This window comes from Ranitomeya variabilis, chromosome 2 (assembly GCF_051348905.1).
Source record: "Ranitomeya variabilis isolate aRanVar5 chromosome 2, aRanVar5.hap1, whole genome shotgun sequence".
In the NCBI taxonomy this organism is placed as follows: Eukaryota; Metazoa; Chordata; class Amphibia; order Anura; family Dendrobatidae; genus Ranitomeya; species Ranitomeya variabilis.
This window is the reverse complement of record NC_135233.1, coordinates 970,140,816-970,284,994: the sequence shown is the minus strand read 5'-3', so window position 1 is coordinate 970,284,994 and position 144,179 is coordinate 970,140,816. Positions and strand designations below refer to the sequence as shown.

General features: G+C 43.9%; 1 protein-coding gene across 1 annotated transcript; it reads right to left on the bottom strand.

Annotated features, from left to right (window-relative positions):
* Positions 1-24,322: 24,322 nt before the first annotated feature.
* On the bottom strand, positions 24,323-140,661 carry LOC143808308 (mast cell carboxypeptidase A-like). Its single transcript, XM_077290826.1, has 11 exons — positions 140,557-140,661; positions 140,360-140,435; positions 95,496-95,620; positions 77,571-77,667; positions 77,381-77,482; positions 70,177-70,278; positions 69,850-69,960; positions 42,890-42,980; positions 41,495-41,697; positions 34,795-34,879; positions 24,323-24,680 (listed from the first exon to the last, which is right to left on the bottom strand). The coding sequence occupies exons 1-11, from the start codon at positions 140,625-140,627 to the stop codon at positions 24,493-24,495; spliced, it is 1,251 nt and encodes a 416-aa protein (XP_077146941.1). The 5' UTR covers positions 140,628-140,661; the 3' UTR covers positions 24,323-24,492.
* Between the last annotated feature and the right edge of the window lie 3,518 nt (positions 140,662-144,179).

Below are 144,179 nucleotides of genomic sequence, written 5' to 3'. Positions count from 1 at the left end.
TGAGGAAAGAAAAATGATTTTTTATTTTCACGGCTCTGCGTTGTAAACTTCTGTGAAGCACTTGGGGGTTGAACGTGCTCACCACACATCTAGATAAGTTCCTTGGGGGTCTAGTTTCCAAAATGGGGTCAGTTGTGGGGGGTTTCTACTGTTTAGGCATATCAGGGGCTCTGCAAACGTAACATGATGCCCGCAGACCATTCCATCAAAGTCTGCATTCCAAAACGTCACTACTTCCCTTCCGAGCCCCGGCATGTACCCAAACAGTGGTTTACCCCCACATATGGGGTATCAGCGTACTCAGGAGAAACTGGACAACAACTTTTGGGGTCCAATTTCTCCTGTTACTCTTGCAAAAATAAAAAATTCTGGGCTAAAAAAATATTTTTGAGGAAAGGAAACACATTTATTATTTTCACGGCTCTGCGTTATAAACTTCTGTGAAGCACTTGGGGGTTCAAAGTGCTCACCACACATCTAGATAAGTTCCCTTGGGGGTCCAGTTTCCAAAATGGAGTCATTTGTGGGGAGTTCCTACTGTTTAGGCACATCAGGGGCTCTGCAAACGCAACCTGATGCCCGCAGAGCATTCCATCAAAGTCTGCATTTCAAAACGTCACTACTTCCCTTCCGAACCCCGACGTGTGCCAAAACAGTGGTTTACCCCCACATATGGGGTATCATCGTACTCAGGAGAAACTGGAAAACAACTTTTGGGGTCCAATTTCTCCTATTACTCTTGGGAAAATAAAAAATTGTGGGCTAAAAAATCATTTTTGAGAAAAGAAAAATTATTTTTTATTTTCATGGCTCTGCGTTATAAACTTCTGTGAAGCACTTGGGGGTTCAAAGTGCTCACCACACATCTAGATTAGTTCCTTGGGAGGTCTAGTTTCCAAAATGGGGTCACTTGTGCGGGAGCTCCAATGTTTAGGCACACAGGGGCTCTCCAAACGCGACATGGTGTCCGCTAATGATTGGAGCTAATTTTCCATTCAAAAAGCCAAATGGCGTGCCTTCCCTTCCGAGCCCTGCCGTGCGCCCAAACAGTGGTTTGCCCCCACATATGGGGTATCATCGTACTCAGGACAAACTGGACAACAACATTTGGGGTCCAATTTCTCCTATTACCCTTGGGAAAATAAAAAATTCTGGGCTAAAAATCATTTTTGAGGAAAGAAAAATTATTTTTTTATTTTCACGGCTCTGCGTTATAAACTTCTGTGAAGCACCTGGGGGTTATAAGTGCTCACTATGCATCTAGATAAGTTCCTTGGGGGGTCTAGTTTCCAAAATGGGGTCACTTGTAGGGGAGCTCCAATGTTTAGGCACACAGGGGCTCTCCAAACGCGACATGGTGTCCGCTAACGATTGGAGCTAATTTTCCATTCAAAAAGTCAAATGGCACGCCTCCCCTTCCGAGCCTTGTCGTGCACCCAAACAGTGGTTTACCCCCACATATGAGGTATCGGCATACTCAGGAGAAATTGCCCAACAAATTTTAGGATCCATTTTATCCTGTTGCCCATGTGAAAATGAAAGAATTGAGGCTAAAAGAAATTTTGTGTGAAAAAAAAGTACTTTTTCATTTTTGCGGATCAATTTGTGAAGCACCTGGGGGTTTAAAGTGCTCACTATGCCTCTAGATGAGTTCCTTGGGGGGTCTAGTTTCCAAAATGGGGTCACTTGTGGAGGAGCTCCAATGTTTAGGCACACGGGGGCTCTCCAAACGCGACATGGTGTCCGCTAAAGATTGGAGCCAATTTTTCATTGAAAAAGTCAAATGGCGCTCCTTCCCTTCCGAGCCCTGCCGTGCGCCCAAACAGTGGTTTACCCCCACATATGAGGTATCAGCGTACTCAGGACAAATTGGACAACAACGTCCGTGGTCCAGTTTCTCCTTTTACCCTTGGGAAAATAAAAAAAATTTCGCTAAAATATCATTTTTGTGACTAAAAAGTTAAATGTTCATTTTTTACTTCCATGTTGCTTCTGCTGCTGTGAAACACCTGAAGGGTTAATAAACTTCTTGAATGTGGTTTTGAGCACCTTGAGGGGTGCAGTTTTTAGAATGGTGTCACTTTTGGGTATTTTCAGCCATATAGAACCCTCAAACTGACTTCAAATGTGAGGTGGTCCCTAAAAAAAATGGTTTTGTAAATTTTGTTGTAAAAATGAGAAATCACTGGTCAAATTTTAACCCTTATAACTTCCTAGCAAAAAAAAAATTTGTTTCCAAAATTGTGCTGATGTAAAGTAGACATGTAGGAAATGTTATTTATTAACTATTTTGTGTCACATAACTCTCTGGTTTAACAAAATAAAAATTCAAAATGTGAAAATTGCGAAATTTTCAAAATTTTTGCCAAATTTCCGTTTTTTTCACAAATAAACTCAGAAATTATCGACCTAAATTTACCACTAACATTAAGCCCAATATGTCACGAAAAAACAATCTCAGAATCGCTAGGATCCGTTGAAGCGTTCCTGAGTTATTACCTCATAAAGGGACACTGGTCAGAATTGCAAAAAACGGCAAGGTCATGAAGGGGTTAAGCAAAGGAGGCCAGTCTTCACTAAACAGACAGAGAATAGAAAAGGGATCTTTGCGGTCAGCACAAAAAACTACAAAAAACCACGCAGAGTGTGCAAAAAGACCCCCGCACCGACTCACGGTGCGGAGGTGCCACTCCGCACCCCAGAGCTTCCAGCTTGCAAGGCAATATCATGATAGCAAGCTGGACTAGAACTTAGCAAGTACTAACAAATATATTCAGTACACAATGAACAACAAATGAACTAGCAGGGACTTAGCTTCTGCTGGAGTAGACAGGTCATCAGAAAGATCCAAGAGAGATCTGAACCAGTACTGAGACATTGACAGCTGGCATCAAGTAACGATCTGAGTGGAGTTAAATAGAGAAGCCAGCCTAGCCCTAAACGAGGGCAGCTGAGGAAGCAACTTCAAGAACCAGCAGCTCCACTTACAGCCACCAGAGGGAGTCCACGGACAGAACTCACAGAAGTACCATTCATGACCACAGGAGGGAGTTCGAGAACGGAATTCACAACAGTACCCCCCCCTTGAGAAGGGGTCACCGAACCCTCACCAGAGCCCCCAGGCCGATCAGGACGAGCCAAATGAAAGACACGAACCAAATCGGCAGCATGCACATCGGAGGCAACAACCCAGGAATTATCCTCCTGACCATAGCCCTTCCATTTGACCAGGTACTGAAGTTTCCGTCTCGAAATACGAGAATCTAAAATCTTCTCCACCACATACTCCAATTCCCCCTCGACCAACACCGGAGCAGGAGGGTCAACTGAGGGAACCATAGGCGCCACATATCTCCGCAACAACGACCTATGGAACACATTATGGATGGCAAAAGAAGCTGGAAGGGCCAAACGAAATGACACAGGATTGAGGATTTCAGAAATCTTATAAGGACCAATGAAACGAGGCTTAAACTTAGGAGAAGAAACCTTCATAGGAACATAACGAGACGACAACCAAACCAAATCCCCAACACAAAGTCGGGGACCAACACAGCGACGGCGGTTAGCGAAACGTTGAGCCTTCTCCTGGGACAATGTCAAATTGTCCACTACGTGAGTCCAAATTTGCTGCAACCTGTCCACCACAGAATCTACACCAGGACAGTCTGAAGGCTCAACCTGCCCTGAAGAAAAACGAGGATGAAAACCAGAATTACAAAAAAAAGGCGAAACCAAAGTAGCCGAACTGGCCCGATTATTAAGGGCGAACTCAGGCAATGGCAAGAAGGTCACCCAATCATCCTGATCAGCAGAAACAAAGCATCTCAGATAGGTTTCCAAAGTCTGATTGGTTCGTTCGGTTTGGCCATTTGTCTGAGGATGGAAAGCCGAAGAAAAAGACAAATCAATGCCCATCTTAGCACAAAAGGACCGCCAAAACCTTGAAACAAACTGGGAACCTCTGTCCGACACAATGTTCTCCGGAATGCCATGCAAACAAACCACATGCTGGAAAAATAATGGAACCAAATCAGAGGAGGAAGGTAATTTAGGCAAGGGTACCAAATGGACCATCTTAGAGAAGCGATCACAAACCACCCAGATGACCGACATCCTTTGAGAGACAGGGAGATCTGAAATAAAATCCATGGACATGCGTCCAGGGCCTTTTCGGGACCGGCAAGGGCAAAAGTAACCCACTGGCACGAGAACAGCAGGGCTTGGCCCGAGCACAAATCCCACAGGACTGCACAAAAAAACGCACATCCCGTGACAAGGAAGGCCACCAAAAGGACCTAGCCACCAAATCTCTGGTACCAAAAATCCCAGGATGACTGGCCAACACCGAACAATGAACCTCAGAGATAACTCTACTAGTCCATCTATCAGGGACAAACAGTTTCTCCGCTAGACAACGGTCAGGTCTATCAGCCTGAAACTCCTGCAGCACCCGCTGCAAATCAGGGGAGATGGCAGACAGAATTACCCCCTCTTTGAGAATACCAGCCAGCTCAGGAAGTCCCGGAGAATCAGGCACAAAACTCCTTGAAAGGGCATCAGCCTTCACATTCTTAGAACCCGGAAGGTATGAAACCACAAAATCGAAACGGGAGAAAAACAGCGACCATCGAGCCTGTCTAGGATTCAACCGCTTGGCAGACTCGAGATAAGTCAGATTCTTGTGATCCGTTAAGACCACCACGCGATGCTTGGCTCCCTCAAGCCAATGTCGCCACTCCTCGAATGCCCACTTCATAGCCAACAACTCCCGATTGCCAACATCATAATTACGCTCAGCAGGCGAAAACTTTCTAGAAAAGAAAGCACATGGCTTCATCACAGAGCCATCAGAACTCCTTTGAGACAAAACAGCCCCTGCTCCAATCTCAGAAGCATCAACCTCGACCTGAAAAGGGAGCGAAACATCTGGCTGACACAACACAGGGGCCGAAGAGAAACGACGTTTCAACTCCTGAAAAGCCTCAATGGCCGCAGAGGACCAATTCGCCACATCAGCACCTTTCTTGGTCAAATCAGTCAACGGTTTAACAACACTAGAAAAATTAGCGATGAAGCGACGGTAAAAATTAGCAAAGCCCAGGAATTTCTGAAGGCTCTTCACAGAAGTAAGCTGAGTCCAATCATAAATGGCCTGAACTTTAACAGGATCCATCTCGATAGTAGAAGGGGAAAAAATGAAGCCCAAAAAGGAAACCTTCTGAACTCCGAAGAGACATTTAGACCCCTTCACAAACAAGGAATTAGCACGAAGGACCTGGAACACCATTCTGACCTGCTTCACATGAGACTCCCAATCATCCGAAAAGACCAAAATATCATCCAAATATACAATCATGAATCTATCCAGATACTTTCGGAAGATGTCATGCATAAAGGACTGAAACACAGATGGAGCATTAGAAAGCCTGAATGGCATCACCAGGTACTCAAAATGGCCCTCGGGCGTATTAAATGCTGTTTTCCATTCATCGCCCTGTTTAATACGCACAAGATTATACACCCCTCGAAGATCTATCTTGGTGAACCAACTAGCCCCCTTAATCCGAGCAAACAAATCAGACAGTAGAGGCAAAGGGTACTGAAATTTGACCATGATTTTATTGAGAAGGCGGTAATCTATTCAAGGTCTCAGAGAACCATCCTTCTTGGCCACAAAAAAGAACCCTGCTCCCAACGGTGACGACGACGGGCGAATATGCCCTTTCTCCAAGGACTCTTTTATATAACTCCGCATAGCAGCGTGTTCTGGCACAGATAAATTGAAAAGTCGGCCCTTAGGAAACTTACTACCAGGAATCAAATTAATAGCACAATCACAATCCATATGAGGAGGTAGGGCACTGGATTTGGGCTCATCAAATACATCCCGGTAATCCGACAAAAACTCAGGGACTTCCAAAGGAGTGGAAGAAGAAATTGACAACAACGGAACATCACCATGTACCCCTTGACAACCCCAACTGGACACAGACATTGATTTCCAATCCAATACTGGATTATGGACCTGTAGCCATGGCAAACCCAACACGACCACATCATGCAAATTATGCAACACCAAAAAGCGAATATCTTCCTGATGTGCAGGAGCCATGCACATGGTCAACTGAGTCCAGTACTGAGGTTTATTCTTGGCCAAAGGCGTAGCATCAATTCCCCTTAATGGAATAGGATACTGCAAGGGCTCCAAGAAAAAACCACAGCGCCTGGCAAACTCCAAGTCCATCAAATTCAGGGCAGCGCCTGAATCCACAAATGCCATAACAGAGTAGGACGACAAGGAGCAAATCAGAGTAACGGACAAAAGAAATTTAGGCTGTACAGTACCAATGGTGACAGACCTAGCGAACCGCTTAGTGCGCTTAGGACAATCAGAGATAGCATGAGTGGAGTCACCACAGTAAAAACACAGCCCATTCTAAAGTCTATGTTCTTGCCGTTCAGCTCTGGTCAAAGTCCTATCTCATTGCATAGGCTCAGGCCTCTGCTCAGAGGATACCGCCAAATGGTGCACAACTTTGCGTTCACGCAAGCGCCGATCGATCTGAATGGCCAAGGACATTGATTCATTCAGACCAGCAGGCGTGGGGAACCCCACCATAACATCCTTAAGGGCTTCAGAAAGACCCTTTCTGAAAATTGCTGCCAGGGCACACTCATTCCATTGAGTAAGCACAGACCACTTTCTGAACTTCTGGCAATATACCTCTGCTTCATCCTGACCCTGAGACAAAGCCAGCAAGATTTTCTCTGCCTGATCCACAGAATTAGGTTCGTCATAAAGCAACCCAAGCGCCAGAAAAAACGCATCTACATTATGCAATGCAGGATCTCTTGGCGCAAGGGAGAATGCCCAGTCTTGAGGGTCGCCACGTAACAACGAAATAATGATTTTTACTTGCTGAATGGGGTCACCAGAGGAGCGGGGTTTCAAAGCAAGAAACAGTCTGCAATTATTTTTGAAATTCAGAAACTTAGATCTATCCCCAGAAAACAAATCAGGAATTGGAATTCTAGGCTCTAACATCGGATTCTGAACTACATAATCTTGAATGCTTTGCACCCTTGCAGCGAGTTTATCCACACAAGAGGACAGACCTTGAATATCCACATCTACACCTGACTCCTGAACCACCCAGAGGTCAAGGGGAAAAGAAAGACAAAACACACTGCAGAGAAAAAAAAATGGTCTCAGAACTTCTCTTATCCCTCTTTTGCGATGCATTAACACTTTATGGGCCAGCTGTACTGTTATAGACCCGGTGGTTAGGAGCACCCGGAATGACCTGATGGTTAAACTGTAAGACAGGACAAGCTCTGGGAAGTGGGAGCTCTGCTGACCGCAACCCTAATCCTATCACACACACTAGAAATAGCCGTGGAGCGTACCTAACTCTGCCTAGATGCCTCTTCACAGTCTAAGAGCTAACTACCCCTAAAGATAGGAAATAAAGCCTTACCTTGCCTCAGAGAACTTCCCCAAAGGAAAAGGCAGCCCCCCACAAATATTGACTGTGAGTTAAGAGGAAAGTCACAAACACAGGAATTAAACAGGTTTTAGCAAAGGAGGCCAGTCTTCACTAAACAGACAGAGAATAGAAAAGGGATCTTTGCGGTCAGCACAAAAAACTACAAAAAACCACGCAGAGTGTGCAAAAAGACCCCCGCACCGACTCACGGTGTGGAGGTGCCACTCTGCACCCCAGAGCTTTCAGCTAGCAAGGCAATATCATGATAGCAAGCTGGACTAGAACTTAGCAAGTACTAACAAATATATTCAGTACACAATGAACAACAAATGAACTAGCAGGGACTTAGCTTCTGCTGGAGTAGACAGGTCATCAGAAAGATCCAAGAGAGATCTGAACCAGTACTGAGACATTGACAGCTGGCATCAAGTAACGATCTGAGTGGAGTTAAATAGAGAAGCCAGCCTAGCCCTAAACGAGGGCAGCTGAGGAAGCAACTTCAAGAACCAGCAGCTCCACTTACAGCCACCAGAGGGAGTCCACGGACAGAACTAACAGAAGTACCATTCATGACCACAGGAGGGAGTTCGAGAACGGAATTCACAACAGGAAGGGCGCTGAGCCACATGGCAGCATTTATGGTCGGGTGCAGCAAGGACTCTCAAACCTCATTGGTCGTGCAGAGGAACGTACCCCGAGTGGAGGATCGCAGTGGATTACTCTTTGCTGTGCTGCAGCATAATAGATTAGGTGTTCAGCGGGTAAGACTGGTAACCGCCCGCTGCCGCCAGAAGTGATACCAACTTGTTAGGCTGGGAAGCTAGAAGAACTCAGCAAAGCCTCAGCTGGCACACAGCCATCCAAACCCAGGAATAGAGAAAGACATCCGAGTTATGCTTAGTAAAATTAACATACATAAACTGCCATCTTGAGTTATTCTTTCCCTTTCCACCCTTCAGCCTTTAATTGTTTATTCCCTGTTGTTCCATGGGAGGAGGTTATCCCTGTACCTATTAAGTAATTATTTTCCCTTGTTAACCCTTGCTCTGTTCCTCTGTTTCACTGAATTCTAATACCTGTGTTACAATGTTACCACTGTGTCCTTTGCATTGTAAAATGTCTCCTTTGTACCCTTACAGCAGTCCCAACGCCCTCATTAATGGCCACATTGTACATAGGCCTGTTATATGCACTGCTCCAAAAAATAAAGGGAACACTTAAACAACAGAATATAACTCCAATTGAATCAAACTTCTATGAAATCAAACTGTCCACTTAGGAAGCAACACTGTTTGACAATCAATTTCACGTGCTGTTATGCAAATGGAATAGACAACAGATGGAAATTATTGGCAATTATCAAGACACACTCAATAAATGAGTGGTTCTGCAGGTGGGGACCACAGACCACATCTCAGTACCAATGTTTTCTGGCTGATGTTTTGGTCACTTTTGAATGTTGGTTGTGCCAACACTGGTGGTAGCATGACACAGACTCTACAATCCACACAAGTGGCTCAGGTAGTGCAACTCATCCAGGATGGCACATCAATGCGATCTGTGGCAAGAAGGTTTGCTGTGTCTGTCAGCGTAGTGTCCAGAGGCTGGAGGTGCTACCAGGAGACAGGCCAGTACATCAGGACATGTGGAGGGGGCCGTAGGAGGGCAATAACCCAGCAGCAGGACCACTACTTCAGCCTTTGTGCAAGGAGGAAAAGGAGGAGCACTGCCAGAGCCCTGAAAAACGACATCCAGCAGGCCACAAATGTGCATGTGTCCGCACAAACGGTTAGAAACCGACTCCATGAGAATGGATTGAGTGCCCGATGTCCACAGATGGGGGTTGTGCTCACAGCCCAACACTGTGCAGGACGCTTGGCAATTGCCACAGAACACCAGCATTGGCAAATTCGTCACTGGCGCCCTGTGTTCTTCACAGATGAAAGCAGGTTCACACTGAGCACATGTGACAGATGTGACAGAGTCTGGAGACGCTGTGGATAGCGATCTGCTGCCTGCAACATCCTTCAGCATGACCGGTTTGGCAGTGGATCAGTAATGGTGTGGGGTGGCTTTCTTTGGAGGGTCGCACAGCCCTCCATGTGCTCGCCAACGGTAGCCTGACTGCCATGAGGTACCGGGATGAGATCCCAGACCCCTTGTGAGACCATATGCTGGTGCGGTTGGCCTTGGGTTCCTCCTAATGCAGGACAATGCCAGACCTCACTTGACAGGAGTGTGTCAGCAGTTCCTGCAAGATGAAGGCATTGAAGCTATGAACTGGCCCGTTCCCCAGACCTGAATCCGATTGAACACATCTGGGGCATCATGTTTTGCACCATCCTCCAACATCACGTTGCACCACAGACTGTCCAGGAGTTGGTGGAAGCTTTAGTCCAGGTCTGGGAGGAGATCCCTCAGGAGACCATCCGCCGCCTCATCAGGAGCATGCCCAGGTGTTGTAGGGAGGTCATATAGGCACGTGGAGGCCACACACACTACTGAGCATCATTTCCTTGTCTTGAGGCATTTCCACTGAAGTTGGATCAGCCTGTCCACTTTGATTTTGAGCATCATTCCAACTCCAGACCTCCGTGGGATATTAGTTGTGATTTACGTTGATCATTTTTAGGTTTTATTGTACTCAACACATTCCACCATGTAAGGATTAAAGATTTACAACTGGAATATTTCATTCAGTGATATCTAGGAAGTGGGATTTGAGTGTTTCCTTTATTTTTTTGAGCAACGTACGACAAAAAGCTAAGTAGAAGAAAACAGAAACAGCTAGTAGGTGTGTCTAGCGGGCAGCATATGGGTATAGCTCCTTGAATGTATCCAGGTAACCCTAAAAGGAATACTCTTGTGGGGACAAGACCACAAAGAGGGGAACGGAAAGAAAGCAAGAATCAGAAGAAAGAGGGGGAGGTATACTGTAATACTACACATGTAAAGAAGAACGTTTGCCCCTTGCTACATATTTTCCTCTGTTTTTCCCTTCTCCCCCTTTGGGGCTCTTGCTCCCCAGACTGAGTATACATTCAGGGGCCTACACCTAAATGTGATTCTCTATACGCACCTACTGGCTGTTTTTATATTCCATATATATTCACCCTCAACTGTGTGGGAATTTATTTTTTTAGTAAAAGGTTTTATAATTGGGTTGTCATGTTTTCTACCTTGGATTTACCAATATAAATGGATATAGACCAGTGTTTCCCAAACTCCAGCCCTCATGGACCCCAACAGGTCATGTTTTCAGGATTTCCTTAGTTTTGCACAGGTGATGGAAGTGTCAGGAGTTCTCTCACTTGTGCAGCACTGTGGAAATCCTAAAAACATTATTTATTATTATCATTTATTTATATAGCACCATTAATTCCATGGTGCTATACATGAAAAAAGGGGTTACGTACAGGGTTATAGATAACGTTTACAGTAGACAAATTTACAATGACAGACTGGTGCAGAGGGGAGAGGACCTGTTGGGTTCATGAGGACTGGAGTTTGGGAAATACTGATATAGACACTGGACTGATAAGACCCTGACCCCAGTTACATGGTATATATAACGTTTCGGCACCATGCCATGTGGGCCTAATACAGTCCACTTATATTTTTTGCAAAAACTTGGAGTGCTGCCTTCCAATTTTTTGGTCCCTGTATATTTGGCAAGTATATGGATTAGTTACTCGGAGGCCTGTGCACCCATTAAATTATATGTGCTGTTCCATTTTTTTCTATCTATCTATCTATCTATCTATCTATCTATCTATCTATCTATCTATCTAGCTATCTATCTATCTATCTATCTGTCATCTATCTATCTATCTATCTATCTATCTACATACTGTATGAAGAGGGAAAGAGACAAATGTCCTCATCTGTGCTGTCCTGTATCCAGGGTCAAGTCTATCAGTGTAGAGGCACTATGAGATTTATGGTGGCTGCTTTGAAGTATTTTACAGATCTGGTGATGCTCCAGCGACTCTGGAGTCTTGCACTGACAGAGAGTCCTAACAGTTTAAGTGTTCAATGGATGCAGGCAGCAGCCTGAGCTGTTACTTACAGCGCCATCCTGTCTCCTGTCCTGCTCCTCTCTGGCAGGAAGGAGCATCACCGTGTGTCCTGACTTATGTTCAGCAGACACAGTCACACAGCGTGCAATGTGGGTGTGCCATAGGTATGCGGAGGCAGCATACAGGTACATTGCCAGTTCCTTGCCCACCCCTGGATCCAGTGGCGTAACTACAAAGTTATGGGCCCCGGTGCGAACTTCCAAATGGGGCCCCCCCCCGCCATAAAATTCAATGTAAGCCCCATAGAATACAATGCAGCCCCCCTCATAGTATAATGCAGCCCCTCCATACAGGGGCAGTGACAAAGACACGAGCAAATGGTGACGAGGGGGCAGAGGAGAGGGAACAAGGGGGCAAGGAAGACAGGCACTAGGGGACACATGGGGGCTAGGAGGCAGGGGAGAAGGATACAAGGAGTCTAGTGGGCAAGGGAGACTGACACAAGTGGGCAAGGGAGACTGACACAAAGGGCACACGGGGACTAGTGGACAAGAGAGACTGGCACACGGGGACACGGACTAGTGGGCAAGGGAGACTGACACACGGGGAATAGTGGGCAAGGGAGACTGATACAAGGGGACTAGTGGGCAATGGAGACTGACACACGGGGACAAGGGACAAGCACAAGGGGACAAGGGAGACAGGCACAAGGGGACACATAGGGACTAGTGAGCAAGAGACTGACACAAGGGAACAAGGGATACAAGCACAAGGGGACACACAGGGACAAGTGGGAAAGGGAGACTGACACACAGGGACTAGTGGGCAAAGGAGACTGACACAAGCACAAGGGGACAAAGGAGACAGGCACATGGGGACACACAGGGACTAATGGGCAAGGGAGACTGGCACACGGGGACACAAGCATAAGGGAGACAGGCTCAAGGGGACACACAGGGACTAATGGGCAAGGGAGACTGGCACACGGGGACAAGGGACACAAGCATAAGGGGACAAGGGAGACAGGCACATGGGGACACAAGCATAAGGGAGACAGGCTCAAGGGGACTCACGGCCCCCTGACCTGCCAGAGCCGCTTGCAGCTGCGACCGTAGTAGTTACGCCGCTGCCTCACACACACACATACTACAGATATCACACACACACACTACAGATATCACACACACACACATCATACTACAGATATCACACACACACACACACATCAGTTATTACACACACTACAGATATCACACACACATCATATTACAGATATCACACACATACTACAGTTATCACACACACACACACTACAGATATCACACACACACACAGACATACTACAGATATCACACACACACATCATACTACAGATATCACACACACACACACACACTACAGATAACACACACACACACACACACACACACACACACTACAGATATCACACACACACACATCATACTACAGATATCACACACATACTACAGTTATCACACACACACTACAGATACCACACACACACACACACACACACACACACACACACCAGAGATACCAGCTCATATACACAACTCACAATCTCCTCTCTGGTACAGGGGTGGCTGATGTAAACCGGCTGCAGCTCCTCAGCTTCTCCTGACTAAGGCTAGTTTCACACTAGCGTCGGGAACAACCCGTCGCTGTGCGTCGGGCCGACGTTCCCGACGCTAGTGTGGTCTCCGCCGCACAACGGGGGCAGCGGATGCATTTTTCCCACGCATCCGCTGCCCCATTGTGAGGTGCGGGGAAGTGCGGGGAGGTGGGGGCGGAGTTCCGGCCGCGCATGCGCGGTCGGAAAAAGTGGACCGTCGGGAGCAAAAAACGTTACATGTAAGGTTTTTTTCTCCCAACGGTCCACTACCACACGCCCAAGCGTCGCAAAACGGACGCGACGTTTGGCAATGTGTCGCAAATGCGTCGCTAATGTTAGTCTATGACGAAAAAACGTATCCAGCAAGAACTTTTGCTGGATGCGTATTTTCGGCAAAACGACGCATTTGCGACGTATTGCAGTTAACGCTAGTGTGAAACTAGCCTAAAGCGGCTCTGTCCCGCACCTCCCCCCTGCTCTCGCCTTCTGTCCTGGGGTTATTTTGGCTTTCTCTTAAAGGGAACCTGTCACCCCGTTTTTTCCGTATGAGATAAAAATACTGTTAAATAGGGCCTGAGCTGTGCATTGCAATAGTGTATTTTGTGGACCCCGATTCCCCACCTATGCTGCCGAAATACATTACCAAAGTAGTCGTTTTCGCCTGTCAATCAGGCTGGTCTGGTCAGATGGGCGTGGTGTCTTCCCCCAGATCTTGCTTAGCTTTCCGTTGGTGGCGTAGTGGTGTGCGCATGCCCAAGGTCCCGAATCCACTGCACAGGGGAGTGAAAATAGCGTGATGTGCGACATTTCATTGGTGATCGGTGGGGGCGGCCATCTTCCTTTGGCCGCGCGTGCGCAGAAGCGGCGCTCTGCTGGCCGCGGCTTCAGGAAAATGGCCGCAGGATGCCGCGCGTGCCCAGATGGAGATCGCGGCGGCCATTTTCCTGAAGCAGAGATGCGACACCTCGTACACACCCGACTCCGCTCCGTACACCCCCGACTCCGCTCCGTACACCTCGTACACACACGGCTCCGCTCCGTACACCTCGTACACACACGGCTCCGCTCCATACACCTCGTACACACACGGCTCCGCTCCGTACACCTCGTACACACACGGCTCCGCTCCGTACACCTCGTACACACACGGCTCCGTTCCGTACACCTCGTACACACCCGGCTCCGCTCCGTACACCTCGTACACACCCGGCTCCGCTCCGTACACCTCGTACACACCCGGCTCCGCTCCGTACACCTCGTACACACCCGGCTCCGCTCCGTACACCTCGTACACACCCGGCTCCGCTCCGTACACCTCGTACACACCCGGCTCCGCTCCGTACACCTCGTACACACCCGGCTCCGCTCCGTACACCTCGTGCACACCCGGCTCTGCTCCGTACACCTCATGCACACCCGGCTCTGCTCCGTACACCTCATGCACACCCGGCTCTGCTCCGTACACCCGGCTCTGCTCCGTACACCTCATACACACCCGGCTCCGCTCCGTACACCTCATACACACCCGGCTCTGCTCCGTACACCTCATGCACACCCGGCTCTGCTCCGTACACCTCATGCACACCCAGCTCTGCTCCGTACACCTCATACACACCCGGCTCCGCTCCGTACACCTCATACACACCCGGCTCCGCTCCGTACACCTCATGCACACCCGGCTCTGCTCCGTACACCTCATACACACCCGGCTCCGCTCTGTACACCTCATACACACACTGCTCTGCTACATCCACCCAAACCCCTCCTGACCTCACACAAAAGCTTACCCTCCTCCAGCATGATGACAAACAGCACTGCACTACTGTCCTGCACTACACGGAAGCCCTTGATCATGTGACTCCAACTCCTCCCCTCCTGTGACCTCATCACAGGTCCTGTGCGCACAGAGCAGTGGCAGCTATAGTAGTGGTGTGCGGCTCTCTGCGGTGGAGGGGCTCTGCTGCGGGTCAAGTGCAGTCCCACCCGTGATCGCGAGTGCACGCGCAGCAGGGCCTGTAAGGAAGAATTATTTGTAGCTTAGAGTTCTTAGGAGCCCGCCCAGTCTGCTGGACTGGGTGGGCCCCTAAGCACTGCGGGCCCCGTCGCAATTGCGACCCCTGCGACCGCGGTAGTTACGCCCCTGCCTGGATCTACAGAACAGACAGCGATAGTGCAGGGAGATCATATTTCCATGCTCTACCACGGTTCTTAACTACATTAAGTTCTGCCTACCCAATAGCTATGCTACTGCTCCAAAGACATTAGATGAATATCAACTGAACCGTCTGAGTTCATATATTTATATATATCTGTAATGGGCAGTCAAAAGAGATGGTTGTTGGTCTGCTGCCAAGTGTGTCTGCAAGCTGTTGGCTATACCCTTACACTCACATGTATAAGGACCTTAACCCCTTCACCCCAAAGCCTGTTTTCACCTAAGTGACACGGCCAATTTTTACAATTCTGACCACTGTCACTTTATGAGGTCATAACTCTGAAACGCTTCAACGGATCCTGGTGATTCTGACATTGTTTTCTCGTGACATATTGTACTTTATGATAGTGGTAAAATTTCTTCGATATGACTTGCATTTATTTGTGAAAAAAACAGAAATTTGTCGAAAATTATGAAAATTTAGCAATTTTCAAATTTTTCGTTTTTATGCCCTTAAATTAGAGAGTTATATCACAAAATATAGTTAATAAACAACATTTCCCACATGTCTGCTTTACATCAGCACAATTTTGGAAACATAATTTTTTTTTGTTAGGGAGTTATAAGGGTTAAAAGTTGGCCAGCGATTTCTCATTTTTGCAACAAAATTTGCAAAACCATTTTTTTTACGGACCACCTCAGACTTGAAGTGACTTTGAGGGGTCTATATGACAGAAAATGTCCAAAAGTGACACCATTCTAAAAACTGCACCCCTCAAGGTACTGTAAACCACATTCAAAAAGTTTATTAACCCTTCAGGTGCTTCACAGGAATTTTTGGAATGTTTAAAAAAAATTGAACATTTAACTTTTTTTTCACAAAATTTTTACTTCAGATCCAATTTGTTTTATTTTACCAAGGGTAACAGGAGAAATTGGACCAAAAAAGTTGTTGTACAATTTGTCCTGAGTACGCCGATACCCCACATGTTGGGGTAAACCATTGATTGGGCACATGGCAGAGCTCGGAAGGGAAGGAGCGCCATTTGACTTTTCAATGCAAAATTGGCTGGAATTGAGATCGGAACCCATGTCGTGTTTGGAGAGCCCCTGACGTGCCTAAACAGTGGAAACCCCCACAAGTGACACCATTTTGGAAAGTAGACCCTCTAAGGAACTAATCTAGATGTGTGGTGAGCACTTTGAACCTCCAAGTGCTTCACAGAAGTTTATAATGTGGAGCCGTAAAAAAAATTCATATTAATTTTCACAAAAAATGATCTTTTTGCCCCAAATTTTTTATTTTCCCAAGGGTAGCAGGATAAATTGGACCCCAAAAGTTGTTGTGCAATTTGTCCTGAGTACGCTGATACTTCATATATGGGGATAAACCACTGTTTGGGCGCATGGCAGAGCTCGGAAGGGAAGGAGCGCCATTTGACTTTTCAATGCAAAAGTGGCTGGAATTGAGATCGGAACCCATGTCGTGTTTGGAGAGCCCCTGACGTGCCTAAACAGTGGAAACCCCCACAAGTGACACCATTTTGGAAAGTAGACCCTCTAAGGAACTAATCTAGATGTGTGGTGAGCACTTTGAACCTCCAAGTGCTTCACAGAAGTTTATAATGTGGAGCCGTAAAAAAAATTAATATTAATTTTCACAAAAAATGATATTTTTGCCCCAAATTTTTTATTTTCCCAAGGGTAGCAGGATAAATTGGACCCCAAAAGTTGTTGTGCAATTTGTCCTGAGTACGCTGATACTTCATATATGGGGATAAACCACTGTTTGGGCGCATGGCAGAGCTCGGAAGGGAAGGAGCGCCATTTGACTTTTCAATGCAAAATTGGCTGGAATTGAGATCGGAACCCATGTCGTGTTTGGAGAGCCCCTGACGTGCCTAAACAGTGGAAACCCCCACAAGTGACACCATTTTGGAAAGAAGACCCCCTAAGGAACTTATTTAGATGTGTGGTGAGCACTTTTAACCCCCAGTTGTTTCACTAAAGTTTAGAATGTAGCGCTGTGAAAATCAAAAAATCATTTTTTCTTTCCACAAAATGATGTTTTAGCCCGCAATTTTTTTTCCCCCAAGGGTAACAGGAGAAATTGGACCACAAAAGTTATTGTCCAATTTGTCCTGAGTACGCTGATACCCCATACATTGGGGGGAACCACTGTTTGGGCGCACGGCAGAGCTCGGAAGGGAAGGAGCGCCGTTTGAAATGCAGACTTAGATGGATTGGTCTGCAGGTGTCATGTTGCATTTGCAGAGCCCCTGATGTACCTAAACAGTAGAAACCCCCCACAAGTGACCCCATATTGGAAACTAGACCCCCCACGGAACTTATCTAGATGTGTTGTGAGAACTTTGAACCAACAAGTGTTTCACTACAGTTTATCACGCAGAGCCATGAAAATAAAAAATATTTTTTTTTCCACGAAAATTATATTTTAGCCCCCACATTTTTATTTTCCCAAGGGTAACAGGAGAAATTGGACAACAAAAGTTGTTGTCCAATTTGTCCTGAGTACGCTGATACTTCATATATGGGGATAAACCACTGTTTGGGCGCACGGCAGAGCTCGGAAGGGAAGGAGCGCCGTTTGAAATGCAGACTTAGATGGATTGGTCTGCAGGTGTCATGTTGCATTTGCAGAGCCCCTGATGTACCTAAACAGTAGAAACCCCCCACAAGTGACCCCATATTGGAAACTAGACCCCCCACGGAACTTATCTAGATGTGTTGTGAGAACTTTGAACCAACAAGTGTTTCACTACAGTTTATCACGCAGAGCCATGAAAATAAAAAATATTTTTTTTCCACGAAAATTATATTTTAGCCCCCACATTTTTATTTTCCCAAGGGTAACAGGAGAAATTGGACAACAAAAGTTGTTGTCCAATTTGTCCTGAGTACGCTGATACTTCATATATGGGGATAAACCACTGTTTGGGCGCACGGCAGAGCTCGGAAGGGAAGGAGCGCCGTTTGAAATGCAGACTTAGATGGATTGGTCTGCAGGTGTCATGTTGCATTTGCAGAGCCCCTGATGTACCTAAACAGTAGAAACCCCCCACAAGTGACCCCATATTGGAAACTAGACCCCCCACGGAACTTATCTAGATGTGTTGTGAGAACTTTGAACCCCCAAGTGCTTCACTACAGTTTATCACGCAGAGCCATGAAAATAAAAAATATTTTTTTTTCCACGAAAATTATATTTTAGCCCCCACATTTTTATTTTCCCAAGGGTAACAGGAGAAATTGGACAACAAAAGTTGTTGTCCAATTTGTCCTGAGTACGCTGATACTTCATATATGGGGATAAACCACTGTTTGGGCGCACGGCAGAGCTCGGAAGGGAAGGAGCGCCGTTTGAAATGCAGACTTAGATGGATTGGTCTGCAGGTGTCATGTTGCATTTGCAGAGCCCCTGATGTACCTAAACAGTAGAAACCCCCCACAAGTGACCCCATATTGGAAACTAGACCCCCCACGGAACTTATCTAGATGTGTTGTGAGAACTTTGAACCCCCAAGTGCTTCACTACAGTTTATAACGCAGAGCCGCGAAAATAAAAAATATATTTTTTTCCACGAAAATTATATTTTAGCCCCCATGTTTTTATTTTCCCAAGGGTAAGGCTGGTTTCACACTTGCATTTTTTTTAAAAAACGCATGTGTGAAAAAACGCATGTAATCGCGGTAAAACGCATGCGTTTTTTTAGACGCATGCGTTTTTATAGAAAAACACAAGAAAACAAGAAAAAACCAAAAAACCCTAACCCTACCCCTAACCCTACCCCTACCCCTAACCTGAAATACGTGGCACTGAAATACGTGGCACTGAAATACGTTTATATACGTATATACGTATATACGTATATAAGTGCCACGATATTTCAGTGGCCACGTATTTAAGTGCCACGTATTTAAGTGCCACGTATTTAAGTGCCACGTATTTAAGTGCCACGTATTTCACGTAAATGCCACGATATTTCAGTGCCACGTATTTCACTGAAATACCGTGGCACTTAAATACGTGGCACTGAAATACGTGGCACTGAAATACGTGGCACTGAAATACGTGGCACTGAAATACGTGGCACTGAAATACGTGGCACTATGACTGTCAGAAAATGTTCATTAAACGGTTAGGGATGAGTTTAGGGGTAGGGTTAGGGTTAGGGTTTGGATCCCTTTATCACCTTGATGGTGGTGGGTGACTTTTCAGTGTGTGTTCTGTTTTTTTTCTATAAAAACGCATGCGTTTTTAACGCAAACAAACGCGTTGAGATCGGACGCCATGTCGCGTTTGGAGAGCCCCTGATGTGCCTAAACAGTGAAAACTCCCCAATTCTAACTGAAACCCTAACCCCAACCCTAACCCTAGTCCTAACCCTAGCGCTACTTTCACACTAGCGTTTTTTTGCATACGTCGCAATGCGTCGTTTTGGCGAAAAAACGCATCCTGCAAAGTCATCTGCATTTTTCCATAGACTAACATTAGCGACGTATTGACACACGTCGCAAGCGTCGTGCGACGGTTGCGTCGTGTTGTGGCGGACCGCCGGCAGCAAAAAACGTTACATGTAACTTTTTTTGTGCTGACCGTCCACCATTTCCGACCGCGCATGCGCGGCTGGAACTCCGCCCCCACCTCCCCGCACCTCACAATGGGGCAGCGGATGCGTGGAAAAACAGCATCCGCTGCCCCCGTTGTGCGGCGCTTGCACAGTATGCGTCGGTATGTCGGGCCGACGCAGCGCGACGGCCCCGTACCGACGCTAGTGTGAAAGTAGCCTAACGGGAAAATGGAAATAAATATATTTTTTTAAATTTTATTATTTTTCCTAACTAAGGGGGTGATGAAGGGGGATTTGATTTACTTATATAGCGTTTTTTGGGCGGATTTTTATGGTTGGCAGCCGTCACACACTAAAAGACGCTTTTTATTGCAAACAATAGTTTTTGCATCACCACATTTTGAGAGCTATAATTTTTCCATATTTTGGTCCACAGAGTCATGTGAGATCTTGTTTTTTGCGGGACGAGTTGACGTTTTTGCTGGTACCATTTTTGGGTACATGACATTTTTTGATCGCTTTTTATTCCGATTTTTGGGAGGCGGAATGAACAAAAACCAGCAATTCCTGAAATTCTTTTAGGGGGTGCGTTTATACCGTTCCGCGTTTGGTAAAAAGGATAAAGCAGTTTTATTCTTCGGGTCAGTACGATTACAGCGATAACTCATTTATATAATTTTTTTATGTTTTGGCGCTTTTACACAATAAAAACTATTTTATATAAAAAATAATTGTTTTTGCATCGCTTTATTCTGAGAGCTATAACTTTTTTATTTTTCTGCTGATGATGCTGTATGGCGGCTTTTTTTTTGCGGGACAAGATGACGTTTTCAGCGGTACCATGGTTATTTATATCCGTCTTTTTGATCGCGTGTTATTCCACTTTTTGTTTGGCGGTATGAGAATAAAGCGTTGTTTTTTGCCTCGTATTTTTTTTTTTTTTTTTACGGTGTTCACTGAAGGGGTTAACTAGTGATATAGTTTTATAGGTGGGGTTGTTACGGACGCGGCGATACTAAATATGTGTACTTTTATTGTGTGGTGTTTTTTTTATTTAGATAAAGAAATGTATTTATGGGAATATATTTATTTTTTTTTTCTTTATTTAGGAATTTTTTTTTTTTTTTTTTTTACACATGTGGAAAATTTTTTTTTTAACTTTTTTACTTTGTCCCAGGAGGGGACATCACAGATCGGTGATCAGACCGTGTGCATAGCACTCGGTCTGATCACCGATGTGCCAGGCACATTGCAGGGGCTTGCCGGCGCCTGCTATGAGGATTCTCAGCAGACGCCGGCAAGCAGGGTCATCTTATGACCCGGAAGGAGTCCTGCGGCCATCTTGGATCCGGGGACTCCTTCCAGGTCACCGGAGCAGTGCGATCTCATCGCGCTGCTCCGGTGGGAGAGCGCAGGGAGCCCCCGTCCCTGCGCGATCCCCCTCTATGCCGCTGTCACTATTGACAGCGGCATCAGAGGGGTTAAATGCCCGCGATCGGCGACAGCGCCGATCGTGGGCATTGCTGCGGGGTGTCAGCTGTCATATACAGCTGACACCCGCACCCGATCACCGCGGCGCTCAGCGTGAGACCGCGGTGATCGGGGCGCCGTACTAGTACTGCGGCTGGCACTAATGCAGTGCCGGCAGCGCAGTACTAGTACGGCGCATGTCGGGAAGGGGTTAAAGGGACTCTGTCACCTGAATTTGGAGGGAACAATTTTCAGCCATAGAGGCGGGGTTTTCGGGTGTTTGATTCACCCTTTCCTTACCCGCTGGCTGCATGCTGGCTGCAATATTGGATTGAAGTTCATTCTCTGTCCTCCGTAGTACATGCCTGCACAAGGCAATCTTGCCTTACGCAGGTGTGTACTATGGAGGACAGAGAATGAACTTCAATCCAATATTGCAGCCAGCATGCAGCCAGCGGGTAAGGAAAGGGTGAATCAAACACCTGAAAACCCCGCCCCTATGGCTGAAAATTGTTCCTCCAAATTCAGGTGACAGAGTCCTTTTAAAATGGTCCATCTTCACATGTTGTGAAGTAATGTACAATGCAAGGGTTTTATAAAGAGGGAAGAAGGCAAAGAGTTAAAAGGATTTTTCAACTATTGAAAGTTATCTCCTAAAATTAGGATATGAGATAAGTTACTGTCCTCTGGGAGTATGTATGACCCCTGGGACCAGCAATGATCCCAAAATGGGTCAGATCTCATCTGAATGACATGTAGGATGCACATACACCCACTACTCTGGTCTCTGTTTATGGGACTATTAAAGAAAACTGAGCGCATTCCACAGATATATCTAGCTGTCTCATAGACAATGAATAGAGGTGCACATGCCCGCCATCCTCTCTATTCAGATAGACTCTGCAGAAACGCGTTCTTGGGATTGATGGCACTCCGGGATATCAGTAAAGGTACCGTCACATTGAGCGACTTAACAACGATAACGATAGCGATCCGTGACGTTGCAGCGTCCTGGATAGCGATATCGTTGTGTTTGACACGCAGCAGCGATCAGGATCCCGCTGTGATATCGCTGGTCGTTGCTGAAAGTCCAGAACTTTATTTGGTCGTCAGATCGGCGTGTATCGTCGTGTTTTACAGCAAAAGCAACGATGCCAGCAATGTTTTACAATGGTAACCAGGGTAAATATCGGGTTACTAAGCGCAGGGCCGCGCTTAGTAACCCGATATTTACCCTGGTTACCATTGTAAAAGTAAAAAAAAAAACACTACATACTCACCCTCTAATGTCTGTCACGTCCCCCGGCGTCCGCGCTGCTGCTCAGAGCTTCCTGCACTGTGTCAGTGCCAGCCGGAAAGCAGAGCACAGCGGTGACGTCACCGCTGTGCTTTAGGGCCGGCGCTTACACAGTGCAGGGAAGCGGACGCCAGAGGACAGACACCGGAATGTAAGTATGTAGTGTTTGGTTTTTTTTACATTTACACTGGTAACCAGGGTAAACATCGGGTTACTAAGCGCGGCCCTGCGCTTAGTAACCCGATGTTTACCCTGGTTACCCGGGGACTTCGGCATCGTTGGTCGCTGGAGAGCTGTCTGTGTGACAGCTCTCCAGTGACCACACAGCGACGCTGCAGCGATCGGCATCGTTGTCGATATCGCTGCAGCGTCGTTTAGTGTGACGGTACCTTAAGTTAACTCCTATCACTGTTTGTATTTGTATAGGAGATAACTATTTTGGGAAAACACATTTCATGCACATATTATTATTATTACTTATTTATATAGCACTATTAATTCCATGGTGCTGTACATGAGACGGGTTTACATCAAGATACAAATATCACTTACAGTAAACAAAACTAACAATGACAGACTGATACAGAGGGGAGATGACCCTGCCCTTGCGGGCTTACATTCTACAGGATTGTGGGGAAGGAGACAGTAGGTCGGGGGTTGATGTTGCTCCAATGGTGTGAAAGTGGTCATGTGGTCATTACAGGTTGTAAGCTTCTTTGAAGAGATGGGTTTTCAGGTTCCATTTGAAGGATTCTAATGTGGTGGATAACCGGACATGTTGGGGCACAGAATTCCAGATGATGGGGATATTCAGGAGAAATCTTGGAGGCGATTGGGTGAGGAGCAAATAAGCGTGGAGGAGAAAAAGAGGTCTTGGGAGGAATGGAGATTATGTGAGGGAAGATATTGAGAGATTAGTTTGGAAATATACGGAGGAGAAAGATTATGGATGGCTTTGTAGGTCAGTGTTAGTAGTTTAAACTGGATAAGCTGGGAAATTGGGAGCCAGTGAAGGGATTTGCAAAGAGGGGAAGCAGGAGTGTAGCGAGGAGAGAGATTAATTAGTCAGGCAGCAGTTAAGGACGGACTGGAGGGGTGCAAGAGTGTTAGAGGGTAGGCCACAAAGGAGGATGTTGCAGTAGTCGAGGCGGGAGACGATTAGGGCATGCTCAAGCATTTTGGTAGAGTAAGGGTTGAGGAAAGGACGGATTCTGGAAATATTTTAGAGCTGTAGGCGACAGGAGGTAGAGAGAGCTTGGATGTGTGGTTTAAAGGACAGGGCAGAGTCAAGGGTTACTCCGAGGCAGCAGATTACCTTGACGTGGGAAAGTGTGAATTCATTTACTGTGATAGATAGATCAGGGAAGATGTGTGAGATGGAGGAAAGACAATTAGTTCGATTTTGTCCACATTGAGTTTGAGGAAGCGAGAGGAGAAGGAGGATATGGCTGATAGACACTCTGGGATTCTGGCGAGCAGAGAGGTGACATCTGGGCCAGAGAGGTAGATCTGAGTGTCATCGGCATATAGATGGTACTGGAAGCCATAGGACTTAGCATTAGATTGCTAAGCGACTAATTGTACTTTTTATGAAGTGCACATTAGAAATTAAAACTCTGAAATCTCATGCACTGAAAAAATGCAATGGAAAGGCTATGACTTTGGAGCAAAAGAAGCAAGAAAACTTTATTAAAGGTGATGGTTCTCAGATCATTTACTGCATAAAAAACAATAAAATGATTCTCTTATGACATTTCAATCAAAGTGAATAAACAGTGAAAGCTTTACAGTGATGCGTAAAATGAAGCGATGCACCTTCTTGCATCATACAGAATCTTAAATATCTCGATCAATGAGATAGCTAGCTATGTTTTTTACAGCCAACATGGTCTCCTTGCAGGTTGGTTCTATGTCATGTTCAGGAAGCAGAAACCCATAATCACCTTCATCACGCAGCTCAAATGTAAATGAGTACTTAATGCCTTCGTAATAAGACCAATCAATAGAAGAGCCACAAACTGGATCTGGAAACAGATATGATTAGTTAATAACAATTATACAGTATATACTTTATATGATATCAACATGTAGCTTTCATATGACAATGTTTCCCAATGTGTCGAGACAAAAGAGTGTTTTTCTGTACATCTGTCTGCCACAAAAAGGTATGGAATAATGTGCCCCATTGATATCAATTGAGACCCGAGCTTTGGAGCTGGAAAATTCTCTCTGTCTCTCACTTTGTCTTTCTCTGTCTCTCTCTTCACCTGGAACTCTGAACATTAAAATGGACTTCTTTGAGAAATACAGTACAAGACAAAAGTTTGGACACACCTTCTCATTTAAAGATTTTTCCTGTATTTTCATGACTATGAAAATTGTACATTCACACTGAAGGCATCAAAACTATGAATTAACACATGTGGAATTATATACTTAACAAAAAAGTGTGAAACAACTGAAATTATATCTTATATTCTAGGTTCTTCAAAGTAGCCACCTTTTTCTTTGATGACTGCTTTGCACACTCTTGGCATTCTCTTGATGAGCTTAAAGAGGTAGCCATCGGGAATGGTCTTCCAACAATCTTGAAGGAGCTCCCAGAGATGCTTAGCACTTGTTGGCCCTTTTGCCTCCACTCTGCAGTCCAGCTCACTGCAAACCATCTCAATTGGGTTCAGGTCTAGTGACTGTGCAGGCCAGGTCATCTGGCGTAGCACCCCATCACTCTCCTTCTTGGTCAAATAGCCCTTACAGAGCCTGGAGGTTTATTTGGGGTCATTGTCCTGTTGAAAAATAAATGATGGTCCAACTAAATGCAAACAGGATGGAATAGCATGCCGCTGCAAGATGCTGTGGTAGCCATGTTGGTTCAGTATGCCTTCAATTTTGAATAAATCCCGAACAGTGTCACCAGCAAAGCACCCCCACACATCACACCTCCTCCTTCATGCTTCATGGTGGGAACCAGGCATGTAGAGTCCATCCATTTACCTTTTCTGCGTCGCACAAAGAAATGGTGGTGGGAACCAAAGATCTCAAATTTGGACTCATCAGACCAAATCACAGATTTCCACTGGTCTAATGTCCATTCCTTGTGTTCTTTAGCTCAAGCAAGTCTCTTCTGCTTGTTGCCTGTCCTTAGCAGTGGTTTCCTAGCAGCTATTTTACCATGAAGGCCTGCTGCACAAAGTCTCCTCTTAACAGTTGTTGTAGTGATGTGTCTGCTGCTAGAACTCTGTGTGGCATTGACCTGGTCTCTAATCTGAGCTGCTGTTAACCTGCGATTTCTGAGGCTGGTGACTCAGATAAACTTATCCTCAGAAGCAGAGGTGACTCTTGGTCTTCCTTTCCTGGGGCGGTCCTCAAGTGAGCCAGTTTCTTTGTAGCACTTGATGGTCTTTGCAACTGCACTTGGGGATCTTTCAAAGTTTTCCCAATTTTTCGGACTGACTGACCTTAATTTCTTAAAGTAATGATGTCCACTCGTTTTTCCCTTCCCCATGACAGCACCGGTACATGAGAGATGGTCCCGCCCCCAAGAACAGGAAACATGCATAGGAGATAAAAGATGGGGGCGGCACCTCTCTCCTCAGTTTGGTTTCCTGTTCTTGCGGGGAACCTGCGGTGCTGCATGGGGAGAGGTCTCCCTTGCTAGGCCGGTCTCTGACCGAGGTCCGCGGTGGGAGCAGCGGCAGCGGCGTGCGCGCGTCGCCTCCATACCTGGCTGCATGTGCGTCCTTCCCCACTGCGGACTCCCCGGCGTCCGCTCCTGGACGTAGGCTGGGCCGGGGGAGAAAGTGAAAGCGTGCCCATCACGACGCTGGCGCCGAGTGAATGGGGGAACTTCCGGGTTGGTACCGGAAGTGACGCTGTAAGCTGAAGGAGCGGTGTGCTGACACTCCCCGGGGAGGGAGGAAGTTCAGGGGCGCACACACCGCTTCCTGCCCGACCGTATTTAAACTACAAGGCGGCAAGCAGGCACCGGTAACGGTCTCCTGCAACATGGCAGATCCGATGGAATCAGCGATCCCAGCAGAAAACCCACAGCCTGTCGTGGTACTAAGGGTCCGGTGGGTGAGTGCCTTTGTAAGGCAAAAAACATGTTAGTAACACTGTGTTTTCTGTATATATATATGCAGGGAAAGAAAGTTACCTCTAAACAAAAGCATAAAGTGTGAGCACTCTGTGATAGAAGCCTTCCCAAAGCATATGAGAAGCGTATGTGCCGCTCATGCATAGAAAAAACTGTATCTGAAGAGTCATCATCATTGCTTCAGAATATAAAGGATATTGTTAGAAACGAAGTGCACAGCACTGTAAAGGAACAGTTAAAACATCATGGATTGCAGAGCTCCGTAAACCTGCCCTCTACGCCTGCCCAAATATCTAATGTAGAATCCGAGGGTGAACTGGGGGAGCTTCCGCCCGAGGAGGTTTCGGACCTGGACTCTTCAGATGAAGAGTGTGGCCGGCCATATATGTTATCAGAAGACATGGGGAAGTTGCTAAAACTGGTCAGGTCCACCCTGGGGGTTGAGACGCCAAAAGAAAAACAAACGATTCAGGACTCCATGTTCAGTAATTTAGAAGATAAAAAACGGAAAGTTTTCCCATTTCACGATAATATATTAAATCTTATCAAAAAAGAATGGAAAAAAACGAATAAAAGGATTTCGTTTCCCCAGGCCTTAAAACGTAAATATCCCTTTGATGAGGAAATTTGCGAAAAATGGGAAAAGGCGCCTAAGTTGGATGCGGCTATCGCAAGTACCTCCAGGGGCATAGCACTTCCTTTCGAGGATATGGGGGCCCTAAAAGACCCCCTAGATAAAAAGGTGGATGCCTTTCTAAAATCAGCCTGGGAAGCCTCAACTTGGGTGTTCAAACCTGGAGTAGCGGCTACTTGCACTGCCCGTGCCATGGTTAAATGGCTAGAGGAACTAAGCGACCAAATAAAAAACAAGTGTCCAAGAGACAGACTTCTAGAAGTCATCCCTCCACTACAAAATGAAGCGGGATTCCTGGCGGACGCTGCTATTGATTCTGTACGGTTTGCTGCCCGGGCTAGTGCCCTCTCTAATTCAGGAAGAAGAGAGTTATGGTTAAAAAATTGGAATGCTGATTTTCAATCAAAAGTGAAGCTCTGTGCTGTACCCTGTGAGGGGCAATATTTATTTGGGAGGGCTTTAGATTAAATTTTAGAAAAAGCGGCGGACAAGAAGAAACACTTCCCTCCACCTCCCTTCTTTAAACAACGTTGGTATGACAATCGTCGGTCCTTTCGAGGATTGGGTAGAGGCCGGGGCTGCCCAACGGATAGAACCACACGGGGGAAACCCTGGGGTGAAAAAAGAGAAAGAGGTTTTCTTTTCAATAAACCTCCAAAACCAGATCCCAAACAATGACGCCATATTCCAGGTGGGAGGAAGGTTACGGTTTTTTGTCCATCAGTGGGTAACCTTACAGCCGTCTCAATGGATAATCAACTTGTTATCAGACGGCCTACGATTAAACTTCATCTCCCTGCCTCCTCACTGAATAAAAGTTACTCGTGTGGCCAAAAAGAACCAGTTAGTTCTCGAAAAAGAAGTTCATCTTCTTTTAGACAAAAAAGTCCTGGTAAGAGTAAATAGGGAGGGGGTTTTACAGCACCCTTTTCCTCACTCCAAAACCGGATGGGTCATTAAGAACAATTTTCAACCTAAAAGAATTAAACAAATTCATCCGAGTGGAAAAATTCAAAATGGAGACTCTGAGAACAGCGGTAAAACTGCTGTATCCAGGATGTTACATGGCAGTGATAGACCTTACCGATGCCTATTATCATGTGCCAATCAGCAGAGAGCATCAACAATTTCTGAGGTTGGTTGTGCAGCTGGGACAGGTCTACACCCATCTACAATACCAATGTCTCCCCTTCGGGGTATCTGTGGCTCCTCGTATCTTTACAAAAATAATTTCGGAAGTAGCATCCTTCGTAAGGAGAGAAAATATTCTACTAGTGCCCTATTTAGACGATTTCCTCCTTATAGCAGACAATCAAGAAGATTGCATAAAAGCAGTTACGACAGTACGAGAGCTGCTAACCAAACTGGGGTGGATAATAAACTTAAAAAAATCAAGATTGATTCCGGTCCAGATACAGGAGTTCCTGGGAATTGAATTAAATTCAATCAGACAAGTCTGTATCCTTCCAGACAGAAAAGTCGAGGCCATAAAACAACGAGTAAGACAAATACAGGCGGCCCAATATGTCTCGGTGAGGGAAGCCATGTCCCTCCTAGGTATGCTAACTGCAACAATTCCGGCAGTCCAATGGGCACAACTTCATTCAAGGGACCTACAGTGGCAGATCCTGTCAGAACAAACAAAAATACCTTACAACTTAAATCGAAAAATCGTATTGTCACAACATGTACGGGACTCTCTAAGCTGGTGGCTAGATTCCGAAAATCTAAAAAAAGGGGTCTCATGGTCAATCCAGAATCCGGTGGTACTGACCACGGATGCCAGCCCGTTAGGTTGGGGGGCACACCTATCACATCGGATCCTACAGGGTCTATGGGATCCACAAATGCAATTAGCCTCCTCAAACCTGAAGGAATTAACAGCAGTAAGGCAAGCAATTCTTCAAACGGAAGAGGATGTCAAAGGAAAACATCTGGTAGTGTTATCCGACAACAGCACAACGGTATCGTATATAAATCGACAGGGAGGAACCAGATCAAGTCCCCTAATGGAAGAAGCAAGAAGACTATTTTTTTGGGCTGAAAACCACCTTTTATCTCTTACAAGTACACACTTGGGGTCAGACAACTTTGTCGCAGATTTTCTGAGTCGTCACATCCTGCACCAGGGCGAGTGGTCGCTAAATCAAAAAATATTTGGAGAAATCTGTGCCATCTGGGGGCTTCCTCAAGTGGATCTTTTTTCCACAAGGCAGAATCGAAAAGTAGAAAGATTCTACTCTCTAAACCCGAAAGAGAACCCGGAAGGAGTAGATGCGTTACTGCACCAATGGAGATTCCAACTAGCCTACGCGTTTCCCCCAATCCCATTAATCCCTACAGTCCTGAAGAAGATCCGAGAAGAGAAATCACGTATAATCTTAATCGCACCCTTCTGGCCAAAGAGAGCTTGGTTCACTTGGCTCAGACGTATGTCCATCTCGGACCCATGGATACTTCCAGAGGTTCCAAACCTTGTGCACCAGGGTCCAGTGACACATCCTCAGGTTCACAGCCTACACCTCACTGCTTGGAACTTGAGAGGGGACTTCTGCTAGCAAAGGGGTTCTCGGATCCGTTAGTTACTACTCTACTGTCCAGTAGAAAGAAAATCACAGCTGATAAATACCAAAAGGTATGGGGAAAATTTTTAGAATTCTCAGGCCGACGGATAACAGATACCGTTCAGAAAGTCCCTATATCAGAAATCCTAGAATTTCTCCAAAAGGGGCTGGAGAGAGGATTATCTACCAGCACCCTAAAAGTGCAAGTCTCGGCGCTTAGCGCCCTGTTTGACCAAAAATTGGCTGATCACCCCAGGGTGTGTAGGTTCATTCGGGCCTCCTTTACAGCCAGACCATTCAAACCTCGTCCAAAGGTCGCTCCCTGGGATTTAAATTTAGTTTTAAATGCCTTGACCTCCTCTCCCTTTGAGCCTCTTTCCTCCATATCGGAAAAAGCGCTAGCTTTAAAAACGGTTCTTCTCATTGCCCTTACCTCAGCCAGATGCATTAGTGAGCTTCAGGCTATATCTATAGACCCTCCTTACACTACAATTCTAGAGGACAGGGTAATTATAAAATCTGATCCGGCCTTCTTACCAAAGGTCAACTCGAAATTCCACAGGGACCAGGAGATAGTCTTGCCCTCATTTTGTGCCAATCCAAAATCCCCGGGAGAAGAAACCTTCCATTGCTTGGACGTCAGACGTTGCCTACTTCAATATATAGAAGTGACAAAACCATGGCGACAGTCTTCGGCCCTTTTTGTCTCCTTTCAGGGGGCAAACAGGGGAAAAAAGGCCACAAAATCAACCATTGCACGGTGGCTCCGTATGGCTATATCACTTTCCTATTCCTCTTCGGGGCAGGTCCCTCCACCTGGTGTTACGGCCCATTCTACTAGGGCTATTTCCACATCTTGGGCAGAGAGGGCAAATGCATCGATAGAGCAAATCTGTAATGCAGCAGTATGGTCTTCACCCTCTACTTTCTTCCGCCATTATAGATTAAATCTGGGGCTATCAGATCTTGCCTTTGGTAGAAAAGTACTATCTGCCGTTGTCCCACCCTAGAGGTTCTTTCTATTTCTTCCTCTCATGTACCGGTGCTGTCATGGGGAAGGGAAAAAATAATTACTTACGGGTAATTTGATTTTCCAGATCCATGACAGCACCACTCTAGTTCCCGCCCTATCTTGGTGATGGTTGTGTGATTCACAAAAAAAACAACAAAAAAACTAAAAAAACAAAACAAAAAAACAAAGGATGGGGTAATAACCACTTAACATGTCAATAGATAAATAGTCTTTAGAGTTTAAAATAATGTATATATGCCTAAAACTAACATAGCGGTTACCTTACGTTCTCTGTAAACAAACTGAGGAGAGAGGTGCCACCCCCATCTTTTATCTCCTATGCAGGTTTCCTGTTCTTGGGGGCGGGACCATCTCTCATGTACCGGTGCTGTCATGGATCTGGAAAATCAAATTACCCGTAAGTAATTATCATTTTTTCTTTACTTAGCTGCTTGCCATAATACAAATTCTAACAGTCTATTCAGTAGGACTATCAGCTGTGTATCCACCAGACTTCTGCACAACACAATTGATGGTCCCAACCCCATTTATAAGGTAAGAAATCCCACTTATTAAACCTGACAGGGCACACCTGTGAAGTGAAAACCATTCCCGGTGGCTACCTCTTGAAGCTCATCAAGAGAATGCCAAGAGTGTGCAAAGCAGTCATCAAAGCAAAAGGTGGCTACTTTGAAGAAACTAGAATATAAGACATAATTTCAGTTGTTTCACACTTTTTTGTTAAGTATATAATTCCACATGTGTTAATTCATAGTTTTGATGTCTTCAGTGTGAATGTACAATTTTCATCGTCATGAAAATACAGAAAAATCTTTAAATGAGAAGATGTCTTTAAATGAGAAGGTGTGTCCAAACTTTTGGTCTGTACTGTACGTGTTTGGAATTTAGCACTGTCACACTAAGTGTTCTGTACGAACCCCTGAACTTTTTAGTTCCGGTTTGCTCACCTCCAATCATGTGCGGTCACTGGACAGAATATATGAAGATCATCCAGAATAGGAAAATATATATTAGGCTCTGGGTGGGGTATTTTTGCTGGGGACATTTTTCCTATGGTCTTCTCTATGGGACTTGAAAAACAATGTCCCAAATACTAGTTATAAAAAATGTTATGAAAAAGATTGGAAATTCATAACTTAATTTTTTTTACAAACGTCTCTACAAATGTGTGGAGGAGGCCTCTATACTCTATTCTAACCAAGAAAGAGTGGTGCAGAATGAATTGCAATTCTTTCTGAGAGCACAGGTTGGGACAGATTCTCATGATACAGGTGCTTCTCACAAAATTAGAATATCATCACCAAGTTAATTTATTTCAGTTCTTCAATATAAAAAGTGAAACTCATATATTATATAGAGTCATTACAAACAGAGTGATCTATTTCAAGTGTTTATTTCTGTTAATGTTGATGATTATGGTTTACAGCCAATGAAAACCCAAAAGTCATTATCTCAGTAAATTAGAATACTTGGGCAGCACGGTGGCTCAGTGGTTAGCATTGCAGCGCTGGAGTCCTGGGTTCTAATCCTACCTTGGACAACATCTGCAAGGAGTTTGTATGTTCTCCCCATGTTTGCGTGGGTTTCCTCCAGGTACTCCGGTTTCCTCCCACACTCCAAAGACATACTGATAGGGAATTTAGATTGTGAGCCCCAATGGGGACAGTGATGATAATGTGTGCAAAACTGTAAAGCACTGCAGAATATGTTAGCGCTATATAAAGATTATTATTATGACACCAGCTTTAAAAATGATTTTAAATTCCGACATTTTGGCCTACTGAAATGTATGTTCAGTAAATGCACTCAATACTTGGTCGTGGCTCCTTTTGCATCAATTACAGCATCAATGTGGTGTTTCATGGAGGCAATCAGCCTGTGGCACTGCTGAGGTGTTATGGAAGCCTAGGTTGCTTTTTTTTTAAACAATAAAGTTTTATTGAATTTTACAAATAGGGGGAAGAAAACCTCAATACAGACATATGTTTACAGCATACGTACAAGAGGGCATAGAAACATTTAACAAACAAACAAACAACAGGGTAGGAGGCAAGGGGGGAAGGAAGCCCTTGGAGGGGGGTATATTATGTCCTGTTCCAGTTAAGTGATTCAATCAGAATCAGGAGGATCTGGATTGGTTAGACAAAATGATGTTGGGGATACGTTTGTTGAGTAAAGCCTCCCAAGGGTTTTTTATTAGGTTTAAGTTTGTTATTGAGGAGATCCAAAATCTATGTACAATCGAGCATAGCCATCATATATGGAACATATCTCCTGTGGAATTGCACCCTCTAAAGCAATTTGGAAAGTAGTTAGCGACTGCCTTAGCCACTCTGGCTGGGGTCAGGTGAAGCATAAGTTTCTTTGATAGCAGCCTTCAGCTCATCTACACTGTTGGGTCTAGTGTGTCTCATCCTAATCTTGACAATACCCCATAGATTCTCTATGGAATTAATGTCAGGCAAGTTTGCTGGCCAATCAAGCACAGTGATACTGTTGTTTTTACACCAGGTATTGGTACTTTTGGCAGTGTGGACAGGCATCAAGTCTTGCTGGAGAATCTCCAAAAAGCTTGCCGGCAGAGGAAAGCATGAAGTGCTCTAAAATTTTCTGGTAGACGGCTGCACTGACTTTGCAATTGATAAAACACAGTGGATCTACATCATCAGATGACATGGCTCCCCAAACTATTACTGATTGTGGAAACTTCACACTAGACCTCAAGCAGCTTGAATTGTGTGTTTCTCCAATCGTCCTCCAGACTCTGGGACCTTGATTTCCAAATGAAATGCAACATTTTCTTTCATCTGAAAACAACACCTTGGACTACCAAGTAATAGTTCAGTTCTTTTTCTCCTTGGCCCAGGTAAGACGCTTCTGGCGTTGTCTATTGGTCATGAGTGCTTGACACAAGGAATGCGGAACTTGAAGCCCATGTCCTGGATACTTCTGTGTGTGGTGGCTCTTGATGCAATGACTCCAGCAGCAGTCCACTCCTTTTGAATCTCCCCCAAATTTTTTGAATTGCCTTTTCTTAACAATCCTTTCAAGGCTACGGTTATCCTGGTTGCTTGTGCACCTTTTTTGACCAAATTTTTTCCTTCCACTCAACTTTCCATTAATATGCTTGGATACAGCACTATGTGAACAGCCAGCTTCTTTAGCAATGACCTTTTGTGGCTAACCCTCCTTGTGGAGTGTGTCAATGACTGCCTTCTGGACATCTGTCAAGTCAGCAGTCTTTCCGATGATTGTGGAGCCTAATGAAACAGACTAAGGGATCTTTTTAAGCATTTAGGAAGCCATTTTAAGTGTTTTTTGTTAATTATTCTAATTTACTGAGATAATGACTTTTTGGGTTTTCATTTGTTGTAAGCCATAATAATCAACATTAATAGAAATAAACACTTGAAATAGATCACTCTGTTTGTAATGACTCTATATAATATTTGAGTTTCACTTTTTGTATTGAAGAACTGAAATAAATTAAATTTTTGATAATATTCTAATTTTGTGAGAAGCACCTGTATGTGTGGTGAAATAGTGTGGTTGTAGCACAGTTGTTACATGGCTTTGACATGGTCAAAATCATGTGCGATTGACTGCATGTGATTTTTGCACAACCAATCAAAAAGTAGCACTCTCACAGCATGTTTACGGACAAACCGCTTGCCGTCAACCACATAAGTCTTAAAATGTGAAACCTTGATCCTTGACATGTCCAGTCTCCCATTATAATTGTAACCTGGGATATGTGACTATTTTTTTAAATGTAATTTTTTCTTCATATCTGTTACAGACACAAACTCACAGATTGTGGTGTAGATGGATCCGTATGTGTAGGTGGTGTTGTATAAATTGTAAAGTGCTTTCACTGCAGACTTTGCTACTTGTTCCTGTAAAAGAAATAACATGAAATATGAAGTATATATATACTGTATATACATGTCATTGGCAAGCTATGGGTGCAGCAGGAGGCAGGGAAACCCCTTAATTATAGGCAAATGGAATTGTCTATTGAAGGTGGATTATCAGCACTTCCCTATCCATGATTGATTGTCATAGACAACGGTGATACTCTTGTGAGATAAACTTTTAAAATATATCCAGTATGGGTAGAAAATTGAAGTCTTCCCACAATTAGGTTAATTTCTGGTTGATATTCATAACTAGCACTCACCCACCCAACTTCACAGGGGAGAAGATCTAGAGGACATTATTGTCATTTGTATTCTATTCCTTTCCTCCCAGAAAGTGTAAATTCTTCGAAACCCATATGTGATGAGTGCATGGCTAGAATTTTAACGTTAGAAGTCTTTTAATGATAGGTTTGATCATCTGCACTATTGTACACTGTCCAATCCAGAAATAAGTCTAAAATTGCCATGAAAAAAACGCAACAAGACTCAAACCACAAGGTACTATAATATTTAATGCAGTAATGTTTTTTAATAATTAAAAAATAACAGTAGTAATTTTTACCAGCAAAAACCTCCAAATGTAATGGAGCGGATATATCCACATAACATCAACAATAACCTACAGTATATGAAGGATCAATAGCAAAACTTGCCCACACAGAGTAACCTGTATTCTAGTAAACTGCACCCTGCCAAATAATGTGACCATAGTGCATATGGCTCAGTGAACACCGGTGATAGAACGAATGGGACTTGATTAGTAAATTACTGCCACATAGCATGTATATTAGCTTTCACCATCTCTAACAAAATATACCGATTAAGATTACAATTGCAGGTCACACAAGGTAAAACAGCAAGGGCAGGCTAAAGATAACTCACATAAGGTATGATGTCCGTGTCTCCGTTCCTGTACCCCTTTGTTAGAGATGGTGAACGCTAATGTAGCGCCCCCACTGCCGCAGGGCCGAGGGGTACCCGGTACCGGGCCTCTGAGTCTCTGCTCTGGGGTTGTCACGGTGGCTAGACCCGGTCCGTGACCCTGCTGAGGGGCGTACAATGAAGGTGGTGGTATGGTGATGATGTTACGGTGCGGTGAAGTGCCGGTCGCAGTAAATAACGAGGACACCAGGTTGCAGTCTCTTTACCTCTTTACTGAAGGCTTCTGGATCCTCAGTCCGGAATACGGTTAACCGGGCTGCGCAAGTCCGGCCGGTCCAATGGCACCTCCAGAGTTCCCTTTGCAGGTGGAAATCTGTGCCTACCTTCTAGCGCTTGTGTGTTGCGGTCCTCCCCTGCTGTGCTTACGGGATAGTCCCCACAACTGTTGTGTCTGTTTCTCGTGTTCCCTCACAACTTGATTCTGATGTTCTTCCTCGTCCCCCAGATGATATGGCTAGGACGCACCCGTATGATGGGTAGGCTCGGAGCTCTTCCTGGACCCTAGAGTCGCCCTTCTCCTGTTGTTGCCCCCCTATGTCTTCCTGGGTGAATTGAGTGAGACAGCCCGCCTATAACTGACTGTCCTGCCGTAGGTTTGAAGTTAGGCCTGGAGCTCTATACTTCCTCGGCGTTCCGGCCACCGGTTACGCGCCTCAGTAGGATGTTGCCTCGTCTTACAGCATGACTCCTACTGGTACTTCTCTGTTGCGTTGATCTCGTTTCTCACTCAGCACAATAAACCTCGCTTCTTGTCCTTTCTTAGGGCACCGCCGCGATCAGGTGCAGGCGCGGTCCCGTAACATTCTCTCAGTTCGCTAGGCCTCTGTCAGGATCCCACCACTGACAGGGACCCCCCTGAGTCTCTCTCCGCAACACCCCCTGCCACGGGATGTTGCCTGTTCGATCCCCAGTCAGCTTTCTGCCTAACTTCCTATCCAACCCCCAGTTTTACCAGATTGTGAGGAGTGGCCTAATGTATAGTACCCTTAGCTCCCCCTGGAGGCCAGACTGTGAAGTGTATTGGTGTCTGTGATACCTGGTCAGTTGAACTCCTTCAGTGCCATCAGACGTACCACAGCCCCCCTTAGTGGCGGAGCATCAGTACTGCAACGACCAGGACTCTGGGGCGTTGCACTAATATACATGCTATGTGGCAGTAATTTACTAATCAAGTCCCATTCATTCTATCACCGGTGTTCACTGAGCCATGTGCACTATGGTCACATTATTTGGCAGGGTGCAGTTTACTAGAATACAGGTTACTCTGTGTGGGCAAGTTTTGCTATTGATCCTTCATATAGGTTATTGTTGATGTTATGTGGATATATCCGCTCCATTACATTTGGAGGTTTTTGCTGGTAAAAATTACTACTGTTATTTTTTAATTATTAATAAACATTACTGCATTAAATATTATAGTACATTGTGGTTTGAGTCTTGTTGCATTTTTTCATGGCAATTTTAGACTTATTTCTGGATTGGAATGTGTAGTTTAACACAATGAAACAATAGGGATCATTTATTGGTTGATTAAACTATTCTACACTGCTAGCAGGACAGATGATCAGCAGACATACAGGGAGTGGAAAGGAAGACTGATTCCTGGTAGGCAAATCTAAGTGAAGCTGAGGTTGGTGAGTAGTGTTGAGCGATACCGTCCGATACTTGAAAGTATCGGTATCGGAAAGTATCGGCAAAGTATCGGATCTAATCCGATACCGATACCCGATACCAATACAAGTCAATGGGACTCATGTATCGGACGGTATTCCTGATGGTTCCCAGGGTCTGAAGGAGAGGAAACTCTCCTTCAGGCCCTGGGAACCATATTAATGTGTAAAATAAAGAATTAAAATAAAAAATATTGCTATACTCACCTCTCCGACGCAGCCTGGACCTCACCGAGGGAACCGGCAGCGTTGTTTGCTTAAAATGCGCGCGTTTCCTTCCTTCCGTGACGTCACGGCTTCTGATTGGTCGCGTGCCACCCATGTGGCCGCGACGCGACCAATCACAGCAAGCCGTGACGTAATTTTGAGGTCCTGGATGCCTAATTCTAGGCATTCAGGATTTTAAAATTAAGTTCCGGCTTGTGATTGGTCGCGTCGCGGTCACATGGGCGACGCGACCAATCACAAGCCGTGACGTCACGGGAGGCAGGAGACGCGCGCATTTTTAAAATTACGACACGGCTTGTGATTGGTTGCGTGCCGCCCATGTGGCCGCGACGCGACCAATCACAGCAAGCCGTGATGTAATTTCAGGTCCTGAATGCCTATTTCTGCATTCAGGACCTGAAATTACGTCACGGCTTGCTGTGATTGGTCGCGTCGCGGCCACATGGGCGGCACGCAACCAATCACAAGCCGTGACGTAATTTTAAAAATGCGCGCGTCTCCTGCCTCCCATGACGTCACGGCTTGTGATTGGTCACGTCGCCCATGTGACCGCGACGCGACCAATCACAAGCCGGAACGTAATTTTAAAATCCTGAATGCCTAGAATTAGGCATCCAGGACCTCAAAATTACGTCACGGCTTGCTGTGATTGGTCTCGTCGCGGCCACATGGGCGGCACGCGACCAATCAGAAGCCGTGACGTCACGGAAGGAAGGAAACGCGCGCATTTTAAGCAAACAACGCTACTGGTTCCCTCGGTGAGGTCCAGGCTGCGTCGGAGAGGTGAGTATAGCAATATTTTTTATTTTAATTCTTTATTTTACACATTAATGTTGTATTTTACACATTAATGTTGTTTCGATACCGATACCCGATACCACAAAAGTATCGGATCTTGGTATCGGAATTCCGATACCCGCAAGTATCGGCCGATACCCGATACTTGCGGTATCGGAATGCTCAACACTATTGGTGAGTGATTGTGAAGATCAACTAACTATAGGAAGAGTTTGATGTTGTAGCTGTGTTAATTATCTTTTGAAAGCTAACTTTGGAGGAATAGGATGGGAGAGCTGGCCCTGAAAGACTTACATCAGGCCCCATATACAGTACAGACCAAAAGTTTGGACACACCTTCTCATTTAAAGATTTTTCTGTATTTTCATGACTATGAAAATTGCACATTCACACTGAAGGCATCAAAACTATGAAATAACACATGTGGAATTATATACTTAACAAAAAAGTGTGAAACAACTGAAATTATGTCTTATATTCTAGGTTCTTCAAAGTAGCCACCTTTTGCTTTGATGACTGCTTTGCACACTCTTGGCATTCTCTTGATGAGCTTCAAGAGGTAGTCACCGGGAATGGTCTTCCAACAATCTTGAAGGAGTTCCCAGAGATGCTTAGCACTTGTTGGCCCTTTTGCCTTCACTCTGCGGTCCAGCTCACCCCAAATCATCTCGATTGGATTCAGGTCAGGTGACTGTGGAGACCAGGTCATCTGGCATAGCACTCCATCACTCTCCTTCTTGGTCAAATAGCCCTTACACAGCCTGGAGATGTGTTTGGGGTCATTGTCCTGTTGAAAAATAAATGATGGTCCAACTAAACGCAAACAGGATGGAATAGCGTGCCGCTGCAAGATGCTGTGGTAGCCATGCTGGTTCAGTATGCCTTCAATTTTGAATAAATCCCCAACAGTGTCACCAGCAAAGCACCCCCACACTATCACACCTCCTCCTCCATGCTTCACGGTGGGAACCAGGCATGTAGAGTCCACCCGTTCACCTTTTCTGCGTCGCACAAAAGATCTCAAATTTGGACTCATCAGACCAAAGCACAGATTTCCACTGGTCTAATGTCCATTCCTTGTGTTCTTTAGCCCAAAGAAGTCTCTTCTGCTTGCTGCCTGTCCTTAGCAGTGGTTTCCTAGCAGCTATTTTCCATGAAGGCCTGCTACACAGTCTCCTCTTAACAGTTGTTGTAGAGATGTGTCTGCTGCTAGAACTCTGTGTGGCAATGACCTGGTCTCTAATCTGAGCTGCTGTTAACCTGCGATTTCTGAGGCTGGTGACTCGGATAAACTTAACCTCAGAAGCAGAGGTGACTCTTGGTCTTCCTTTCCTGGGGCGGTCCTCATGTGAGTCAGTTTCTTTGTAGCACTTGATGGTTTTTACCACTGCACTTGGGGACACTTTCAAAGTTTTCTCAATTTTTCGGACTGACTGATCTTCATTTCTTAAAGTAATGATGGCCACTCGTTTTTCTTTGCTTAGCTGCTTTTTTCTTGCCATAATACAAATTCTAACAGTCTATTCAGTATGACTATTAGCTGTGTATTCACCAGACTTCTGCACAACACAACTGATGGTCCCAACCCTATTTATAAGGCAAGAAATCCCAATTATTAAACTTGACAGGGCACACCTGTGAATTGAAAATCATTCCTGTTGACTACCTCTTGAAGCTCATCAGGAGAATGCCAAGAGTGTGCAAAACAGTCATCAAAGCAAAAGGTGGCTACTTTGAAGAACCTAGAATATAAGACATAATTTCAGTTGTTTCACACTTTTTTGTTAAGTATATAATTCCACATGTGTTAATTCATAGTTTTGATGCCTTCAGTGTGAATGTACAATTTTCACAGTCAGGAAGCTACAGAAAAATCTTTAAATGAGAAGGTGTGTGCAAACTTTTTGTCTGTACTGTACATTTTTTGAATTGAGACCTTATTAAAGATTAAGTTTAGTGAAGTTTTTGTAAGATCAGTTTTTATCAATGAGAGACATTCCTGTTTTATACTCATTTTCTGTTTTAATCAAATGTGGATAAGCCAGAATATTAAGTTCCCCATCTATAAGCCAGGCTGTTACAGCTGATTTGAGGTAATTTTTTTTTCACACAGGTCTTTGAACCATTAACAGTGAGAGAAAGATTGCGAACATGGTTTGTTCTGAGCAAAGCAGTTGGACCATATTGTTTGGATCCACAGGGGATCTTCCTGTACAAGCTAGTTGGTGGGGTTGTGAATTCCTTCTTTAAAGCAGGGAAGCTAGGCCACCCTGCTAAGCCAGGTGTCCTGTTACAGCTACACACCTTTCAGGAGGAAAGTAAGCTGCCACTACATCACCTCATCCATCACAGGCTGATAATTGGGAATAATATTTCCCTCAATCGCTTTTCCAATTATTATTGGCCCATCTAAGTGGGCCATAAGTTTCAATAGATCCCATGTGATGCTGTAGTTGAATGCACTGCAGGGGAAATGATCACTTGCTTCTAGACTCATACAGTGATCTACACTGATTGCTGCGAGTCCTAGCAACTGTATTTCCTTCAATCAGTAGTTTGTATTCATTGAATAATAAATGATGGCAGTCCAGTTAGCAAGAAAGAAGTGGAGCAGCCTCATCTGATAAAGTTTTTTTTTTAAAGTAAATGTTCATTTCCCCATGAAATACTCGTGCTATTGCTCTTTCTGCTCAAAAGAATTTCCTTCCACTCGAGTGTCAAAGCTGTCTTATTAACAGTGGTACTACCCCACTGTTCATTTATACATACATTTCCAGGAGAAATAACAGAGGAAAAAGGCATGCTCCAGAAGTCTTGTAATATAAGGAATACAAGCATTTGCTAACAGAGAAGTCATGAAAGCTGGATGCACACGGATGGTAATCTGTTGCCGTAAATTACTTTACAGTGAGATGGTACATTCATAGCTCACCAGTTCCAGATTTGGACCTACCAGTTTTTCATGATTTGGTGGTACTTCTTCTGTATATCCATAGGGATATAATAATAATTGTGAGAATGAGTGAACACTTATGTAACTTCTCAATGATTGAAGATTTTCACGAATATATGCAGTAAGAGCTTTTATTTCAGGTGCAGATTCGGGAGCAGTTCCAGCATAGCTTTCACTACACGGCTCATCATCAAAGCCAATACCTGCATGAGAAAAACGCTTATGACTGATGTTTTTGTATAACTGTAAATGTCTGCTTTAAAATTGACTGATTTTTATTAAAGGGAACCTATCAGGACTATTTTTTTCAAATGAAACTAATAGTAGCTTGCTTACTGCAACCGAGAGGAGGCAGAAAAAAAAGTAGCCAGCATCTGATTGTTCCCACTCCTGCACTGAAAAGAAACACTTCTCTGTCAGCTGAGCTCAGTTAGTTACTCCCATATCCTTTATAAACTGGGTCCTGATTCAAACCCACGTCTGAGCTAGCTTATGCTGCATGGCTTGGAGGAGAGGTGTTTATATAAGAAGGAGTTTTGGAGGAGTTATCTGTGACTGTTATGTGGTTTGCAAGTGTGATAATACCCTTCCCTCTTACTTTGTTTTTTTTCCTGTCCTCCACTCCCCGATGCATTCCGCTGTTATATGTGAGTGAATATTTGTGCACCTGGTAATTTCAGTTTACCCTTGTTTGTGTTGCCTTGTTCGTCGGGTTGGTGTACAGCAGTGCGCAGTAGGCGCCCCTCTTCCCTGGGTGGGGGAAGAGAACAGACAGAGGGCTAATTCAGGAGATAAGGCAAGGGTGGCGGCCCTGGAATATTCACCTTCAGAAGTATCCCATGGAATAGGGCAAGGTAGGATGTCCACTAGTGGTAGGGACAGGGAAGGAGTCCTGGTCCCGGGTCACTCGACAGCTGAGTTTTGACAGTAATGCTGTATATGTTCTAGCACAGCAATGAAAATGATACTACTTTTCTTGTAATTCAATGTTTCAATGCTGAGGAATAAAACTTTGAGGCCACAAGCAAAATAGCCCATAAAGACTATTTGGGAGTATTGGTCCATTCAGTTTATTGACACCCCATATGCACTTGTTAGCTAATTTGCATGTGGCGTCAAAAGCTTGGTTTCTCAGCACTGTTACATTGGATAACTATAAAACAGGTATCACTTTTATTGTCATGAGCTACACAGTCATACCACTAGTTTTAATGGTAAAATTGTCCTGACAGGTTCCCTTTAGTGGTCATCTCATATTCTTTAAGACATTTATAGAAAGAATAAAGTATGGCAGATATTTGCCACAATATTTATCAGGTTTATCGATCTTTACTATAATATGCAATAAACAGAGATGCGGGTCTGGTTTTTATTACTGATCTTTATTTAACTCACCATTCCATGATATATTGAAATTTCTGTTAAGATCTGTGCCAATACATTTATCAACGGATGTTGGAGTGCGATTCTTCCTCCACATACGATCCTGCAGTCATTATAAAATATGAGCATTGCCTAATATCTGAAATAACTTGGAATGACTGTTATTAAAAAGTTGAAGAGGACATTTTACTTTGTATAGATGTATTGAAAGTATATTGTGTAGCACGTGAGTTATTTTAAAAATAATTTGCTTCCATGTATGACAATTGATCAGTTGAATCTTGCGTTTCAGATTAATGTATGTAATGGGTAGGATATATGTTCTTGGTGCTCATGGCAGTGGTTGTAGAATTCTATGTCAAGTTAAGCCTAACTGCCATTTGGTAGACAGTCCCCTATTTTAGTCTTCTATTTTTGAAAGTATTCTTACATTGGAGCATTTTTTCCACACCTGCATAATAATTTTGCACAGTACTGTACAGTATATCTTCTATATTTGCAACTTTCTTTTGCGTATATGCACTCCATTTTGTTCCCTTGTCTACATAGTAACATAGTAACGTAGTTAGCAAGGCCAAAAAAAGACATTTTTCCATCCAGTTCAGCCTATTTTCTGTCAGAATATATCCCCAGATCTACGTCCTTCTAAAAAACCTAATAGCTGTAAGATACAATATTATTACGCTCCAGGAAGACATCCAGGCCTCTCTTGAACCCCTCGACTGAGTTCGCCATCACCTTCTCCTCAGGCAAGGAATTCCAGATTCTCACAGTCCTAGCAGTAAAGAATCCTATTCTATGTTGGTGGAAAAATCTTCTCTCCTCCAGACACAGAGAATGCCCCCTTGTGACCGTCACCTTCCTTGGTATAAACAGATCCTCGGAGAGATATTTGTATTGTCCCCTTAGATACTTATACATGTTATTAGATCGCCCCTCAGTCGTCTTTTTTCTAGACTAAATAATCCTAATTTTGCTAATCTCTCTGGACATTGTAGTTTCCCCATCCCCTTTATTAATTTTGGTGCCCTCCTTTGTACTCGCTCTAGTACCATTAGATCCTTCCTGAGCACCGGTGCCCAAAACTGTACACAGTACTCCATGTGCGGTCAAACCAGAGATTTGTACAGAGGCAGTGTAATGCTCTCATCATGTGTATCCAGACCTCTTTTAATGCATACCATGATCCTGTTTGCGTTGGCAGCCACTGCCTGGTACTGGCTGCTCCAGGTAAGTTTATCATTAACTAGGATCCCCAAGTCCTTCTCCCTGTCAGATTTACCCAGTGGTTTCCCGTTCAGTGTGTAATGGTGATATTGATTCCTTCTTCCCATGTGTATAACCTTACATTTATCATTGTTAAACCGCATCTGTCACCTTTCAGCCAAACTTTCCAACTTATCCAGATCCATCTGTAGCAGAATATTATCTTCTCTTGCATTGACTGCTTTACATAGTTTTGTATCATCTGCAAATATCGATATTTTACTATATAAACCTGCTACCAGATTGTTAATAAATATGTTGAAGAGAATAGGTCCCAACACCGACCCCTGCGGTACCCCACTGGTCACAGCGAACCAGTTAGAGAATATACCATTTATAACCAACCTCTGCTTTCTATCACTAAGCCACTTACTTACCCATTTACACACATTTCCCCCCCAGACCCAGCATTCTCATTTTGTGTACCAACCTCTTGTGTGGCACGGTGTCAAACACTTTGGAAAAATCAAGATATACCAATGACTCACCTTGGTCCAGTCTATAGTTTATCTCCTCATAGTTCCTCATAAACCCATGCTGATATGGAGTTAAACAGTTATTCTCATTGAGATAATCCAGAATAACATCCCTCAGAAACTCTTCAAATATTTTACCAACAATAGAGGTTAGTCTTACTGGCCTATATTTTCCAGGTTCACTTTAAGAGCCCTTTTTGAATATTGGTGCCACATTTGCTAAGCGCCAGTCCTGTGGAACAGACCCCATTGCTTTAGAGTCCCTAAATATAAGAAATAATGATTTGTCTATTACATTACTTAGTTTAAATTTAGCTGTTTTAATCTTATTTAGCCGGTTTTGCACCTCTTTTTGGATTATGTTGGTGACCCTTAATATAGGGTTTTCTTTGTCTCTTGGCATTTCACCTAGCATTTCATTTTCATCCGTGAATACAGTGGAGAAGAAGGTGTTTAATAGCTTTTTCCTCGTCATCTAGAACCATTCTTTTCTCACAATTTTTTAAGGGGCCTACACTTTCACTTATGATACTTTTACCATTGATATAGTTGAAGAACAGTTTGGGATTAGTTTTACTCTCCTTAGCAATGTGCTTCTCTGTTTCCTTTTTGGCAGCTTTAATTAGTTTCTTAGATAAAGTATTTTTCTCCCTATAGTTTTTTAGTTCTTCAATGGTGCCATTCTGCTTTAGTAGTTTAAATGCTTTCTTTTTACTGTTAATTGCCCCTTTTATTTCTTTGTTTAGCCACATTGGGTTTTTCCTATTTCTTAAAATAAAGAAAAACTTGTGCTTGTTACAGGGTTCGTATTTTATCCCGCAGAGCTCTTATATTAATTATCTATATATATACAGATTAGATGCTGAGGAAGGAAAATGCCATTTTCCCAAACGCGTAGGAATTGGTCCTAATTACTCACCGTCAGCAAGAAGTCCGTATCACGTGATTGCTTCATACCACGTGACCGTTGATGTTACGAAGGTCCTACACGCCCTTTAGGAAACACGTGCACTGCCGGACGCCAGACAGCGCTTTTTTGAGTCTTTCTACTAGCAGTTCACTATGAAGAAGTCGTACTAGCCTAAAGCTATGTACGGTATCCAGCAATAACGGGATTGTTATCTAGGACTAATCAGTTCAAGCACAACGGCACTTTACCTACCAGGACTCTCTAATAGGCATCTAAAGGTACAGTCCCCTGTGTTTGTATTAGTATCTTAGAGCAAAATAGACAGCTAATATTGCTATATTACCTTTGACTTTGAAATTAATTCTTGGTAGTATATAAATATGTTCGCTGAATTCATACTCTTTTTAGATAAGTTTTAATAGAAGGTTTATGGTCTTATTCCTATATAAGATTAATTCAGTTTTATTATTTAGGACATCACCATATGCACTAAAGCACTTTAATAATCAGGATCTCTTGGCCATACATAAGGTAAAATTTATTGATCTAATCTGTATATATATAGATAATTAATATAAGAGCACTGCAGGATAAAATACGAACCCTGTAGCCAGCGCAAGTTTTTCTTTATTTTAATACTATTTTTCTGGGTCTATATGGTTGAGACTCTAACTTTGCAGCGGTTTTCAGGAAGTATATGATCGCCACTAATAATAATTTTAATTCTTTTCCTATTTCTTGTCCTTTTATTCCCACACGGTATAAACCGCTTACAGTGCCTATTTATGATGTTCTTAAACATTTCCCATTTACTATCTGTGTTCTTATTTCTGAGGACATTGTCCCAGGACTCCCAGTCAATCAGATTAAGGGCATCTCTAAGCTGGTCAAACTTTGCCTTCCTAAAGTTCAGTGTTTTTGTGACTCCCTGACAAGTCCCAAAAGGAAAAGCCAAATGAAACTGTACAATATTGTGGTCGCTATTTCCTAGATGCCCTATGACCTGCAGATTTGTTATTCTGTCAGGTCTATTAGATAGTATTAGGTCTAAAAGTGCTGCTCCTCTGGTTGGATTCTGCACCAGTTGTGAAAGATAATTTTTCTTGGTTATTAGCAGAAACCTGTTGCCTTTGTGGGTTTTTCAGAGATCTGTTTCCCAGTTAATATCCGGGTAGTTAAGGTCCCCTATATAAAGGAACTCATTATGGGTTGCAGCTTCATCTACAGTGCCTTGCAAAAGTGTTCGGCTCCCTTGAACTTTTCAACCTTTTCCCACATATCATGCTTCAAACATAAAGATACCAAATGTAAATTTTTGGTGAAGAATCAACAACAAGTGGAACACAATTGTGAAGTTGAACGAAATGTATTGGTTATTTTAAATTTTTGTGAAAATTCAAAAACTGAAAAGTGGGGCGTGCAATATTATTCAGCCCCTTTAACTTAATACTTTGTTGCACCACCTTTTGCTGCGATTACAAATGCAAATGTCTTGGGGTATGTCTCTATCAGTTTTGTACATCAAGAGACTGAAATTCTTGCCCATTCTTCCTTGACAAATAGCTCGAGCTCAGTGAGGTTTGATGGAGATCGTTTGTGAACAGCAGTTTTCAGCTCTTTCTACAGATTCTCAATTGGATTGAGGTCTGGACTTTGACTTGGCCATTCTAATACCTGGATATGTTTATTTGTGAACCATTCTATTGTAGATTTTGCTTTATGTTTGGGATCATTGTCTTGTTGGAAGACAAATCTACGTCCCAGTCTTAAGTCTTTTGCAGATTCCAACAGGTTTTCTTCAAGAATGGTCCTGTATTTGGCTCCATCCATCTTCCTATCAGTTTTAGCCATCCTCCCTGTCCCTGCTGAAGAAAAGCAGGCCCAAACCATGATGCTGCCACCACCATGTTTGACAGTGGGGATGGTGTGTTCAGGGTGATGAGCTGTGTTGCCTTTACGCCAAACATATCGTTTGGCATTGTTGATAAAAAGTTCGATTTTGGTTTCATCTGACCAGAGCACCTTCTTCCACATGTTTGGTGTGTCTCCCTGGTGGCTTGTTGCAAACTTTAAACAACACTTGTTATGGATATCTTTGAGAAATGGCTTTCTTCTTGCCACTCTTCCATAAAGGCCAGATTTGTGCAGTGTACAACTGATTGTTGTCCTAAGGACAGACTGTCCCACCTCAGCTGTAGATCTCTGCAGTTCATCCAGAGTGATCATGGGCCTCTTGGCTGCATCTCTGATCAGTCTTCTCCTTGTTTGAGTTGAAAGTTTAGAGGGACGGCCTGATCTTGGTAGATTTGTAGTGCTATGATACTCCTTCCATTTCAATATGATCGCTTGCACAGTGCTCCTTGGGATATTTAAAGTTTTGGCAATCATTTTGTATCCAAATCTGTCTTTAAACTTCTCCACAACAGTATCACGGACCTGAGTGTTGTGTTCCTTGGTCTTCATGATGCTCTCTGTGCTTCAAACAGAACCCTGAGACTATCACAGAGCAGGTGCGTTTATACGGAGAATTGATTACACACAGGTGGATTATGTTTATCATCATTAGGCATTTAGGACAACATTGCATCATTCAGAGATCAACAATGAACTTCTGGAGTGAGTTTGCTGCACTGAAAGTAAAGGGGCCGAATAATATTGCACTCCCCACTTCAGTTTTTGAATTTCCACAAAAATTTTAAATAACCAATACATTTCGTTCAACTTCACAATTGTGTTCCACTTGTTGTTGATTCTTCACCAAAAATTTACATTTGGTATCTTTATGTTTGAAGCATGATATGTGGGAAAAGGTTGAAAAGTTCCAGGGGGCCGAATACTTTCACAAGGCACTGTATCTGCCTTAGTAGTAGACTTTCCATGATTTCTGTTATATTTGGAGGACGTAACAGACCCCAATTAGAACTTTGCTACTATTTTTCCCTCCATGTAATTCGAACCATATGGACTCGACATCCTCATTCCCTTCACTAATATCCTCCCTTAACCCCTTAATGACCGCCGATACGCCTTTTAATGGCGGTAGTGAAGGGTACTTAAACCACAGCACCGTTAAATAATTGCGCTGTGGAAAAAGTGTATAGCACCCCCCAGAGTCGGATTTTCTCAGGGCTCTCAGCTGCCGTGGGTTAGGGTTCAAGCTAAAATTAGGGTTAGGGTTAGATTTGGGATTAGGGTTAGGGTTAAGATTTGTGTTAGGATTACGGTTAGGGTTAGGAATAGGGTTGGGATTAGGGTTAGGGTTGGGATTAGTGTTAAGTTTGGGATTAGGGTTATGTTAGGGTTGGGATTAGGGTTAGAGGTGTGTTGGGATTAGGGTTGGGATTATGGTTTGGTTTTTGGTTAGGGTTATGGTTAGGGTTGGGATTAGGGTTAATGGTGTGTGGAGATTAGGGTTGGGATTAGGGCTATGGTTAGGGTTTAGATTAGGGTTAGGGGTGTGTTGGGGTTAGGGTTGTGATTAGGATTATGGTTAGGGTTGGGATTAGGGTTGAAGGTTTGTTGGGGTTAGGGGGGTTTCCACTGTTTAGGTACTTCAAGGGGTCTCCAAACGCAACATGACTCCACCATTGATTCCAGCCAATTTTGCATTCAAAAAGTCAAATGGTTCTCCCTCCCTTCTGAGCTCTGCCATGCGCCCAAACAGTCATTTATCCCACATATGGGGACACTTGTGGGGAGTTTCTACTGTTTAGGCACATCAGGGGCTCTACAAACGCAACATGACGCCTGCAGACCATTCTATCAAAGTCTGCATCCCAAAAAGGCACTCCTTCCCTTCCGAGCTCTTCCATGTGCCCAAACAGTAGTCCTCCCACATATGGGGTATCAACGTATTCAGGACAACAACTTTCATGGCCCAATTTTTCCTGTTACCCTTGTGAAAGTAAAAATTAGGAGGCAAAAAGATCATTTTTGTGGAAAAATTAAGAATTTTTATTTTTACGGCTCTACGTTACAAACTTCTGTGAAGCACTTGGGGGTTCAAAGTGCTCACCACACATCTAGATAAGATCCTTAAGGGGTCTAGTTTCCAAAATGGTGTCACTTGTAGGGGATTTCCACAGGTTAGGCACATCAGGGGCTCTCCAAATGTGACATGGCGTCCAATCTCAATTCCAGCCAACTCTGCATTGAAAAAGTCAAATGGCACTCCTTCTCGTCCAAGCTCTGCCGTGTGCCCAACAGTGTTGTACTCTCACATATTGGGTATTGGCGTATTCAGGAGAAATTGAACAACACATTTTTTATTTTAGTTCATTTTCTCTTTTTACATTTGTGAAAAAGAAAAAAATTTGTTCTGAATTAAATTGTTTGTAAAAAAAAGTTAAATGTTAATTTTTCCCTTCCACATTGCTTCAGTTCCTGTGAAGCACGTAAAAGGTTAATAAACTTCTTGAATGTGGTTTTAGGCACCTTAAGAGTTGTAGTTTTTAGAATGGTGTCACTTTTGGGTATTTTCTGTCATGCACACCCCTCAAATTGACTTTAAATGTGAGATGGTCCCTAAAAAAATGGTTTTGTAAATTTTGTTGTAAAAATGAGAAATCATTGGTCAACCTTTAACCCTTATAACTTCCTAACAAAAAAAAATTTTGTTTCCAAAATTGTGCTGATGAAAAGTAGACATGTGGGACATTTTACTTATTAACTATTTTGTGTGACAAATCTCTCTGATTTAAGGGCATAAAAATTCAAAGATTGAAAACTGCAAAATTTTAAAAGTTTTCGCCATATTTCCATTTTTTTCATATATAAAAGAAAGTAATATAGAAGAAATTTTACCGCTATCATGAAGTACAATATGTCATGAAAAACGATTCTCAGAATGAGCAGGATCCATTAAAGCGTTCCAGAGTTATAACCTCATAAATTGACAGTGGTCAGAATTGTTAAAATTGGCCTGGTCGTTAAGCTGCAAATTGGCTCTGTCACTAAGGGGTTAAAGTAGACTTTAGGCAAGACTATACATAAAGACAAACCCCTCCTCCTCTCCGATTTTTAGGATCCTTTCTAAACAGACTGTAACCCTGTAAGTTAACTGCCCAGTCATAGCTTTAATCTAATTATGTCTCGGTTATTCCCACTATGTCATAGTTACCTGTGGATATTTCTGCTCCTAGTTCTTCCATCTTGTTTGTCATGCTTCTAACGTTTGCGTGTATGCAGTTTAGAGGATTTTGTTTTGTTCCAATCTCCTCCCTGTGGATTGTTTTAGATATTTTGTTACCTCCCTTCCGAGTATGTTATCTTGGGTCTTCTTTGTCGCACCTCATATCCTTCATCAATATATTTTTTAGCTTCATGTTCGAGTCTAATGTTTTTCTTCCCGTCCCCTCTTCTTCTAGTTTAACGCCTTCCTGATGAGTGTAGGGAGCCTTCTGGTGAATGTGTGTTTCCCAAGTTTGTTGAGATGCAGTCCATCGTACAGGTAATTCACACCGTGGTTCAGTAATCCGAATCCTTGTTGACTGCACCATCGTCTGAGTCAGGTGTTCTAATCAAGGATCCTGTTCCATCTCCTGGTGCCATGCCCATCTACTGGAAGGATAGAAGAAAAAACTACCTACCTGTGCATCCAGATCCTTTACTTTCTTCCCCAACTCTTCAAAGTCCTTGCAGATTGTTGGTTGGTCCTTGCCATGTCATTGGTGCCAACTTGTATCAGAAGAAATGGGTGGACGTCCTTGGAACTGATGAGCTTTGGTATTCTATATGTCACATCCTTGATCTGCGCACCTGGGAGTCAGAATACTTCTCTTGCAGTTATGTCCAGTCTGCAGATGGCTGCTTCTGTGCCACTCAGTAGTGAGTCTCCAACCACTACCACTCTTTTTCGATTCTTGGCTGTACTTTTTGTTGTCACTTCTGGGTGTTGCTGTGTGCCCTTTTCTACTTTGCTTGCTGGTAGTGCCTCATCCTTAGGTGTGCCATCTTCGTCCTTCACAAGGCCTTGGTATCAGTTTCTCAGTTGTGTGGTTGGTGATGTCTCCATAGTCTTCTTGCTTCTTTTGGTCACATGCTTCCACTCGTCTGCTATTGGAGGTTCTCTGACACGTTCTTCACCTTCTATGACCAGTAGAGATGCTTCTGTTCTGTCTAGGAAGTCTTCATTTTCTTTGATGAGTTTCAAAGTTGCAATTCTTTCTTCCAGACCTAGCATCTTTTCTTCTAAAAGGGCTAGTAGTCTACACTTCTGGCAGGTGAAGTTGGATTCTTCTTCTGGTCGATCTGTGAACATGTGGCACATACATATTGCAGCTCACCATGTAGGTTGTCACATCTGCCATGTAAGTTGTCTGTAATTCTGAATTCAGAATTGCTCTTATTATGTACTTACCTAGCAGGAGGGCACACTGCATGTGTTCCCCCACTGCCGTGGAAGGATTCCACTTGTGTGTTTACATCACCATGGTATGTGTTGGTGTAATGTAATCACACTGGCCCATGTCTGATCAATGTATGCTGTACTTTTTTTCTACTGTGAAGTGGCATCATGGATGAAGTGAGCTCGTTACTTCTGGTTGGGATGTCCTCCTACAGTATTTAATGTCCTGTTTGATACATGTTATATTTACCTCATGACGAAGCCATGAGGGTCTTTCACGGGCTCCTCGTATTCACACCATTTTGTCTACAGGTATATTCTGAGTTTATTTTTCATTACTAGATCTAATGGACTAGCTGTGCTTACAGGTGTTACCTCGCAGCTCTCTGATAATTATTTGTGGAGTCCATAATGGCTTTAATCTATTGGTGTCGTGATTTACATTTGGGTCATGCTTAATATTTTATAGGGTTTCATTAACCCCTTCATGACCAGGGGTGTTTTTGTTTTTCTCTCTCCTCCTTCCCAGAGCCATAACTTTTTTATTTTTCTGTCAATATGGCCATGTGAGGGCTTATTTCTTGTGGGACGAGCTGTTCTTTTGAACAACATCATTGCTTTTAGCATGTCATGCACTAGAAAACAGAAAAAAAATTCCAAGTGTTGTGAAATTGCAAAAAAAGTGCAATCCCACACTTGATTTTTGTTTGGCTTTTTTGCTAGGTTCACTAAATGCTAAAACTGACCTGTCATTTTGATTCTCCAGGTCATTACGAGTTCATATACACCAAACATGTCTAGTTTATTTTTTATTTAAGTGGTGAAAAAAAAATTCCAAACTTTGCTTTTAAAAAAAGCGTGCCATTTTCCAATACCCGTAGTGTCTCCTTTTTTTGTGATCTGGGGTTGGGTGAGGGCTTATTTTTTGTGCACCGAGCTGACATTTTTAATTACCGTATATACTCGAGTATAAGCCGAGATTTTCAGCCCATTTTTTTGGGCTGAAAGTCCCCCTCTCGGCTTATACTTGAGTCATACCCAGGGGTCGGCAGGGGAGGGGGAGCGGGGCTGTCTAATTATACTCACCTGCTCCTGGCGTGGTCCCTGCAGGTCCCTGGCTCCCCGGCGCCCCAGCTTCTTCCTGCACTGAGCGGTCACATGGTACCGCTCATTACAGTAATGAATATGTGGCTCCACCTTCCAAAGGGGTGGAGACGCATATTCATTACTGTAATGAGCAGTAACGGTGACAGCTCAGTACAGGAAGAAGCTGCCGAGGAACCAGGGACTGCACCGTGCCAGGAGCAGATGAGTATACGGGGAGGGGAGCGCTGCGCTGCGTGATATTCACCTGCTCCTCGTTCCGGGCTCCTGTTGTGAATTTGGATTCTGGGCTCCCCCGGTGGCTACTGGTGGAATTGAACTGGTGTCTTCATCTTCTCTGTTCACCTGTTCCCATCAAGATGTGGGAGTCGCTATATAACCTTGCTGCTCTGTTAGTTGCTTGCCGGTCAACAATGTTATCAGAAGCCTCTCTGTGCTTGTTCCTGCTCCTAGACAACTACTAGATAAGTTGGACTCTTGTCCATGTTTGTTTTTGCATTTTTGTTCCAGTTCACAACTGTAGTTTCGTTACTGTGTCTGGAAAGCTCTTGTGAACAGGAATTGCCACTCTGGTGTTATGAGTTAATGCCAGAGTTTTAAAGTAATTTCTGGATGGTGTTTTGATAGGGTTTTCAGCTGACCATGAAAGTGTCCTTTCTGTCTTCTGCTATGTAGTAAGTGGACCTCAAATTTGCTAAACCTATTTTCATACTACGTTTGTTATTTCATCTTAATTCACCGCCAATACATGTGGGGGGCCTCTGTCTCCTTTCGGGGTATTTCTCTAGAGGTGAGCTAGGACTAATATTTTCCTCTGCTAGCATTATTTAGTCCTCCGGCTGGTGCTGGGCATCTAGAATCAACGTAGGCATGCTACCCGGCCACTGCTAGTTGTGCGTTAGGTTTAGTTCATGGTCAGCTCAGTTCCCATCTTCCAAGAGCTAGTTCCTATATATGCTGATGCTATGTTCTCTTGCCATTGAGAACATGACAGTTTGACCGGCCAACTAAAGGGTTAAAATCCTTGGCTGAGAAAGGAGAGAAATAAGAAGTCTGCTGAGATTTTTTTTTTTTTTTTTTTTTTTTTTTTCTCCTTCTAATCTTTGAATGGCTCTGTGTCCACCTGTTTGTAATGGATCTTCAGAGTGTAACTGCAGGTTTGAATAATCTCGCCACGAAGGTACAAAATTTGCAAGACTTTGTTTATCATGCACCTGTATCTGAGCCGAGAATTCCTTTGCCGGAATTTTTCTCGGGGAATAGATCTGGGTTTCAGAATTTTCGAAATAATTGCAAATTATTTTTGTCCCTGAAATTTCGCTCTGCCGGAGACCCTGCACAGCAAGTCAGGATTGTGATTTCCTTGCTCCGGGGCGACCCTCAAGACTGGGCTTTTTCATTGACACCAGGGGATCCTGCGTTGCTCAATGTGGATGCGTTTTTTCTGGCCTTGGGGTTGCTTTATGACGAACCTCATTTGGAGCTTCAGGCAGAAAAAACTTTGATGTCCCTATCTCAGGGGCAAGATGAAGCGGAAATTTACTGCCAAAGATTCCGTAAATGGTCTGTGCTTACTCAGTGGAATGAGTGCGCCCTGGCGGCGACTTTCAGAGAGGGTCTCTCTGATGCCATTAAGGATGTTATGGTGGGGTTCCCTGTGCCTGCGGGTCTGAATGAGTCCATGACAATGGCTATTCAGATCGATAGGCGTTTGCGGGAGCGCAAACCAGTGCACCATCTGGCGGTGTCCACTGAGAAGTCGCCAGAGAATATGCAATGTGATAGAATTCTGTCCCGAAGCGAGCGGCAGAATTTTAGACGGAAAAATGGGTTGTGTTTCTATTGTGGTGATTCTACTCATGTTATATCAGCATGCTCTAAGCGCACTAAAAAGCTTGATAAATCTGTTTCCATTTGCACCTTACCGTCTAAGTTTATTCTATCTGTGACCCTGATTTGCTCTTTGTCATCTATTACCACGGACGCCTATGTCGACTCTGGCGCCGCTTTGAGTCTTATGGATTGGTCCTTTGCCAAACGCTGTGGGTATGATTTAGAGCCTTTGGAGACTCCTATTCCTCTGAAGGGGATTGACTCCACCCCATTGGCTAATAATAAACCACAATACTGGACACAAGTAACTATGCGTATTAATCCGGATCACCAGGAGATTATTCGCTTTCTGGTGCTGTATAATCTACATGATGATTTGGTGCTAGGATTGCCTTGGCTGCAATCTCACAACCCAGTCCTCGACTGGAGAGCTATGTCTGTGTTGAGCTGGGGATGTAAGGGGGCTCATGGGGATGTACCTGTGGTTTCCATTTCATCATCTATTCCCTCTGAAATTCCTGAGTTCCTGTCTGACTATCGTGACGTCTTTGAAGAATCCAAGCTTGGTTCGTTACCTCCGCACCGAGAGTGCGATTGTGCCATAGATTTAATCCCGGGTAGTAAATACCCAAAGGGTCGTTTGTTTAATCTGTCTGTGCCTGAACATGCTGCTATGCGAGAATATATAAAGGAGTCCTTGGAAAAGGGACATATTCGTCCATCGTCATCTCCCTTAGGAGCCGGTTTTTTCTTTGTGTCAAAAAAAGACGGCTCTTTGAGACCATGTATCGATTATCGGCTTTTGAACAAAATCACTGTTAAATATCAATACCCATTGCCGTTGCTGACTGATTTGTTTGCTCGCATAAAGGGGGCCAAGTGGTTCTCTAAGATTGACCTTCGTGGGGCCTATAATTTGGTGCGAATCAGGCAGGGGGATGAGTGGAAAACCGCATTTAATACGCCCGAGGGCCACTTTGAGTATTTAGTGATGCCTTTTGGTCTTTCAAATGCTCCGTCAGTTTTCCAGTCCTTTATGCATGATATTTTTCGCGATTATTTGGATAAATTTATGATTGTGTATCTGGATGATATTCTGATTTTTTCGGATGACTGGGACTCTCATGTCCAGCAAGTCAGGAGGGTTTTCCAGGTTTTGCGGTCTAATTCTTTGTGTGTGAAGGGTTCTAAGTGTGTTTTTGGGGTACAGAGGATTTCCTTTTTGGGATATATTTTTTCTCCCTCTTCCATTGAAATGGATCCTGTCAAGGTTCAAGCTATTTGTGATTGGACGCAGCCCTCTTCTCTTAAGAGTCTTCAGAAATTTTTGGGCTTTGCTAACTTTTATCGTCGATTTATTGCTGGTTTTTCGGATATTGCTAAGCCATTGACCGATTTGACTAAGAAGGGTGCTGATGTTGCTGATTGGTCCCCTGACGCTGTGGAGGCCTTTCGGGAGCTTAAGCGCCGTTTTTCCTCTGCCCCTGTGTTGCGTCAGCCTGATGTTGCTCTACCTTTTCAGGTTGAGGTCGACGCTTCTGAGATCGGAGCTGGGGCAGTGTTGTCGCAGAAAAGTTCTGACTGCTCCGTGATGAGGCCTTGTGCCTTCTTTTCCCGTAAATTTTCGCCCGCTGAGCGGAATTATGATGTTGGGAATCGGGAGCTTTTGGCCATGAAGTGGGCTTTTGAGGAGTGGCGCCATTGGCTTGAGGGGGCCAGACATCAGGTGGTGGTATTGACTGACCACAAAAATTTGATTTATCTTGAGACCGCCAGGCGCCTGAATCCTAGACAGGCGCGCTGGTCATTATTTTTCTCTCGGTTTAATTTTGTGGTGTCATACCTACCAGGTTCTAAGAATGTTAAGGCGGATGCCCTTTCTAGGAGTTTTGAGCCTGACTCGCCTGGTAACTCTGAGCCCACAGGTATCCTTAAGGATGGAGTGGTATTGTCAGCCGTTTCTCCAGACCTGCGGCGGGCCTTGCAGGAGTTTCAGGCGGATAGACCGGATCGTTGCCCACCTGATAAACTGTTTGTTCCTGATGATTGGACCAGTAGAGTCATCTCTGAGGTTCATTCTTCTGCGTTGGCAGGTCATCCTGGCATTTTTGGTACCAGGGATTTGGTGGCAAGGTCCTTCTGGTGGCCTTCCCTGTCACGAGATGTGCGAGGCTTTGTGCAGTCTTGTGACGTTTGTGCTCGGGCCAAGCCTTGTTGTTCTCGGGCTAGTGGATTATTGTTGCCCTTGCCTGTTCCTAAGAGGCCTTGGACGCACATCTCGATGGATTTTATTTCAGATCTGCCTGTTTCTCAGAAGATGTCTGTCATCTGGGTGGTGTGTGACCGTTTCTCTAAGATGGTCCATTTGGTTCCTCTGCCCAAGTTGCCTTCTTCTTCCGAGTTGGTTCCTCTGTTTTTTCAAAATGTTGTTCGTTTGCATGGTATTCCTGAGAATATCATTTCTGACAGAGGGACCCAATTCGTGTCTAGATTTTGGCGGGCATTCTGTGCTAGGATGGGCATAGATTTATCTTTTTCGTCCGCTTTCCATCCTCAGACGAATGGCCAGACCGAGCGGACTAATCAGACCCTGGAGACATATCTGAGGTGTTTTGTGTCTGCTGACCAGGATGATTGGGTTGCTTTTTTGCCATTGGCAGAGTTCGCTCTCAATAATCGGGCCAGCTCTGCCACTTTGGTGTCCCCGTTTTTCTGTAATTCGGGGTTTCATCCTCGATTTTCCTCTGGTCAGGTGGAATCTTCGGATTGTCCTGGAGTGGATGCTGTGGTGGAGAGATTGCATCAGATCTGGGGGCAGGTGGTGGACAATTTGAGGTTGTCCCAGGAGAAGACTCAGCTTTTTGCCAACCGCCACCGTCGTGTTGGTCCTCGGCTTTGTGTTGGGGATTTGGTGTGGTTGTCTTCTCGTTTTGTCCCTATGAGGGTCTCTTCTCCTAAGTTTAAGCCTCGGTTCATCGGCCCGTATAAGATATTGGAGATTCTTAACCCTGTTTCCTTCCGTTTGGACCTCCCTGCATCCTTTTCTATTCATAACGTTTTTCATCGGTCATTATTGCGCAGGTATGAGGTACCGGTTGTGCCTTCCGTTGAGCCTCCTGCTCCGGTGTTGGTTGAGGGTGAGTTGGAGTACGTTGTGGAGAAAATCTTAGACTCTCGTGTTTCCAGACGGAGACTCCAGTATCTGGTCAAGTGGAAGGGATACGGCCAGGAGGATAATTCTTGGGTGAATGCATCTGATGTTCATGCCTCTGATTTGGTTCGTGCCTTTCATAGGGCCCATCCTGATCGCCCTGGTGGTTCTGGTGAGGGTTCGGTGCCCCCTCCTTGAGGGGGGGGTACTGTTGTGAATTTGGATTCTGGGCTCCCCCGGTGGCTACTGGTGGAATTGAACTGGTGTCTTCATCTTCTCTGTTCACCTGTTCCCATCAAGATGTGGGAGTCGCTATATAACCTTGCTGCTCTGTTAGTTGCTTGCCGGTCAACAATGTTATCAGAAGCCTCTCTGTGCTTGTTCCTGCTCCTAGACAACTACTAGATAAGTTGGACTCTTGTCCATGTTTGTTTTTGCATTTTTGTTCCAGTTCACAACTGTAGTTTCGTTACTGTGTCTGGAAAGCTCTTGTGAACAGGAATTGCCACTCTGGTGTTATGAGTTAATGCCAGAGTTTTAAAGTAATTTCTGGATGGTGTTTTGATAGGGTTTTCAGCTGACCATGAAAGTGTCCTTTCTGTCTTCTGCTATGTAGTAAGTGGACCTCAAATTTGCTAAACCTATTTTCATACTACGTTTGTTATTTCATCTTAATTCACCGCCAATACATGTGGGGGGCCTCTGTCTCCTTTCGGGGTATTTCTCTAGAGGTGAGCTAGGACTAATATTTTCCTCTGCTAGCATTATTTAGTCCTCCGGCTGGTGCTGGGCATCTAGAATCAACGTAGGCATGCTACCCGGCCACTGCTAGTTGTGCGTTAGGTTTAGTTCATGGTCAGCTCAGTTCCCATCTTCCAAGAGCTAGTTCCTATATATGCTGATGCTATGTTCTCTTGCCATTGAGAACATGACAGGCTCCGCTCCGTCTTCAGCGTCTTCTGCAGTGACGCTCAGGTCAGAGGGCGCGATGACGTGGTTAGTGCACGCTCTCTGCTTGAACGTCAGTGCTGAAGATGGAGCGGCGCCGGAACGAGGAGCAGGTGAATATTGAAAGTGCTGGGGGCCTGAGCGACGGAGAGGTGAGTATGCGATTTTTTTTTTTATCGCAGCAACAGCAAATGGGGCAAGTGTCTCTATGGAGCATCTTATGGGGCCATAACGTTTGTGCAGCACTATATGGGGCAAGTGTCTTTATGGGGCCATAATCAACGTTTGTGCAGCACTATATGGGGCAAGTGTCTGGGGCCATAACATTTGTGCAGCACTATATGGGGCAACTGTCTATATGGGGCCATAATCAACATTTGTGCAGCACTATATGGGGCAAGTGTCTGGGGCCATAACGTTTGTGCAGCACTATATGGGGCAAGTGTCTGTATGGGGCCATAATCAACTTTTGTGCAGCACTATATGGGGCAAGTGTCTGTATGGGGTCATAGCGTTTGTGCAGCACTATATGGGGCAAGTGTCTGTATGGGGTCATAGCGTTTGTGCAGCACTATATGGGGCAAGTGTCTGTATGGGGCCATAATCAAGGTTTGTGCAGCACTATATGGGGCAAGTGTCTGTATGGGGTCATAATCAACGTTTGTGCAACACTATCTGGGGCAAGTGTCTGTATAGAGCATCTTATGGGGCCATAATCAACGTTTGTGCAGCACTATATGGGGCAAATATCTTTATGGAGCATCTTATGGGGCCATAATTAACGTTTGTGGAGCATTATTTGGGGCAAGTGTCTGTATGGAGCATCTTATGGGGCCATAATCAAGGTTTGTGCAGCACTATATGGGGCAAATATCTTTATGGAACATCTTATGGGGCCATAATCAACATTTGTGGAGCATTATATTGGGCAAATGTGTCTATGGAGCATCTTATGGGGCCATTATTAACCTTTATGCAGAATTATATGGGGCATATTTTAATATGGAGCATCATATGGGGCCATCATAAACTTTATGGCGCATTATATGGGGCTCCTGATTCAATATGGATATTCAAAAACACTTAACCTACTGATGTCTCAATTAATTTTACTTTTATTGGTATCTACTGTATTTTTACTTTTGACATTTACCGGTAGCTGCTGCATTTCCCACCCTAGGCTTATACTCGAGTCATTAAGTGTTCCCAGTTTTTTTGTGGCAAAATTAGGGGGTAAGGCTTATACTCGGGTCTGCTTATACTCGAGTATATACGGTATACAATTTTGGTGCAGATATGTTCTTTTGATAGCCCGTTATTGCATTTTAATGCAATGTCGCAGTGACCAAAAAAAGTAATTCTGGGGTTTCTAATTTTTTTCTCGCTACGCCATTAAGCGATCAGGTTAATCCTTTTTTTATTGATAGATCAGACGATTCTGAACGTGGCGATACCAAATATGTGTATATTTGATTTTTTTACTGTTTTATTTTGAATGGGTCGAAACGGGGGTGATTAAAACTTTTATATTTTTTTTATTTTTTTCATATTTTTTAAAACATTTTTTTCTACTTTTGCCATGCTTCAATAGAGTCTATGGGAGGCTAGAAGCTGGCACAACTCGATTGCCACTGCTACATAGGAGCGAAGCTCAGATCGCTCCTATGTAGTAGAATAGTTGCATTGCTATGAGCGCCGACCACAGGGTGGCGCTCATAGCGATCTGGCATCAACATTTAAGTAGTTAATAGCGGCGGGTGAACCGCGTTTCCACCCTCCGCTATTGTGGGCACATGTCAGCTGTACAACACAGCTGACGTGTCCTGGCTTGGATGTGGGCTCACCGCTGGAGCCCGCATCAAAGCAGGGGATCTGACCTCAGACGTACTATCCCGTCCGATGTCAGAAAGGGGTTAAAGAGAACCTGGTACTTGCTCCAAAAAACTGAGTACAAGTTTTTTGAATTCTCAACATCCATGATAGGTTAAATAGAATAAGCATAATAAGTTTTAAAGAATAAACATATTAAAGAGGACATGTCACTTACTCCTCAAAAATATATTAACCCCTTTACCCCAAGGGTGGTTTGCACGTTAATGACCGGGCCAATTTTCACAATTCTGACCACTGTCCCTTTATGAGGTTATAACTCTGGAACGCTTCAACGGATCCTGATGATTCTGACAATGTTTTCTCGTGACATATAGTACTTCATGACAGTGGTAAAATTTCTTTGATATTACTTGCGTTTATTTGTGAAAAAAATGGAAATTTGGCGAAAATTTAGAAAATTTCGCAATTTTCCAACTTTGAATTTTTATGCAATTAAATCACAGAGATATGTCACACAAAATACTTAATAAGTAACATTTCCCATGTGTTTACTTTACATCAGCACAATTTTGGAACCAAAATTTTTTTTTGTTAGGGAGTTATAAGGGTTAAAATTTGACCAGCAATTTCTCATTTTTACAACACCATTTTTTTTAGGGACCACATCTCATTTGAAGTCATTTTGAGGGGTCTATATGATAGAAAATAACCAAGTGTGACACCATTCTAAAAACTGCGCCCCTCCAGGTTCTCAAAACCACATTCAAGAAGTTTATTAACCCTTCAGGTGTTTCACAGGAATTTTTGGAATGTTTAAATAAAAATGAACATTTAACTTTTTTTCACAAAAAATTTACTTCAGCTCCAATTTGTTTTATTTTACCAAGGGTAACAGGAGAAAATGGACCAAAAAACTTGTTGTACAATTTGTCCTGAGTATGTCGATACCCCATATGTGGGGGTAAACCACTGTTTGGGCGCATGGCAGAGCTCGGAAGCGAAGGAGCGCCATTTGACTTTTCAATGCAAAATTGACTGGAATTGAGATGGGACGCCATGTTGCGTTTGGAGAGCCCCTGATGTGCCTAAACATTGAACCCCCCACAAGTGACACCATTTTGGAAAGTAGACCCCCTAAGGAACTTATCTAGATGTGTGGTGAGCACTTTGACCCATTAAGTGATTCACAGAAGTTTATAATGCAGAGCCGTAAAAATAAAAAATCATATTTTTTCACAAAAATGATATTTTTGCCCCCAATTTTTTATTTTCCCAAGGGTAAGAGAAGAATTTGGACCCCAAAAGTTGTTGTCCAATTTGTCCTGAATACGTTGATACCCCAAATGTGGGGTAAACCACTGTCTGGGCGCATGGCAGAGCTCGTAAGGGAAGGAGCGCCATTTGACTTTTCAATGCAAAATTGTCAGGAATTGAGATGGGACGCCATGTTGCGTTTGGAGAGCCACTGATGTGCCTAAACATTGAACCCCCCACAAGTGACACCATTTTGGAAAGTAGACCCCCTAAGGAACTTATCTAGATGTGTGGTGACTGGTGAGCACTTTGACCCATTAAGTGATTCACAGAAGTTTGTAATGCAGAGCCGCAAAAATAAAAAATCATATTTTTTCACAAAAATGATTTTTCGCCCCCAATTTTTTTTTCCCAAGGGTAAGAGAAGAAATTGGACCCCAAAAGTTGTTGCCCAATTTGTCCTGAGTACGCTGATACCCCATGTGTGGGGGTAAACCACTGTTTGGGCACATGGGAGAGCTCGGAAGGGAAGGAGCGCCATTTGACTTTTCAATGCAAAATTGACAGGAATTGAGATGGGATGCCATGTTGCGTTTGGAGAGCCCCTGATGTGCCTAAACATTGAAACGCCCCCAAGTGACACCATTTTGGAAAGTAGACCCCCTAAGGAACTCATCTAGATGTGTTGTGAGAGCTTTGAACCCCCAAGTGTTTCACTACAGTTTATAACGCAGAGCCGTGAAAATAAAAAATATTTTTTTTCCCACAAAAATTATTTTTTAGCCCCCAGTTTTGTATTTTTCCAAGGGTAACAGTTGAAATTGGACCCCATTAGTTGTTGTCCAATTTATCCTGAGTACGCTGATACCCCACATGTAGGGAGGAACCACCGTTTGAGCGCATGGCAGAGCTCGGAAGGGAAGGAGCATCATTTGGAATGCAGACTTAGATGGATTGGTCTGCAGGCGTCACATTGCATTTGCAGAGCCCCTAATGTACCTAAACAGTAGAAACCCCCCACAAGTGACCCCATATTGGAAACTAGACCCCCAAGGAACTTATCTAGATCTGTTGTGAGAACTTTAAACCCCCAAGTGTTTCACTACAGTTTATAACGCAGAGCCGTGAAAATAAAAAATCCTTTTTTTTCCACAAAAATTATTTTTTAGCCCCCAGTTTTGCATTTTTTAAAGGGTAACCATTGAAATTAGACCCCAAAAGTTGTTGTCCAATTTGTCTTGAGTACGCTGATACTGCATATGTGGGGGGTAACCACCGTTTGAGCGCATGGCAGAGCTCGGAAGATAAGGAGCGTCATTTGGAATGCAGACTTAAGGCCCCGTCACACACAGCGACGCTGCAGCGATACAGACAACGATGCTGATCGCTTCAGCGTCGCTGTTTAGTCGCTGTGTGGACGCTGGGGAGCTGTCACACAGACCGCTCTCCAGCGACCAACGATGCCGAGGTCCCCGGGTAACCAGGGTAAACATCGGGTTACGAAGCGCAGGGCCGCGCTTAGTAACCCGATGTTTACCCTGGTTACCAGCGTAAAAGTAAAAAAAAAACAAACACTACATACTTACATTCCGGTGTCTGTCCCCCGGCGTTCTGCTTCTCTGCACTGTGTAAGCACAGCGGCCGGAAAGCAGAGCGGTGACGTCACCGCTGTGCTGTGTTTTCCGGCTGGCCGGCGCTCACAGTGCAGAGAAGCACAGCGCCGGGGGACAGACAGCACGCTGTCTGGGGGAGTACGCTGATACCGCATATGTGGGGGGTAACCACCGTTTGAGCGCATGGCAGAGCTCGGAAGATAAGGAGCGTCATTTGGAATGCAAACTTAAGGCCCCGTCACACACAGCGACGCTGCAGCGATACAGACAACGATGCTGATCGCTGCAGCGTCGCTGTTTAGTCGCTGTGTGGACGCTGGGGAGCTGTCACACAGACCGCTCTCCAGCGACCAACGATGCCGAGGTCCCCGGGTAACCAGGGTAAACATCGGGTTACTAAGCGCAGGGCCGCGCTTAGTAACCCGATGTTTACCCTGGTTACCAGCGTAAAAGTAAAAAAACCCAAACACTACATACTTACATTCCGGTGTCTGTCCCCCGGCGTTCTGCTTCTCTGCACTGTGTAAGCACAGCGGCCGGAAAGCAGAGCGGTGACATCACCGCTGTGCTGTGTTTTCCGGCTGGCCGGCGCTCACAGTGCAGAGAAGCACAGCGCCGGGGGACAGACAGCGGAAGGTAAGTATGTAGTGTTTGTTTTTTTTTACTTTTACGCTGGTAACCAGGGTAAACATCGGGTTACTAAGCGCGGCCCTGCGCTTAGTAACCCGATGTTTACCCTGGTTACCAGTGAAGACATCGCTGAATCCGTGTCACACACACCGATTCAGCGTTGTCAGCGGGACCTCAACGACCAAAAAAAGGTCCAGGCCATTCCGACACGACCAGCGATCTCACAGCAGGGGCCTGGTCGCTGGTACGTGTCACACATAGCGAGATCGCTACTGAGGTCGCTGTTGCGTCACAAAACTTGTGACTCAGCAGCGATCTCGCTAGCGATCTCGCTATGTTAGACGGGGCCTTTAGATGGATTGGTCTGCAGGCGTCACATTGCGTTTGCAGAGCCCCTAATGTACCTAAACAGTAGAAACCCCCCACAAGTGACCCCATATTGGAAACTAGACCCCCCAAGGAACTTATCTAGATGTGTTGTGAGAACTTTGAACCCCCAAGCGTTTCACTACAGTTTATAACGCAGAGCCGTGAAAATAAAAAATTATTTTTTAGCCCCCAGTTTTGTATTTTCCCAAGGGTAACAGGAGAAATTGGACCCCAAAAGTTGTTGTCCAATGTGTCCTGAGTACGTTGATACCCCATATGTTGGGGTAAACCCCTGTTTGGGCGCACGGGAGAGCTCGGAATGGAAGGAACACTGTTTTACTTTTTCAACGCAGAATTTGCTGGAATTGAGATCGGACGCCATGTCGCGTTTGGAGAGCCCCTGATATGCCTAAACAGTGGAAACCCCCCAATTATAACTGAAACCCTAATCCAAACACATCCCTAACCCTAATCCCAACGGTAACCCTAACCACACCCCTAACCCTGACACACCCCTAACCCTAATCCCAACCCTATTCCCAACCTTAAATGTAATCCAAACCCTACCACATTTTGAGAGCTATAATTTTTCCATATTTTGGTCCACTGAGTCATGTGAGGTCTTGTTTTTTGCGGGACGAGTTGACGTTTTTATTGGTAACATTTTTGGGCAAGTGACGTTTTTTGATCGCTTTTTATTTTGTGAGGAAGAATGATCAAAAACCAGCTATTCATGAATTTCTTTTGGGGGAGGCGTTTATACCTTTCCGCGTTTGGTAAAATGGATAAATCAGTTTTATTCTTCTGGTCAGTACAATTACAGCGATACCTCATTTATATCTTTTTTATGTTTAGGCGCTTTTATACGATAAAAACTATTTTATAGAAAAAAATTATTATTTTTGCATCGCTTTATTCTGAGGACTATAACTTTTTTATTTTTTCTTTGATGATGCTGTATAGTGGCTCGTTTTTTGCGGGACAAGATGACGTTTTCAGCGGTACCATGTTTATTTATATTCGTCTTTTTGATCGCGTGTTATTCCACTTTTTGTTTGGCGGTATGATAATAAAGTGTTGTTTTTTTCCTCATTTTTTTTTGCGGTGTTCACTGAAAGGGTTAACTAGTGGGATAGTTTTATAGGTCAGGTCGTTACGGACGTGGCGATACTAAATATGTGTACTTTTATTGTCTTTTTTTTTATTTAGATAAAGAAATGTATTTATAGGAAAAATATATTTTTTTTGGGGGGGGGAATTTTTGGGGGGATTTTTTTTTTTTTTTTACACATGTGAATATATATTTTTTTACACTATATCATTGCCCCGGGGGGGGGCATCATGTTATAGTGTAAGATCGCCGATCTGACACTTTGCTGTGCACTGTGTCAGATCGGCGATCTGACGTGCACAGATCCAGGCTTCCCGGCGCCTGCTCTGAGCAGGCGCAGTGAAGCCACCTCCCTGCAGGACCCGGATGCCGCGGCCATCTTGGATCCGGGCCTGCTGCAGGGAGGAGGAGGTAAGAGACCCTCGGTGCAACGCGATCACATCGCGTTGCACCGGAGGTCTCAGGGAAGCCCGCAGGGAGCCCCCTCCCTGCGCGATGCTTCCCTGTACTGCAGGTACACTGCGATCATGTTTGATCGCAGTGAGTCGGGGGTTAATGTGCAGGGGGTGGTCCATGACCGCTCCTGGCACATAGTGCCGGATGTCAGCTGCGATAGTCAGCTGACACCCGGCCGCGATCGGCCGCACTCCCCCCGTGAGCGCGGCCGATCCCATATGACGTACTATCCCGTCGGTGGTCATATGGGCCCACCCCACCTCGACGGGATAGTACGTCAGATGTCAGAAAGGGGTTAAACTTGTAAAAATCACTGAACACCACTGATTCTGCTGCTCTTTTCTGTTTTGCGCTGTGACACTCCATTACAGAGATATTCACATTTGTTGCTGTTGTAGCACAGTTTTTGAAATCTCTGCTTGTAGTCCAACTGGTCATATCTTCAGAGTCTTTTCTGGGGGCATGAGCTTTCACCCCTCCTAAGTGTATTTGTCACAAGTGTGTCACATCCTCCTGGGAGATCTGGAGTTAAGCGATCATTAAGCATTGGAAATTGCAGTTCTTCCATTTAGCCTGTGTGTTTTGTTCCTCATATTACATAGTTACATAGTTATTAAGGTTGAAGGAAGACTTTAAGTCCATCTAGTTCAACCCATAGCCTAACATGCCCTAACATGTTGATCTAGGGGAAGGCAAAAAAACCCCATGTGGTAAGAGTAAGCTCCACCACGGGGGAAAAAAATTCCTTCCCGACCCCACATACGGCAATCAGACTAGTTCCCTGGATCAACGCCTTATCAAGGAATCTAATATATATACCCTGTAACATTATACTTTTCCAGAAAGGTATCCAGTCCCCTCTTAAATTTAAGTAATGAATCGCACATTACAACATCATACGGCAGAGAGTTCCATAGTCTCACTGCTCTTACAGTAAAGAATCCGCGTCTGTTATTATGCTTAAACCTTTTTTCCTCCAGACGTAGAGGATGCCCCCGTGTCCCTGACTCAGGTCTATGATTAAAAAGATCATCAGAAAGGGCTTTGTACTGTCCCCTCATATATTTATACATTAAAATAAGATCACCCCTTAGTCTTCGTTTTTCCAAACTAAATAGCCCCAAGTGTAATAATCTATCTTGGTATTGCAGACCCCCCAGTCCTCTAATAACCTTGGTCGTTCTTCTCTGCACCCGCTCTAGTTCAGCTAGGTCTTTATTATACACCGGAGACCAGAACTGTGCACAGTATTCTAGGTGTGGTCGCACTTATTAAATGGACTTTGTTTCCTTTGGGTCTGAAGAGGCTAAAGACTCTTTGGTTGGAGTAATGCAGCTCCATCTTACAGATGCTCCTGATCTGCTCATTTTCTTCCTTTATAAAACCTGGCTAGACCCTTTCATCCCTGACTGTGAAAGTTTTACTTCCTGGCTTAATGGAGATGGTGTGCTGATGTTGCAGTGTGTAGTTGCTACTGGAGATTTTTGGATGCTGTTTTCAGGTGTATGCTTTCTCAATCATCCTATTCCCATTTGGTTAATATCTGCCAATCCTTCCCGTTATTTCCCGTTATTTCTCCCTGCCCTTGATAAGTGTCTTTTATGTAAGTTGCTTTTTGTTATCCCTATTTGTCTTACGTGTTTATACACTAACTAGCTATTGAACCCGTTCTACGCCCAGGTGGCGAGCATTTATATTGGTATATGGTCTCCATCCTGGTATGTGCTGCTCCCATCTTGCTCTCCCATCTTGTCATGTGCTGCTCCATCCTGCGCCCCCATCCTGTCATGTGCTGCTCCATCCTGCGTCCCCATCCTGTCATGTGCTCCCATCCTGCGCCCCATCCTGTCATATGCTGCTCCATCCTACACCCCCATCCTGTCATGTGTGTGCCCCCATTCTGTCATGTGCTACTCCCATCCTGCACCCCCATCCTGTCATGTGTGCGCCCCCATTCTGTCATGTGCTGCTCCCATCGTGCGCAATCATTCTGTCATGTGCTGCTCCCATCCCGCGCCCCCATTCTGTCATGTGCTGCTCCCATCCCGCGCCCCCATTCTATCATGTGCTGCTCCCATCCCGCGCCCCCATTCTATCATGTGCTGCTCCCATCCTGCGCCCCCATTCTGTTGTAATGTGCTGCACCTATTTTGCCTGTTCCTGTTTCCATTCTGCCATATGTTGCTCCCATCTTTCTCTCTCCGGCTCTACTGCCCGAGTGCGGCTGTGCTGAGTGTGGGCGGCTGTGCTGAGTGCGGGCGGCTGTGCGTGGCGGTGCTGAGTGCAGGCGGCTGTGCGTGGTGGTGCTGAGTGCGGGCAGCTGTGCGTGGTGGTGCTGAGTGCGGGCGGCTGTGCGTGGCAGTGCTGAGTGCGGGCGGCTGTGCGTGGCGGTGCTGAGTGCGGGCGGCTGTGCGTGGCAGTGCTGAGTGCGGGCGGCTGTGCGTGGCGGTGCTGAGTGCGGGCAGCTGTGCGTGGCGGTGCTGAGTGCGGGCGGCTGTGCATGGCGGTGCTGAGTGCCGGCGGATGTGCGTGGCTGTGGTGAGTGCCGGCGGCTGTGGTGAGTGTGGGCGGCTGTGCATGGCTGTGGTGAGTGCGAGCGGCTGTGCGTGGCTGTGCTGGGCACCGAGTGCTGGGGGCCTGAGCAGGCGGGGACACCGGCGCGCTGTGGGGGTCAGGTGCCGGAGTCGCCGCTAGCTCAGGCCCCCGGCACTTGCTATATTTTCCTGTCCCCCATTCCATCGATGCACGCTGCTCCATCCTCCACATCCTCTGGCTGTGACTGTTCAGTCAGAGGGCGGCGCGCATTAAGCGCGTCATCGTGCCCTCTGAACTGAACGTCACAGGCAGAGGATGTGGAGGATGGAGCAGTGCTCATCGATGGAACAGGGGACAGGTAAATATAGCATACTCACCCTCCTGGCTCGTCCCTGCTTCTCCGTTGGAGATCGCGGTGTGCGTTCAGTGCTTACACATACCGCGATCTCCTGGGAGCGTCACTCTGTGGGGTCCAGACTGCGCCGGCGCTTGCGCAGTCTATAAAGGCTTTGGACAGAGTGACGCTCCCAGCGTTATATTATAGATATATCTGTCCCAGGCCCCCTCCCAGGGGACAGCTTAGGTCATATCAGGAGCATAGTAAGGTTGGAGGCTCAGGCCTCTCTACCATCAAGAGTACCCTCGGGACAGGGATAGTTAGGGTCCCAGTACCAGGGATAGTTTGAGGCCCTCCTTACTTACCGAAGACCATCACAGTATGGCAGTATTCATTCTGTATAACTAGTATGCTCATTTTATTGGATGTGGTATTGAGAAAACTAATACTAATAAAGGGCATTTTTATATATTGTATTGTTTATGAAATTCTTTTTTCTAGGTTGTTCTAATGTGTTTATAATGTAATTTTTTTCCTGGCTATGAACTTCGTCAAGAATCTCTAGATGACCAATCTTGTGGAAAAATATACAATATATAAATGTTTCATTCCTGATTTCCTCCTTTGTCTTTATACTCAATTACGGGAATCTATGTGTACATTCTTATAGAACATTCTATTCTTCATGTTTAGTCACAATGTTCAGTGTTCATGAGTCAGTCCACTAAGTTTCAGGTGTACTACATCTTATCTCCTTCTTGTTATATAATGTATGATGATTGTCCACGTCTAATACTTACATTTGTCCAAGTCCAAATATATCCATCAATATTTAATACAGGCAACACATGGAATGTCAAACTGTCCAAAAGCCTAGTCATTTCCTTGTCCTTTCCATAAGTTCTTATTGCCTGATTAGGATGTAAAAAATGGAATATTTGTATTCAATGTACATTTTGTATAAAACCTAAAACAGGAACACAAGTGTTTCCTAAAGGGCTTTACAACTTCAATAAAACAAGAGAACAAAAGGAACAGCTTGGAGCAGGCGAGCAGTCACATGACTTGTACTGAGAGAGTACTTTAGAGTTTCTATTTCTTAATTCAACAACTTTCTGTCCCATTACCTCTGTTACAAACCACTGACAGAATGCTGGAGAGATCCATTCCCGAGCATGGATTCCACATTCTAGGAAGACTCCTTTCTTGGCAGATTTTTGATTTCCAATCTTTAAAAGGTGAAATGAAAAACATAATTATAGTTTGATACCAATAAAGTAATATAAAGAAATAAAAAGTTAATTTAAAGAAAGTGTTTATACTCATTAAGAAAACCACTCTCCAGGTTCCCTGTTCGGGTATATTGTATTATTAGAGTCTATATTACAGGAAACCTATGTACTACAACCCCTGGCAAAAATTATGGAATCACCGACTTTGGAGGATGTTCATTCAATTGTTTAATTTTGTAGAAAAAAAGCAGATCACAGACATGGCACAAAACTAAAGTCATTTCAAATGGCAACGTTCTGGCTTTAAGAAACACTAAAAGAAATCAAGAACAAAAAATGTGGTAGTCAGTAATGGTTACTTTTTTTAACCAAGCATAGGGAAAAAATTATGGAATCACTCAATTCTGAGGAAAAAATTATGGAATCACCCTGTAAATGTTCATACCCAAAAATAACACCTGCATGAAATTAGATCTGCTCGTTAGTCTGCATCTAAAAAGGAGTGATCACATCTTGGAGAGTTGTTGCACCAAGTGCCAAAGTTGCCATTTGAAATGACTTTAGTTTTGTGCCATGTCTGTGATCTGCTTTTTTCTACAAAATTAAACAATTGAATGAACGTCCTCTAAGGCCGGTGATTCCATAATTTTTGCCAGGGATTGTAGAAGCTTTAGAGTCACTAAACTAATAACATTGCTGGCCATAAATACATATATCTATATACAATCCAAATAGAGCAAGGAAGCATAGGTCGAAAGAGTAAAATTAATTCATCTTTATTAACACAATAAATCTAAAATAGAACAATAACAATAAAAATGTAGAAACAGATACAGAAAAAAGATACTACCTGCAAGGGTAATATACCAAATGTCTAATACAGACTGAAGTCTTCATACAAAGGGCATAGATGCCATAGACTGCCAAGCGGATACTTATGAATACACGACCTTATACTGAGGGCTCAAAAAACAGCCAGGAGGTACATTTATTTGACAAGAATATTGTCAAAATTCCAGATGGCTGACTAAATATAAAGGTAGTACATCAATATTCCCAATCAACCTGACACCATGACACCATTTAAAGAGTAAATATTCAAGCAACACATTTGAGTTTACTGGCTAATCCCAGTTATACTGTATATAGAAACTGCTAAACATGCAAATATATATGTGCATCTAAATACACAGACTGCATAAAGTGCATAGTGCTAAAAAAGTGGGTCACCAGAGACTGCAAAGATGTCATCAGCTGCTAGACATGTAACTAGATGTAAATTCAGTTAACGAGTTGATTAGGAGTGTCTAACTGGTCTGTAGGAGCCAGAACTCGTAATGGTTGGTAGGGGATCAAATACTTATTTATCACTGCAAAATGCAAATAACTTTATATAATTTGTGCAATGTGATTTTTGGGATTTTATTTTTGATAATCTATCTCTTAATGTTAAAATTAACCTACCCTTAAAATTATAGACTGTTCAAGTCATTGTCAGTGGACAAACTTATCAAATCAGCAAGGAATCAAATACTTATTTCCTTCACTGTATACAGTTATAAAAAATCTTTGAGAAAAGCACTGTTAGATCTTTATGCAAATGAGGCTAAAGTTTCAAGGAAGGGGTCCGATTCCCAGCTAGTACAGTAATTCTCCGTTTTTTTCCCTGCCTCCTGCTAGTCCTTATGTATTTGTTGTCTATGCATGTGCCACTGTATCATTGCTATCAACAGCATTGAAAAGAGATCATTCAAGGTAATAATGTAGAGCAGACATGGGCAAAGTGGAGCCTGCGGGCCACATCTGGTTCTCTGGCTGTCGAGTCCGGCCCATGGACCGAAGGGCAGAAACACACCATTCCCTTCCCACCATCCATTCACTGCCGCTGGTCTCTGCATCCTCTGAATCCTGACATGGGTGAAGCTAGGTTGGGGAACATGCTGTATATCATTGGCTATGTGGGGCACATACTGTATATCAGAGGCTACGTGGGACACATGCTGTGTATCAGGCTACGTGTGGCACATGCTTTATATCAGAGGCTACATAGGGTACATGCTTTACATGGAAGGCAGCATGGGGCTCATACTGTATATAGGAGGCTATGTGGGGGCTCATCATGTATGAAGCAGTCTAGGTGGGGGCTCCTATTCTATATATTCGAGGCTAGGTGGGGGCTTTTATGACTTCTTCAATCCTCCCTAGACCTCCTGCTCTTATTCACACATATTCGTTCCTCACACAACCGCCTCCAAGATTTCTCTCGAATAGACCCCATCCTCTGGAATTCCAAGCCTCAACACATCCGATTATCCACCACCCTCGGATCCTTCCTACGGAACCTGAAAAGCCATCTCTTCAGGAAAGCTTACAGTCTGCAATAACTATTCTGCCGCCTCACCATTATGAGAACTGCCGCACCCCTGACCTTCTGTCTCTTCCCCATTATCCCGTAGCATGTAAGTCGGCAAGGACAGGGTCCTCTCCCCTCTGTACTAGTCTGTCATTGTAAATTTGTTTACTGTAAACGATATCTATAACTTTGTATGTAACCCCTTTCTCATGTACAGCAGCATGGAATTAATTTAAATAAATAGTAATAATAATAATAATATATAGGGCTTTGTGCAGACTCATATAGTATATAGGGGGATGTCAGCATACTTAATTCTGTTCAATACTAAGTCATACAATTAATATTAATATAAAATTATTATAATTAGTGTTAATATTAATATTGAACAGAATTAATTTTAGCCTATTGATTCGGCCTCCACAACAGTCACTGTCTCTCATGTGGCCCCTTGGGAAAATTAATTGCCCACTCCTAATGTAAAGGATCGATGCACTACAGGGGAAATCGGCCTGCCCTCTGTCATGGGTGTATGGGCTCCATTCAAATTTTGAACAAAGAACCCTTGCATTATTGCTCACGACCCCAATGGCATTTGGACCTTTGCTGCTTATATATGTTACCAGTACGCAGGGGCGGATTATCAGAGGGTCAATATGGGCGGTAGCCCAGGGCCCAGTGGCTTGGGGGGGCCCTGGGCCACCGCAGATTGACCCTCTGATAATCCGCCGGAGTGTGACTGAATTCCCGACCCGCCGGCATTTATGTGCCCCGCCCCCCGGACCCGGTGGGCAGAGAGAGGGGGTCCACATCGGGCCCCTTCTCATCTGCTCACCGGGCCCCTTCCGGCGCTGCGGCGCTTTCCTATTGAGGTGCGTGCGCGCGCCCGCACCTCAATAGTTAACAACAGCCGCCAGCCAGCCAATTGGAGGCTGGCAGCTGAAGTCGGCCGCAGCTCACACGTCGCCGGCGTCTGACGTCATTGTCAGTCGCCGGCGAGTGTGCGCTGCTGGAGGGAGCTCGCCGCGTGGAGCGCTGGTAAGGTGAGGAGACTGTTTGTTTTTTTTTGTTTTGTGTTTTAATAAGCTAACGGTGGACAGTGGACACACTGGGGGCAATGCTGGAGGACACACTGGGGCAATGCTGGAGACACTGGGGCAGATTGCTGGAGACACTGGGGCAGATTGCTGGACACACTGGGGCAGATTGCTGGAGACACTAGGGCAATGCTGGAGACACTGGGGCAGATTGCTGGAGACACTGGGGCAATGCTGGAGACACTGGGGCAGATTGCTGGAGACACTGGGGCAATGCTGGAGACACTGGGGCAATGCTGGAGACACTGGGGCAGATTTCTGGAGACACTGGGGCAATGCTGGAGACACTGGGGCAATGCTGGAGACACTGGGGCAATGCTGGAGACACTGGGGCAGATTGCTGGAGACACTGGGGCAGATTGCTGGAGACACTGGGGCAGATTGCTGGAGACACTGGGGCAATGCTGTAGACACTGGGGCAGATTGCTGTAGACACTGGGGCAGATTGCTGTAGGCACTGGGGCAATGCTGGAGACACTGGGGCAATGCTGGAGACACTGGGGCAGATTGCTGGACACACTGGGGCAATGCTCGAGGACACACTGGGGCAGATTGCTGAACACACTGGGGCAATGCTGGAGGACACACTGGGGCAGATTGCTGTAGACACTGGAGCAATGCTGGAGTACACACTGGGGCAGATTGCTGGAGACACTGGGACAATGCTAGAGACACTGGGGCAGATTGCTGGACATACTGGGGCAGATTGCTGGACACACTGGGGGTAATATGCTGGAGACAATGGGGCAGATTGCTGGACACACTGGGGGCAATGCTGGACAATTGGACATACTGGGGCAGATTGCAGGACACACTGGTGGTAATATGCTGGACACACTGGGGCAATATGCTGGACATACTGGGGCAGATTGTTGAACACACTGTCTGGGGGCAATAAGCTGGAGTCAGACACTGGGGCAGATTGCTGGAGACACTGTCTGGGGGCAATGCTGGACACACTGGGGCAGATTGCTGGTTACTGGCACAATATGCTGGACATACTGGGGCAGATTGCTGGACACACTGGGGGTAATATGCTGGACACACTGGGGCAGATTGCTGGACACACTGGGGGCAGGACTGGAGGCATGGGCAGAATGTAGACACGGGGCAGAATGAAAGACATGGGGCAGGATTGGATCATGGGGCAGGAGAATACGATGGAGACAGATGGGGCAGGATGGGGAGATCACATGGGGTAGAATGGATACTCATGAGTGCAGGATGGGAGAACATATGGCAGGAGCCAGGAATGAGACACACGGGGCCAGGGTGGGGAATATTATTACCATAGGGGCTAATTAAGAGATATTATTACTGCAGTGATGTATTTATTTTATTTTTTGAGTATACTGTTTTAAATGGGGGGGCGGTCCTGTTACTGTGCAGAGTGACTCTATATCGCCTTTTTTTCTCCATGTGTAATGTAGAAGTTGTGAAAAATTAAGTAATGTGTTCTGCAAGCAGAGCTCGAGATAACTGTGTTATTTCCTGCAGAAACGAGTCCTGGCTGGAAGAAATGATGGCGGTCTGTGCTGGATGAAAGATGAAGGACTTCACCTAGAGACGTCATTGGTGAGTCAGTGTTACCTATACATTGACACTATACACTATACTATATACAGAGGTCCTGTGTACAATGTCACCAGTGATCACTGTATTACCTATACACTATATACAGAGCTCCTGTGTATAATGTCACCAGTGATCTCTGTATTACCTCTACACAGACACTGCATACTAAGTATAGATCTCCTGTGAATACTGGCACTTATGGTGATAGTATTGTGTTGTTTTTTTTATTATTACTGATCAGTATTGTAGTATTCAGTCACTATGTGGTGGTAATATGTGGTCTGGAAATGGTGTTGTGGTATTTGTCCCTTGAATGTGCTATTTGGTCACCAAGTGGTGGTAATATGTGGTCTTGACCTGGTGCGGTGGTATTTGTTCCTTGTATGTGATATTATTCGATCACTGTGTTTGTAATTTGTGGTCTGGTCATGGCGCGGTGGTATTTGTTCCTTGTATGTGATATTATTGGTCAAAATATACCTAAATTATATTGCAGATTTTAACAAATATTTCATAGGTTACAGTAGAGTAGGGCCCGTCCATTTTTCTGGAATAATCTGGTTCGGGTATAATATGACCCCCCCCCCCCCCGTCACATGACCCCCCCGTCACATGGACCCCCCGTCACATGACCCCCGTCACATGACCCCCCCCCGTCACATGACCCCCCGTCACATGACCCCCCCGTCACATGACCCCCCGTCACATGACCGGGGGGGGGGCCCACAGTGTCTGAACAGCCCGGGGCCCTGGCTACCCTTAATCCACCCCTGCCAGCACGTATAGCTCTGCTGCCTAAACGCTACAATCACAGCCTTCACTCAGCCTTACATGCATTCTCATCTATGTCACCGACAAAGGTGGGACATGAAAATGCATATGAATATGTAAACAGCAGAGCTAGTGTTGTGTGATATATAGGCAACACAGGGATAAATGCATGCAATGAAAACATACCTGAGTTGTGTTTGCAAAATTGCAAAGTGTAGATGACATAACTTTGCAAACACATCTTCAGACAGTTACTATTTTATATATCAGGTATTACCCACTGTGATATTTTTCTCTTAGTATAATCATTTGAGTGATATTAGCAGTGTTAGATGTGGATAATTCCGTATTCACATTCCTGGACTCAAACCTTACTACTTGTTCAGTGTCTGCTTTTTCCATTTCTGTATGGTCTGTTTTCTTCTCCAGCTATTTTAAATTTTTTTTATAATGTTTGATTCAATAAAATTATTTAATTATTTTGTAATTGATGTTTGGAGGACTTTTTGTTCTACATAATCTTCTGTTTGTTTCACGGTCTTCCGTGTTTTGTATTTGGGGCATTTTTTTTAGTCCTCGACACTTGGCTGAACCATTGACATAGACCTTTGCTCTCTGTTTCTATTGTTCCACAAATATGTGCTAAGGGTTGTGTGTAAACTACCGTATCTGGAGCTGAAGACTGGGAAATGTGATTTCTAGAGACAGTCAGGCTCTGGAACCGGTACCCCCCTCTGCATCCTAATTGAGGGATCGCCCCGTAATTATCTACACCCATAGCTGTCACATACTAAGGTGCTACTGAACTCTTGGGCACGCAAGGCATCAAGATCTGCTGCTCAACAAATCTGCAGACAGTTCAAGCCATGATAGCTGCTCACAGTGGCAAGAGCAACAGGCGGCATGCTGCTGTTGTGTTGAAAAATTGCTCCTGGGACATTTTGGAGAAATGTTCATGCTCCTGGTACCACCACCAAATCAATGTAACACCAAACTGTTATTGTACCTGGAATGAAGGCTAGAGGGGTTTGGCTGCCACCCCACACTATAATAAATGAATATATTTTGAATTTTTTGAATTTTAGAATTTTTTAATCATTGCATGTCATTAACATGTCTATCGAATTTCCAAAGTTTCATGACACATGACAATGTGGTTTGTAGCTATGGATTGATCCACATTTCTCGCACCACTAGATATGACCTCTGCGCATTTCTGACCAATATAAAAGAAATAACAATAGAAATATATGTATAAGAAGACATTTGCATTGTTAAGTATCAGGAATAAGCAGATTTGTACCTTCAGAACCAGCATGGGACGCCCTTCATATGAATTTCCAATCTGTACTATGGAAGCCAAACTTGGGTTATTCAATGAGATGGAGTAAGCCCACATGACAATCTAATGTAACAAGCAAGATATATATTTAAATTCATATTCTTTCAATGACAATCAGATGACTGGTCAGTAGGTTAGAGATGTTTCTGACCTCTTTCCATTCACGGTAGCGAGTCGAGACCTTCTTGTTTTTACTTCCTTTGTTAAATTGATTCTCAATAGCTTTTTGTAAGTCATGAAATATGATCCTATAGGGAAATTTTACAGAATATAATGGCAACGGAAATATAACAGTACATTATGACACATATAAATTACTATGTATTTCTCTCTATATATATTAGGGATGATCATATCAGTAAGTTGCTTATTGACTTCAAATTAAATTTCAAGAAATTAGCAGGTCCCCACAATTTCAAACAATTTTCTCTTCAATTCACAAGGAACTGCCCCCTCTAAAAGCCTTATGCCATTTGACACACTATTGAAGAGTCACAGAGTGGGCTACAAGTGACAACTGTGGTCAAGTCGGCTTCTCTGTACAAAAGAACAAGATTTCTAATAGTGACCAATATAAACTTGTGTTTTTAATATGGCACATTAGTTACATTAATTTAATACATAAATGTTACTTACAATAGAATCTTTAGTTAGGGATTATTTGCCTTATGGCAATACGTAAATAATGAATGAAATACCCTACGCTGATTCTTTTTGAACATTTGATGATGTATTTGTATTCAGGCCCCTGTTGTCTGTTATCCCTAAATTAAATCCTGTTTGACCAAATACCTCCAGAAGTCACATAATTAGTAAATAGAGTCCACCTGTGTGTAATTTATTCTCAGTATAGCTACAGCTGTTCTGTGAAGGCCTCAAAGGTTTATTTGAGAACATTATGGATCATGCAACATGAAAACCAAGGAACACACCATCAAGGATAAAGTTGTGAAGAAAAGTAAAGCAGGGCTAGTTGTAAAAAAAGAATAGCCCAAACTCTGAATATCTCATGGTGCTTTCTCCAATCCATCATCCAAAAATAGAAAGAGTATAGCACAACTACAAACATACCAATACATGTCTGTCCACTTAAACTGACATCCCAAGCAAGGAGAGCACTAATGAGAGAAGCAAACAAGAGGCCCATGGTAACTCTCGAGGAGCTGCATTGATCCACAGCTCAAGTGAGAAAATCTGTCCACAACCCAACTATTAGTCATATACTCCACAAATCTAGCCTCTATGGAAGAGTGGCAAAAAGAAAGTCATTTTTTACAAACAGCCATGAGAAGTCGCATTTGCAGTTTGCACAAAGCTATGTAAGGAACAGAGCTAGCATGTGGAGAAAGCATTTTGGTCAAATGAGACCAACATAGAACTTTTAGGGCTAAATGCAAAGCAGTTTTGCAGGGAAAACTATCACTGGACATCACCCTGGAAGCACCATCCCCACCGTCAAACATGGTGGTGAAAGCATCATGCTGTGAAAATACTTTTCTTCAAAAGGAACAGGGAAACTGGTCAGAGTTGATGGGTAGATGGATGGAGCAAAATACAGAGCAAACCTGCTAGAGACAGCAAAGATTTGAGACTGAAGCATTGGTTAACCTTCCAGCAGGTCAAAGACCCTAAAGATTCTGCCAAAGCTGCACACGAATGGTGTAGATCGAAACCTACTTGTGTGTTTGAATGGCCCAGTCAATGTCCAGACCTAAATCACATTGAGAATCTGTGGCAAGACTTGAAAATTGATGTTCATCAACACCCACCATCCAATTTCACTGAGCTAGACCTAGTTTGCAAACAAGAATCTGAAAAAATTCAGCCTCTAGACAAAGTTGGGAGAGACATACGCCAAAAGACTTCAGCAGTAATTTCAGCGTCAGACTGTCCTACAAAGTATTGACTGTAAAGGGTTGAATACAAATGCATGTCACATTTTTAAGATTTATATTTTAAAAATATCTATGAAACCATGTATCATTTCCTTTACAGTTCACAAATTTTTGCTGCTTAGTGTTAGTGTATCATATAAAATCCTACTAAAAAAGATTTAAGTTTGTGAAAAAATGTGAAAAAGTTCACGAGGTATGAATACTTCTTCAAAACAGTGTATCTGGATAGGGAAAATAATGATAGTCACCGACAGCCTGTTGAACAACACACTGTAACAGACTTTTTAGTCTAATTGCAAAAATGGTACAAAAATTATTCCTTTTCGTGGGCTGATTTCCAACTTTCTGGTGTTTATACACACAAACTGTTCAAATGGAAGAACCTGTGGCTTTTTCACATGCGGTGATGAAAAAATTATCTCTGCTTGGGATGTTTCAAGAGTTTTTTCTTTGCTAGTTGAAGAAGCAAAAACTTTTGTGCAAGATGTCCAAAAAGCATTTCTCTAATTAATGAACAAAAACAGGTGTGCTTAGCACTTTTGAAAGTGAAAAAGTAATGCGATATCAATTAAAATTGGATTTTGTTTACCCTTCTTGCTATTCTCAAAATTAGGAAACAATTTTAAAGGTTTTTTATCAATTCTTCTCAAAACTATTCCCTTTTAAGAGAGCTGGAACAGGATTGTTGTTTTCAAAGTGAACAAACTAGTTGTTTTCAAAGTGAATAAACAATGGCTTGTTGTCAACAAGCTCTGAAAAAAGATAGACTTTTTTTTCACTGTTTGTTTTGCATAAGCAGTACTGTCAATCACTATGCAATACAATGGGAAGCCAGGAAATGTGTGGCTGGCATGGCTGGGCAGTGGCACTGAAGGTAATTAGAATGGGATCAGAAATTTATATGAAACATCTCATTTATAGTCAAACCCCTCACTGACATGACTAGGAAAGGTACGTACTTCTCGAGGTGGCCAACTGCACTGCAAAGAGATGTTTTTCCACTGTGCCAGTACTCATACAACCCGATGCTTATCAACCATTTTTTTTCGAGGTTGATGCTTCAGAGGTGGGGTCCGGACTGTATTGTCTCAAGGGTCGTCGACTGGTAAATGGCATCCATGTGCCTTATTCTCTAAAAAATTGTCATCATTCGAAAGAAACTATGATATAGGCAATAGGGAACTTTTGGCCACTAAGTTGGCATTTGTGGAATGGTGTCACAGTCCTCACTGATCACAAAAGCATGATGTACTTTGAATCTGCTAAATGTCTTAATCTCTGGCAAGCTAGATGGTCTTTGTTTTTCACCAGGTTTAATTTTGTGTTCACTTACCATCCTGGGATTAAGAACATCAAAGTGGATGCTTTGTCTTGTAGTTTCCCTGGGGTGGGAGTACTGATGATGCTGTCCCTATTTTACAAGAAGGTGTGATCGTCTCCACAGTGTGTTCTGAAATTGAGGGTGAGATATTTTCCTTGGCCCTTCAGAGAAATTGTTTTTATCTGTACATCTGCGTCTTAAAGTTTTGGAGGCACATCATATCTTGGTTCTGGCTGGTCACCCAGGTAGTAAGGTGACATTGGACCTCCCTTCTTGTCATTTTTGGTGGCGAAGGTTGCGTAAGAATGTAGTTGACTTTATGTCCTCCTGTTGTGTCTGTGCAAGTTTCAAGACCCCGCATACTCATCCGTCTAGGGCTCTTTTACCATTAACCATTCCTGAGTGATCATGGACTCATTTATCCATGGATTTAATTGCTGATCTTTCTTTGTCCCCTGGTAAAACGATGTGCTGTCAGATTGGGGGACCCAATTTGTATCTAAATTTTGGAGGGCATTTTGTTCTCTTTTATGGATGCATCTATCCTTTTCTTTGGCGTTCCATCCTCAAACTAATGGCCAGACTGAGCGTCTAAACCAAAGTTTGGAGACTTACCTCAGATGTTTTGTGTCAGGAGGATTGGTCTTCTTTTCTACCACTGGCTGAGTTTGCATTAAACAATGTTCGTAGTGACTCCACTGGTAAGTCGCCATTTTTGTGTGCATATGGCTTCCATCCACAGTTTTGTACCTTCAGTAAAGATGAGTTTTGAGGGTTCCTGAGGAGGAGCAGTTTTCTTCTTCACTCTCATCGGTATGGGAATGGGTTCAGGATAATTTAAAGATCATGGGGGACAAATATAAATGGTTCAGATCTGGGAGTGAATGATTTAGTATGTCTGTCCACCAAAAATATTAAACTTAATGTTCCTTCTTGGAAATGAGGTCCTAGGTTTATTGGTCCTTATAAAGTGGTTGCTGTAATCAACCCTGTAGCTTTTCATCTCAAGCTTCCTTCAGCTCTCCAGATCCATAATATTTTTCACAGGTCTTTGCTGAAAAAAATTTGCTGTGTCTGTGGAACCGTCACCTGTACTATCACCACTAGTTATTGTTGATGGCAATGTAGAATTTCAGGTAGCGAAAATCACTGACTCCCATATGGTTCGCCGCTCTGTACAGTGCCTGGTACATTGGAAAAAATATGGTCTGGAGGAGAGGATATGGGTGCCAGCATTTGAGGTTAATGCTGCTAGGTTGAAACGTTCCTTTAATTTGGCCCATCCGGGTAACCTGGCCAGAGGGTCGTGGGGTCCCTCGTAGAAGGGGGATTACTGTCATGAGTGTGTCATGTCAACATGGGTGATCTATGAGTAGATTTCTGCACATTGTGAATTGCAGATCTTCCATTTAGCCTGTGTGATTGGGTCCTGTAATGTATAATGATTAGATCTGTCTCTTTAAGAAAGTGAGGGCGGGAGTTGATGTGGAGTTTCAGTTTCAGTTCTAGCCTGAGGAGAAAATGTTATGCTGTGTGCTGGAGGAAAAGAGAAGACAAATAAATTACAGTTAAAGCTTACTCTCTTAAAGTCCTTGCACCGTGTGGACATTACAACTGGCGACGAGGATGGGATGCAATCACCTGCTGCTGTGAGTACTGACCCCAGCTTTACCGCTTCACACGCCAGCGCCACTGAGAGACTCCGTCATGGCTGAATACTTGCACACGTTCCCACAGTTTTATATGACTGATGTCACTAATCTCTCTCATAACTGGAGAAAATGGCTAAACCGGTTTGAGAACTTCCTGGAAGCAATAGATATAAAGGATGATAAAAGAAAGCGAGCCGTGTTCCTGCATTGCGCGGGCACAGGAGTCTATGACATATACAGTACATTACCAGCAGCACTCACTGACTACAAAACATCAGATATGAAAGATACAAGTTCAGGATTGCTAAGCAGCTTCCAATAGAATCCATAGGCACCTATGTCACCCGGCTAAAAGAACTAGCACATGGGTGTGCATTTACTGACGTAGATGATGAAATCCTAACTCAAGTAATTGTCACCTGCTCGTCTAATAACATAAGGTGTAAAGCTCTGCAGCAGGATCTCTCTCTGCATGATTTACTCAAGATGGCCCATGCTATAGAGATAGCAGATCATCAGGCAACTGCAGTGGAGAATGGGGATAATTTACATGTGCATAATCTCAAATAAAAAAGTGCACAAGGCAAGCAAGCCCCGCAACAGAAGAAATGTTATAGATGTGGACAAGATTTCCCTCACCACATGAATAAATGTCCAGCTATAGGACAAACTTGCAGTAAATGTGGAAAAGGGAACCATTTTGCAGTTGTCTGCAAATCAGCGCCCAACAAGTCTCCTCTGCCAATGACAAAGCCTGCAAATATAAAAATGGTAAATCAAGATATTGGAGAAATGTCTGTGGCTGAGAACTATGTGTTCACGACTTCTGTCACTGGCTCAGTGCAGTCTCCATGTATTACACTCACCATCTGCAACATGGATATCACCTTTACAATAGATACAGGAGCTTCGGTGGATATCATAGACAGCAATACTTATGAACAATTGAAAACAAAGCCAGTCTTACAGCAAGTGCATATTAAAATCTTTCCATATGGATCTAAAACACCTCTAGTTACAATGGGACAATTTGATGCTGAACTTAGCTATAAAGAAAATAGGCAGAAAACCACTTTTCACACATTACAAGGATCGGGAGGCTGTCTTCTCAGCTATCACACTGCCTTGAAGCTAGGACTCATCCAGATTATTCATACCATAACCGACCCTGCGGACCTGGGTGTACAAGCCATGGTGAACAGTTTTCCCTCCCTATTTAGTGGATTGGGAAAATTAAAGGACTCTCAAGTGCATCTTCATGTGGATGACAGTGTTCATCCAGTAGCCCAGGCTCACAGGCGTATTCCATTTCACATGAGACAGAAGGTAGAAAAGGAACTCCAGTTACTCATGGATGATGATGTAATTGAAACTGTTTCTGGTCCCACTCTGTGGGTCTCTACACTTGTGGTAGTTCCAAAACCAAAGACTCCAGAGCAGGTGAGACTGTGTGTTGACATGCGTCTGCCCAACACTGCTATTTAGAGGGAAAGACATATTTAACCCACAATTGATGACATTATTCATTTATTAAATGGAGCAACCGTTTTTTCAAAGCTCGACCTCAATAAGGGCTATCATCAATTAGAATTGAGCCCAGAATCCAGATACTTAACAACATTTTCCACCCATGTGGGTCTCAGAAGATACAAAAGATTGACTTTTGGGGTCTGCTCAGCAGTGGAAATTTTTCAAGATACGATAAGGAGCGTCATTCAACACATTCCAAATGCCTTTAATTACAGTGATGGCATACTGGTTTTTGGGAAAACTGAAGCTGAACATAATTGTGCTCTATATGCTATCTTTGAATGTCTGCTCTCTGCTGGACTCACTCTAAACAAAGAAAAATGCGAATTTGATAAAAATTCATTGGAGTTCTATGGTCACATTTTCTCGGCGGAAGGAAGGAGTACGACCTGATCCCAAGAAGGGGGAATCAAATCCAGCAAAGCCAGTCACTAAATCTCTATTAAAACTTAACATTTATTATGCATACCTAAAAGACATAAATACACCATAAAAAGTGCTCATGATTCCCAGTGTACTGTAATAAAATGGCACAATCTCACCCAAGTTGTTGTTTCCTGGCACTCAGAAGTCCTCTATAGTGCGATGATATCCGCAACCAGGAACTTGGGAGAAAAAAAGAGACCGCAGGGGGGGGGGGGAGGGGAGACACGGGGGCCTATTTTCCCTGTCGTGCCCTCTGTAACCAACTCCCGCCCTTGCAAGGGCAGTACCCTTGCAAGGGCAGTGTGAGCCTGTTTAGTGATGCCCATGATCAAATATAGCCACCCCAAAAAAAGGTGTCTTCCCTTTTTTTGGGGTGGCTATATTTGATCATGGGCATCACTAAACAGGCTCACACTTGGGTACTGCCCTTGTAAGGGCGGGAGTTGGTTACAGAGGGCACGACAGGGAAAATAGGCCCCCGTGTCTCCCCTCCCCCCCCCTGCGGTCTCTTTTTTTCTCCCAAGTTCCTGGTTGCGGATATCATCGCACTATAGAGGACTTCTGAGTGCCAGGAAACAACAACTTGGGTGAGATTGTGCCATTTTATTACAGTACACTGGGAATCATGAGCACTTTTTATGGTGTATTTATGTCTTTTAGGTATACATAATAAATGATAAGTTTTAATAGAGATTTAGTGACTGGCTTTGCTGGATTTGGTTGTGAATAAGAGTCAGATAGATTCAGATTGGATCCACTGGATTTTTTAATTGCTGCAGATCAAGAAGGGGGAATCCATCATAGCAGCTTCAATTCCACAGAATGCCAGTGAAGTGCGCTCTTTTCTTGGAATGTCAAGTTACTGTGCTAGATACATTCCAAATTTTTCGACAATCAGCACTCCATTAAGGGAACTTACAAAACAAAATTGTGTTTTTCAATGGTCCCAAGACTGTCAGGCCTCTTTTGAAACAATTAAAAATGAACTCTGCTCAACAACCACCATGGCCTATTTTGATCCAGCTCTTTGAACCAAACTGATTGTGGATGCCAGTCCCGTGGGACTGGGTGCTATTTTAGCACAATACAAGGATGACAATCAAAGTTCCCACATCATTTCTTATGCAAGTAAAAGCTTAACAAGCACTGAAAGAAAGTATTCGCAACCTGAAAAAGAAAGCTTGGCAGTCGTCTGGCGATGTGAACACTTTCACTTATTTCTCTATGGAGCTCCCTTCACTATTGCCACAGACCATCAAGCCCTCCTTACAATTTTTGGAAATTTCAGAGCTAAAATGCTGGCACGGATTGAACAATGGGGTCTACGTCTACAGGACTATAATTACAAAATTGTTCACAAACCTGGAAAATACAGCAATCCAGCTGATTACCTCTCAAGACATCCTACGAATGATGATTTACCTGTGCCTTCCTCCATTGAAGAATATATACTCTTTGTTGCAGCTCACACCATGCCAAAAACACTTTCTGTTGATCAGTTTGTGAATACAACAACAAGTGACAAGACACTCTGTGCCTTAATACAAATTATCCAAAATAGAAGGTGGCATGAAATTCAAAAGAAAAAATTTCCTGATGATGGGATTGATCTGAAGGAGATAAAACTATTTTCAAATGTACGTGGGGAATTATCAGTCACTGAAGACCAACTCATCCTTTGCGGTACCAAACTGGTTGTACCTAAGGCCTTGCGCAACCTAGTCATACAGCTAGCACACAAAGGTCATCTAGGACTTATTGGCACAAAAAAGTTACTCAGAGAAAAAGTGTGGTTCCCAAATATGGATAAATTGGTGGAAGAGAAGATTAGACATTGCTCCATTTGTCAATTGATTACTCCATCATCAACTCTAGAGCCATTAAAAATGTCTCCGTTACCCACTGCTGTATGGGAGAAAGTGGCAGTCTACATATATGGACCATTACCAAATGGCCAATACATTCTAGTAACAATTGATGAATATTCTAGATACCCTGTCATTTCATTCATCTCTTCAACGTCTGCTAATAGTGTCATACCAGAACTGGACGACATATTCTCTGCATATGGCATTCCAGAGTGGTCAAAACAGATAATGGACCTCCATTCAATGGACATGTGTTTGCACAGTTTTCTGAATACTTGGGGTTCAGCCACAGAAAAATCACACCTTGCTGTCCGCAAGCTAATGGAATCGTAGAACGTTTCATGCGCACCATGGGGAAACGAATCAAGGCAGCTAGTCTGGAGCACACCCCACTGAAACAGTCACTATACAAATTAATGCATAATTACCGCAACACGCCACATTCCACCACTAATGCTGCTCCATCTCATATAATGTTCAGCAGAACTCTTCATACACGGATCCCTGATGTGACCAGTCGTCATCCCTTACCAAATGACTCTTCACTGCGATCAACGGATTTCTTTGACAAGCAAGCCATGAAACATTATGCAGACAGAAGGCGAGGGGCACAGCCATGTGCCATCAAAAGAGATGATATCATTGTTGTGCGTCAAAAATCAACCAACAAAACCACAGCTGTATATAGTCCTGCAAAATATAATGTTACTGAGAGAAAAGGCAATATGGTCATGGCTGAGCGAGACGGACACTCCATCACTCGAAATCCCTCACATTTTAAAATCATACCACAGAACAATGGTAATGAACTCCCACCAGTGGAAGATTTCATACCCGAAGGTGGAGAGGACCAACAGGAGGTGGCTGATCCGTTAGCAATGGACACCCCCAATGAACCCAGATGTTACCCTACACGGGAAAGAAGGGCTCCATCGAGACTTATTGAAGAGATATAATTTATAAAAAAGGAATAAGACAATACAGACGTATGGTTTCTCTTGGACATTTTCGTGTTGTTGCATTGTCCATATTAGTTTTAGGTTGTGTTAGCATATATATAAATATATATATACAGTGGGGCAAAAAAGTATTTAGTCAGTCAGCAATAGTGCAAGTTCCACCACTTAAAAAGATGAGAGGCGTCTGTAATTTACATCATAGGTAGACCTCAACTGTGGGAGACAAACTGAGAAAAAAAAATCCAGAAAATCACATTGTCTGTTTTTTTATCATTTTATTTGCATATTATGGTGGAAAATAAGTATTTGGTCAGAAACAAAATTTCATCTCAATACTTTGTAATACATCCTTTGTTGGCAATGACAGAGGTCAAACGTTTTCTGTAAGTCTTCACAAGGTTGCCACACACTGTTGTTGGTATGTTGGCCCATTCCTCCATGCAGATCTCCTCTAGAGCAGTGATGTATTTGGCTTTTCGCTTGGCAACACGGACTTTCAACTCCCTCCAAAGGTTTTCTATAGGGTTGAGATCTGGAGACTGGCTAGGCCACTCCAGGACCTTGAAATGCTTCTTACGAAGCCACTCCTTCGTTGCCCTGGCGGTGTGCTTTGGATCATTGTCATGTTGAAAGACCCAGCCACGTTTCATCTTCAATGCCCTTGCTGATGGAAGGAGGTTTGCACTCAAAATCTCACGATACATGGCCCCATTCATTCTTTCATGTACCCGGATCAGTCGTCCTGGCCCCTTTGCAGAGAAACAGCCCCAAAGCATGATGTTTCCACCACCATGCTTTACAGTAGGTATGGTGTTTGATGGATGCAACTCAGTATTCTTTTTCCTCCAAACATGACAAGTTGTGTTTCTACCAAACAGTTCCAGTTTGGTTTCATCAGACCATAGGACATTCTCCCAAAACTCCTCTGGATCATCCAAATGCTCTCTAGCAAACTTCAGACGGGCCCGGACATGTACTGGCTTAAGCAGTGGGACACGTCTGGCACTGCAGGATCTGAGTCCATGGTGGCGTAGTGTGTTACTTATGGTAGGCCTTGTTACATTGGTCCCAGCTCTCTGCAGTTCATTCACTAGGTCCCCCCGCGTGGTTCTGGGATTTTTGCTCACCGTTCTTGTGATCATTCTGACCCCACGGGGTGGGATTTTGCGTGGAGCCCCAGATCGAGGGAGATTATCAGTGGTCTTGAATGTCTTCCATTTTCTAATTATTGCTCCCACTGTTGATTTCTTCACTCCAAGCTGGTTGGCTATTGCAGATTCAGTCTTCCCAGCCTGGTGCAGGGCTACAATTTTGTTTCTGGTGTCCTTTGACAGCTCTTTGGTCTTCACCATAGTGGAGTTTGGAGTCAGACTGTTTGAGGGTGTGCACAGGTGTCTTTTTATACTGATAACAAGTTTAAACAGGTGCCATTACTACAGGTAATGAGTGGAGGAAAGAGGAGACTCTTAAATAAGAAGTTACAGGTCTGTGAGAGCCAGAAATCTTGATTGCTTGTTTCTGACCAAATACTTATTTCCCACCATAATATGCAAATAAAATGATAAAAAAACAGACAATGTGATTTTCTGGATTTTTTTTTCTCAGTTTGTCTCCCATAGTTGAGGTCTACCTATGATGTAAATTACAGACGCCTCTCATCTTTTTAAGTGGTGGAACTTGCACTATTGCTGACTGACTAAATACTTTTTTGCCCCACTGTATATATATATATATATATATATATATATATATATATATATATATATATATATACACAGTCATATGAAAAAGTTTGGGCACCTCTATTAATCTTAAGCTTAATGTTTTATAAAAATTGATTTTTTTGCAACAGCTATTTCAGTTTCATGTATCTAATAACTGTTGGACACAGTAATGTTTCTGCCTTGAAATGAGGTTTATTGTACTAACAGAAAATGTGCAATCTGCATCCAAACAAAATTTGACAGGTGCATAAGTATGGGCACCCTTATCATTTTCTTGTTTTAAATACTCCTACCTACTTTTTACTGACTTACTAAAGCACTTTTTTTGGTTTTGTAACCTCATTGAGCTTTGAACTTCATAGCTAGGTGTATGCAATCATGAGAAAAGCTACTTAAAGTGGCCACTTGCAAGTTGTTCTCCTGTTTGAATCTCCTCTGAAGAGTGGCATCATGGGCTCCTCAAAACAACTGTCAAATGATCTGAAAACAAAGATTATTCAACATAGTTGTTCAGGGGAAGGATGCAAAAAGCTGTCTCAGAGGTTTAACCTGTCAATTTCCACTGTGAGGAACATAGTAAGGAAATGGAAGAACACAGGTACAGTTCTTGTCAAGGCCAGAAGTGGCAGGCCAAGAAAAACATCTGAAAGACAGAGAAGAAGAATGGTGAGATCAGTCAAGGACAATCCTCAGACCACCTCCAGAGAGCTGCAGCATCAACTTGCTGCAGATGGTGTCACTGTGCATCGGTAAACTATACAACGCACTTTGCACAAGGAGAAGCTGTATGGGAGAGTGATGCGAAAGAAGCCGTTTCTGCAAGCACGTCACAAACAGAGTCGGCTGAGGTATGCAAAAGCACATTTGGAGAAGCCAATTTATTTTTGGAAGAAGGTCCTGTTGACTCATGAAACCAAGATTGAGTTGTTTGGTAATACAAAAAGGAGTTATGCATGGTGGCAAAAAAACACAGTGCGTTGTATAGTTGACCGATGCACAGTGACACCATCTGCAGCAAGTTGATGCTGCAGCTCTCTGGAGATGGTCTGAGGATTGTCCTTGACTGATCTCACCATTCTTCTTTAATGCCTTTCTGATGATTTTCTTGGCCTGCCACTTCTGGCCTTGACAAGAACTGTACCTGTGTTCTTCCATTTCCTTACTATGTTCCTCACAGTGGAAATTGACAGATTAAATCTCTGAGACAGCTTTTTGTATCCTTCCCCTGAACAACTATGTTGAATAATCTTTGTTTTCAGATCATTTGACAGTTGTTTTGAGGAGCCCATGATGCCACTCTTCAGAGGAGATTCAAACAGGAGAACAACTTGCAAGTGGCAACTTTAAGTAGCTTTTCTCATGATTGCATACACCTAGCTATGAAGTTCAAAGCTCAATGAGGTTACAAAACCAAAAAAAGTGCTTTAGTAAGTCAGTAAAAAGTAGGTAGGAGTATTTAAAACAAGAAAATGATAAGGGTGCCCATACTTATGCACCTGTCAAATTTTGTTTGAATGCAGATTGCACATTTTCTGTTAGTACAATAAACCTCATTTCAAGGCAGAAACATTACTGTGTCCAACAGTTATTAGATATATGAAACTGAAAAAGCTGTTGCGAAATTCTTTTTTTTTATAAAACATTAAGCTTAAGATTAATAGGGGTGCCCAAACTTTTTCATATGACTGTATATATATAATAGGGGATGATGTAATGTATAATGATTAGATCTGTCTGTTTAAGAAAGTGAGGACGGGAGTTGATGTGGAGTTTCAGTTTCAGTTCTAACCTAAGGAGAAAATGTTATGCTGTGTGCTGGAGGAAAAGAGGAGACGAATAAACTACAGTTAAATCTTACTCTCTTAAATTCCTTGCACCGTGTAGACATTACAGGTCTCATATTAAATGAATTTGGTTTTCTTTGGTGCTGAAGACCCTTTCTTTGTTGGTCAGAAATGTGCAGCTCCATTTCCAGCTGCTTCTGATCGCGTTGTTACCCTATAAAACCTGGCCATCTCTTTGGAGATGCTGTGTTGAATTGGAGTTTGCTGTTGCTATTGGAGATTCATCTTCCTGTGCTGTGTGCTTAAACTAAGTGTGTGGAGAGAAGTTGTTGTGGAGATGTTCTGTAGTACGTGTGTGTTTATCTCCTGGTCCCTGTTCCTGTTTAGTTTATTGCTCCTTGCCCCTATCCTCCTCCCTATTGTTGGTTGGTGCTTTGTAATCTTTACCAACCCACTTATTAGCAGCTTTCTGTATACAGTATGTACACTCCCTGACAGAAGTTATGTCGCTTATCCATGTTATTTAAATAAAAGCTTATAACCTGACATTAAATTCATCCATTGGTTGTATACATTATTCTTTTGAAAGCTGAAACCCTCCGAAATGTGGTTTAGGTTAGGAAAATAAATTGGCATCAATGCAGAAATATTGATCAGTTAATGGACACAGAATGGTCAGATTTTGGCAAGACAAAAGTTTTGTAGCCCACAGAAAGTAATGTGATATTCAATCAAATAATTAACTTAAAATACAAATATATGTTGCATAACATTGGTGAATGAAGCTGTTGTGCTTTTAGAGTCATATTTAATATTTTGTGTGACTTCCATGAGCTTGAAGGACTGCATCCATTTGGTTCAACAATAATTCATACAATTTATTAATGGTCATCAGGAATAGCAAAGAATGCAGTCTTACATGCCTCCCAGAGTTCATCTAGATTCTTTGCTTTTGTCTTCCAAGCTTCCTTTTTCATCCTACCCCAAACATGCTCAATGATGTTCGTATCTGTTGACTGGGCTGGCCAGTCCTGGAGCACCTTGATCTTTTTTACCTGGAGGAACTTTGGTGCAGAGATGGATGTATGAGATGGAGCAGCATCCTGCTGCAGAATTTGACCCTTTTATGATTTGGAATATAAGAGGTAGCTAATTCTTCTTGATATTTTAGGCTACTGATATTGCCTTCCACCTTGCAAATGTTTCGCACACCCCCATACTGAATGTAATCCCAGACCATGATCTTTCCACCACTCAATTTAACGGTTTTCTGGGTGTATTTTGGATCCAGTAGGTCTCCTGCAGTATTTGCGACGGCTGTGGTGTAATTCTACAGAAGATTCATCAGAGGAATCCACCTTCTAACACTTTTCCAGAGTCCATCTGTTTAGCAGGCTGTGAGACTTTGCAAATGCCACACGGCTTTTTATTTGCTTTTTGTTTAGTGCTGGCTTCTGGGCACTGATTTGACCATAGAGGCCATTTTGAGACAGAATCCTACAAACTGTTCTAGTTGACACAGGGACTTGAGGTGACCAGGCCTGTTTGAGCTCTGCTGCAGTGGAAGAGTGGCTTTCTTTGGATTTTCTAACCAACAAACGTTCCTCCTGAGCAGCTGTCTTGCGGGGTCTGCCAGACCTGGGCTTGTCAAACATATCTCCAGTCTCTTCAAATCTTTTTTTAATTCTTTGTACTTGATGCTGAGACACATTATAGGTGCCAGCCACCTCTGCACTGGATCGGGTCTTCAGCCTCTTGATAATCCAGGGTTTGGTCGCAGGGTGGATTTTTGGCATGTTGTCAGAGCTCAAGTTGCAGTTCAAGTGAAGGTCTAGGGTGCTAGGTTTCTTTTTATACACACACACTAATTAACCGATCATTTACTGAGCACAGGTGAGGATGTAAACTAAGATTGGGTACATTATATGACCAGGCGACAAAACTTTTGTCTTACCAAAATCTGACCATTCTGTGTCCATTAACTGATCAATATTTCTGCATTGACGACAATTTATTTTCTTAACCTAAACCACATTTCGGAGGGTTTCAGCTTTCAAAAGAATTTATACAATCAATGGATAAATTTAACGTCAGGTTATAAGCTTTTATTTACATAACATGGATAAGTGACATAACTTCTGTCAGGGAGTGTATTTACAGAAAGCTGCCAATTAGTGGTGGGGGCATAGTTTGACCAGGAGGCAGGAGACATCTATTTCTATGGTAATGATCTCTTGCTGATAAAACACTGAATGCATTGAAACAACAAAACACAGGCCTGTAACTGACACATTGTTGCAATCAGGGTCTCTCAGAATACATAGCAAAAACATGCTGACAGATACCTTTTAATGAATTGACCTCATAGTTTTAAGGAGTCTGTAGGGTAGAGCTCACTTCTTTTGACTATCAATTCATTTCAGTTTCACACATTAGTTTTTTGGTGGAAGTTCAGGTTTCTCCTGATGAAGAGGTCTGCCGTGACCTCAAAACGCATAGACTTGTAAACCTGTTATATAAATGTTTTGCTTTTAAGGATATTCCATCTCAGCAGCGCATTAGTGATACCCCCCTCCATTTTTCCTTCCACCAAGTCTCGACTTTTTGACTGGTATCTGTGCAGCAGCTGATGTATGCCATTTATGTGTTGCCATTTAGCAACTCAGCAAGGTGAGTGCATCTCCCCTTTACTTTACACCCTGTGATATTGGATGATACCCTATTGTGCTTTGTTTCTTCCCAGTTCTTTCTCACATTAGTTTTTTGGGTATATACAGTGGGGGACAAAATGTATTTAGTCAGCCACCAATTGCGCAAGTTCTCCCACTTAAAACGATGAGAGAGGCCTGTAATTGACATCATAGGTAGACCACAACTATGAGAGTCAAAATAAGAAAACAAATCCAGAAAATCACCCTGTCTGATTTGGCAAGATTTATTTAGCAAATTATGGTGGAAAATAAGTATTTGGTCACCTAAACACATGCAAGATTTCTGGCTCTTGAGAGGCTCCTCTGTTCTCTACTCATTACCTGTAGTAATAGCACCAGTTTGAACTTGTTATCAGTATAAAAGACACCTGTCCACAACCTCAAACAGTCACACTCCAAACTCCACTATGGTGAAGACCAGAGAGCTGTGGAAAGACACCAGAAACAAACTTGTAGCCCTGCACCAGGCTGGGAAGACAGAATCTGCAATAGGCAAGCAGCTTGGTGTGATGAAATAAACTGTGGGAGCAATAATAAGAAAATGGAAGACATACAAAGACCTTTGACAATCTCTCTCGATATGGGGATGCACGCAAGAACTCACCCTGTGGGGTCAAAATGATCACAAAAATGGTGAGCAAATTTCCCAGAACCACACGGGGGACCTAGTGAATGACCTGCATAGAGCTGGGACCACCGTAACAAAGGCTACCATCAGTAAAACACTACGCCGCCAGGGACTTAAAACCTGCAGTGTCAGACGTGTCCCTCTGTTTAAGCCAGTACATGTCCGGGCATTTGGTTTATCCAGAAGAGTATTGGGAGAATATCATATGGTCTGATGAAGCCAAAGTATTATTGTTTAGTTGAAACAAAACTCGTTGTGTTTGGAGGAGACAATGCTGAGTTGCATCCAAAGAACATTGCACCTACTGTGAAGCATGGGGGTGGCAACATCATGCTTTGGGGCTGTTTCTCTGCAAAGAGACCAGGAGGACTGATCCGTATGCATGAAAGAATGAATGGGGCCATGTATCGTGAGATATCGAGTGAAAACCTCCTTCCATCAGCAAAGAAACAAGATGAGACGTGGATGGGTCTTTCAGCATGATAATGATCCCAAGCACATCACCAGGGCAATGAAGGAGTGGCTTCATAAGAAACATATGAAGGTCCTGGAGTGGCTTAGCCAGTCTCCAGATCTCAACCCCATAGAAAACCTTTGGAGGGAGTTGAAAGTCCGCATTGCCCAGCGACAGGCCCAAAACATCACTGCTCTAGAGGAGATCTGCATGGAGGAATGGGCCAACATACCACCAACAGTGTGTGCCAACCTTGTGAAGACTTGCAGAAAACATTTGATCACTGTCATTGCCAACAAAGAATATATAACAAAATATTGAGATGAACTTTTGTTAATGACCAAATACTTATTTTCCACCATAATTTGCAAAATAGATCTTGTCAAATCAGACAAAGTGATTTTCTGGATTTGTTTTCTCATTTTGACTCTCATAGTTGTGGTCTACCTATGATGTCAATTATAGGCCTCTCTCTTCTTTTTAAGTGGGAGAACTTGCACAATTTATGGCTGACTAAATACTTTTTTCCCCACTGTATGCTATCCATTGTTTTTTTTGACAGACAATGGACCCATTACAATAAATGTGCTTTTCCACACATTCCTTTTTTATTTGCTGACTGATTGTTTTAAAAATTGAACGTAGATATATCCCACTTTGATCCGTGTTCTAGATAAAACCCACCGATGTAAGTCAGTGGCCCCATGAAAACAAATGGATAGCACATGAATGTCATCTGTGTGCTGTCTGTATTCTACTGGTTAATGGGTTTGGAAAACTAAGCATTTTTTTCTCCATATGAGAAAAATGGATGCGACAGAGACTGGAAAAATAGACACATGGATTAAAAGTTTTATAGCCTGCTCAAATTGGCAATGGGGACATAATTAGAACAGGAAGAATAAGATGTATAAACTTTATATGTAGATAATATGTTACAACACTTTAAACAACGAATTGGTTAATTTTAATTGGTTGCACACAATATGAAAAATATTATTCCAATGGTCAATGAAGAAATGTTCTTCTCAGTTATGGTTTTGTCAAAAATCCCAGAGCAGAAAGTTACAATAAATGGAGCAGAGTCCAATGATCATGATGCAAAATTATCATTAATTACTTACTTGTACTTGATTCTCTCTTTTTCCAGGAGCTCTGCAATCACTTTAGATTGTTCTACATCAGCATGAAAATAAACATTAGATTTTGGGGTAACATGATGGCTATATTTGGGTTTCCAGAAGTCAAGCTGTAAAAGTTAAAATAACAAAAAAATGTTTATTTGAAGTACGGGTAATATTTTCCATAGGTATGAACAGGTTCATAGATTACACTAGCAGCATCTAGGATTCTAGGGATCTGTTCACACAAGACACATTTATTGAAGAATGCTTTCTGACTTAAAATTCACTTCAATCTCCATTGAAATTAAAGGGACGGATTCAGAAGTTTCTACAACAAATATGCTGCTTGTGAATAAACTAAGGGATCAATATCTCATCAATCCATGTATTAACCCCTAAGATGTTGAGGTCAAAAGCACCACTGATAACACAGATGGAGGGGGGCTCCCTCCATCAACTCATCACATCTCAGAGACCTAAACAAGCTGATATGTTGCCATGATATTGGCAGGCCATTGGCAGGCCTTAAAGTGCCTTCCATGGCTCCCATCTTAGACCTCCTATTAGAGCCTCATTTAAAGTGAATCTGTCAATAGACTCAAATCTCTTAAATCATCAATATGGGCATGCAGGTCATAGAAAGTTGAATAGAATGACAAATTGATATGTGCGATCTGATATCATATTGCAGAGAAATCCACGTTTTTTCTGAATATGTAAATGGACCTGATATAAGAGGGTCATGTGGTTTTCCCTTTATAAGAAGAAAACAGTTATAACCTGTGTATACGAAAAAATGTTTTATTTTGCATAGAACCTTATAGGCACCAAAATGTATGCTTAATGTATAGCTATAATATATGGATGACTCAATGTGTTCTGATAAATGTATTAGATATACAAAAAGGATGAACATTGGACATAGGTTAAGATTTAGCTATAAGATAGGATTGGGTATAGTGCAGTGGTGGGCACAATAAGTTCTTGAAGTAGATCGGTTTAGGATAGAAACAGTTAGTGTGTTCAGGAACAGCTTCAGCATAAGAGGGGAAGGGCCAGTTAACAAGATGAACACTTCCTTGTTAATGGAGATAGAGTAAAAATTTAGATGGAGGGGGAGCACTAATTGGAGGTCTGAGGGCACGAGGAGCATGGGCTGTTCAGCAGCAAGAGAATGTCAGCTATATACTTGGAACATTTCTAGAATGTCCGGGGCCTACGGTACAACTGAGGCACTGAGAAGTTTGCCTCAATATCTTTCTAGGAGAGGAAGTTGGATGGGGAATTGCATAAGGGAGTTGGGGTGGGACTAATGAAAGCTGCAGAGCCGGACAGAGTATCCCAGAGTTCAGAGATGCCAGACAGGAAAGGGATAGCTCAGGGCGAGCGAACCGCGAACATCAGAACTTCCTGTGCTATGGACTTTGAAAACAGAAATGTTTGTGCCCAATACTACGTGTTTCAGTATGAAGAAAATTGAGAGTTAAGTAAACTTTTTTATTATAAAATAAATTTTATGCCCCCTAATGTGTGTGCGGCGGTTCCTGAAGTTCAAGAATCAGAGACAGCAGAGGCCTTCCACCAAAACGTGAGTGTTACGCACCACACACTTAGCACAGGAGAATCAGGACACCGTTTATTTGTAGGGTGCCAGGGTATGGGAACACAGCAGCCCCTCGCCCATGACTACCGCCCTGTGTACCTCACAAGGACATAAATCTCTTTGAGATTCCGCCTTCACCACTTATTTTAAATGAAAGGGAGCATTACCAGTGTGAAGTAAGTAATCACTGACACACAGCTCTGTTGTAGGACACATGGGTGGCTAATCACTGGTGGGGGGAGGTGAGAAAGACTTCAACTCTTCGCACAAATGCAATAAAGTGCTTCCATATTATAGATCCCAACAGGTGGATGTAATCTGTCTCTAAGAGACACACTTGTCCAAAACATAATACCCAAAATTCTTGTCTCCCTCCTTCCCACTTTTTTATACCTCCAATACTTCAAATACAACTAAAAGTGTAGCCATTTGCTACAAGAAATCTGTCCTTTTTTACTTCAAATTGCAAAATTGCAAATATTGATGGCTGCCACTTATTGATAACAGGCACTATTTCACACAATTGGTGACTTTTGTTTCTTACTATGCCCCAAACACTCACCAATCCACCTTTCTATGTCGCCTAGTTGACTTAGTGCCAGAACATGCCCAAGGCACCATGCTGCTCTGTAGTAACTCAAATTGCATACTTAATCCCAAGCTTGACAAGTCGACCAACCTTCAACTGTCGAGTTCCTCATTATCACCGCTCTCAGTAAACACTGTCTCCATCTGTAAGCACCTTTCTCTCCATCACTGGGTTGACTTGTGGAGAGAACTGCACCCAATAGTCAAAGATTACACCTATCTTTCCCATTGACATTCAGTTTTCACCAGAATAGACCACATATTCGCTCATTCAGCCTTAATACCTAATATAACAAACATTGGTATCCTCACCACTCTCTCATCTAACCACTCTCTAATTCAGTGGACCTGTTCCTCCCTGCATGACTCCCTGCTTTCCTATCCAGAAATCTCCCAAGGACTGAGTAACCACCTTGATGATTACTTCTCTTTGAATCAACAAGCAGCTACTTCATCAATTTCCCTTTTGGAAGCCCATAAAGCAATCCTCAGGGGCATCTACCTTCAAGAGACTACTCTCAAGAAAAAAATAAATTATTGCTAGAACAACTGACCTAGAAAGCAGCATGTCAGCTTTCGTGTCCCAGATAAAAAACAAGCCCTCCCCATCGACATATCGAGACCTCACACACACAGGCACCGAATTATATCTTTCCATTCTTTGAAAGCAGACTGAGCCCTTCAACATACAAAAAAGGGAGACTGCAGCACTTTGTAAGGACCAAGATATATGCAAAGAAAAGATCTAAACTAAAAATAAATGTTCTTAGCACATAAATTGGTCAATTCATGTGTGCCCATCAACCACGGAAAGGTGACACTTCTTTGATGGGACCTATCATCCTAAACATGCCTCTCTTGGGCTATAAGCCTACCATTTAAATGGGCAAACTTGCCTATCTCAGGTTTTAAACCTACAATTTTAAATTGACAGATAGGAACCAGCACTAATTAAAAGAACCCTTGGGCTAATGGGAGTAGTACAGAGTCAGAAAGGAAGCAGTCACTACCTCCAATGGAAAACTGACAATGAAAATCTGACCAGCATCGTCATATAATGAGAACAGGTGCAAGCTTCAATGACTGCATAGCATGCAAAAAAAGCATCTCAGCAGCACTTTGTAAGGACCAAGTTACTGTATAGGCAAACATGAGATCTAAACTACATTGTTGCTGAATACAATGTACTTACAAAAAGAAGTACTTAAAAAATGAAGGTTCTTAGTATATAAATTGGTCAATTCATGTTTGCCCATTTAAATTATAGACTTTTAGCCCAAGAGAAGCATGTTTAGGATGACAGGACCCATCAGAGATCAGAGAAGTGTCGTTGGTCGTGGTTGATGGGCACATATGAATTGGCCAATTTAGGTGCTAATAGCCTTCAGTTTTTGTAAGTATGTTTTATTCAGCAACAATGTAGTTTGCATCTTGTGTTTGCATTTATCTTGGTCCTTGCAAAAATGCTCGGGTGCTCGTTGCTCAGGTCGAGCAAATTGGAATGCTCGGGTGCTCAACCCGAGCAACGAGCCCAATGTAAGTCTATGGGAAACTCGAGCATTTTTGAAGCTCCCCTTGGAGGTCATTAGAGGATCTAAAAACAGGGGAAATCATTGGGAACATTGCTCAAATGACATGGGAACAACATGGGGAAGACCCCTGGAAGCATTTCTGACTCCCAGGTCACTGCTGTTAACAATGTTGTCTGAGTCTGTTGCCACTTTTACAGACTCACCAAAAAACATGCAAAAATGAAACCAAAATGGATTTTTCTGGGAATTATGTTAAGGAACATCCTTTCCAGGGTAATGACTTGTATATAAGGCAAAATAAATAACCAAAAATGTTCCTCCTCACCGTGGGCTATGTTCACACGTAGTGTTTTTGATGCGTTTTTCAACTTTAGCGTTGCTTTCAACCAAGACAAATGCATTCACTAGGGAAAAGTAATTTTAACATTTTGCAACCTTAGCTGGCCATGTGGTGTGTTGCACATCCTGTTTCATTTATAAAGGAGGGACTCCAAGTCACAAAGCCTATTTTTATAGGGTCATCAGGCAGCCATTACTATTCTTAAAGAGTCAGCAGTAGGCCCACACTATTCTTAGAGGGCCATCAGTCGGCTATGCTTTGTTGTTCCCATTATTAAACATGGGTCTCCTATCATGTTATTGTATATGAACAGCCACCCCAATACCCCTTTGAACAGCCACCCCACTACCCCTTTGAAGATCCGTACAGGATGGCCACCTGAAAGCATTGTTACTAGTGTTGAGCGATACCGTCCGATACTTGAAAGTATCGGTATCGGAAAGTATCGGCCGATACCGGCAAAATATCGGATCCAATCCGATACCGATACCCGATACCAATACAAGTCAATGGGACTCATGTATCGGACGGTATTCCTGATGGTTCCCAGGGTCTGAAGGAGAGGAAACTCTCCTTCAGGCCCTGGGAACCATATAAATGTGTAAAAGAAAGAATTAAAATAAAAAATATCGCTATACTCACCTCTCCGACGCAGCCGGGACTTCAGCGAGGGAACCGGCAGCGTTGTTTGTTTAAAATTCGCGCTATTACTTGGTTACGTGAATTCCCGGCTTGTGATTGGTCAGGTCGGCCATGTTGCCGGGACGCGGACCAATCACAGCAAGCCGTGACGAAATTACGTCACGGCTTGCTGTGATTGGTCCGCGTCCTGGCAATATGGCCGCCCTGACCAATCACAAGCCGTGACGTCACGGGAGGCTGGACACGCGCTCATTTTAAAATGGGCGCGTGTCCAGCCTCCCGTGACGTCACGGCTTGTGATTGGTTGCGCCGCGGTCAACCAATCACAAGCCGGGAGGCTGGACGCGCTCATTTTAAAATGGGCGCGTGTCCAGCCTCCCGTGACGTCACGGCTTGTGATTGGTCAGGGCGGCCATATTGCCGGGACGCGGACCAATCACAGCAAGCCGTGACGTAATTTCGTCACGGCTTGCTGTGATTGGTCCGCGTCCCGGCAACATGGCCGACCTGACCAATCACAAGCCGGGAATTCACGTAACCAAGTAATAGCGCGAATTTTAAACAAACAACGCTGCCGGTTCCCTCGCTGAAGTCCCGGCTGCGTCGGAGAGGTGAGGATAGCGATATTTTTTATTTTAATTCTCTCTTTTACACATTTTAACATTAATGTTGTTGCGATACCCGATACCCGATACCACAAGAGTATCGGAATCCCGGTATCGGAATTCCGATACAGCAAGTATCGGCCGATACCCGATACTTGCAGCATCGGAATGCTCAACACTAATTGTTACCATTATTAGAAATTTGGTACTCCCATACTGTTGGTCTATGCATTTAATGCAAGGCCTGCCCTGCCCCAAAGTTAAGCGCACCCCAAAAACCCTTTGAACAGACATCCTGGATTGCTACATGAAACCAAAGTTCCCATTATTATTAATTTTGTACTCATATAGTGTTTGCCCAAAAAGTGAATGCAAGGCCTGCTCCAAATTTGGACCCCAATAACCCTTTGAACAGACGTCCTGGATGGCCACCTGAAAGCATTGTTCCCATTATTAGAAATTTGGTACTCTCATACTGTTGCCTATGCAGTGAATTGTTGAGCCAGAAGAACCTTCATTGGAAAATGTCAGTGTTGAGGATGAAGACCTAGCATTGGAGCATTGCAGTGTTCAGGCTAAACACCCAGCAGTGTAGCATTTCAGTGTTCAGCATGAAGGACATGCATTGGAGAATTGCAGTGTTGAATATGAAGACCCAGCAGTGGAGAATGTCAGTGTTGAGGCTGGAAAACCGTCAGTGAAGAATCTCAGTGTTGAGTCAGAAGAAACTGCAGTGGAGAATTGCAGTGTTGAGGCTAAAGAACTTGCATTGGTGAATTGCAGTGGTGAGCCTGAAGAATCTGCAGTGGACAATTGCAGTGTTGAGGCTGAAGAAACTGCAGTCGAGAATTGCAGTGTTGAGGCTGAACACCTGGCAGTGGAGCATTTCAGTGTTGAGCCTAAAGAAGAACCAGCAGCGGAGAATTGCAGTATTGACAATGAAACCCAGCAGTGGAGCATTGCAGTATTTAAGCTGAACACCCGGCAGTGGAGCATTTCAATGTTGAACCTAAAGAAGCTGCTATCATTCGGTCGTATAGAGAAGTCTGGCCCAATCCAGCCCTTGTTCATTTTTATAAGATTCAGCCTGTCAGCATTTTCAGTTGACAGGCTGATGCGCTTATCGGTTATAAATACCCGCTCTGACAAAACGGTAGCGGTAGGGCAGGGCAGAGCCAGTTCATGCCATGTCTAGAGCTTGGATACCCAATAATTATAAGGCACAGAGAAATCAGGAAGGACGTTGGTATGGTCAGCAAGGTACTCCCTGAGCATCTTCCAAACCCTTGCACTCCTTGTGAGAGCCTCAGGGCCAGCGCGATGGGAGGGTCTGAGAAAACTCTCCCAGAACTTTGCCAGTGTTCCACTTCCTCTGCTGGATTGGAGTTGTGTTTCTCTCGCCTGTACTCCTTGGTTGTCCAACGTACTGTGACTAGGGTTGAGCGAAACGGGTCGATCATTTTCAAAAGTCGCCGACTTTTGGCTAAGTCGGCGTCTCATGAAACCCGATCCGACCCCTGTGCTTGTCGGCCATGCGGTACGCGACTTTCGCGCCAAAGTCGCGTTTCAATGACGCGAAAAGCGCCATTTCTCAGCCAATGAAGGTGAACGCAGAGTGTGGGCAGCGTGATGACATAGATCCTGGTCCCCACCATCTTAGAGAAGGGCATTGCAGTGATTGGCTTGCTGTCTGCGGCGTCACAGGGGCTATAAAGGGGCGTTCCCGCCGACCGCCATCTTACTGCTGCTGATCTGAGCTTAGGGACAGGTTGCTGCCGCTTCGTCAGAAGCAGGGAGAGCGTTAGGCAGGGTCCACTAACCACCAAACCGCTTGTGCTGCAGCGATTTCCACTGTCCAACACCACCTTCGGTGTGCAGGGACTGTGGAAGCTATTTTTTTTTTTTTTTCCCCTCAGCGCTGTAGCTCATTGGGCTGCCCTAGAAGGCTCCGTGATAGCTGTATTGCTGTGTGTACGCCACTGTGGAAACCAACTGCTTTTTTCAAAGCACATATCCTCTTGTTCCTTCCTTTCTGCACAGCTATCTTTTTTGTTTGTCCACACTTTTTATTTAATTTGTGCATCAGTCCACTCCTATTGCTGCCTGCCATACCTGGCTTACATTACTGCAGGGAGATAGTAATTGTAGGACAGTTTTTTTTTTTTTCTTTTTTTGTGGGAGATTAAGATTGGCATTTCTGCTACAGTGCCATCCCTGTGTGTGCCATCTCTCACTGAGTGGGCCATAGAAAGCCTATTTATTTTTTCCGTGATTTGTGTTCTAAAATCTACCTCAACACAAAAACACTACATCAATCAGTGGGAGAAAAATATTGGCCTCAGTCAGGGCTTGTGTGCCACTGCTGTGTGTGCTATCTCTCATTCAGTGGGCTATAGCAAGCCTATTTTTTTTTTTTTTTTTTTTTTAATATTATTTGGTTTCTAAAGTCTCCCTGAAAAAAAAAAAAAAACCTAAAAAAACAGTGGGAGAGTAATATTGCCCTTTCAGCTTGTGTGCCAGTCTTGACTCCTGGGTGTGCCACCTCTCTCCCTCTCATTCAGTGGGCCATAGAAAGCCTATTTATTTATTTTTTTTAAATATTATTGGGTTTCTAAAGTCTCCCTTAAAAAACAAAAAATACATAAAAAAACAGTGGGAGAGTAATATTGCCCTTTCAGCTTGTGTGCCAGTCTTGACTCCTGGGTGTGCCACCTCTCTCCCTTTCATTCAGTGGGCCATAGAAAGCCTATTTATTTTTTCCGTGATTTGTGTTCTAAATTCTACCTCAACACAAAAACACTACATCAATCAGTGGGAGAAAAATATTGGCCTCAGTCAGGGCTTGTGTGCCACTGCTGTGTGTGCTATCTCTCATTCAGTGGGCTATAGCAAGCCTATTTTTTTTTTTTTTTTTTTTTAATATTATTTGGTTTCTAAAGTCTCCCTGAAAAAAAAAAAAAACCTAAAAAAACAGTGGGAGAGTAATATTGCCCTTTCAGCTTGTGTGCCAGTCTTGACTCCTGGGTGTGCCACCTCTCTCCCTCTCATTCAGTGGGCCATAGAAAGCCTATTTATTTTTTTTTTTAAATATTATTGGGTTTCTAAAGTCTCCCTTAAAAAACAAAAAATACATAAAAAAACAGTGGGAGAGTAATATTGCCCTTTCAGCTTGTGTGCCAGTCTTGACTCCTGGGTGTGCCACCTCTCTCCCTTTCATTCAGTGGGCCATAGAAAGCCTATTTATTTTTTCCGTGATTTGTGTTCTAAATTCTACCTCAACACAAAAACACTACATCAATCAGTGGGAGAAAAATATTGGCCTCAGTCAGGGCTTGTGTGCCACTGCTGTGTGTGCTATCTCTCATTCAGTGGGCTATAGCAAGCCTATTTTTTTTTTTTTTTTTTTTAATATTATTTGGTTTCTAAAGTCTCCCTGAAAAAAAAAAAAAACCTAAAAAAACAGTGGGAGAGTAATATTGCCCTTTCAGCTTGTGTGCCAGTCTTGACTCCTGGGTGTGCCACCTCTCTCCCTCTCATTCAGTGGGCCATAGAAAGCCTATTTATTTTTTTTTTTAAATATTATTGGGTTTCTAAAGTCTCCCTTAAAAAACAAAAAATACATAAAAAAACAGTGGGAGAGTAATATTGCCCTTTCAGCTTGTGTGCCAGTCTTGACTCCTGGGTGTGCCACCTCTCTCTCTCATTCAGTGGGCCATAGAAAGGCTATTTTTTTTTTGGTTTTTTTAATATTATTTGGTTTCTAAAGTCTCCCTGAAAAAAAAAAAAAAAACATACAAAAAACAGTGGGAGAGTAATATTGCCCTTTCAGCTTGTGTGCCAGTCTTGACTCCTGGGTGTGCCACCTCTCTCCCTTTCATTCAGTGGGCCATAGAAAGCCTATTTATTTATTTTTTTAAATATTATTGGGTTTCTAAAGTCTCCCTTAAAAAACAAAAAATACATAAAAAAACAGTGGGAGAGTAATATTGCCCTTTCAGCTTGTGTGCCAGTCTTGACTCCTGGGTGTGCCACCTCTCTCCCTTTCATTCAGTGGGCCATAGAAAGCCTATTTATTTTTCCCATGATTTGTGTTCTAAATTCTACCTCAACACAAAAACACTACATCAATCAGTGGGAGAAAAATATTGGCCTCAGTCAGGGCTTGTGTGCCACTGCTGTGTGTGCTATCTCTCATTCAGTGGGCTATAGAAAGCCTATTTATTTTTTATTTTTTTTTAATATTATTTGGTTTCTAAAGTCTCCCTGAAAAAAAAAAAAAAACCTAAAAAAACAGTGGGAGAGTAATATTGCCCTTTCAGCTTGTGTGCCAGTCTTGACTCCTGGGTGTGCCACCTCTCTCCCTCTCATTCAGTGGGCCATAGAAAGCCTATTTATTTTTTTTTTTAAATATTATTGGGTTTCTAAAGTCTCCCTTAAAAAACAAAAAATACATAAAAAAACAGTGGGAGAGTAATATTGCCCTTTCAGCTTGTGTGCCAGTCTTGACTCCTGGGTGTGCCACCTCTCTCTCTCATTCAGTGGGCCATAGAAAGGCTATTTTTTTTTTGGTTTTTTTAATATTATTTGGTTTCTAAAGTCTCCCTGAAAAAAAAAAAAAAAACTTACAAAAAACAGTGGGAGAGTAATATTGCCCTTTCAGCTTGTGTGCCAGTCTTGACTCCTGGGTGTGCCACCTCTCTCCCTTTCATTCAGTGGGCCATAGAAAGCCTATTTTTTTTTTTTTTAAATATTATTGGGTTTCTAAAGTCTCCCTTAAAAAACAAAAAATACATAAAAAAACAGTGGGAGAGTAATATTGCCCTTTCAGCTTGTGTGCCAGTCTTGACTCCTGGGTGTGCCACCTCTCTCCCTTTCATTCAGTGGGCCATAGAAAGCCTATTTATTTTTCCCGTGATTTGTGTTCTAAATTCTACCTCAACACAAAAACACTACATCAATCAGTGGGAGAAAAATATTGGCCTCAGTCAGGGCTTGTGTGCCACTGCTGTGTGTGCTATCTCTCATTCAGTGGGCTATAGAAAGCCTATTTATTTATTTATTTATTTATTTTCTTATTATTTGGTTTCTAAAGTCTCCCTGAAAAAAAAAAATACATAAATTAGGTGGGAGATTAATATTGACATTAGTGCTTGAGTGACAGTCCTGCGTGTGTGTCATCTCTGTGATTTTGTGCCACAGAAAACAGAGTGTGTAACATTGTGCCTGATTTTCCTTGTGGTCTCACCAACCTGTTAAGGGATATTGAAATCATACTGAAGTTATAGCTCACCGTGTAAGTTGTTTGACAGCAACAAATAAAGTTACTTTGGTTAAGATTTTAAAACAATGAGGAAGTCTGGTGCAAGAGGTCGTCGTGGGCGTTCATTGTCAGCTGGTAATGATGGTAGTGGTAGTGGAGCATCAGGTGGTCGTGGGGATAAAAATATTCCACCTAAGTCTGGAGCTGTGGAGCCAGTTTCGTCGTCAGGCTACACAAGGCCTCGAACGCTCTCTTTTCTGGGAGTAGGAAAACCGCTTTTAAAGGCGGAGCAGCAACAGCAAGTTTTGGCTTACATTGCAGACTCAGCCTCTAGCTCTTTTGCCTCCTCTTCCGAAACTGGTAAATGTAAAAGCAGCGCGTCGCTTGTGGATGTTCACGGTCAGGGACAAGTCGCTTCCTTGTCCTCCTCAGCAAAAACTACAACAAGAGAGAAGGATGCAGCAGGCGACACAACGGGTCACTCCATGGAGCTCTTTACACATACCGTCCCTGGCTTAGAAAGTGAAACATTTAACAGGCCATGCCCATTACAAGTAGATTCTGACATGGAGTGCACTGATGCACAGCCACAGCCAGAGTACTATGCTGCTCCTTTGACTCAGACCACCACATTGCCCTCTCAGGGTACAGATCCACAATCAGACCCTGATGAGACTATGTTGCCCCGCCACGAACGCTATACCACCGACCGACACAGTGACACAGACGAAGTTGCACACGAGCTCGAAGAGGAGGTAATAGATGACCCAGTTATTGACCCCGATTGGCAGCCATTGGGGGAACAGGGTGCAGGCAGCAGTAGTTCAGAAGCGGAGGTGGAGGAGGGGCCGCAGCAGGCATCAACATCGCAACAGGTTCCATCTGCCGGGCCCGTATCTGGCCCAAAACGCGTGTCAAAGCCAAAACCTGTTGGAGCACAGCGTTGCCATCCGGTTAAAGCTCAGTCTGCAATCCCTGAAAAGGGATCCGAGTCTAGGAAGAGTGCAGTCTGGCATTTTTTTAAACAACATCCAACTGATCAGCGCAAAGTCATCTGTCAAAAATGTTCAACTAGCTTAAGCAGAGGTCAGAATCTGAAAAGTCTAAATACTAGTTGCATGCATAGACACTTAACCACCATGCATTTTCAAGCCTGGACTAACTACCAAACGTCCCTCAAGGTTGTAGCACCCTCGGCCAATGAAGCTAGTCAGCAACGCAACATCCCTTCCGTCACTGTAAGGCCACCATTTTCCGCACCACCGGCAGTATCTGTGCAGGTTTCTTTGCCAGCCAAAAGCAGTCAGGGTCAGGGAATCACCAGTTTTGTAGGAGGAAATATTGCATCTAGGGCACCGGCGGAAACAATACCGTCTCCAACCGTCTCTCAGTCTGCCATGTACACCGGCACACCCGAAAGTTCCACGATCTCCAGCTCTCCAGTCCAGCTCACCCTACATGAGACTCTGGTTAGAAAAAGGAAGTACTTATCCTCGCATCCGCGTACACAGGGTTTTAACGCCCACATAGCTAGAGTAATCTCGTTAGAGATGATGCCCTACCGGTTAGTTGAAAGCGAAGCTTTCAAAGCCCTGATGGAGTATGCTGAACCACGATACGAGCTACCCAGTCGACACTTTTTTTCCAGAAAAGCCATCCCAGCCCTGCACCAGCATGTTAAACAGCGCATCGTCCATGCACTCAGGCAATCTGTGAGTACAAAGGTGCACCTGACTACAGATGCATGGACCAGTAGGCATGGCCAGGGACGTTATTTGTCCATCACGGCACACTGGGTGAATGTGGTGGATGCAGGGTCCACAGGCGACATCAATTTAGGGACAGTTGTGCCTAGCCCACGGTCTAGGAAACAGTTGGCTGTAGGCGTTCGCACCCCCTCCTCCTCCTCCTCCTCGTCCTCCTGCAGAAGCTACAGCTCTTCCACAGAACGCAGTCTGCCAACCACTCCATCGGCAGATGACACTGTTGCACACCAGTTGTCCCATTATGGGCCAGCTACTGCCAAGCGTCAGCAGGCTGTATTGGCTATGAAGTGCTTGGGCGACAACAGACACACCGCGGAAGTTCTGTCCGAGTTCTTGCAACAAGAAACGCAGTTGTGGCTGGGCACAGTAGATCTTGAGGCAGGCAAGGTAGTGAGTGATAACGGAAGGAATTTCATGGCTGCCATCTCCCTTTCCCAACTGAAACACATTCCTTGCCTGGCTCACACCTTAAACCTGGTGGTGCAGTGCTTATTGAAAACTTATCCTGGGTTCTCCGACCTGCTCCTCAAAGTGCGTGCACTTTGCTCACATATCCGACGTTCGCCTGTACACGCCAGCCGTATGCAGACCTATCAGCGGTCTTTGAACCTTCCCCAGCATCGCCTAATCATAGACGTTGCAACAAGGTGGAACTCAACACTGCACATGCTTCAGAGACTGTGCGAACAGAGGCGTGCTGTTATTTATTTGTGGGAGGATACACGGGCAGGCAGTAGGATGGCAGACATGGAGTTGTCAGGTGTGCAGTGGTCTAAGATACAAGACATGTGTCAAGTCCTTCAGTGTTTTGAGGAATGCACACGGCTGGTTAGTGCAGACAACGCCGTAATAAGCATGAGCATCCCCCTAATGCGTCTGCTGATGCAAAGTTTGACGCACATAAAGGAGCAGGCGTCTGCACCAGAGGAAGAGGAAAGCCTTGATGACAGTCAGCCATTGTCTGGTCAGGGCAGTGTACAGGACGAGGTAGCGGGTGAAGAGGAGGTGGAGGACGAGGAGGATGATGGGGATGAGTATATTTTTAATGCCGAACCTTTCCCGGGGGCACAGGAAATTGGTTGCGTGTCACGGCCGGGTTCTGGTTTTTTGAGGGACACAAGTGACGTAGATTTGCCTGCAACTGCCCCTCAACCAATCACAACCGGAGATTTGACAACTGGAACTTTGGCCCACATGGCGGATTATGCCTTACGTATCCTAAAAAGGGACACACGCATTACGAAAATGATGAACGATGACGATTACTGGTTGGCCTGCCTCCTTGATCCACGCTATAAAGGCAAATTGCAAAATATTATGCCACATGAGAACTTGGAACTAATATTAGCAACCAAACAATCAACTCTTGTTGACCGTTTGCTTCAGGCATTCCCAGCACACAGCGCACGTGATCGTTCTCACACGAGCTCCAGGGGGCAGCAGACTAGGAGTGTTAGGGGTGCACACATCAGAAGTGGCGTTGGACAGAGGGGTTTTCTGACCAGGTTGTGGAGTGATTTTGCTATGACCGCAGACAGGACAGGTACTGCTGCATCAATTGAAAGTGACAGGAGACAACATTTGTCCAGTATGGTTACTAACTATTTTTCATCCCTTATCGATGTTCTCCCTCAACCGTCATTCCCATTTGATTACTGGGCCTCCAAATTAGACACCTGGCCAGAATTGGCAGAATATGCATTGCAGGAGCTTGCTTGCCCGGCAGCAAGTGTCCTATCAGAAAGAGTATTCAGTGCTGCAGGTTCAATATTAACCGAAAAAAGGACTCGTCTGGCTACCCAAAATGTTGACGATCTAACATTCATTAAAATGAACCACAACTGGATTTCGAAATCTTTTGCCCCACCTTGCCCGGCCGACACCTAGCTTTCCTATGAAAAGCTCTTGCCTGTGAATTACTTTTCTAATGTCTAATTTGCTGCAGCTGATTGTACAGCATACGACATGTTTACACCTCCCTAAATGGCAAAACTCCCCACACGGGGCCGTGGTATCGCGACTTGGCGCAAGCACCCGTGAGACTGCTGTTTGTCTGAAGAGGTGGGTGTGCTCGCTTTTGGTTGACGGCATTGCTACTGGGTCCCTCATAGTACAATGTAGTGTCTCTGGCGGTGGTGGTGCGCACCCAACGTCAGACACACCGTTGTAACATGAGGGGCCCTGGGGCGGTCCCGCCGGCCTCAAGAGAGTTCCCCCCTACCCCAGCTCAAAATGTGCTCTACCACGTCCAAAATTATGTCGCACAGCTCCACCAATCTTTAGTCTATTCGCTGACATCATTCAATGTCTGGCACTGACAATACAAATTTGTAGACATCTATGATGCAACTTAAAGTAGTCTGTGTCTGTGTCCTATATTGGCACCATTAAATAGTTACTGCCAAATTACTATGTCAGAAACTCAGTAGATGAGCCCACCCCTGTACCTAAGTATGCCACCTTTTTTTTTGTTGTGGTTGTTTTGCGAGACATTAACATCTATTTATATTTTGGGAGTACTGGGACAGACACTCCTTGCACTACTCCTCCACTCACCACCAAGCTGCCTGTGTATCCATGTAACCGCTGTAAAGCTGCCATGAGCCTATTGTTTGTTATTTTAGGCCTTTGATAGCCTGTCTGCGGTCCCTACTTTAAATACTCCTCCACTGACCACCAAGCTGCCTGCCCGTGTATCCATGTAACCGCTGTAAAACTGCCATAAGCCTATTGTTTGTTATTTTAGGCCTTTGATAGCCTGTCTGCGGTCCCTACTTTAAATACTCCTCCACTCACCACCACCAAGCTGCCTGCCCGTGTATCCATGTAACCGCTGTAAAACTGCCATGAGCCTATTGTTTGTTATGTTAGGCCTTTGATAGCCTGTCTGCGGTCCCTACTTTAAATACTCCTCCACTCACCACCAAGCTGCCTGCCCGTGTATCCATGTAACCGCTGTAAAACTGCCATAAGCCTATTGTTTGTTATTTTAGGCCTTTGATAGCCTGTCTGCGGTCCCTACTTTAAATACTCCTCCACTGACCAGACCACTGCTGCCCGTGTACCCCTGGAACCAATTATAAAGTGCCTACAGCCAGCCCATTTTCTTATGTTAGGCCTTTGAAGCCTGTCTGCGGTCCCTACTTTAAATACTCCTCCACTCACCACCACCAAGCTGCCTGCCCGTGTATCCATGTAACCGCTGTAAAACTGCCATGAGCCTATTGTTTGTTATTTTAGGCCTTTGATAGCCTGTCTGCGGCCCCTACTTGCAATACTCCTCCACTGACCACAATGCTGCCTGGAGTGCCTGCCTGTGTATCCATGTAACCGATGTAAAACTGCCATGACTGCCTACTGTTTGTTATTTTAGGCCTTTGATAGCCTGTCTGCAGCCCCTACTTGCAATACTCCTCCACTGACCACACCAATGCTGCCCGTGTACCCCTGGAACCTATTTAAAAGTTCATAGAGCCTAGTTATATATTTTATTTACTATTAATAAGGCCATGATGGACTACGCTGTACCACGCTACAAGCTAACCAGTCGACACTTCTTTTGCGAGAAAAGCCATCCCAACCCTCCACCAGCATGTAGAAGACCGCATTGTCCATGCACTCTGGCAATCTGTGAGTACAAAGGTGCACCTGACAACAGACGCATGGACCTGTAGGCATGGCCACGGAAGATTACGTGTCCATTACGGCGCAATGGGTTAATGTGGTGGATGCATGGTCCACAGGGGACAGCCTACTAAGTCTGTCTGCAGTCCCTAATTCAAATTGTCCTCCACTGTCTAAATCGGAGCTTCCACCTTCTGGCTTTCGGCCTATAGTATCAGAAATTAAACTGCATTTGGCCTTCAACTTTGGTTAGGGCCTACTAACGGCTTCTGCCCCTCCCTGGTGTTGCCCTCAACTAAATAAAGCTGAGCTTCAACCTTCTGCTCCAAATTACCATTTTGAAAAATGCAATAGGCTTTTCCGGCCTACTAAAGGTGTCTGTCTGTGTGCCCCTGCCTGGTGTTGTCCTCAACTAAATAAAGCTGAGCTTCAACCTTCCGGCTCTCATTAAGTGGTTTTAAAAAAAAAAATGGTGGTTGGGCCTACTAACGGCTTCTGCCCCTCCCTGGTGTTGTCCTCAACTAAATAAAGCTGAGCTTCAACCTTCCGGCTCTCATTAAGTGGTTTTAAAAAAAAAAATGGTGGTTAGGGCCTACTAACGGCTTCTGCCCCTCCCTGGTGTTGTCCTCAACTAAATAAAGCTGAGCTTCAACCTTCCGGCTCTCATTAAGTGGTTTTAAAAAAAAAAAATGGTGGTTAGGGCCTACTAACGGCTTCTGCCCCTCCCTGGTGTTGTCCTCAACTAAATAAAGCTGAGCTTCAACCTTCCGGCTCTCATTAAGTGGTTTTAAAAAAAAAAATGGTGGTTAGGGCCTACTAACGGCTTCTGCCCCTCCCTGGTGTTGTCCTCAACTAAATAAAGCTGAGCTTCAACCTTCCGGCTCTCATTAAGTGGTTTTAAAAAAAAAAATGGTGGTTAGGGCCTACTAACGGCTTCTGCCCCTCCCTGGTGTTGTCCTCAACTAAATAAAGCTGAGCTTCAACCTTCCGGCTCTCATTAAGTGGTTTTAAAAAAAAAAAATGGTGGTTAGGGCCTACTAACGGCTTCTGCCCCTCCCTGGTGTTGTCCTCAACTAAATAAAGCTGAGCTTCAACCTTCCGGCTCTCATTAAGTGGTTTTAAAAAAAAAAATGGTGGTTAGGGCCTACTAACGGCTTCTGCCCCTCCCTGGTGTTGTCCTCAACTAAATAAAGCTGAGCTTCAACCTTCCGGCTCTCATTAAGTGGTTTAAAAAAAAAAAATGGTGGTTAGGGCCTACTAACGGCTTCTGCCCCTCCCTGGTGTTGTCCTCAACTAAATAAAGCTGAGCTTCAACCTTCCGGCTCTCATTAAGTGGTTTTAAAAAAAAAAAATGGTGGTTAGGGCCTACTAACGGCTTCTGCCCCTCCCTGGTGTTGTCCTCAACTAAATAAAGCTGAGCTTCAACCTTCCGGCTCTCATTAAGTGGTTTTAAAAAAAAAAATGGTGGTTAGGGCCTACTAACGGCTTCTGCCCCTCCCTGGTGTTGTCCTCAACTAAATAAAGCTGAGCTTCAACCTTCCGGCTCTCATTAAGTGGTTTTAAAAAAAAAAAATGGTGGTTAGGGCCTACTAACGGCTTCTGCCCCTCCCTGGTGTTGTCCTCAACTAAATAAAGCTGAGCTTCAACCTTCCGGCTCTCATTAAGTGGTTTTAAAAAAAAAAATGGTGGTTAGGGCCTACTAACGGCTTCTGCCCCTCCCTGGTGTTGTCCTCAACTAAATAAAGCTGAGCTTCAACCTTCCGGCTCTCATTAAGTGGTTTTAAAAAAAAAAATGGTGGTTAGGGCCTACTAACGGCTTCTGCCCCTCCCTGGTGTTGTCCTCAACTAAATAAAGCTGAGCTTCAACCTTCCGGCTCTCATTAAGTGGTTTTAAAAAAAAAAATGGTGGTTAGGGCCTACTAACGGCTTCTGCCCCTCCCTGGTGTTGTCCTCAACTAAATAAAGCTGAGCTTCAACCTTCCGGCTCTCATTAAGTGGTTTTAAAAAAAAAAAATGGTGGTTAGGGCCTACTAATGGCTTCTGCCCCTCCCTGGTGTTGTCCTCAACTAAATAAAGCTGAGCTTCAACCTTCCGGCTCTCATTAAGTGGTTTTAAAAAAAAAATGGTGGTTAGGGCCTACTAACGGCTTCTGCCCCTCCCTGGTGTTGTCCTCAACTAAATAAAGCTGAGCTTCAACCTTCCGGCTCTCATTAAGTGGTTTTAAAAAAAAAAATGGTGGTTAGGGCCTACTAACGGCTTCTGCCCCTCCCTGGTGTTGTCCTCAACTAAATAAAGCTGAGCTTCAACCTTCCGGCTCTCATTAAGTGGTTTTAAAAAAAAAAATGGTGGTTAGGGCCTACTAACGGCTTCTGCCCCTCCCTGGTGTTGTCCTCAACTAAATAAAGCTGAGCTTCAACCTTCCGGCTCTCATTAAGTGGTTTTAAAAAAAAAAATGGTGGTTAGGGCCTACTAACGGCTTCTGCCCCTCCCTGGTGTTGTCCTCAACTAAATAAAGCTGAGCTTCAACCTTCCGGCTCTCATTAAGTGGTTTTAAAAAAAAAAATGGTGGTTAGGGCCTACTAACGGCTTCTGCCCCTCCCTGGTGTTGTCCTCAACTAAATAAAGCTGAGCTTCAACCTTCCGGCTCTCATTAAGTGGTTTTAAAAAAAAAAAATGGTGGTTAGGGCCTACTAACGGCTTCTGCCCCTCCCTGGTGTTGTCCTCAACTAAATAAAGCTGAGCTTCAACCTTCCGGCTCTCATTAAGTGGTTTTAAAAAAAAAAAATGGTGGTTAGGGCCTACTAACGGCTTCTGCCCCTCCCTGGTGTTGTCCTCAACTAAATAAAGCTGAGCTTCAACCTTCCGGCTCTCATTAAGTGGTTTTAAAAAAAAAAATGGTGGTTAGGGCCTACTAACGGCTTCTGCCCCTCCCTGGTGTTGTCCTCAACTAAATAAAGCTGAGCTTCAACCTTCCGGCTCTCATTAAGTGGTTTTTAAAAAAAAAATGGTGGTTAGGGCCTACTAACGGCTTCTGCCCCTCCCTGGTGTTGTCCTCAACTAAATAAAGCTGAGCTTCAACCTTCCGGCTCTCATTAAGTGGTTTTAAAAAAAAAAATGGTGGTTAGGGCCTACTAACGGCTTCTGCCCCTCCCTGGTGTTGTCCTCAACTAAATAAAGCTGAGCTTCAACCTTCCGGCTCTCATTAAGTGGTTTTAAAAAAAAAAAATGGTGGTTAGGGCCTACTAACGGCTTCTGCCCCTCCCTGGTGTTGTCCTCAACTAAATAAAGCTGAGCTTCAACCTTCCGGCTCTCATTAAGTGGTTTTAAAAAAAAAAATGGTGGTTAGGGCCTACTAACGGCTTCTGCCCCTCCCTGGTGTTGTCCTCAACTAAATAAAGCTGAGCTTCAACCTTCCGGCTCTCATTAAGTGGTTTAAAAAAAAAAAAATGGTGGTTAGGGCCTACTAACGGCTTCTGCCCCTCCCTGGTGTTGTCCTCAACTAAATAAAGCTGAGCTTCAACCTTCCGGCTCTCATTAAGTGGTTTTAAAAAAAAAAATGGTGGTTAGGGCCTACTAACGGCTTCTGCCCCTCCCTGGTGTTGTCCTCAACTAAATAAAGCTGAGCTTCAACCTTCCGGCTCTCCTTAAGTGGTTTTAAAAAAAAAAAATGGTGGTTAGGGCCTACTAACGGCTTCTGCCCCTCCCTGGTGTTGTCCTCAACTAAATAAAGCTGAGCTTCAACCTTCCGGCTCTCATTAAGTGGTTTTAAAAAAAAAAATGGTGGTTAGGGCCTACTAACGGCTTCTGCCCCTCCCTGGTGTTGTCCTCAACTAAATAAAGCTGAGCTTCAACCTTCCGGCTCTCATTAAGTGGTTTTAAAAAAAAAAAATGGTGGTTAGGGCCTACTAACGGCTTCTGCCCCTCCCTGGTGTTGTCCTCAACTAAATAAAGCTGAGCTTCAACCTTCCGGCTCTCATTAAGTGGTTTTAAAAAAAAAAATGGTGGTTAGGGCCTACTAACGGCTTCTGCCCCTCCCTGGTGTTGTCCTCAACTAAATAAAGCTGAGCTTCAACCTTCCGGCTCTCATTAAGTGGTTTTAAAAAAAAAAATGGTGGTTAGGGCCTACTAACGGCTTCTGCCCCTCCCTGGTGTTGTCCTCAACTAAATAAAGCTGAGCTTCAACCTTCCGGCTCTCATTAAGTGGTTTTAAAAAAAAAAAATGGTGGTTAGGGCCTACTAACGGCTTCTGCCCCTCCCTGGTGTTGTCCTCAACTAAATAAAGCTGAGCTTCAACCTTCTGCTCCAAATTACCATTTTAAAAAATTCAATAGGCTTTTCCGGCCTACTAAAGGTGTCTGTCTGTGTGCCCCTGCCTGGTGTTGCCCTCAACTAAATAAAGCTGAGCTTCAACCTTCTGCTCCAAATTACCATTTTGAAAAATGCAATAGGCTTTTCCGGCCTACTAAAGGTGTCTGTCTGTGTGCCCCTGCCTGGTGTTGTCCTCAACTAAATAAAGCTGAGCTTCAACCTTCCGGCTCTCATTAAGTGGTTTTAAAAAAAAAAATGGTGGTTAGGGCCTACTAACGGCTTCTGCCCCTCCCTGGTGTTGCCCTCAACTAAATAAAGCTGAGCTTCAACCTTCTGCTCCAAATTACCATTTTAAAAAATGCAATAGGCTTTTCCGGCCTACTAAAGGTGTCTGCCCCTCCCTGGTGTTGTCCTCAACTGAACAAAGCTGAGCTTCCACATTCTGGCTTTCGCCCTATACTATCAGATATTAAACTGCATTTGGCCTACTAGTGTGGTTAGGCCCTTGAAACAGTGTCTGCTGCTCTTGGGTTTGCTACTCCACTGAACAAAGCAATGCCGCCTGTTTAGTCCTGTTACCAATTTTGAACTGCATGTAGCCTACTTTATTCTTTGGCCCTATATCTGTTTCCTCCTCATCCTGCCCATTGCCCAGCCACTGCTAAATGAGTCTGCTGGTACATTGACCTAGACCACTACATTCCCCTTGTACTCTACACAGCCAGAATCTGTCCCTGCTGAAAGTAAGGTTCCCCTTCCCGCATGTTATACCACCTTACACAGGGACAAAGAGGAAGGTGCAGATGAAAGTGCAGGTTCCTTCATCAGGTGGGGGGGCATACTCGTTGGCGACGTCACTGGCACAGGGCCCCTCAGAGTACGCAAAAGTGTCGCTGCTGGTGGGAGGCGCCCCCGCCATGCAAACACACCGCCGTACTTTGAGGGGCCCTGTGCCAGTGGCAATGCGAACGAGTGGGCCCCCCCCTGCTTGCTCAGGATCACAGCACTTGCAACTTTTAAATACTTACCTTTCCCTGCAACACCGCCGTGACGTAGTCCGCATTTCCTGGGCCCACGAAAAACTTGAGCCAGCCCTACTCCCCCCACAACTTTCCCCCAATTCCCTATGCCCAACTATTATTATACAGTTAATTAAGATTGGCAAGCTTCAGAAACAAGAATGGATGTTTTTGGCATTAAAATGGGCACTGTAGGTGTTTTCCTGGCCTCCACTCACTGCCGACTATGCTTCCCCATTGACTTGCATTGGGTTTCGTGTTTCGGTCGATCCCCGACTTTTAGCGATAATCGGCCGACTGCACTCGACTCGACTCTGGACAAAATCGGGTTTCCCAAAACCCTACTCGATCTTAAAAAAATGAAAGTCGCTCAACCCTAACTGTGACCTCTGACGCCAGCGTTTTCAGATGGGAATGTTTTGAATAATTCCACAGCAAGGGCCCTCTGGTACTACACTATTTTAGTACACCTGTCTGCCTCTGGAATAAGAGATAGAAAGTTCTCTTTGTAGTGTGGGTCAAGTAGTGTCACCAACCAGTAATGACTGTCACCCAAAATTTTGAGAAGGCGAGGGTCATGGGAAAGGCAGCGTAACATAACCTCAGCAATACGTGCCATACTGCTAACAGGCAAGACTTCTGTGTCCTCACCAAGAGGATGACTGACCATGCTCTCCTCTTCCTCCTTCTCCTCCATTTCCTCATGCCATCCACGCTGAACAGACGGTATGACAGTTTTGCTTGCAGTACCGTCTATAATGCATGAAACTAGCTCCTGCTCTTCCTCCTCCTCCTCATCTTCCTCATTGTCACCCAATCCACGTTGGGATGAGATAAGGCTGGGCTGTGTGTAATCACACTGTATGGTTCCTTGCTCTGTCTCATCATGCTCCGCCTGCAATACATCCTCTTTGATTGTGAGCAGAGAGCATTTCAGAACATAGAGAAGAGAGATGGTGACGCTAATTATGGCGTCATCACCGCTCACCATCTTGCTGGAGTCCTCAAAGTTATGGAGGATGGTACACATGTCAGACATTTATGTTCACTCATGAGTTCACTCACTTCACTCTGCTGTGTAGAGTTCCAACGTGTGGGGACATCACACAACAGTCGGTAAGCCGGAAGCTGCAAACACTGCTGAAGCACGGCAAGGGCGGCGGAAGCTGCAACTGACTTTCTAAAATGGGCAAACAGGCAGAGTGCTTTGAAAAGCAGATCTGGTGGCATTTGAGAAAGCATTGAACAATGAGGTTAAGCACATGAGCCAGGCATGATATGTGCCTGATCATGCTGGTGGTGGTCAGGCTGGTAGTTTTGCTACACCTGCTGATGCGGGCATGGCAGGTGGTGCAAATGGCCTGTTTGGGGTTATCAGCAGAGTCTTTAAAAAACAACCAGACTCGGGAAGACCTAACAGTTGTACTGTAAACTTCCATCGGGTTGGTGTTACGGGGAACAGTTGCCTGCCTTCTGTCTGCGGCCACCACACTGCTTCTTGCTCCCTGTTGGGGTGCTTTGCTTCTCTCCCCCTATGTGCTGCTGTCCTCGCTCTGCATTTCCTCCTGCCAGGTTGGGTCAGTTCCTATATCATCCACCACCTCCTCTTCCACTTCCGCACCCTGATCCTCCTCCTGACTTTCTGACAATTGTGTCTCATCATCGTCCACCTCTTGTGACACGTTCCCACTGTCGCCTTCGTGTGACCGTGGCTGCTCAAATATTTTGGCATTGCTACACTTGATCTCCTTTTGCCTGCTTCAAGTGGAGCGGGAGAGAGGCCCGAATCTCTAAATGGATAATTGAACAGCTCTTTGGAGTGTCCAAGTGTGGAGTTAGTTGTCTCTGGGCACTTGGCATTGTGGAAGGAAGGAGGATCAGGGTGAGGAATATGTGATCCACACTCATGGCTACTCAGACTTGTCCATGTGGAAGACAGGGTGGTGGTGGTGGTGGCAAAGTGACTGGAAGCATTATCCGCTATCCAACCAACAAATTTTTAACACTGCTCTGGGTTCAAGAGTGGCGTGCTGCTGCAGTCCCCTAGTAATTGTGACAGGAAGGTCAAGCGAGAAGATGTGGGTGTGTTGTGGCCCAAAATCAGCTTGCCCACGGCCTCGGCCTCGCCCTCTGCATGCATTTGTCCTCCTGTAGTATTCTTTAAATGTTGTGCTTGTTTCTTATTAATCTATTTGTAATCTTGCCTGAAGAAGGAGCCACTGTGCTCTGAAAGCTTGCAAACATATTATTTTCTGGTTAGCCAATAAAGGTATCAGTCCTAGAATACTTCTGTCATAATTGAGCAGAAAAGTATTCACATCGAGTTTTTGCAAGTAAAATAAATCTTTCATTGGGAAGAACACCCAAAAAATCAGATGAATAGTAAAAAGAAAGCTAACTGAAGTGAATAAGTTTTAACGTAGGTTAAAATGCTGTGAAATTCATATAAATACAGAATAGGGTTTTCTATTGAGGGTCTTGGCCACAACATGCCAAGTCAGAACAAGTTAAAAGGGACCTAAGGAGAAAAGTACTCAGTAACTAATGAACTGATTCTGGCTTAATCAAGGAGCTGACATAATGAGAATTAAAATTCAAAACTGAAAATAATACAAGTATCTATTCCAAAATCAGCATAAATCATAAGTCCCAGTAATCGAATAATTACTTCCCCATTTTAAATGGACTACAACATTTTTTCAGCAAAATAGTGTCAATAACTAGACTAAGACCCAGCAAAAACAGTTCAATGGAGTCCTCAAATGCCACAATTTTTAGCCCACAGATAGATGAGGCGTGTGACGGAGATACCTCACTTTAAAATATCTGGCCTGTATTTTTTTTACAGCACAATAGTGTCAATAAATAGGCTAAGACACAGCAAAAACAGTTCAATGGAGGCCTCAAATGCCACAATTTTTAGCCCACTGATAGGTAAGGCGCGTGATGGAGATACCTCACTTTAACCTCTTCATGACCCAGCCTATTTTGGCCTTAATGACCTTGCCGTTTTTTGAAATTCTGACCAGTGTCCCTTTATGAGGTAATAACTCAGGAACGCTTCAACGGATCCTAGCAATTCTGAGATTGTTTTTTCGTGACATATTGGGCTTCATGTTAGTGGTAAATTTAGGTCGATAATTTCTGAGTTTATTTGTGAAAAAAACGGAAATTTGGCAAAAATTTAGAAAATTTCGCAATTTTCACATTTTGAATTTTTATTCTGTTAAACCAGAGAGTTATGTGACAAAAAAATAGTTAATAAATAACATTTCCCACATGTCTACTTTACATCAGCACAATTTTGGAAACAAATTTTTTTTTTGCTAGGAAGTTATAAGGGTTAAAATTTGACCAGTGATTTCTCATTTTTACAACAAAATTTACAAAACCATTTTTTTTAGGGACCACCTCACATTTGAAGTCAGTTTGAGGGTTCTATATGGCTGAAAATACCCAAAAGTGACACCATTCTAAAAACTGCACCCCTCAAGGTGCTCAAAACCACATTCAATAAGTTTATTAACCCTTCAGGTGTTTCACAGCAGCAGAAGCAACATGGAAGGAAAAAATGAACATTTAACTTTTTAGTCACAAAAATGATCTTTTAGCGAATTTTTTTTTATTTTCCCAAGGGTAAAAGGAGAAACTGGACCACGAAGTTTGTTGTCCAATTTGTCCTGAGTATGCTGATACCTCATATGTGGGGGTAAACCACTGTTTGGGCGCACGGCAGGGCTCGGAAGGGAAGGAGCGCCATTTGACTTTTTCAATGAAAAATTGGCTCCAATCTTTAGCGGACACCATGTCGCGTTTGGAGAGCCCCCGTGTGCCTAAACATTGGAGCTCCCCCACAAGTGACCCCATTTTGGAAACTAGACCCCCCAAGAAACTTATCTAGAAGCATAGTGAGCACTTTAAACCCTCAGTTGCTTCACAAATTGATCCGTAAAAATGAAAAAGTACTTTTTTTTCACACAAAATTTCTTTTAGCCTCAATTTTTTCATTTTCACATGGGCAACAGGATAAAATGGATCCTAAAATTTGTTGCACAATTTCTCCTGAGTACACCGATACCTTACATGTGGGGGTAAACCACTGTTTGGGCACATGGTAAGGCTCGGAAGGGACGGAGCGCCATTTGACTTTTTGAATGAAAAATTATCTCCATCGCTAGCGGACACCATGTCACGTTTGGAGAGCCCCTGTGTGCCTAAACATTGGAGCTCCCCCACAAGTGACCCCATTTTGGAAACTAGACCCCCCAAGGAACTTATCTAGAAGCATAGTGAGCACTTTAAACTATCAGGTGCTTCACAAATTGATCCGTAAAAATGAAAAAGTACTTTTTTTTCACACAAAATTTCTTTTAGCCTCAATTTTTTCATTTTCACATGGGCAACAGGATAAAATGGATCCTAAAATTTGTTGGGCAATTTCTCCTGAGTACGCCAATACCTCATATGTGGGGGTAAACCACTGTTTGGGTGCACGGCAAGGCTCAGAATGGGAGGCGTGCCATTTGACTTTTTGAATGGAAAGTTAGCTCCAATCGTTAGCGGACACCATGTCGCGTTTGGAGAGCCCCTGTGTGCCTAAACATTGGAGCTCCCCTACAAGTGAGCCCATTTTGGAAACTAGACCCCCCAAGGAACATATCTAGAAGCATAGTGAGCACTTATAACCCCCAGGTGCTTCACAGAAGTTTATAACGCAGAGCCGTGAAAATAAAAAATAATTTTTCTTTCCTCAAAAATGATTTTTAGCCCAGAATTTTTTATTTTCCCAAGGGTAATGGGAGAAATTGGACCCCAAATGTTGTTGTCCAGTTTGTCCTGAGTACGATGATACCCCATATGTGGGGGTAAACCACTGTTTGGGGGCACGGCAGGGCTCAGAAGGGAAGGCACACCATTTGGCTTTTTGAATGGAAAATTAGCTCCAATCATTAGCGGACACCATGTCGCGTTTGGAGAGCCCCTGTGTGCCTAAACATTGGAGCTCCCGCACAAGTGACCCCATTTTGGAAACTAGACCTCCCAAGGAACTTATCTAGATGTGTGGTGAGCACTTTGAACCCCCAAGTGCTTCACAGAAGTTTATAACGCAGAGCCATGAAAATAATAAATGTGTTTCCTTTCCTCAAAAATATTTTTTTAGCCCAGAATTTTTTATTTTTGCAAGGGTAACAGGAGAAATTTGACCCCAAAAGTTGTTGTCCAGTTTCTCCTGAGTACGCTGATACCCCATATGTGGGGGTAAACCACTGTTTGGGCACATGCCGGGGCTCGGAAGGGAAGTAGTGACGTTTTGGAATGCAGACTTTGATGGAATGGTCTGCGGGCATCATGTTACGTTTGCAGAGCCCCTGATATGCCTAAACAGTAGAAACCCCCCATAAGTGACCCCATTTTGGAAACTAGACCCCCCAAGGAACTTATCTAGATGTGTGGTGAGCACGTTCAACCCCAAGTGCTTCACAGAAGTTTACAACGCAGAGCCGTGAAAATAAAAAATCATTTTTCTTTCCTCAAAAAAGATGTTTTAGCAAGCAATTTTTTATTTTCACAAGGGTAACAGGAGAAATTGGACCCCAATATTTGTTGCCCAGTTTGTTGTGAGTACGCTGATACCCCATATGTGGGGGTAAACCACTGTTTGGGCACACGTCAGGGCTCGGAAGGGAAGTAGTGACATTTGAAATGCAGACTTTGATGGAATGGTCTGCGGGCGTCACATTGCATTTGCAGAGCCCCTGATGGTCCTAAACAGTAGAAACACCCCATAAGTGACCCCATTTTGGAAACTAGACCCCAAAGGAACTTATCTAGATGTGTGGTGAGCACGTTCAACCCCCAAGTGCTTCACAGAAGTTTACAACGCAGAGCCGTGAAAATAAAAAATCATTTTTCTTTCCTCAAAAAAGATGTTTTAGCAAGCAATTTTTTATTTTCACAAGGGTAACAGGAGAAATTGGACCCCAATATTTGTTGCCCAGTTTGTTGTGAGTACGCTGATACCCCATATGTGGGGGTAAACCACTGTTTGGGCACACGTCAGGGCTCGGAAGGGAAGTAGTGACATTTGAAATGCAGACTTTGATGGAATGGTCTGCGGGCATCATGTTACGTTTGCAGAGCCCCTGATATGCCTAAACAGTAGAAACCCCCCATAAGTGACCCCATTTTGGAAACTAGACCCCCAAGGAACTTATCTAGATGTGTGGTGAGCACTTTCAACCCCCAAGTGCTTCACAGAAGTTTATAACGCAGAGCTGTGAAAATAAAAAATAATTGTTCTTTCCTCAAAAATTATGTTTTAGCAAGTAATTTTTTATTTTTGCAAGGGTAACAGGAGAAATTGGACCCCAACAGTTGTTGCCCAGTTTGTCCTGAGTATACTGGTACCCCATATGTGGGGGTAAACCACTGTTTGGGCGCACGTCGGGGCTTGGAAGGGAGGGAGCACCATTTGACTTTTTGAACGCAAGATTGGCTGGAATCAATGGTGGCGCCATGTTGCGTTTGGAGACCCCTGATGTGCCTAAACAGTGGAAACCCCTCAATTCTAACTTCAACACTAACCCCAACACACCCCTAATCCTAATCCCAACTGTAGCCATAACCCTAATCACAACCCTAACCCCAACACACCCCTAACCACAACCCTAACCCCAACACACCCGTAACCCTAATTCCAACCCTAACCCTAATCCTAACCCTAATCCCAACCCTAACCCTAATCCCAACCCTAACCACCACTGTAACCCCAACAAACCCCTAACCCTATCCGTAACCCTAACCACAAGCCTAATCTTTTAATTCCAACCCTAACTCTTATTCCAACCCTAACCCTAAGGCTATGTGCCCACGTTGCGGATTCGTGTGAGATTTTTCCACACGATTTTTGAAAAATCTGCAGGTAAAAGGCACTGTGTTTTACCTGCGGATTTACAGCGGATTTCCAGTGTTTTTTTGTGCGGATTTCACCTGCGGATTCCTATTGAGGAACAGGTGTAAAACGCTGTGGAATCCGCACAAAGAATTGACATGCTGCGGAAAATACAACGCAGCGTTTCTGCACGGAATTTTCCGCACCATGGGCACAGCGGATTTGGTTTTCCATAGGTGTACATGGTACTGTAAACCTGATGGAAAACTGCTACGAATTCGCAGCGGCCAATCCGCTGCGGATCCGCGGCCAATCCGCTGCGGATCCACGGCCAATCCGCTGCAGATCCGCGGCCAATCCGCTGCGGATCCGCTGCGGATCCGCAGCCAAATCCGCACTGTGTGCACATGCCATAACCCTAACCCTACCCCTAACCCTAACCCTACCCGTAACCCTAACCCTACCCGTAACCCTAACCCTAGTTCTAACCCTAACCCTAGTTCTAACCCTAACCCTAGTGGAAAAAGAAAAAAAAAATATTTTCTTTATTTTATTATTGTCCCTACCTATGGGGGTGATAAAGGGGGGGGGTTAATTTATTATTTTTTTATTTTGATCGCTGTGATAGAACCTATCACAGCGATCAAAATGTACTTTTAACGAATCTGCCGACTGGCAGATTCGGCGGGCGCACTGAGCATGCGCCCGCCATTTTGGAAGATGGCGGCGCCCAGCGAGGAGGCGGACGGACACCGGGAGCCTCGGTGAGTATAAGGGGGGGGAGATCGAGGCACGGGGGGGGCGCCGGAGCACAGGGGGGTGGCATAGCAGCACGGGGGGGAGCGGGCAGGAGCACGGGGCAGCGGAGCACAGGACCGAGGGGAGCGGAGCACAGATCGGTCACTTGGGGGGGCGATCGGTGGGGTGGGGGGTCACATTAGTGTTTCCAGCCATGGCCGATGATATTGCAGCATCGGCCATGGCTGGATTGTAATATTTCACCAGTTTTTCAGGTGAAATATTACAAATCGCTCTGATTGGCAGTTTCACTTTCAACAGCCAATCAGAGCGATCGTAGCCACGGGGGGGTGAAGCCACCCCCCCTGGGCTGAAGCACCACTCCCCCTGTCTCTGCAGATCGGGTGAAATCGGAGTTAACCCCTTCACCCGATCTGCAGGGACGTGATCATTCCATGACGCCACATAGGCGTCATGGGTCGGATTGGCACGGGTTTTCATGACGCCTACGTGGCGTCATGGGTCGGGAAGGGGTTAAAATATCTGGCCTGTATTTTTTTTTTTACTACAAAATAGTGTCAAGAACTAGACTAAGACACAGCAAAAACATTTCAATGGAGGCCTCAAATGCCACAATTTTTAGCCCACAAATAGATGAGGCGTGTGACGGAGATACCCCACTTTAAAATATCTGGTCTGTATTTTTTTTACAGCAAAATAGTTTCAATAACTAGGCTAAGACACAGCAAAAACAGTTCAATGGAGGCCTCAAATGCCACAATTTTTAGCTCACTGATAGGTGAGGCATTTGAAGGAGATACACCACTTTAACCCCTTTACCTCTAGGGGTGGTTTGCATGTTAATGACCAGTGCAATTTTTACAATTCTGACCACTGTCCTTTTATGCGGCTATAATTCTGGAACCCTTCAATGGATCCTGGTGATTCTGACACTGTTTTCTTGTGACATATTGTACTTCATGATAGTCATAAAATTTATTTGATATGACTTGCGTTTATTTGTGAAAAAAATGAAAATTTGGCGAAACTTTTAAAAATTTCACAATTTTCCAAATTTGAATTTTCATGCCCTTAAATCACACAGATATGTCACACAAAATGCTTAATAAGTAACATGTCCCACATGTCTATTTTACATCAGCACAATTTTGGAACCAAATTTTTTTTGTTAGGGAGTTATAAGGGTTAAAATTGACCAGCAATTTCTCATTTTTACAACTCCATTTTATTTTAGGGAGCCATCACATTTGAAGTCACTTTGAGGGGTCAGTATGATAGAAAATACCCAAAAGTGACATCATTCTAAAAACTGCACCCCTCAAAGTGCTGAAAACCACATTCAACAAGTTTTTTAACCCTTCAGGTACTTCACAAGAATTTTTGGAATGTTTAATTTAAAAAAAACCATTTAACTTTGTTATAAAAAGTTTACTTCAGATCCAATTTGTTTTATTTTACCAAGGATAACAGGAGTAATTGGACCCCAAAAGCCATTATGAAATTTGTCCTGAGTATGCTGATACCCCATATGTGGGAGTAAACCACTGTTTGGGCACATGGCAGAACTTGGAAGGGAAGGAGCGCCGTTTGACTTTTCAATGCAAAATTTGCTAGAATTGAGATCAGATGCCATGTCGTGTTTGGAGAGCCCCTGATGTGGCTAAACAGTGGAAACACCCCACATGTGACCCCATTTTGGAAAGTAGACCCTTGTTGTGAACTCTGTTTTTGGGCTCCCTCTTGTGGTCACAAGTGGTACTGTGTGAGTGTTGTCTTTGGGCTCCCTCTGGTGGCTCTTTGTGTCATTCTGCAGGTCTGAGGTTGGATCAGCTGTCTCGTTATCTGTTAGCTGGTTCCTATTTATTCACCTGGACTCTCAGTGGTTGCCTGCTGGTGTTGTATTCAGTGCTATTCTGATTGCTCCTGTCTACATCCGTTATCAGTCTCTCCAAGAGAAGCTAAGTTTTGTTTGCTTATTTTTGCTCATCTGTGTTCAAGATGTGTCCTAGTATATGATGTGTTTGGTCCAGCTTGCTAATATGTGATTTCCCTGCTTGCTGGTGCTCTGGGGTGCTGAGTTGCTCCCCCCACATCGTTAGTTGGTGTGGGGGTTCTTGCATTCTCTGCGTGGATATTTTTGCATAGGGTTTTTTACTGACCGCACAGATCCCTTGCTATTTTCTGCTATCTAGCGTTAGCGGGCCTCATTTGCTTAACCTGTTTCATCTCTGCGTTTGTCTTTTCCTCTTAACTCACCGTTATTATTTGTGGGGGGCTTCTATATCTTTGGGGTATTTCTCTGAGGCAAGTGAGGTCTTTACTTTCTCTTTAGGGGTAGTCAGTTTCTCAGGCCGTGAAGAGACGTCTAGGATTTCAGGAAACGTTCCACGGCTACCTTTAGTGTGTTTGGTTAGAATCAGGTTTGCGGTCAGTCCAGTTACCACATCCCCAGAGCTTGTCCTATTATCTCTGACTTAGCTGGTTAGATTTGTGATCCTAAGCCACTGGGATCATAACAGTACAGCAGGCCTGAAAAGTGTTTAATGCATCGCAGAAGTGGGATAAGAGAAGTCCTGAGTACAATTTTTTTTTTTCCTCTCCCTTTGCTGCAGTCTGTCCAGCTTCTCTCATCCCCTTAATCTCTGGGTGGCTTTGAGTTCAGCTGCAGACATGGATGTTCAGAGTCTGACTTCTAGTGTGGATCATCTTGCTGCAAGGGTGCAAAGCATTCAGGATTTTGTTGTTCACAGTCCTATGTCTGAGCCAAAAGTACCTATTCCTGAGTTGTTTTCTGGAGATAGATCTAGGTTTCTGAATTTTAAGAATAATTGTAAATTATTTCTTTCTTTGAGACCTCATTCCTCTGGTGATTCCGCTCAGCAAGTTAGAATTGTTATCTCCCTGTTACGTGGCGACCCTCAAGATTGGGCTTTCTCCCTGGCGCCGGGAGATCCTGCATTGCTGAATGTGGATGCGTTTTTTCTGGCGCTTGGATTGCTTTATGAGGAACCTAATCTTGAGAACCAGGCAGAAAAGGCCTTGCTGGCTCTCTCTCAGGGCCAGGATGAAGCTGAGGTTTATTGTCAAAAATTTCGGAAATGGTCGGTGCTTACTCAATGGAATGAGTGTGCCCTGGCTGCAAATTTCAGAGAAGGTCTTTCTGAAGCCATTAAGAATGTTATGGTGGGGTTCCCCACGCCTGCAAGTCTGAATGACTCAATGGCTTTGGCCATTCAGATTGATCGGCGTTTGCGGGAGCGCAAGTCTGCGCACCATCTGGCGGTGTTTTCTGAACAGAGACCTGAGTCTATGCAATGTGACCGAATTCTGACCAGAATTGAGCGGCAAAATTATAGACGTCAAAATGGGTTGTGCTTTTACTGTGGTGATTCAACTCATGTTATCTCAGCATGCTCTAAGCACGTAAAAAAAATTGCTAAATCTGTCACCGTTGGTACTATACAGCCTAAATTCATTTTGTCTGTTACTTTAATTTGTTCTTTGTCATCCTACTCGGTTATGGCTTTTGTGGATTCAGGTGCTGCCCTGAACCTGATGGATTTGTCGTTTGCCAGGCACTGTGGTTTTGTCCTGGAGCCTTTGGAATTCCCTATTCCACTGAGGGGTATTGATGCTACACCATTGGCTGAGAATAAGCCTCAGTATTGGACTCAAGTGACCATGTGCATGACTCCTGTACATCAGGAGGTGATTCGCTTTCTTGTGCTGCATAAACTGCATGATGTGGTCGTTTTGGGTCTGCCATGGCTGCAGGCCCATAATCCAGTTCTGGATTGGAAAGCTATGTCTGTTTCAAGTTGGGGTTGCCAGGGGATTCATGGCGATGCTCCTTTGGTGTCAATTGCTTCTTCCACTCCTTCTGAGGTCCCTGAGTTTTTGTCGGACTACCAGGATGTATTTGATGAGCCCAGATCCGGTGCCCTGCCTCCTCACAGGGATTGTGATTGTGCTATAAATTTGATTCCTGGTAGTAAGTTCCCTAACGGACGACTTTTTAATTTGTCTGTACCAGAACATGCCGCAATGCGGAGTTATATAAAGGAGTCTTTAGAGAAGGGACATATTCGCCCGTCCTCCTCCCCTCTTGGTGCAGGATTCTTTTTTGTGGCCAAGAAGGATGGTTCTCTGAGACCTTGTATAGATTATCATCTTCTAAATAAAATCACGGTCAAATTTCAGTATCCTTTGCCATTATTATCTGATCTGTTTGCTCGGATTAAGGGGTCCAGTTGGTTCACCAAGATAGATCTTCGTGGTGCGTATAACCTTGTGCGTATTAAGCAGGGGGATGAATGGAAAACAGCATTTAATACGCCCGAAGGCCATTTTGAGTACTTGGTGATGCCTTTTGGACTCTCTAATGCTCCTTCTGTGTTCCAGTCCTTCATGCATGACATCTTCCGAGAATATCTGGATAAATTTATGATTGTGTATCTGGATGACATTTTGGTCTTTTCTGAGGACTGGGAGTCCCATGTGAAGCAGGTCAGGATGGTATTTCAGGTCCTGCGTGCTAATGCCTTATTTGTGAAGGGCTCAAAATGTCTCTTCGGAGTACAGAAGGTTTCCTTTTTGGGTTTTATTTTTTCTCCTTCTACTATTGAGATGGACCCAGTCAAGGTCCAGGCTATTCATGACTGGACTCAGCCTACATCTGTTAAGAGTCTTCAGAAGTTCTTGGGTTTTGCTAATTTTTACCGTCGCTTCATTGCTAATTTTTCTGGCGTGGTTAAACCCTTGACGGATTTGACCAAGAAGGGTTCTGATGTGACTAATTGGTCTCATGCGGCCGTGGAAGCCTTTCGGGAGCTGAAGCGCCGGTTTTCTTCGGCTCCAGTTTTGTGTCAGCCTGATGTCTCTCTTCCTTTTCAGGTCGAGGTTGATGCTTCTGAGATTGGAGCAGGGGCTGTTTTGTCGCAGAGAAGCTCTGATTGCTCAGTGATGAAGCCTTGTGCTTTCTTTTCAAGAAAGTTTTCGCCTGCCGAGCGGAATTATGATGTTGGTAATCGGGAGTTGTTGGCTATGAAGTGGGCATTTGAGGAGTGGCGACATTGGCTCGAGGGAGCTAAGCATCGTGTGGTGGTCTTGACTGATCACAAAAATCTGATTTATCTCGAGTCTGCCAAGCGGCTGAATCCTAGACAGGCTCGTTGGTCGTTGTTTTTCTCCCGTTTCGATTTCGTGGTCTCGTACCTGCCTGGTTCGAAGAACGTGAAGGCTGATGCTCTTTCTAGGAGTTTTGTGCCTGACTCTCCGGGAGTTTCAGAGCTGGCTGGTATCCTCAGAGAGGGAGTGATATTGTCTGCCATTTCCCCAGATTTGCGACGAGTGCTGCAGAAATTTCAGGCGGATGGACCTGACCGTTGCCCACCAGAGAGACTGTTTGTCCCAGATAGATGGACCAGCAGAGTTATTTCCGAGGTTCATTCTTCGGTGTTGGCAGGCCATCCTGGGATTTTTGGTACCAGGGATTTGGTGGCTAGGTCCTTCTGGTGGCCTTCCTTGTCGCGGGATGTGCGTTCCTTTGTGCAGTCCTGTGGGATTTGTGCTCGGGCTAAGCCTTGCTGTTCTCGTGCCAGCGGTTTGCTTTTGCCTTTGCCTGTCCCGAAGAGGCCTTGGACGCACATTTCCATGGATTTTATTTTGGATCTTCCAGTCTCTCAGAGAATGTCTGTCATCTGGGTGGTGTGTGATCGTTTTTCCAAAATGGTCCATTTGGTGCCCTTGCCTAAGTTGCCTTCCTCCTCCGATTTGGTTCCTCTATTTTTTCAGAATGTGGTTCGCTTGCACGGCATCCCTGAAAATATTGTGTCTGACAGAGGATCCCAGTTTGTGTCCAGATTTTGGCGGATCTTTTGTGCTAAGATGGGCATTGATTTGTCTTTTTCATCGGCCTTCCATCCTCAGACGAATGGCCAAACCGAGCGAACTAATCAGACCTTGGAAACTTATTTAAGATGTTTTGTTTCTGCTGATCAGGATGATTGGGTGACTTTTTTGCCATTGGCCGAATTTGCCCTTAATAATCGGGCTAGTTCTGCTACTTTGGTTTCGCCTTTTTTCTGCAATTCTGGTTTTCATCCTCGTTTTTTCTCGGGTCAGGTTGAGCCTTCTGACTGTCCTGGGGTGGATTCTGTGGTGGATAGGTTGCAGCAAATTTGGAACCATGTGGTGGACAATTTGAAGTTGTCACAGGAGAAGGCTCAGCGCTTTGCCAACCGCCGTCGCGGTGTGGGTCCCCGACTTCGTGTTGGGGATTTGGTATGGCTGTCTTCTCGGTATGTTCCTATGAAGGTTTCCTCTCCTAAATTCAAGCCTCGCTTCATCGGTCCTTATAAGATTTTGGAAATCCTTAACCCGGTGTCATTTCGTTTGGAGCTCCCAGCGTCGTTTGCCATTCATAACGTGTTCCATAGGTCTTTGTTGCGGAGGTATGTGGTGCCTGTGGTTCCTTCTGTTGAGCCCCCTGCCCCAGTGCTGGTTGAGGGCGAATTGGAGTACGTGGTGGAGAAGATCTTGGATTCTCGTGTTTCGAGACGGAGGCTTCAGTATTTGGTTAAGTGGAAGGGCTATGGTCAGGAGGATAATTCCTGGGTTGTCGCCTCTGATGTTCATGCGGCCGATTTGGTTCATGCCTTCCATGTGGCTCATCCTGATCGCCCTGGGGATTTTGATGAGGGTTCGGTGACCCCTCCTCAAGGGGGGGGTACTGTTGTGAACTCTGTTTTTGGGCTCCCTCTTGTGGTCACAAGTGGTACTGTGTGAGTGTTGTCTTTGGGCTCCCTCTGGTGGCTCTTTGTGTCATTCTGCAGGTCTGAGGTTGGATCAGCTGTCTCGTTATCTGTTAGCTGGTTCCTATTTAGTTCACCTGGACTCTCAGTGGTTGCCTGCTGGCGTTGTATTCAGTGCTATTCTGATTGCTCCTGTCTACATCCATTATCAGTCTCTCCAAGAGAAGCTAAGTTTTGTTTGCTTATTTTTGCTCATCTGTGTTCAAGATGTGTCCTAGTATATGATGTGTTTGGTCCAGCTTGCTAATATGTGATTTCCCTGCTTGCTGGTGCTCTGGGGTGCTGAGTTGCTCCCCCCACATCGTTAGTTGGTGTGGAGGTTCTCTTATTCTCTGCGTGGATATTTTTGCATAGGGTTTTTTACTGACCGCACAGATCCCTTGCTATTTTCTGCTATCTAGCGTTAGCGGGCCTCATTTGCTTAACCTGTTTCATCTCTGCGTTTGTCTTTTCCTCTTAACTCACCGTTATTATTTGTGGGGGGCTTCTATATCTTTGGGGTATTTCTCTGAGGCAAGTGAGGTCTTTACTTTCTCTTTAGGGGTAGTCAGTTTCTCAGGCCGTGAAGAGACGTCTAGGATTTCAGGAAACGTTCCACGGCTACCTTTAGTGTGTTTGGTTAGAATCAGGTTTGCGGTCAGTCCAGTTACCACATCCCCAGAGCTTGTCCTATTATCTCTGACTTAGCTGGTTAGATTTGTGATCCTAAGCCACTGGGATCATAACAGACCCCCTAAAGAACTTACTTAGATGTGTGATGAGCACTTTGAACTCCTAATTGCTTCACAGAAGTATATAATGTAGAGCTGTAAAAAATTAAAATCATATTTTTTTTCATAAAAATGATCTTTTCGCCCCAATTTCTAATTTTTCTAAGGATAACAGGAGAACTTGGACCCCAAGAGTTGTGCGTATGCTGATAGCCCATATGTGGGAATAAACCACTGTTTGGGTGCATGGCAGAGCTCAAAAGGGAAGGAGCACCTTTTGACTTTTACAATGCATAATTGGCTGGAATTGAGATCGGATGCCATGTCGCGTTTGGAGAGCCCCATGATGTGCCTAAACAGTGGAAACCCCCCACATGTGACTCCATTTTGAAATCTAGACCACCAAAGGAACTTATCTAGATGTGTGGTGAGCACGTTCAACCCCCAATTGTTTCACTAAAGTTTACAAAAAACAAACATTTTTTTTCCTCAAAAATGATCTTTTAGCCTGTATTTTTTTATTTTCCCAAGGGTATCTGGAGAAATTGGATGCCAAAAGTTGTTGTGCAATTTGTCCTGAGTACGCTGATACCCCATATGTGGAGAGGAACCACCGTTTGGGTGCATGGCAGAGTTCGAAAGGGAAAGAGCGCCGTTTTGGAATGCAGACTTTGATGGAATGGTTTGTGGGTGTCACGTTGCGTTTGCAAAGCCCCTGATGTACCTAAACTGTAGAAACACCCCACAAGTGACCCCATATTGGAAACTAAACCCCGCAAAGAACTTATCTAGATGTGTTGTGAGAACTTTAAACCCCCAAGTATTTCACTAAAGTTTATAACACAGCCGTGAAAATAAAAAATATTTTTTTCCCCCACAAAAATGATTTTTAGCCCCCACATTTTTATTTTCACAAGGGTAACAGGAGAAATTGGACCCTAAAAGTTGTTGTCCAATTTGTCCTGAGTACGTTGATACCCAATATGTGGGGGTAAACCACTGTTTGGGCGCACGGCAGAGCTCAGAAGGGAAGGAGCACCGTTTGACTTTTTCAACACAGAATTGGCTGGAATTGAGATCGGATGCCATGTAGCATTTGGGGAGCCCCTGATGTGCCTAAACAGTGGAAACTCCCCAATTCTAACTCCAACCCTAATCCCAACACACCCCTAACCCTAATCCCAACCCTAACCATAACCCTAACCACACCCCTAACACGAACACACCCCTAACCCTAATACCAACCCTAACCACAACCCTAAGCCCAACACACCCCTAACTCAAACACACCCCTAACCCTAATCCCAACCCTAACCATATCCTTAACCACACCCTAACCCTGACACACCCATAACCCTAATCCCAACCCTAACCCTAATCCCAACCATAAATGTAATCCCAACCTAATCCAAACCCTAACCCTAACTTTAGCCCCAACCCTAAACCTATCTTTAGCCCCAACCCTAACCCTAGCCCTAACCATAACCCTAATGGGAAATTGGGAATACATTTTTTTATTTTATTATTTTTTCCTAACTAAGTGGGTGATAAAGGGGGTTTGATTTACTATTTATAGCGGGTTTTTATGTTTGGAAGCTGTCACACGCTAAAAGACACTTTGTATTGCAAAAAATAGTTTTTGCATCACCACATTTCGAGAGCTATAATTTTTCCATATTTTGGCCCACAGAGTCATGTGAGGGCTTGTTATTTGCAGGACGAATTGATGTTTTTATTGGTACAATTTTCAGGCACATGACATTTTTTGATCGCTTTTTATTATGATTTTTGTGAGGCAGAATAAACAAAAACCAGCAATTCAATTAATTTATTTTGGGGGGGGGCATTTATACTGTTCCACATGTGGTAAAATCGATAAAGCAATTTTATTCTTTGGGTTAGTACGATTACAGCAATACCTCATTTATATCTTTTTTTTATGTTTTGGCTCTTTCATACAATAAAAGCTTTTTTATATAAAAAATAATTATTTTTGCATCACTTTATTCTGAGAGCTATAACTTTTTTATTTTTCCGGTGATGGAGCTGTATCATGGCTATTTTTTTGTGGGATTTCAGCAGTGCCATGTTTATTTATATCCGTCTTTTTGATCGCGTGTTATTCCACTTTTTGTTCAGAGGTATGATGATAAAGCATTGTTTTTTTGCCTTTTTTATGGGGTTCACTAAAGGGGTTAACTAGTGGGACAGTTTTATAGTTCGGGTCGTTACGGACTTGGCGATACTAAATATGTTCACTTTTATTGTTTTGTTTTTTTATTTACATAAAGAAATGTATGTATTTTAAAAATATTTATTTTATTTTTTTCTTTACTTAGGAATTTAAAAAAAATGTTTTTTGCACATGCTAATATTTTTTTTTTACTTTTTCCCAGGATAGGACATCACTATATAAAGTCAGATCGCTGATCTGACACTTTTCACTGCACTGTATCAGATCAGCGATCTGACAGGCATGGAAGTAGACTTGCCAGCACCTGCTCTTAGCAGGAGCTCACAAGCCACCTGCCTGCAGGACCTGGAAGGACCCCGCGGCCATCTTGGTGCCGGGGGCCTCCATGGAGACCCTCAGGACAATGTGATGCTTCTCTATACCTCTTCCGGCACCGGAACGCCTCGATCTTGTTTGATCGCAGTGTATCGGGGTTAAAGTGCTGGGAGCAGTCCGTGACCACTGCTGGCACTTAGTGCCAGGTGTCAGCAGTGAGAATCAGCTGACACCCGGCCCCGATCGGCCATACATCACCCGTGTGTGTGGCCAATCGGCTTCGACGTACTATCCCGTCCATGGTCAGATGGGCCCAGCCCACATTGACGGGATAGTGCGTCGGATGTCAGAAAGGGGTTAAAATATCTGGCCAGTATTTTTTTTTTACAGCAAAATGGTGTCAAGAACTAGGCTAAGACACAGCAAAAAGAGTTCAATGGAGGCCTGAAATGCCACAATTTTGAGCCCACTGATAGGTGAGGCATGTGACGGAGATACCCCACTTTTAAATATCTGGCCTGTATTTTTTTTTTTTTGCAGCAAGCTGGTGTGAATAGCTAGGTTAAGACACAGCAAAAAAAAATCAACGGAGGGCTCAAATGGCACTGTTTTGAGCGCAATGATATGTGATGCCTGTGACGCAGATACCCCACTTTGAAATATCTGGCCTGTATTTTTTTGGGCAGCAAACTGGTGTGAATAACTAGGCTAAGATACAACAAAAAAATTCAACGGAGGCCTGAAATGGCACAATTTTGAGCGCAATGATATGCAATCCGTGTGGCGGACAAAACACAGTGTAAAATATCTGTCCTGTAGGTAAATATTTTTTTTGCAGCTAGCTGGCATCAAGAACTTATATAAGACACTCCAACAAAATTTTACAGTACCACAAAAATGGTAGAATTTTCGGAGCACTCAGATGTGATCGCTGTGACGGCCAAACCCCTGTTTGTATCTGGATTTTCACGTTGTATTCTGCAGTGCCAACAAGCAAATGGATAAAAAAAAATCTGTGTGCTCTGGATTGCTTTTGAACAAAATAATCAGGATTAAGATGCAAAAAAATTATTCCTGGCCACTGATACCTGGAGCTATGTATACACGGTCCCTATCTGCGCAGCAACTGTTTCTACACTGGCTGATTCCGGAGCTGTGTGATGAGCTGGGTGGCGCCAGGTCTGATATAGACCTGATGACGCTGTGCAGCCAGCCAATCACTGTAATGCCACAACCAACATGGCTTCGGCAATACAGTGCGTGGCAGACAATCCCTGCATGTTGATTGGCACTCTAAAGAGCACCAAACATGCAGGGCGGTGACCCGAACTCCTGTCGAACAACCCCAGAAATGTTCTCCGCTCGCCGAGCATCGTGAGCACCGATCATGCTTGCTCATCACTAATGCGATGCAGTCATTGCAGCTTGCACCTGTTCATACTATATGGAGGTGCTGGTCATGTTTTTTTATTTTTTGCAGTGAGCTCTTTAACAGTCCCAACAACAGTTTCATGCTCTCAATAATAAAAGAAACTCCAATCTCGTTTCATGCCTAAAATGTCTCCCCATACTACGTCCACAAATATGGTTGAGCAACGAAACTGGTATAGCGTCTAACCCACAATGGATTACCATTGTTTCAACAACACCTTGAAAATCTATACTATGGCTAGTTACTCTTATCTCCCATCTCACTAGTTATTTAAACTATCTGAGACATGGGCAAAAAACATGGGCAGCAGCCTTATCAGCAGCTATATCTATGATACCTAAGCCAAACTTGGATCATAAATCACAATCAAACTATAGACCCATATCCTTAATTAACATAGACCTCAAACTTTTAGCTAAAATCTTAGCTCATCATTTGAACTCTAGTTTGGTTTCCCTTACAGACAAGGACAAAGTTGGCTTTGTTCCCCACATATAAACTTCCAATAATGTACGAAGGGCCTCTCATCTCCCACACCACTGTAAGCAACCAATGTGGCAGCTATGCTTTTATCCTTCTATATTAAAGAGTCGTTTGACTCGACCTTATGGACCTACTTGCTTGCGGTGTTGTGGAGATGGAGCTTTCCTGACCATTTTTTTCTCATGGATTTATGCCCTATACCGCCATCCCTCAGCACAAGTCCGCTACAATGACTTCTACTCTGCCTCCCTCCCTATCAAAAGAAGCTCATGCTAAGGCTGCCCCCTATTTCTGCTACTTGTTTTACTTGCAATCAAACCCCTAGCAATTAGCCTTCAGCACAACCCGCAGATCGAAGGAATAGAAATCTCTTAAATCCCCACCAAGATTTTTATGTTTGCTGACGATATTCTGCTTCTTTTTACTACCGCTCCTCAAATATCATTTTCCACTCTGCTCCAATCTCTATAAAGCTTTAAATACATTTCAGACCTAAATTGACCACTAATCTAAATTCCCTCTTCTCTGCTAATTACCCCCAAATGCTTCTTAACTTCGTACAATACTCCAAATGTGGGGGAAATTACAGTTCTCATGGCTGCATTTATGGCTAGATTCATTTAAAATGTTGTTGCTCTCTAAACTACTCTACTTATTCAGAGTTCCCCCAGTTTCATTCCCAACTCCCTATCTTAAAATAGTTCAACATCTAATGAATACTTTCATTTGGAATGGGGGGGGTCTCCCCTGAGTCAACAAAGCCATGCTATACTGCCATCGCTTGAACGGAGATCTGGGTGTTCCCAATCTCAACAAATATTATCAAGCAGCTCAACTAGTCCAATTGACACTATATCATGCCATCTCTGAACCACCTCTCTGGCTTTCCCTGGAAGCTCCAGAGTGCCATCCACTCACTCTCGACACCTTATTATAGCTCCTGCCTGTCCAACAAAGACATACCACTATACCTATCATATCGCATTAGCTTAAAATCTAGGACTTTTGACTTTCTCGCTGTAGTCAAAAGGCATCTATCAGCTGTACTCACACACAAAGTACATAGATTTGAAAAAATGTGGCTAACCTAGGCGGAATACACCAAGCATACCTCCTTTGCCAAATCTCCACTATGCTTAAAGGTTTCTACCTCCCTCAGTTCTCCATGAACTACCTTCATCTAGAAGAATCAATTGGTCTCCTCCTCGGGTCCTACTCAATTCATCACCACTCTCTCTTTCCCTCCCTGCCCCCTACACTCACCTTACCATGTGTTTGTCCCGCTACAGTTCTTTCTATTATTTGCTTGTATTAACACATTTTGTCAATTGCTATATATGTAATGTACTTAAAACTTTCAATAAAAATGTGTTGTGAAAAAAATCTTACACATTCTCCAGAATATAGATATTTTTCAATTTGCTACATGCAAATTCAGCAAAATCATAGTCAGACTATTTTTCTGATCCATGGAGGGCAAGACAAATGGTCAAGGTCACCTTTCGCACTGTCTTTACCATCTATCATATGATGCTCAGCACCTCTGATTTTTCCCTTCCTCTGCTGTGCGCATTTTCTTCAGCCTCTTCACTCTAGCGGGTAGCTTCAGGCTTGACTGGGCCTTGGATGTCACAGTAAAGAAGGCAAGGAGAATGCACATGATGGGGAAAGGAGAAAAGAAAAGGTAGGAGGATCTGACAGAGGGCTGCGATGACAGAGGGACAGGTGTGCATAATATTAAATTCATGCAGAATAAGTTAGCTGCTAACTGAATTTTCCAGTTAGATCCATGCAAGCTGACAAAGTCGACTCTTTGCAGCTTTGATCATCTCTAGTAGCAGATGTTATCCCAGGACTGCAATTAGGTCTAGAACCATTTTATTAAAGGGGTATTCACATCTCCAAGATCCTATTCCAATATGTAGAAGGTGTAACAATAAGAATATTAGCAAATGCCTACAATTAGAAATGTAGTATAGTTTTTCTGATTAGCTATGTCTCTTTCCTCATGTGCAGGCATTGCAGGACCTTAGGTATCCATGGTCACGACCACTGATATAGGTACAATTAGTTAGTTAGTTTGTAGTGGTCTTAACCATGGATACCTAAGGTCCTGCATAATGCCTGTACATGAGGAATATATATATATATATATATATATATATATATATATATATATATACAGTGCAGACCAAAAGTTTGGACACACCTTCTCATTTAAAGATTTTTCTGTATTTTCATGACTATGAAAATTGTACATTCACACTGAAGGCATCAAAACTATGAATTAACACATGTGGAATTATATACTTAACAAAAAAGTGTGAAACAACTGAAATGATGTCTTACATTCTAGGTTCTTCAAAGTAGCCACCTTTTGCTTTGATGACTGCTTTGCACACTCTTGGCATTCTCTTGATGAGTTTCAAGAGGTAGTCACCGGGAATGGTCTTCCAACAATCTTGAAGGAGTTCCCAGAGATGCTTAGCATTTGTTGGCCCTTTTGCCTTCACTCTGCAGTCCAGCTCATTCCAAACCATCTCGATTGAGTTCAGGTCTGGTGACTGTGGAGGCCAGGTCATCTGGTGTAGCACCCCATCACTCTCCTTCTTGGTCAAATAGCCCTTGAGGTGTGTTTGTGGTCACTGTCTTGTTGAAAAATAAATGATGGTCCAACTAAACGCAAACCGGATGGAATAGCATGCCGCTGCAAGATGCTGTGGTAGCCATGCTGGTTCAGTATGCCTTCAATTTTGAATAAATCCCCAACAGTGTCACCAGCAAAGCACCCCCACACCATCACACCTCCTCCTCCATGCTTCACGGTGGGAACCAGGCATGTAGAGTCCATCCGTTCACCTTTCCTGCGTTGCACAAAGACACGGTGGTTGGAACCAAAGATCTCAAATTTGAACTCATCAGACCAAAGCACAGATTTCCACTGGTCTAATGTCCATCCCTTGTGTTCTTTAGCCCAAACAAGTCTCTTCTGCTTCTTGCCTGTCCTTAGCAGTGGTTTCGTAGCAGTTATTTTACCATGAAGGCCTGCTGCACAAAGTCTCCTCTTAACAGTTGTTGTAGAGATGTGTCTGCTGCTAGAACTCTGTGTGGCATTGACCTGGTCTCTAATCTGAGTTGCTGTTAACCTGCATTTTCTGAGGCTGGTGACTCGGATAAACTTATCCTCAGAAGCAGAGGTGACTCTTGGTCTTCCTTTCCTGGGGCGGTCCTCGTGTGAGCCAGTTTCTTTGTAGCGCTTGATGGTTTTTGCCACTGCACTTGGGGACACTTTCAAAGTTTTCCCAATTTTTCGGACTGACTGACCTTCATTTCTTAAAGTAATGATGGCCACTCGTTTTTCTTTACTTAGCTGCTTTTTTCTTGCCATAATACAAATTCTAACAGTCTATTCAATAGGACTATCAGCTGTGTATCCACCAGACTTCTGCACAACACAACTGATGGTCTCATCCCCTTTTATAAGGCAAGAAATCCCACTTATTAAACCTGAAGGGGCACACCTGTGAAGTGAAAACTATTCCCGGTGACTACCTCTTGAAGTTCATCAAGAGAATGCCAAGAGTGTGCTAAGCAGTCATCAAAGCAAAAGGTGGCTACTTTGAAGAACCTAGAATATAAGACATAATTTCAGTTGTTTCACACTTTTTTGTTAAGTATATAATTCCACATGTGTTAATTCATAGTTTTGAAGCCTTCAGTGTGAATGTACAATTTTCATAGTAATGAAAATTCAGAAAAATCTTTAAATGAGAAGGTGTGTCCAAACTTTTGGTCTGTATTGTGTATATATATATATATATATATATATATATATATATATATATATATATATATATATATATATATATAGTATATATATATATATGTGTATATATATATATATATATATATATATATGCACATATCATATTCTTAAATATACTGTATGTAAATATGAGCAGATATCAAATAACTCTCACCTCCATTATGCTGCCCAAATATTTAATGAATGCCACCTCAACGTCATTTCCAGGAGTAACATGAAATAGTTTCTCACTGCAAAAGAATGAATATAAATTACAATAAGAAACACAAAAAATGTAATACTGTCCATATTAACAGATCAGCACATCATCCATTCAATGAAAGTTTCACTATGCATAGAAAAGAACAGTACTTGTCAAATCGCCTGCCATGAGGAACGCTGAGACTGGCTGCAACACAGCACAAAAGTAGGAACAGCTTCATTTTGTCTGCTGGCTTCTTCTAAGGTCTTTCTTTTCCTTTTATTTTCTTACAACAGACAACATGTGATTATCTCACATTATTCTAAGATTAACCAGATTCAACTAGATAACATTTTATCTCTCATTCAAGAGCAAACATAATATCTCTAGTCTGAAGCAAAACAGCTTTGTCCTCTAAAATGAATGAAACGCCACTTAAAGGGAACCTGTCACAAGAAAAAGCGCTATTCATCTGCAGATATGGGGTTAATCTGCAGGTTAATAGCGTTACTAATCTGCCCGGCGCTCGCACTTACCTGAACGCTGCAGGGAAAAAAATTAACTTTATTCCCCCCCGCGGCGTTTAGTCACAGGGGCGGTGCCAGCACTGATTTCATCTGCAGGTTAATAGCGTTTTTTTCTGGTGACAAGTTCCTTTTAATATTTAAAATGTCCTACCATATTGCTTCCTACCTAGCAGAGGTGCAGCTCATAAAAGAGGATGTATATTGTGGAGAACAGAGAACTATCAAAACTGTCTAAAAGAAAAATTGTCTTTGTTGCCCATAGCATCCAACAGGGACAGACTGGGACTGAAATTCAGTCCTGGCATTTGAAATCACACAGACCCAGGCTGTCCTTGCCCCTGAGCATTTGATGGATATATATTAACAATATTACCCTGCCTGAAGGAAGTCAAAATGTACTACAAGACCAATATTTCTGATAATACCAATAATATTCTATATAAGATTAAATAATTATAGTATCATAATAATATAATCGTAATAATAATAATAGGATTTTCCGATGCCAGTGTATGGGACATCCAGGGCCGTAGTCGAGGCTGAGATTAGCTGGTCTTTCGCACCCTGGTCTCCCTGGTCTCCCGTCACATGCAACTAACGTCCAATGGTCAATGTACTTGCCTGTTTATTGTTTGCACCGTCTGGGCCTCCTCTCTGTTGCCTAAGGTCCCCTCCAGTCGTTTGTGTACAAACAGAGACACAGTTCTGTTGCAAGTTGAAACATAAAGCTTTACATTCTTATTTGCACAGCTCATCCAACAGACACAGCATTTGCATAGGGTTCCTTGACACTCACACTTTCCACCTTCCCTGCACTCTTCCCTTGGTCCTTTAGTACGTCCTCCTTGTCCAGATTCTCTGTGCTTGGGTGTTTCCTCGTCCATTTTGACCCAGATCTGAGAGCATCAGCCCATGCAATGATCTGCCACATATCGAGCGACCTGCGTCCGCGCACTGCTGTGGACACGCTGCTACTTCTGCTTCCCCACTGCTGTACCCTGTGCTTGTTTCTCTGCACTTCTGTCCACCGAGGCCTGGATGGCTGGGTCCTTCACTTAAATGTTACGGGGCTGCTGGATGGCTTGGGCTCAAAGTACACCCGAGCTGTACAGGCTCTGTTGCCCTTCTTCCCTAGCTAGGGAACTGTTTCAATCTTATCTCCAGCTAACCCCTCCTACAGTTAACAGATTACTCCACTTATTATATTACAGTGTCATGGGCCCCATCTAGTGGGCCGAACAGGGTACTATGCTTTCCGTATGCACATCAGTATAGTTAGCAAAACATAGATCTATACATACACAGCTTTACATAAAGGTAACATTTACATGGAAGGAGGGAGTAGAGTATCACATGGTCTTGGTATACAACTTACATTCCCCCTCTTTCTAACAATGGTCGTCCCTGACCATTTCTGCATCATTGCTTTATTTTTTACAAGGTACACTCTGTGCAGGGAGAACATAAGAGAGAATAACCTACTGCTTAACAAGAGAAAGTCTCTTTGGACAAGCAAGAGTCCTCTCTCTTGAGAGGTGCCTGGCTCACAGTCCTCCATGTTTCACCTCCAGTCCACACTTACAACATTTCGGACCTGCTCTTCAAGTCCTCAGTCCTTAGGGGAGGCATCCCCCTCCCTTTAAGCGTAGCTCTGCCCTAAAATGCTACATGCACTGCCTGTCCCGGGAACAGTCTGTTGCTGCAGTTACACATAGTCCGCAGCACAGTTCCTGGGCATATTCCTGCTTCCCAGCAGAAATGGTGCAACGGGCACAACAAAACCAACAACAAACAGAAAAAAACTTAACATTCAGTTCTGGCCATCTGGCCACTTCACACCCAGCTCTGTGGGTGCTTCAATGCTTCCTCGCCCGCAGGGATGCAGAACAGTCCCATAATTCTTTTCCTATGCTATGTAGTGCAGCGAGCACAATATCCTGTTATTTCTGTACAGTTCAACGGTTCTCGTCCCGTACTCCTTTGTGCCTCGTGGGACTCCATGCCCGTGTTTCAGACCGACGACTGTGCAGCCGCAGAAGCCGTGGGTTGCCAGGACGTGGCAGCAGTGATATGGGGCTGGGTGTTAGGTAGGGCACAGGGCACCGACTGTACTAGGTCCAGGCTCGTATACAGTTCCATTTCCTCCATTGAATATAAAGTCACTGACACCGCAAAATATCCCCTGGGACAGTCCTCTTTTAAAAAGGAGACCCAGTCCCCTTCATCCAGGGGTCTCCCAAGCTTTACAGAGGCGGCATTAACGTCAATCTTATTGTTATTTCCCATCTCATGGATAAAGCCGAAACCTCTGTCTGTGTCAGTGTAAATTAGCTAGCAGAGAGTGCGGCGACCAGCCATTGTGCCCCCTCCTGGCTGGCGCAGCTCTGTCCAAATTTCCTTCTCCCTCTGCTTCTTACTTTCGACAATGCCTGCAATCCAGGCTGACTGGCCAAGGGATGGGAATGGGACCTCCACTGTCTGATGAAAGTGGGAGGCGCCCAACGATGCCCCCGTACTGGTCGTAGGTCTGGCCTCCTGAGTACGGTGGCCGTGTGACAAATCAAGGGGCATCAGTTCACTACACGGAGGCCAACTCCCTGGGATACAAGACTGGGAAACAGACCAGCCTTCCAAGGTGAGGGAACGGGGTGAGGACCATCCCTCTGGGATCAAGGCATGAGGTCCACTCATCACCTCTGATCTCAGCAGCTCATCCACACACATCCCACAATCATTGGATTCCTCTGTGGCAGCTGCGCAGTCTGGCTCCCAGGGTTGTAGTCCCGGCTCAGCCTTGACTTCCGGTGAGGGTTCCTTTGTGGCTGTCGATGTTTCCAGTCCGCCGGCCTCCAACTCCTGATAATTTCATTCCAGGTCCCAGTAAGGAGATTCCATCTCCCGGCGATGTTCCGGCTCCTGATGAATATGCTTTGGCTCCACCACCGGTACAGGGAAACAGTGAGTCAAAAATTCATCGGCAACCCCGCTCTGTCGTCAGGGTCGGATACTCTCCTTGCCGCCACTCTCATTCAATTCGGCCTATGTCACTGTGAAAATGGGTGCAAGCATGGTCCATCGCTGCTGGTGCCGTGTCTCATAATGACACCGCGCTGCTGCACCCGGGGTTTTCTTCTGGGCCCCACCCGTTCCATTGTGGGGTCATTTCCAGCCACTTCACCCACTCCTTGGCAATCTGTTGTAGGAGGCAGGACCTTTGTCTTCTCCAGTGCTCCCACCAGGAGCGGGCACCATGATTAGGCCACCGA

Bases quoted from the DNA above. Each gene is read 5' to 3' on its own strand.
- LOC143808308 (XM_077290826.1), bottom strand. From the start codon at position 140,627: ATGAAGCTGTTCCTACTTTTGTGCTGTGTTGCAGCCAGTCTCAGCGTT. The intron at 70,279-77,380 runs GTACAAATCTGC...CACCTTTTAAAG, and splicing joins GTCCCATGCTGGTTCTGAAG to ATTGGAAATCAAAAATCTGC. The intron at 42,981-69,849 runs GTAAGTATTAGA...TAATGACTGCAG, and splicing joins ATATTTGGACTTGGACAAAT to GATCGTATGTGGAGGAAGAA.